At 38.5% G+C, this 109,862-nt stretch overlaps 2 protein-coding genes across 7 annotated transcripts; both read right to left on the bottom strand.

Moving 5' to 3' along the window:
• Nucleotides 1-1,049: 1,049 nt before the first annotated feature.
• tcf24 (transcription factor 24) lies at nucleotides 1,050-4,270 on the bottom strand. The gene is made up of 2 exons (XM_073041176.1): nucleotides 3,842-4,270; nucleotides 1,050-2,064 (listed from the first exon to the last, which is right to left on the bottom strand). The coding sequence occupies exons 1-2, from the start codon at nucleotides 4,268-4,270 to the stop codon at nucleotides 1,954-1,956; spliced, it is 540 nt and encodes a 179-aa protein (XP_072897277.1). The 3' UTR covers nucleotides 1,050-1,953.
• Nucleotides 4,200-109,519, bottom strand: ppp1r42 (protein phosphatase 1, regulatory subunit 42). 6 transcript variants are annotated; one of them, XM_073041154.1, is made up of 10 exons: nucleotides 109,347-109,519; nucleotides 97,653-97,867; nucleotides 93,400-93,566; nucleotides 85,845-85,983; nucleotides 80,881-80,997; nucleotides 62,918-63,035; nucleotides 44,438-44,566; nucleotides 39,849-39,984; nucleotides 23,209-23,251; nucleotides 4,200-4,309 (listed from the first exon to the last, which is right to left on the bottom strand). In XM_073041154.1, the coding sequence occupies exons 2-10, from the start codon at nucleotides 97,782-97,784 to the stop codon at nucleotides 4,292-4,294; spliced, it is 999 nt and encodes a 332-aa protein (XP_072897255.1). In that variant the 5' UTR covers nucleotides 97,785-97,867; nucleotides 109,347-109,519; the 3' UTR covers nucleotides 4,200-4,291. The 6 variants fall into 6 exon arrangements, with proteins under 6 accessions (XP_072897255.1, XP_072897220.1, XP_072897247.1 ...); XM_073041119.1 differs by lacking the exon at nucleotides 4,200-4,309 and adding an exon at nucleotides 9,140-10,225; XM_073041146.1 differs by lacking the exon at nucleotides 4,200-4,309 and adding an exon at nucleotides 9,140-10,222.
• Between the last annotated feature and the right edge of the window lie 343 nt (nucleotides 109,520-109,862).

Genomic DNA, 109,862 nt, shown 5'->3' with positions numbered 1-109,862 from the left:
TTCATCTTCATCTCTTCCTCTGGTTACATGTTTTATCCCTAAAAGAATTGTCACAAGATTCTGCCTTTGTGGACTGTACCTCTAAAGTGGTGATGAAATTTGACTGCAGGTCAAAATACTCATTATTTTGTTCATACTGTCCATCCCCTAGCTAGAAAGAAATGTTCTAACATGTGTTTCATCAGTGTGCACTGGTTGAGCCCCATTTGTGAATTACTAATTCTCAGCACTGCAGGCAACAATGTCATTAGATGATTCTTTTTTAGAGCTCAGCCAAATCTTTGAAATAGAACTCTATACTGAGTTTCAAATGATTAAAATTTACTATGGAGTTATCTAGATAAATTAAGACTTCTCTCGTGTTGTTACATGTTTTGGTCAGCGCTTCTTGTTTTGATGTCATTACTTATGGAAACCTGCCGAATGATGATAGAACGGTCTGCGCGGAGGGAGCATCAGCATCAATTGAAACAATTACGTTGCCAAGTGAACACATTTTCCCGAGAAGTTGTGATTCAGTAATTAGTGTGAAGTTTAGGCAATTAGGGGCAACGCACATTTCAAACAATTGTAAGTTTCAGGTCGTTTGTGCGAACTAATTTCAATATATTTTCTCTCTGTAAACTATTGGACAATAATAGATTTTTGCAATTCGTAATAAAATGTAATATTCTCAAGGAATGCTTCACTGAATCAAAAGATATAGCAAGTTTTTCTCCGACTTAAATGATCCTCGTCAACCTTGATACATGGATCCAGTGAAGCCAGATTTTGTTCAGATTAAGTTAAAACAAAGTCTTTAAAATATCAGGCTACCTTTAAAGAGCAAATGTGAGTGTGTGTAACGATAGATACACGCTTGGCAATATCCACTTTGTCCAACATTCTAATTTACGCCCCTCCCGTTCAACAAACTAAACATTAAACCGATATTGACCCACATTATCCATCAATAATTGTTCGTAAACATTGGTATAGTTGTGTTAGCAAAACTAAAATGATGAATCGAACAACTTAAATAAGTGGACGAATATTTTATTTTAGAACAGTACAGTTAGATGTTAAATACCAGCGTAAAATATTCTTCCAAAAATGCAGATATATTTCGGATGTTTTCATGTTATTTACAATAAAAGGTAGCTTAATTCAATGTCAATACATGCTTATTATTCTCCATATCATAAAGGTGGTCAGATTGACATATTGGACACATTAATTGATTTCAGTTATGTTTAGTATGAACCAGTTAGCTAGTCTGGTTGGTCGCGTATTGACCACCACCGAACAGTTTCGCGAAGATTTCAAATCTATCGAAGATGAGTAAGAATGAAATGATCTTCTGAAGCTTGTGATCGTAGAAAGTGCGCACGTATCCACTGCGGCCAGCTGTGCACATAGTTTTTGTTTTGTTGAATCATGCTTTAGTGCAAACCTATTTCAATTGAAAGTGCGTAGCCAATCAGTCGAGCCGAATTTTCACTCTTACCAACCCAGCCAAGCTTTTCAACACCATGTAACAGTAAACAATTGAATTGAAATCGTCAGCTTCCTCGTTTCTCAAAGTTTAAGCTTTGGTGCTTCCATATCATCGTGCCCGACTTGAGTGAATAAACGAAGGAAGAGGTCTTGGCCAAATCCGTGACACACGTGGTAACTGTTATTTAAACATTTCAGAAATAGCGCCAAGCTCGTCAATTGCAAGATATTTAGTTTATTTATCTTTTAACATACTTAAAATGAAACGAGATCAACTTCCACTACATCACGTTCATTTCAATAATTGCATTCAATTCTCTCTCTCTCTAAATATATATATTTTACTTATTCCTGCGGAATATTTGCATTTTGGTAATGTTATCTTACGTTTCAAAAAGTTCATTGAAAAATTGCCAGTGAGACATCGGTATGACAACAAGTTTTAGAAGCCTTGCAGAGTTTTAGGCAGTTTCCAGTTTAGACGGGATCAGGACTGGTCGTCTTGGCTTGAGTTTGAATCTCGGATTGATCCGAATTCAGAAACTGTCCCGTTGCACCGACATACAACCGGGATCGCATTGGCCACTTCTGAAATTCATGAAGGAAAATATATGTATATTAATAACTTGTTTGATGCTTCGACTATTTCCTTTTAAAAATATACTTTGCAATATGAAGTTGCGATTTAAAGTGTGAGCACCTATCAAACATAAAAATAACTTGGTAACGTGTTTTAAATTATACAGATAGCTAAATGTGATGTTACAGGGAAACCCAACAGAAACAATCCTGCATGCTCCTCACCACCATTCGCAACAATTACACTTTGGTCAACGGTATTGAAAAATACAATATTATAATCCAGATCTTACCGATTCAATGTATTGTAATTGCAAACAGTTGTTTGCATGATGTACGACAGATTCGTTGGATGTAAACTTATCAAAAGATATTACCAGGATTAATCGTTTTGGAAGCCGAGTTTTACATATAGGAGTTGAATCATTCTGCGTTTTTGAGTCATATTTTTCTTTATCTTTCCTGATTCGGTTATACGTGTCGACAAATACAGCCTGGGCAAGGAATCATCATAATGATATTTCATATGTACTTTTTAGCTACTTATGCCGCGATTGTTCGAAAACGTTATTTTATTTTACACGTATTTTGAATTCCTACATAGACTGCAAATCAAGCAATGGTAATGTCTTATGTTTAACGCTACAAATGGCTGTAGTGCATTAAAAATACTAGAAGGTTAAACTAGAGTTACACTATACAATTCTAGACCAATGTCCACCGATAATGGAGAAATATGAGGCAAAATACTCCGCAGGTATAGGATTGCAACGAATTGGATTTTACAAAAAAAATTCTTCGTTTAGTTGACCATCATCTTTTTTTCTACATATTTAAATTAGCTGTTTTTAAAAGATTCATAAATTGAGCCAGACGGTATCGAAAATTAAATCTATGATCAGTGAGACGGGGATACTCAGGTCTTAGATAGATTCATTAAAATAGAAAATATATAAGCCATTTTCCCCACAAATATTTTCTGTCCAGTTTTGGCTCTCAGTACTCGTTTCAACTTGGCGTATCTTTAAACCAAACAGATATATCTGTATCAGCATTTTCAAGAAGTCACATAAATAAAGTAGCATATAGTTCTTAAAACGCGGACAATCTTAGGAATTGCTACTTTCATTGTTAGTTGTTCGAGACGAGGAATAGTTTAAAGAAGAAAAACAAAGAATTTGAGTTTTTTACTCAAAATGTCAGAGGGTCCAGCCATAGTTAGATGAAAAACTCTATGATCTATGTACTTATCCAGCAAAACAAGCTTAGTAAAGTTAATCTTTAATATATACATTTATTATGGACAGTTGGCAATTTAATTTTAGAAAGTTGAAAAGTGAAACATAAGGCTATTTGCAAAGTTGTAGTTCACTGTATACGGGAATAAGCGATTTGCGTTAAGTATATGCATGGATGAAGCGTTAAAAGTTACTCAAGTTTCCCTTCTTTTTTTTGGGTGATTGCATACATTCAGAATCAGCGAACAGTTCTTTTGTCAGAACAGCCTGTTATTCCCATCAATCGTAGAATTAATTTGCTTTAACAAAACGAGATTATATATAGTTATGAAAGGAAACTTATTCGATGTCTATTTGAATTTATAACATTTCTCCAATGATTGTTAAAATAATCTACATGTTAAAGGCTCAAAGTATGTGTTTTAAATATTACATTGATTCCATTAAAATACTTACAACAGCAGATGTTATTAGGAAAGACAGGTTATTTAGACTAAACGCTTAAAAAAATATATTTTCACAATAAAGAGGTATTGCAGAACTCCTACTTTGACCGGATGCAGATATCCGTCTACTTTGAGAGAATGCATTAACTCGGAAGACTTCCGACCTTCCCCCTCCTCCAGACTTTCTTCCAGGGTGCGGGTTAGATGTGCAATGTAGGTGGTTGCCAGGATTAGGACATCCAGTTTGGACAATTTAGTGTCCGGAGGAACTGAAGGTAGAGTCTTTTGCAGCTCCAAGAAGGCAAGTCGCAGGGTTTGTACCCGGCTACGCTCCCGCGCAGCGTTTGCTGCCGCAGGTCTGCCCCTGATGCGAGTCACTTTCGAGCGAGATCCTAATTCCGAGTGTTTGCGAGTGGGGCAGGTCACGGAATCGGGATCTGGACAGTGACTCGGGCTGGAACTGGGACTGTTCTCAATTATGGCCTTTGGAACAGCTGTAGAATCCATTGAACTTTTCTTAGGCTGAACCATCACCCGGAACAAACGCAATAGTCATGGGAAAGCGTCAACCTGAAAATAAACAAATTCAATCTAATTCAAAAGCGATTGGTTTAGTTTACGAAATGGCGCAATGCTAATGTTCTGCTAAAACATGTTAGATTCCTTAGGATTCTATTTCAACTGTAACGTCAATCATCATTTTGGCAGGTAAGTACCAACTTTAGATAATGTCTCAATCATATATAATTTTGTAGTAAAGAAAGTTACACAACCAGTTGAGTCATATTTCAATATCCAGCTGCAAAATCGATCGTTGGTAATATCATCCTACAGCCTATAAATTTTATTAATCGGTTCCAGCTTTCCGTAAATATTTTGAAAATTGAAGAAACTCCATCTATTTTAAACAAAACTCCAACGTTCTACACATAGCGCCCTGGGTTTATCTTTTGCAGCAGATAAGAAAAAAAAACAATATCACTCACAGTTCTGCATACTGTATATGGCGTTTCTATCTGCAAACCGAAAAGCGGGTTACATTCTAAAGTTACCCTTTTGCACGAATCCAACACCGACTGCAGAATATGTTGTTTAAGAGTGATTCAGTCGCCGTGAAAGCTTCCCATGTCTTTATCCTTGTATAGAATGCGGGAATGGGCACGTTGATTTTTTTTTAATAAGGAACAGCGATAATAATTTCAGCTTCAAGCCTTGTGAGAACAGCATTAAGTACACACCTGAATGAGCCCCCTTGCCTCTGGAGCCTCTCATTGACAGCTCAAAGCGCTGACAGTTGCTTGACAGGGGACAATTAATCACATATAGCCACCACTCACTAACAAGTAATAGGCCACCTACGCCAACCTTCTTAAAGTGGTCCTAGCCCAATCTACGTACAGTGTAAATTATATTTAAACAGAAAAATATATACAATGGTATAATCGTTATACTAATCAAATGGAACAATATTAAGTATTTTTAAAAGGCAGCGATGTATATTTTTCTGCTCACCACGTGTATCATTTGATACACGTTCCGTGTAAGCACAATTCTAGAGTATTTTCATATTGTTTTAATATTACTGCAATTGTTATGAAGATGGTGAAATCTAATTGATCAACATCAAACTATATTCCTCGCAAACGCAAATTCACATTCTCTGTTTACTTTTGAGTTGAGCTTTTGTATTTCCTATCTGAATGAAGACCTCTACATTAAAGACAGGTGGTTTCTTTTCCAATCTCTTTAGCTAGGGGTGTAATGATCAGCAGGTAATCTATTTAGGTAACGTTGATAGAGGAATCGGTATTGAGTAGGGCATGGGTGTAATTTCTTTTACTAGTAATGATGCCATGGGATATTTTACGTTCCCTTATGAGGACAGTATCTTGGTCAAACACTGTCAGGATGATGCAAAGGAACCTGACGGCTATCTGACTACTTCAGTGGAATACCAACTTAATGACAAACTAACTTTTATTAAATAGACCGACAGATCACGCAGTAAGCATTCCAAGTGAATCTCATAAACAAAACTTCATTTCAAAATAAGCAAATAACTTGTCACTTGACTTTAACGGTTTTATCCTCCACGTTATTTCTACCATTAAAAGCGAAAAGAGGCGATTTCTGGTGTCGGAGTAGCAATCGCCTTATCAGCCCTGTTTGCTTTATTTTTGTCATAATTTAACAAAGATAATTTAACCATAATTTAACTGGGATGATCGTTAATATAGTAGATCATGGATTTAAAGAATAGTACGAATTATTTTTCCATCCTTTAGAGATCATATTGGCTTTGTATAACACACACACACACACACACACACACACACACACACACACACACACACACACACACACACACACACACACACACACACACACACACGTATTGCACGTTCCCAATGCATTCAGTTTTGCTTTAGAAGCTACTAGCAAAATCAAGAGTTTACGAGTTTGCCGGGGCAAGGCTATAATCTAGTTGCTACACACCTAAAAACAGACAGAAACCTAATTGGATCAGTTGTCCCAAAAAATGTGTATTTTCCATAATCGTTTTTGTTTCAGAAATATGAATCCAAAGTCTAAAACTAAATGCGGGTTTCATTCATACAGTAATAGGGAAAAAGTTTAAATATTTTGACAGCAGGTTATGAATAATAATATTTAAGTGACCTGACAGGATAAAAATGCTAACATTCAATTTATGGTAAATAGATGGATAAAAACACATATTAACGTTGTTACATCATAAGTGAAGAGTCACTAAAAACATGAATTAGCCATTGACTGTAAAATATAAATTTATATTTAAAGTGACTTCATAAAAGACTCCTGAATAATCGGAATCGAGAGGAAACCTGCAGATGCTGGAAATCTGAGCAGCACACACAAAATGCTGGAGGAACTCAGCAGGCCAGGCATCTATGAAAAAAGAGTACATTTGACGTTTCGGGCCGAGACCCTCCGTCAGGACTGGAAAAAAAAAGATGAGTCAGAGTAAAAAAGTTGGGGGGGGGGGAGAGGAATGACCACAAGGTAATAGGAGAAATAGGTGAAATCAGGTGCTGGGAAGTTGACTGGTGAAAGAGATACAGTGTTGGACAAGGTGAAATCTGATGAGGAGAGACAGAAGGCCTTGGGGGAAAAGAAAAAGGGGGTGGAGCACCAGAGGGAGGAGATAAGGTGAGAGAGGGAAATGGCAATGGGAAATAGTAAAGGAGAAGGGGTCGCTTGCTTAAGTACGGGGGTTTGAGGTAACAAAATTAAAACAGTCTACAAATAGACCCGCAACAATTATTTTTAACATTTATTTTCTTTATGATGAAAGTCGACACTTCAATATTTATTAAAACAGTCGAAAGTTGGAATTACGAACAGCCGAATAGAACAAAAGCACACACATACAACAAATTATAATATTTTATTAGGAGTTGTTAAAGAAACTAATAAAGTCTCTGGTATTTCTGTTTAGCTAATGATAAAATCAATCGAACATCCTTTTCCAAGTAAGAAGTTGTTTTGCTGCGCAATCTTTAATGCAGGTAAAGAATAACAAATTTCCATATGCTCATTATCATATATGTGCTAACAATACAAATAATAGCCATATGAGAAATATTGATAATATGAAAAAAAATGTTTGCGTAAGATGCTCTGACTGAAAATTTATTAAGTTACCATTCCGATGAAAGGTTGTCAATTTCATATTCTATACGATTACCTTTCTTGCTAAGCATGCCCTCAACATTTTGTTTACTTTGTCACTCATGGATTTATTCTAAAATATTATTTCAAATATTTCTGCTGGTAATTTGGTTAAACAATCAATTGAAAATATTTAAAGAGATATCACCAAGAAAATAGTATTAATTTTTCAAATGGAAGGACACATACAAAATGCTGGAGGAACTCGGCAGGTCAGGCAGCATCTATGAAAAGAGTAAACAGTCGAAATTTCGGGCTGAAAACCTTCTTCAGAACTGTTTACTCTTTTCCATAGATGCTGACTGACCTGCTGAGTTCCTCCAGCATTTTGTATTTAATAGCTAATTCTTCGATATGTAACTGATACTTCTCTCGATTATTGTTTGGAAGCTTAAACGATGCTTGGTGTATACATACAGAAAACCATTATTTATCCCACACTAGTTTAGTTTCAGAAATAATATGCAACAAATATTTCTCCACATTTCGTTGAGCACAGGAACAACAGTAAGATATTTAGTCCGGAGAACTTCAACTGCCTTCCAGTAAAACCGGGGTGTGTGACCTGACTCCGTATATCCATTTTCCTCCTAATCCCTTAATATTTTTCATTAGCAAAAATGATCAAGCTCATTAAAAGGGATTGGCAGAATATTATAGAATTAGTTCCCTTAAAGCCACATCGTCAAATCGATATGGTAATGAATTTTAAAGGTTTCATTGTTATAAACAGGGATTCGCCCTTGATAATGTTTTTCTAAGATAAGCGATAAGATTCATTTCTCAGCTTGGATTATCGTTAATAATATAGATAGTGGATTTTAAAAACTTTTCTATAAAAATTGTAATTTTCTTAATGTGTGAACAGAATGGTCAGCTTTTAAAACACAAAAAGTAATACGAGATCTTTTAATAAACATGTCGACATAATTCAAACAAAAATAATTCTTACAATTCATTAGAATTGGGATAACGTTTACTTGTGGTTTTGTTTCTTTTCTAAAAATAATTAGATAGTGCATCAATGAGCATACTCCCGAACCATTAAAGTTCAATACTACACGTATTATGTAAAAATCTATGTTCACTTAATTAAAATGTCGTTTATTCAAAAGTTTGTTAAAAATATAAACCCAGAACGTTTGATCATAACATCTGTAAGTTAACTACATGAATTGAAATATAACACGTTTATTTGCGTAAAATGATTCAAATTACTAGGTACTGTCATTACTTTGGGAAAACGTACCCATTCCTTGCGTAGTTAAAATCTACCATGGTTTTATATAGACGAGAAACAGATCCTTGAAGTTGCTACATGTATTATTGCATATAACTACAATCTGGCTACGCTTGCTATTTCATATTTGACTGAAAGATTAAATGACTTTATGAAGGCGAAATAAATTAGCATTAGATGTTGAACTTAGTTCATATCAACTAACCATGGAATCAGAAATAGACTATATGTGATAGATCGATAAATCACCGAAGATGACAAATAAAATGTACGTGAAATTTCGTACTTGTTCATGGATTATCCGAAAAATCTGCTTAGCATCTCTTTCCTGTATCCATCTCCTAAAAGTACAATGCTCATATTTTGTGTTGTAATTAGAATTATGAAAAAATATTGTTTCTTAAAATCAAGAACAAGTAAATTTTACTGTAAAATATAAAAATGTCTTTTTTTATTCACAAAAGAAAAACATACAGAGTAAGTAATTACATGGTATATTGAGTACACAATTTGTGGATTTAAATGTTCAGTTTCAATAGTTATATTTCTTTATAACATGTCAGTCGGTCGTATTTGTTCATGGTTAGCCTACATTTCCATCGCAACGCTTCCAAAAGTTAACTCGCCTTTTTTAACACCTTGAACAACTTGATAAGGTACTAAAAGTGCAGGCGTTTCTATACTTAAACTTCTAATTCGGTACAATAGAGGCCAATGATAAAATGCGTGTTACAGTATTTAATATTGAAACATTTATTATAAAGAATAGAAAATAGAAAAGACAGGCTGCAGGTCATTCATGGCTGAAAACAAGGGACAATGTTCCACTGTGTGTTTCTGTGTTTATTATTCATTTATTGGGTGATGAAGCTTCAATATTTCAGAAACCGAAACGTTCAGTTTTTATAGTAAAACAACAAAAACACAAGTAACAAAACGACAATCAAGGGAACGTGGAATTATTACAATAACGAAATACTGCAAAAGCTTGAAGTTTGAAATCTGGCAATAACACTGCTGAAACTTGGCGTTTCGCCAAATCGATTTGTTTACCGAACAATGCTCGCTCCCTTTACGTCACAATATTACAATCATTTAGCTCAACATTATCTAACAAATTCGATTAAACTCACGACAGAGTTATGTTGGGGCAATGAACGCTGGAATCTGAACCAGAAGCGTGTTTAACATTTTAATTACAAAGATAAAATACATATCATGCAGCTCTTTGCAAACGGAACACTTCGAATACACGGTGTTAAATTCGTAGGAATTTGCCCTTTAATAAGATATATTAAAATAAATCAACGAACGGGCTATAATATTATGCTATCGAAATAAAAATATAAATAATTACATTTAATTGATCTTAAAATTAAACAATATAAACTAGTTATGTGTTCCCAACATCAGTGAAAACTGATGCTGTTGTTTAAAGTCTTCGATTTCAGTTTGCACTGTTAGTGATGCTGTGACGAAGTTTCCGCAACATTCTGAGCTGACTGCGAATCGTCGGCTTTGCTTAAATCTCGCTGCTGCGGCAAAAGAAAGACGCATTTTAACATATTTTAAAATAATTAAAGAAGCCAAAAGAAAAAAATATTTAGATGCCCGTGTTTGCTTGATGTCATTGAGGAAAGTCTTTCCTTGTCTGCTCTCGTTAGTATCTTTAACTTCATAAATTTCTAATGAGTTTTGGTGAATTCATAGCTGACGTCCTCTGTGCTTACCTAACAAGAATTATACTTGATTTGGGGTCAACACAGAAGAATCTAGATTGATTCTTAGAAAAAGTGTGTTATACTTTCAACACAACTTGAGTAACTGCCATTGGAGTTTAGAAGAAAATTGATGTAAGCGATTCTAAGTGTGACTGACAGCGAGATACATGGGTCCTTTATTTTGGATTAAAAACAGAACTATGGGGCACAACTTAATGGATAGTTTTTTTAAAAAATCACAAAGAATTCTGCAATACATCTTTGGAATTCTCTAATTTTGAGAATATTCAAGGATATTCTCATCATACTCTCATGTTACAGTTCTCATTCTTGTGATCAAATGCCTCCACGGAAAATGGGCAGGAAAGTGGAATTGAGATTCAGGATTGATCAAAGTCTTATTCAATGGCATGACAGATGCTGGACTACATAGCTTATTTCCACTATGAGGATTTTGTTACAAGCTGGTAACAACACTATCTGATCAGAGTGACCAAAAACTTAGTTATACCATCAAGCATTAACAAGAGTTTTGATCAAGCCAAAATCCTTACATTTCTGTACAATAATAACAATAACTATGGTTCACTTACTTGGTTCTAAATGGGGACATTGAAACTAAACAATGGTAAATGATTATGCTAAAGATGTTGCATAAAACACACCTTAAGTTCCTACTTTGCAAAAGAAAATACATTTTTATATAATACAAAACAAGAGCAACTTGCATTCAACAGCATCCTAAAGAACGAAACATGTCTTAAATGCTAGTTACAGAATCCTAATCAGAAATAAGTTGTCACAAAATTAATGGAGAGAATGAGTTAATTTACCAAATGTTTTACAAGATATGCATTTTATTGAGTGTCTGAAAGCCAGATGTGAAGGTGGGTGATAGGAGGCTTAACCAAAGAACTCAAAGCTTAAGCCCAAGAAGTTGAAAATAAAGCTGACATTGATAAGACAAGGAAAGTGCTGGATGTACAAGAGGAGAAGGTTGAGTAAATACGTTTCAGTGAGAGAGTCATGGACTTTGCGATAGGCAAGACTGTGGGGACATTAGAACAAAAGAAAGTGGATTAAACAAATCAAAGTGATGGTTGATGCAATGTTCAGCAGTGATGCTCTACAGGTTGAACATGACTTTGTCAGAGATGGACTATGGAATAGAGTTTTGGATGAGGCTGAAATTAGGGAAGGTTGAAATGAGAGCCTGGTCAAGAAGGAAATGGGATACATGGCAGTAGAGGTTAATAAAGATATGGAAAATAGTTTCAGCAGCTAATGGCTTTAGGGAGAAAACATTTAAAATGATATTGCAGAAGTGGACAGTTTGTCCTGGTATGGCTTACACAAGATTTTTTTATATATAAAACAATTAAGAGGGTCTATCAGTCTGTTTTGCATAAAATTTAAATTACTTCAGGAGTCTGGTAGAGCAGTAAAATTAACCTGAACTACTTAATGGGGAAGATATCACCTATTATAACTATTAGCAGAAGAAAATATATAGCAAAGAATAAATTATTTTTAAAAAAATGACCATTTAAGTAGGACGCAGGGCATTCCACTTTAACACGAGCTTCAAGATCCTGATTAATGAGGTAATCCACAGAGAATGTATCCTGCCTGATTCCATCTGATTCTGAGATGAAGGAGCAGTGGAATGAGATGACAAGGAAGCAACTGGTCCCAGTGCAGGAAGAAGTTCAATGATCTCACACATGATTAAGGGCAGCAGAGGTCATTACCAATTACTGCACTTGCTTGGTACTTTATGCACCACACATTTTTCACCCACCTAGCAATAATCTCTACTTATCCAGACTCCAACCTAACATTCATATGACCAATACCAAAACCAATTTTTGCTCTATTATATGCCCTCTTTTTGGCTTTTGGGTTGGCTTTGAACAGATTAGATATGGCAAAGTTATTTCCCATGGTAGGGGATTCTAGGACAAGAGGGCACAACTTCAGGATTGAAGGATGTCCATTTAGAACTGAGATACGGAGAAATTACTTTAGTCAGAGGGTGGTATATCTGTAGAATTTGTTGCCACGAGTGGCTGTAGAGGCCAAGTCATTGGGTGTATTTAAGGCAGAGATAGATACATTCTTGATTAGCCAGGGCATCAAAGGGTAAGGGGTGAAGGCGGGGGAGTGGGGATGACTGGAAGAATTGGATCAGCCCATGATTGAATAGCGGAGCAGACTTGATGGGCCAAATAACCTACTTCTGCTCCTATATCTTATGGTCTTTGACTTTTCTTGTTAGCCACTGTTGTGTCATCTTGCCTTTAGAATACTTCTTCCTCTTTGGGATGTACATATCCTGTGCCTTCTGAATTGGTTCCAGAAATCTCAGCCATTGCTGCTCTGCCATCATCTCTGCTAGAGTTCTTTTCCATTCAATTCTGGCCAACTCCTGTCTCATGTCTTTGTAATTCCCTTTATTCCACTGTAATACTGATACATCTGACTTTAGCTTCTCCTCAAATTTCAGGATGAATTCAATCATTTTATGATGACTAACCTCTAAGGGTTCTTATAACTTAACCTCTCTAATCAATTCTGGTTCATTGCACAACACCCAATCCAGAATAGCTGATCTTCTAGTCAGCTCAACCACGAGCTGCTCTAAAAATACATCTCATAGGCACTCTAGAAATTCCCCCTCCTGTAATCCAGCACCAATCTGATTTTCCCAATTTACCTGCGTATTGAAGTCCCCTATAACTATTGTAACATTGCCCTTTTGGCATGTAATTTCTTTCTCCCATTGTAGGTCACATCCTTACTACTCTTTGAGGGTCTATATACAACTCACCTTAGGGTCTTTTTATCCTTGCATTTCCTTAGTTTTATTTACAATGATTCAACACCTTCACCTATGTCATCTCTTCCTAATGGTTTGATTTCATTTTTTACCAAAAGGGCAACACCACCCCCTCTGCCTTCCTGTCTGTCCTTTCGATACAATGTGTATCACTGGGCATTAGGCTCCCAGCTATAATCTTTCAGCCATGATTCAGTGATGCCAACCTGCCAATCTGCAACTATGCTTCAGGTTGTCTTGTCTTGTCTTGTCCATACTGCACCAACTGCTGCCAGTGGGCTATAAACGTGCAGTCCCTTATGCATGCAGTTGTAATTTAAATTGCGGTGTTTAAGAGCAGAGACTTGAAAGTTTTACTATCAGCGGCAGATTTAATGTGTGGTGGCAGGGAGTTCCAAACTGGAATGGTCCTAGAGTACAGTGAGTAGCAGTAGCAGTCCTTGTTAGTCTGAATGGTCTTGTAGTTCAGGGATTGGTTTTGTTGGGTTGCTGGTCTGTTATTATGGTTACACAAAAAGTGAGTAATGTTGGATGGAGTTAATGAATGAGTTTCCTTGTAAGTTGTAGTAAGCCTGGCTATTGTGCGGCGTCTTTGGAGAGTATCCCATTTGAGGTCGAGAAGCATATCTGTACCACTACTGGTCTTTCTATAATCACTGGTTACAAACCTGGTACCTCATCTCTGGACTTCCTCAAGGTTATTAATGTGAATGATTTTGTAGGGATCCCAAATGGCGCTACAGTATTTAAGTCTTGGTCAGACGAGTTTTATAAGCAATTTCTTTTGTGGTTTTTGAGCAATTCCAAAAGTTATGCCGTAGAAGGCCAAGGATTTTGTTGGAACTTGAAATGGTTTGGCTGATGTGTTTTACCCAGCTAAGGTTATCTGACAGTTCAATGCCCAAGTACGGGTGATGTTTTACTTCCTGCAGTGCAGCGTTTCCCCCTGAAGTACTGATGATGGTAAAAAAATTTCTTGTGAGTCATTCTCATAATGTAGCACTTTGAGATATTAAATTTCATCTGCCCTATCAACAGCCTCTCCTCACTACACATTGCTTCTGATTGTAAACCAGCTGCCTCACCTTCAGCACAATTATCTGTCTTTCCTACGATACTCCTTGCCTTGAAATATAAGTAGCTCAGGACACTAGTCACACCATGTTCAACCTTTTGATTCCTAACTTTGTCTGAGATTTTACCAACATTTGCCTCCACAATCTCTCCATTAACTGTTCTTACACTCTGGTTTCTATCCCCCTGCATGTCTAGTTTAAACTCCACCATATAGCATAAACAAACCTTCTCCCCGGGATATTAGTCCCCCTCCAGTTCAGGTGCAAACTGTCCCTCCGTACAGGTCTCACTCACCCTGGAAGAGAGCCTAATGATCCAAAAATCTTATGCTTTCCCTTCTACACTAATTCTTTAGCCATTTATTAAACTGTACAATCTTCCTAGTTCCAGCCTCACTATCACATGGCGTGGGTAGCAATCCTGAAATCACTACTCTGGAGGTCCTGTCCTTTAACTTAGCACCTAACTCACTGAACTCCCTATGCAGAACATTGTTAGTCATCTTACCCATGTCATTGGTACCCACATGGACCATGACTTCTGGCTGTTCACCCTCCCACTTAAGAATGCTGAGGACTCGATCTGAGATATCCTGGACCCTGGCACCCGGAGTCAACACGCCTGTCAGGAATCTCATTCTCACCCACAGAACTCTCTGTCCTTTTCCCTATCTGACAAATCACCTATCACCACAGTGTGCTTGTTTTCCCCCCTTTTATTCTGAGTCTCAAAGGCAGATTCAGTGCCAGAGACATGGACACTGTGGCTCTCCTCTGTTAGGTCATCCAAAGTAATATAATCTGTTGTTGAGGGGGATGGCCACAGGGGTACGTTGCACTAGCTCCTTAACCCCTTTCCCCTTCCTGTCACCTAGTTTCCTGTGCCCTGCAACTTGGGTATAACTGCCTCCCTAAACATCCTATCTACCATTCCTTCAGCATCACAAATGATCCAGAGTTCATTCAGTTCTGGCTCCAACTCCTTAACGTGATTTGGTAGAAGTTGCAGCTGGATGCATTTCTTGCAGTTGTAGTCATCAGTGACACTGGAGGTCTCTCTGCCTTCCCACATCCCACAAGAGAAGCATTTCACTATCCTGTCTGTCATCCCTACTGTCCCTAGCTGAGCAGATATAAAGAAGAGAATGAAAAAACTTGAGCTTTTCTTTCCTTTGCTTTCTCTGTGAAGTCTCTCTTGCATAAGCCTTGAAGAGTTAAAGCCTCAAGATCACCACTCTGATTACGTCCACTGAGACAGTGGCCACCACACTTGTCCCTGCCTTCCTTTAATTTGCTTTTATCAATCCCAAATGCCAATTAGTCGCTGGTAAGATCTCTATTATGCTGCCGCGACATGCTGCTGTTGCCTTTTATCTTCAGAGAGTGGACCTGATTAAAGCCTCCTCCTCCCCAAACTTCTGATGTCCGGATTGGCCACTGTTCAAAGCTCTATTAAGCTCTATATGTATATCAATATTCATAGTGATAAACATTATTGGCCTGGAGTTGAGTATATTGGCATAGTTTCAAGGTTTTCAAATGATATGAAACTTGGAGATGTAATAAATAATGAAAATGACAGGAAAAGATTTAAGGAAAAAATAATCCAAATTGGCAAACACTTGGCAGACAAAATGTAATGGTGAGAAGTGGGAATCAATATATTTGAAGAAAGAGATCATACAGACCATGCAGCACAATTGTGAAGGATGTGCAGTTTTTTGAAGGTTGTGGAACAAACTGAGAAGACTGTTAAATAGACATATGGAATCCATTCTTATGGAAGAAAAAAAATCAAATATCAAGGACATGTTCCAGAGGTCCATAGGGATCTTTAAAATATATGATAGGATTTTACGTATACTGTACATGGACTTTTCAAAAAATTAAAGTAAGTTAGGATAAGGACAAAAGTCTAAGAGCAGTGAGTAATTCTTTTTCAGAACAGAGGAAATAATTCAGTGTTCTCCTGCAGTTGATATTAAGATATTATTAGTCATAATTATATTATATCAAGACAACTGATTAACATAACTGATATTATTAAGATAACATTGGCTGATATTGAGATATTTAAAATATTACCTTAAAATAAAATATTTTAAAAGCAACACACACAAAATGGTGGAGGAACTCAGCAGGCCAGGCAGCATCTGTGGAAAAGAGACTGATGAGTCCTGCCGAAGGGTTTTGGCCTGAAACATCGACTGTACTCTTTTCCATAGATGCTGCCTGGCCTGCTGAGTTCCTCCAGCATTCTGTGTGTGTTGCTTGGATTTCCAGCATCTCCAGATTTTCTCTTGTTTGTAATATTTTAAAACTTGTTTTATAATAAGAAAACTTTAAATAAGTTTTCTTATTTTAGACTAAGATAGTTTAAAATAGTTGATTAACCTATTATTTTAATATCAATATCTTGTTAAAATTATAGAGATGCTTAGGTGATGAAAATAGTAGCACTAATTTAATCAACTATTAGAGATCCAATTGCATACTGGTTATGGTTACTGGGCAAGAAATCCTGAGGTATATACTAATAGTCTGTAGAGAATAATGATGAAAGGATACATGTTATTATTGGCCTAGACTTGAGTACATAGGGATAATCTCAAAGTTTGCTGATGATATGCAACTTGGAGATGCAGTAAGCAATGGAGAAGGTAAGAAGCAAGTTCAAATCCTGCTTTCACAGAACTTTTATTTCTTTTATACAATTATTTTCAATCCTGTTATTCTTGAGCGGGGGTAGATGAGCTTTCTTCTGAACTACAGCAGGTTGTCTGGGGAAGGTGCTTTCACTCTTTTTTGATAGGTAGTTTCAGGACTTAGATCTAATGACAAAAATGAGACTTGAATATATTACTGATGCAGGATAATAAGTGATTTGGAATGGAACTTGTATGGTATTGTTTCCATGTGCCTGGTGACATTATCATTCAAGAGTATAAAGTTTGCACATTTGGGAAACACTGCACTGAAGGTTTAGGGTGATGGATGGATTGCCAATTAAATGAGCTTCTTTGTACATAATGGTGACCAGCTGATTGATCAAAATTGGAGTAGCACTTATCCATACAAGTGGAAAGTATGGTAGACGTGAAATGGCTATGAGGTACCAGGATTTGAATTACTCACCACGGGATACCCAACCTCTATTATTCTCTGAAAGCCACTGTATTTATGTGGCAGTTCCAGTTGAGTTCTTAGATAATGGTAACCTCATAGATATTAATGGTTGGGGACCCAACGCTGATAATTGCCTTTGGATATCAAAAGTAGGTGATTAGACTCCTGTTGAAGATGGTCGTTGCCTGTCACTGATGTGACTTGCATGTTGTGCAGTTCTTAGATAATGGTAACCGCATAGAATATTGTCCAGACCTTGCTGTAAGCACGTGTGGATGGTTTCCTAACCCCACTTCTAATTTTGTGAAACAGGTGGAGATGGCCGTGCAAGCGACTGCCTTGAAAAATTCCTACAGTGTTGTGCAGGTCTGGAACGACCGTCCACCTGCAGCCAACTTCCTTTGTGTGAAATATGTCCCCAACAACTGGTGTGCTTTCCCATGATGCCCATGAACCCAGCTTTAACATGGATCCTTGAATGCTACCTTGATGTCAAGGGTAATAATCTTCATATTGCCTCTGGATTTCAGCTATTTGTGCACATCAGTAAATCGTTTCACTGTTTGTGTTTATCAGTGAATAGGTGCACATAGTATAAGGAATAAGGTAGACAGTCTTGTAGCACATTTAGAGATTGCAGGTATGACGTTGTGGGCATCACTAAGACTCGGCAGAAAGAAGATCATAGTTGGCAGCTTAACATTCAAGGATTCACCTTGTATCAAAGGGACAGGTAGGCAGGCAGAGGGAGTGGAGTGGCTCTGTTGGTAAAAAATGAAATCAAATCCTTAGAAAGAGGTGACATACGATCAGAAGATGTAGAATCTTTGTGTATAGAATTAAGAAACTGCAAGGGTAAAAGACTATGTACACCATGAAATATGAATCCTCCATAGCATCCACTCAGTTGTCATTAGCCCTGCCAACAGCCTTAACACATTTATCTATTTTAACACAATGGTCAATTCACCCATTCTGTGTTTTGTTTGTAGCAAAAAGAGTTACTTTTTGTTTGTTAGCTGATTACTCAGTAACTTTAAATGGTGATTAATATGAAGAAATAGTTCTTTCTGTAAGATAAATAAACATTAATTATGTGAATAAGCTGGAAATAAATCCTATAAATAATCTATGTCTGCAACAGGCAGTTTACAATTATTGTTCAGAGTGCCTCCAGTTATAAATGTCTAACAATTAACCAAACATGCGCTGATTTTTTCTCCCCACTGGGAATGCACAAGTCCATTATTAATAGCATGACATCCAGAATTTGTTTAAGTACTAGTTGGACATATAAGAAGTAAAATGGCCTCCTAAGATGTCACATAGAACATGTTGATAGAGATAAATACAAAAATTGAAACTTTTAAGACCAAAGTAACTTCTGGTATTTTTAATAAAAACACAAAATGCTGGCAGAACTCAGCAGGCCAGACAGCATCTATGGGAGGAGGTAGTGACAATGTTTCGGGCCGAAACCCTTTATCACTCCTGATGAAGGGTTTCGGCCCGAAACGTCGTCACTACCTCCTCCCATAGATGCTGTCTGGCCTGCTGAGTTCCGTCAGCATTTTGTGTTTTTATTTATTTCCAGCATCTGCAGATTCACTTGTGTCGCTTCTGGTATTTTTAATCTTGTTTCAAGAATTCTTTGAAACAAGGGTGTGGAATTTGCATATTCTCCCAGCAGTTTTCCTCTGAATACTCCAGATTCTTCTCACCAATCAAATGCATGCATATCTACAGGATAATTCACCTCCGTAAATTGCCACCCAAGTGAATGGTCGCATCTGAAGTGACTTTCTGGGGGGCAGGGGGTGAAATGATGGGGATACGAAGAGAAAAAAATGGGACTGGTGTAGAATAGATGAGTGGTCAGTGTGGAATTGGTAGGGTACAGCCTCTTCCCATGCTGAGATCAGAACATCAATTGTCTTTGTTTAACCAAATCACAGAACCAATAAACCTATTCAGTTGTTTTTAAATTTCAACTAAAAATATTAAGACCTACAAATAATTTATATCTGCAGCAGACAGTTCACAATATTGAGATCAAGGCAATCACCTCATGCATTACACATATTAATGCAGAAGTACTTATTTGTACCAGATGCACATAATTTATTTTGTATCTAAACAAATGTTTGCAGTATCAACTAGTTAGATTTGCTTTTGCTTCTCTGAGGTGCAAGGGTGGAATCAATAAACCAAATTTGTGGCATGTTTAGCACTTTTATTATTAAACACAAATTGACCAATTTACTCCACTTCCAAAGCCACAACATCTGAGAATACACAGTCTGCCCTGGAAATCTTAATTCAGCACATTAGCACTATGCCATGTCCCAATTTCACCAAGTCAAAATCAAAATACTCTCAAATTTCAGTCTAAGGAGGGCATCTTGCATAGCTGGAATAAGTACAGTACAGATTTTTATAATTCTTCAACATAAAGCACATTGAAAAAATCCAGGACCAAAAAACAAAATATAGTAAAATATTCACACCTATGGTGATGAATTATGACATAATAAACCATTTCCAAGATAAAAGTATTTTAGCATTTCACTTTAAAATACTCACACTTTACAACCTCACCCCTTCCGAACGCTTTGCTCTCCACTTCCTCCGCACTAATCCTAACCTCACTGTCAAAACCGCAGATAAAGGGAATGCTGTAGTAGTCTGGTGGATTGAACTCTACCTTGCTGAGGCCCAACGACAACTCTCAGATACCTCCTCTTACTTACCCCTCAAAAAGGATCCCTGCAAGGAGCACCAGGCTATTTTCTCCCACTGATCTTATTAGCTCTGGGGATCTTCCATTACTGCCACCAACTTCAGAGTTCCCGCACACCCTGTTTCTACCTCTTACCCAAGATCCACAAATCCGCTGGTCCAGGTAGACCCATTGTTTCAGCTTGCTCCTGCCCCACTGAACTCATATATGCATACCTTGACTCTGTTTTCTTTCCCCACCTGGTTCAGTGTCTTCCTACCTACATCTGTGACACTTAGCATGCTCTGGATCTTTTCCATGATTTCAGGTTCCCTTGCCCCCATCATCTTATTTTCACTATGGATGTCCAGTTCCTATACACCTCCATCCCCCACCAGGATGGACTCAAAGCTCCCCGTTTCTTTCTGAACACCAGACTCAACCAGTTCCCCTCCACCACCACGCTCCTCTGTCTAGCGGAACTTGTCCTCACACTTAATTATTTCTCCTTTGGCTCCTCCCACTTCCTTCAAACAAAAGGTAGCCATGGGCACTCACATGGGTCCCAGGTATGCCTGCCTTTTTGTCTGTTACGTTGAACAGTCCAAGTTCCAAGCCTACACTGGTGTCCGTCCTCCACTTTTCCTACGCATGTTGACGGCCGCATTGGTGCTGCTTCCTGCACTCATGTGGAGCTCGTCAACTTCATCAACTTTGCCTCTGACTTCCATCCTGCCTTCATATTTAACTGATCCATTTCCGACACCTTCCTCCCCTTTCTCGATCTCATAGTCTCTGTCTCTGGAGACAGCTTATCTACTGATGTCTATTATAAACCCACAGACTCTCACAGATACCTAGACCATACCTCTTCCCACCCTGTTACTTGTAAAAACACCATCCCCTTCTCTCAATTCCTCCATCTCTGCTGCATCTGCTCTCAGGATGAGGTTTTTCACTCTAGAACGAAGAGATGTCCTTCTTTTTCAAAGAAAGGGGCTTCCCTTCCTCCACCATCAACACTACCCTCAACTGCATCTCTTCCATTTCACACACATCTGCTCTTACCCCATTCTCCCACCACTCTACCAGGGATAGGGTTCCTCTTGTCCTCAGCTACTGCCCCACCAGCCTCCACATCCAGCACATAATTCTACAGAAATTCTGCCATCTCCAACGGGATCCCTCCACCAAACACATTTTTCCCTCCCCCCCTTCCAGTTTCTGCTTTCCACAGGGATTGCTGCCTACACAATTCCCTTGTCCATTCGTCCCTCCCCACTGAACTCCCTCCCAGCACATAATCTTGCAAGCAGAACAAGTGCTACACCTGCCCCTACACCTTCTCCCTCACTACCATTCAGGGCGCCAAACACTCCTACCAGGTGAGGCAACACTTCACCTGTTAGTCTGTTAGGATCATATGCTGTGTCCATTGCTCCTAGTGTGGCCTCCTGTATATTGATGAGACCCAACATAGATTGGGAAACTGTTTCACCAAACACCTACACTCAATCTGTCAGAAGAAGGGGGATCTCCCAGTGGCCACCCATTTTAGATCCACTTCCCATTCTGATATGCCAATCCATGGCCTCCTCTACTGTCATGATGAGGCTATACTTAGGTTGGAGAAACACCTTATATTCCGTCTGGGTAGCCTCCAAGCTGATGGCATGAAAATTGATTTCTCAAACTTCTGGTAACAACCCCACCTCCCCTTTGCCATTCCCCTTCCCCTTGTCCCTCTCTCATCTTATTTCCTTCCCTGCCCATCGCCTTCCTCTGGTGCTCCTCCCCCCCCCTTTCTTTCTTCCATAGCCTTCTGTTCTCTCCTATTGGACTCCCCCTTTTCCAGCCCTGTTCCTTTTTCACTAATCAACTTCCCAGCTCTTTATTTTATCCCTCTCCCTCCCAGTTTCACCTCTCACTTGTGTTTCTCTGCCCCCCTCCTCCAGCTTTTAAATCTACTCCTCATCTTTTTTCTCCAGTCCTGCTGAAGGGTCTTGGCCCAAAACATCAACTGTTCTTTGTTCCATAGATGCTGCCTGGTCTGCTGAGGTGCCAGCATTTTGTGCACTTTACACAGTCAAATGCATAGTTAATGGGAAGATGTATGACTTTTCAATGTAAAAAAAATTTATTATGGACAAATGAATGTACAGTAGATGTTGTTACAGAATGCTATCAGGAAATAATTTAAAGCAATTAGTTTTTATCAGATAAAGATTAACCAGGACCAAGCTGCTTGTATAAAAGTTTAACTAACATGTACAATATTAACTTCTGCAAAGACAAAGGCTTTTATCACCAAAACAGAAATGATAATGCTACCAGTGATGAATGACTTTCCTAAAATAGTGGATGTGATAGGCTATAAAATCCCTCACATAGTACAACTCAGCACAGAGAAACCTGAAACCTGTCCAGGAAACCAGAATGTATTGATCCGTCAAAGAATCAGCACACTGATCTCATAATAAAGACAACAGCAAAAGTAATCTTTTAAAAACAAATTCAGAGAGAAAATTAAAACAGTTTAGCAAAGTGTATAGTATGAATTTCCTAAATAATCAAAGTTAGACCACAAAATCTCACTTACTGCAATTCAAGGAATAACACATGTAAATCTTTTTTATTTAGAACAACTTTCAAAACTTCAGAACAATTGTGTAGGAAGTATTACCATCAACAGATAATAAACAAATCATCACATTAAACTAAACCAATGTCAAATTATATTTCACAAGGTTACTGAAGTAAACAATCATAAGTGTCATAAATCTTGGTGTGATCAAAGGGCCATTATGAAACCAAGTCCACCCATGCTTAATGTCATAGAATTTACAGTCATAAAGTTTTGGATGAAAAATACTCCAAATTAGTATCAACAGTTGAACATAATTTTTCCTGATGTTGGTCAGGATTTTGCAATCTCACATATAGAGGACATTATCTTTATTTGACTATGGGCAGCTATCACAAACACTTCCTGTATTTGTTTCTTACAAAAAGTAATAAAACATACATGGTACTCTACCTTGGACAGAGAAGGCAGCAACAAAAATTCCAGTGGTTCCGATCTATAAGGAATGAAAACAAGCATGGGCTTTCTTGGAGTGACATTTTTTTTTAACTAAAATCATACTGAATTATTTTTAAAGAATAGCTGCACTACATTTGCAAATGAACAAATAGCAAAATCAATGATTATAAACATTTAATGATGTTACAATATACTAACCTGGCAAGTGACAATCCTCTGGTAAAATTTAATCTGACTTTTTAAAAAGATTTGCTATGTGTGTGTACCTTCATACAAAGGTTATGCTGAGAGCAATGTAAAGTAATACAAATCTAAAATCAAATACACGTGGTGGCAGCAGATATCTTTTCCAAGTTAGGATTGGCACAGCAATCTAAGACTGAACAAGACTGTGCAAGCTTGATCTCCAATATGCTTTTAACAAATAACTTATTATCATTTTAGGCTGTCTTACTTCCACTTGCATAACTTGTCCCAACTTCATCCTCTGCCTTAGATAATCCCAGATTCAATAGCACTAGATATTTCTAACTACCATTAACTACACTTAAGATTGAGCACTTATTAGCATTAAGACCTGCAAAGCCTGATTTGCATGGTAATCAATTGGAATTAGACCATACTATCCCCTTGAAGCTAAGCAAGTATGCGTCAATTGCTGAGTCTCTTGTCTGTTTTCTGGAGATAAGCATTGTCTTAATAAAGGGAAAAAATTCTAAGATACTTCATGTAATCAGTAGACTGTATAGAGACAACCAATTGTCTGGAGGCATATACAGTATAGGCTAGATCAGATAAGAAAGGTAGATTTCCTTACCTCGACAACATTGGTGAATCAAATAAGGCAACGTCCACACTACACCGGATAAATCCGTAACCGAAGCTTTCTCTCTTCGTTTTTACCCTTTGTCCACACTAAAACGGTATTTTTGTCCCCCAAAATCAGAGCTTTTCAGAAATGCTCTCCAAAGTGTGTATTTTTGAAAAAGCCGGATTGGCCGGAGCAGTGTGGACGGGGTAACCGGAGACCTCTGAAAACGCTGTCAGACAGCAGCACGCTATTTCATTGTTTTCTTGAACGCAACCTAACAATTTCAGAACAGACGGCAACGAAACTGATGCCAGAAGAGTTAGAAATGTACTCACCAAATACTTTGACCCATAACTTACTGAATAAATAAGTATACTCACTTTGCCCTGTTTTTTGTCCTTGCTCGTATGAAGGTGGTTTACCTATTTATGCAAGTACTTCTCTGACAGTAGATGTGTAACAGCCTAATGTAACATTGTATGGAAATACAAGATAACACTGATGCAGACATATTTTATACATTTAAAAAGGTGCTTTATTAATGCAACAGAGTTAGTCAGTTTTTCAATGTTGTCATCAGCCGGGTCAATCTGTCCGTGAACTCCCTGTCGGTTGCCTCCGAACGCTCCAGTATTTGTTTTTTTCACTTAAGTTCTCCTGCATGAAAGCCAACACCTGTCCATTGTTTCAAGTTTTTCTAGTCTGTACCTACACAAATGCGCACTTTTACGGCGAGATATAACACCAAGCATGTAGCTTGTTTTCAGTAGATGTGTCCTGCACATGCGCAGGAGGAGGAGATTCGCCGAAATCTCCGTTTCAATGTGGATAGAGATATTTTTTAAAACGCATAGTATGGACGCATGTCGTTTTTACGTGAAACTGATGTTTTCAAAATTATCCGGTCTAGTGTGGATGTAGCTTAAGATTTACAGTGGCATGCAGAAGTTTAGGCGCCCCGGTCAAAATTTCTGTTACTGTAAATAGTTAAGTGAGTAGAAGATGAACTGATCTCCAAAAGTCATGAAGTTAAAGATGAAACATTCTTTTCAACATTTAAGCAAGATTAGTGTATTTATCTTTGTTTTGTACAACTTCAGAGTTTAAAAAAGGAAAGGAGCACCATACAAAAGTTTGGGCACCCCAAGAGATTTGAGCTCTCAAATAACTTTTACCAAGGTCTCAGACCTTAATTAGCATGTCAGGGCTATGGCTTGTTCACAATCATTGTTAGGAAAGGCCAGGTGATGCAAATTTCAAAGCTTTATAAATACCCTGACTCCTCAAACCTTGTCTCAACAATCAGCAGCCATGGACTCCTCTAAGCAGCTGCCTACCACTCTGAAAATTAAAATAAATGATGCTCACAAAGCAGGAGAAAGCTATAAGAAGATAGCAACGTGTTTTCAGGTAGCCCTTTCCTCAGTTCGTAATGTAATTAAGAAATGGCAGTTAACAGGAATGGTGGAGGTCTAGTTGAAGTCTGGAAGACCAAGAAAAGTTTCCGAATGAACTGCTCATAGGATTGCTAGAAAGGCAAATCAAAAGCCCTGTTTGCCTGCAAAAGACCTTCAGGAAGATCTAGCAGACTCTGGAGTGGTGGTGCACTGTTTTCCTGTGCAGCGACACCTGCACAAACATGACCTTCATGGAAGAATCATCAGAAGAAAACCTTTCCTGCATTCTCACCACAAAATACAGCATCAGAAGTTTGCAAAGGAACATCTAAACAAGCCTGATGCATTTTGGAAACAAGTCCTGTGGACTGATGAAGTTAAAATAGAACTTCTTGGCCGAAATGAGCAAAGGTGTGTTTGGGGAAAAAAAGGGTTCAGAATTTCATGAAAAGAACACCTCTCCAACTGTTAAGCATGGGGGTGGATCGATCATGCTTTGCTTGTATTGCAGCCAGTGGCACGGGGAACATTTCACTGGTAGATGGAAGAATGAATTCAATTAAATACCAGCAAATTCTGGAAGCAAACATCGCACTGTCTGTAAAAAAGCTTAAGATGAAAAGTGGATGACTTCTACAACAGGATAACGATTCTAAACCAGGGGTCCCCAACCTTTTTTGCACCACGGACCAGTTTAATATTGACAATATTCTTGTGGACCGGCTGACAGGAGGGCGGAGTGAGGGGTGGTGTTAATCATGACCAGAATATAGGTGATAAGTCAACTATAAGTCACTTATAAGTGGCTAATACACTCAATTTCGTTTCTAAAAGGGTTTATCTAACGAATTTAATATTAAACACACAGTGTGTATTTTCCTCGCATGAATATAATAATGTCAATTATACATCACTTATATGTCAATAGCATTGTCACATTTTAAATAACATTTGGATATTAAACACACAATGCATATTTTCCTTGTATGAACATATAAAATGATTGCAACACACCAATATTGCTGAATCAGTGGGAGCCCTGGGCTTGTTTCCCTGCAACAAGATGGTCCCATCGAGGGGTGATGGAAGACAGTGATACTCGAAGGGGGTTCCTTATGTCCAGTCTATTCCGCAATTTAGTTTTCATTGCATTCATTGCAGAAAACCCCACTTCACAGAGGAATGATGTTGGAAATGGAAGCAATGTTTTCAGTGTTTTTGTGGCTATCTCAGGATATTCAGCCTGGACTTTGATCCAGAATGCCGGCAGAGATGTTATGTTAAATATACTTTAAGCCCACCATCATCTACAAGTCAAGGAGTTGATTTTCTTCACGCGCTGACATGAATAATTCACCAGGGACATTCACAAATGGGTCACGGACCCATTCCTTTGCACGTCTTGGGTTATTTGCGGTTGGGAAGTAATGCTTGAATTCTGTCGACAGCGGGTTTGTCTTTAAGTGCAGGGTGTTTGGACTCAAGGTGCTGAAGCAGTTTTGAGGGCTTCATTGCCTCATCAGACAGCTTGTCTCCACATATCACACCCAGGGGGCTTGGAGTGTGTGGGTCACTGGTCGCATTAAAGCCATATTTTATGTACGACTCAACATATTTTCTGTTGAAGGAAGCTTTCTTTTTTTTCCCAGTCTTGGCCTCAGCTGTCTCTGCGTTATCATCATCGTTAGGCCTTTTATGTCCCTACCACCTCTTCCAAAGAAATTCTCAAGTGACGTTTGTTTTTTACTCATTGTGTAGTCATAGGTTAATGATGACCTCACGTGCATTCAAGTTCAACAGTGGATGTGACAGGGAATGAGGAAAGGTGCAGCTGACTCATATCATTCCATATAACCAAATAATATCGTTCCCTTGCAGCCTGGTAGCACGTTGGGGACCACTGTCCTAAACAAACCTCAAAATCCACAATGGACTACCTTAAGAGGCGCAAGCTGAAGTTTTTGCCATGGCCCTCACAGTCCCCCGACCTAAACATCATTGAAAATCTGTGGATAGACATAGAAACATAGAAAACCTACAGCACAATACAGGCCCTTCAGCCCACAAAGTTATGCCGAACATGTCCCTACCTTAGAAATCACTGGGGTTACCCATAGCCCTCTGTTTTTCTAAGCTCCATGTACCTATCCAAAAGTCTCTTAAAAGACCCTATCGTATCCTCCTCCACCACCTTTGCCAGCAGCACTCTCTGAGTAAAAAACTTACCCTTGACACCTCCTCTGTACCTACTCCCCAGCACCTTAAACCTGTGTCCTCCTGTGTTAACCATTTCAGCCCTGGGAAGAAGCCTCTGACTATTCACATGATCAATGCCTCTCATCATCTTATACACCTCTATCAGGTCAGCTCTCATCCTCCGTCGTTCCAAGGAGAAAAGGCCGAGTTCACTCAACCTATTCTCATAAGTCATGCTCCCCAATCCAGGCAACATCCTTGTAAATCTCCTCTGCACCCTTTCTATGGCTTCCACATCTTTCCTGTAGTGAGGCAACCAGAACTGAGCACAGTACTCTAAGTGGGGTCTGACCAGGGTCCTATATAGCTGCAACATTATTAAATTCAATTCCATGATTGATGAAGGCCAATGCACTGTGCGCCTTCTTAACCACTGAGTCAACCTGCGCAGCTGCTTTGAGCGTCCTACATACTCGGACCCCAAGATCCCTCTGATCCTCCACACTATCAAGAGTCTTACCATTAATACCACATTCTACCATCATATTTGACCTACCAAAATGAACCACTTCACACTTACCTGGGTTGAACTCCATCTACCACTTCTCAGCCCAATTTTGCATCCTATCAATGTCCCGCTGTAACATCTGACAGCCCTCCACACTATCCACATCTCCAACCTTTGTGTCATCAGCAAACTTACTAACCCATCCCTCCACTTCCTCATCCAGATCATTTATAAAAATCACGAAGAATAAGGGTCCCAGAACAGGTCCCTGAGGCACACCACTGGTCAACGAACTCCATGCAGAATATGACCCGTCTACAATCACTCTTTGCCTTCTGTGGGCAAGCCAATTCTGGATCCCCAAAGCAATGTCCCCTTAGATCCCATGCCTCCTTACTTTCTCAATAAGCCTTGCATGGGGTATCTTATCAAATGCCTTGTTGAAATCTATATACACTACATCTACTGCTCTTCCTTCATCAATGGTGTTCAGTCATATTCTCAAAAAATTCAATCAGGCTTGTAAGACAGGACCTGCCCTTGACAAAACCATGCTGACTATTCCTAATCATTTTATAGCGCTCCAAATGTTCATAAATCCTGCCTCTCAGGATCTTCTCCATCAACTTATCAATGTTTCCTGGGCTATCTCTACTCTCTTTCTTGAATAAGGCAACAACATCCGCAACCCTCCAATCCTCCAGAACCTCTCCCGTTCCCATTGATGATGCAAAGATCATCACCAGAGGCTCAGCAATCTCCTCCCTCACCTCCCACAGTAGCCTGGGGAACATCTCATCCAGTCCCGACAACTTATCCAACTTGATGCTTTCCAAAAGCTCCAGCACATCCTTTTTCTTAATACCTACATGCTCAAGCTTTTCAGTCTGCTGCAAGTCATCACTACAATCACCAAGATCCTTTTCTGTAGTGAATACTAAAGTGAAGTATTCATTAAGTACCTCTGCTATTTCCTTTGGTTCCATACATACTTTCCCACTGTCACACTTGATAGGTCCTATTCTTTTACGTCTTATTCTCTTGCTCTTCACATACAGTACTTGTAGAATGCCTTGGAGTTTTCCTTAATCCTGCCCACCAAGGCTTTCTTATGGCCCCTTCTGGCTCTCCTAATTTCCTTCTTAAGCTCCTTCTTGTTAGCCTTATAATTTTCTAGATCTCTAACATTACCTAGCTCTCTGAACCTTTTTTAAGCTTTTCTTTCCTTCTAGACTAGATTTATTACAGTCTTTGTACACCACGATTCCTGTACCCTACCATAACTTCCTTGTCTCATTGGAACTTACATATGCAGAACTCCACACAAATATCCCCTGAACATTTGCCACATTTCTTCTGTACTTTTCCCTGAGAACATCTGTTTCCAATTTAAGCTTCCAATTTAATTTCCTGCCTGATAGCCTCATAATTCCTCTTACTCCAATTAAATATTTCCCTCTTATCTATTCCTGTCCCTCTCCAATGCTATTGTAAAGGAGGTAGAATTATGATCACTATCTCCAAAATGCTCTCCCACTGAGAGATCTGACACCAGTACCAAATCAAGTACAGCCTTTCCTCTTGTAGGCTTATCTACATATTATGTCAAGAAACCTTCCTGAACACACTTAACAAACTCCACCCCACCTAAACCCCTTGCTCTAGGGAGATGACAATTAATATTTGGGAAATTAAAATCTCCCATCATGACAACTCTCTTACTATTACACCTTTCCAGGATCTGTTTCCCTATCTGCTCCTCGATATCACTGTTACTATTTGTCGCCCTGGGATTCAAGTGCAACCCGTTCTTTCTGTACAGGTCACACCTGTCCCAAAAAAGGTCCCAATAATCTAGAAATCTGAATCCCTGCCCCTGCTCCAATCCCTCAGCCACGCATTTAACTGCCACCTCATTCTATTCCTATACTCACTGTCATGTGGCACAGACAGTAATCCCGAGATTACTACCTCTGTGGCCCTGCTTCTCAACTTCCTTCCTAACTCCCTGTAGTCTTTTTACAGGACCTCTTCCCTTTTCCTACCTATGTCATTGGTACCCAGTAAAGTTATTGACCCCTTCCTGTTCCTAACCTCCACCCACAGAGACTCCGTAGACAATCCCTCCATGGCGTCCACCTTTTCTGCAGCCGTGACACAATCTCTGATCAACAGTGCCATGCCCCCATCTCTTTTGCCTCCCTCCCTGTCCTTTCTGAAACATCTAAAACCCGGCACTTGAAGTAACCATTCCTGTCCCTGAGCCATCCAAGTCTCTGTAATGGCCACCATGTCATATCTCCAAGTACTGATCCACGCTCTAAGCTCATCTGCTTTGTTCACAATACTCCTTGTGTTAACATACACACATTTCAAACCTCCAGTCTGAGTGCGTCCCTTCTCTATCACCTGCCTATCCTCCCTCTCGCACTGTCTACAAGCTTTCTCTATTTGGGAGCCAACCTCCTCTTCCCCAGGCTCTTCAGTTCGGTTCCCACCCCCCAACAATTCTAGTTTAAACTCTCCCCAGTAGCCTTAGCAAACCTCACCACCAGGATATTGGTCCGCCTGGGATTCAAGTGCAACCTGTTCTTTCTGTACAGGTCACATCTGCCCCAAAAGAGGGCCCAATAATCCAGAAATCTGAATCCCTGCCGCTGCTCCAATCCCTCAGCCACACATTTAACCTCCACCTCATTCTATTCCTATACTCACTGTCATGTGGCACAGGCAGTAATCCCGAGATTACTACCTTTGTGGTCCTGCTTCTCAACTTCCTTCCTAATTCCCTATAGTCTTTTTTCAGGATCTCTTCCCTTTTCCTACCTATGTCATTGGTACCAATATGTACCACGACCTCTGGCTGTTCTCCCTCCCACTGCAGGATATCTTGGATGCGATCTGAAATAACCCGGACCCTGGCACCTGGGAGGCAAACTACCATCTGAGCTTCTTTCCTGCGTCCACAGAATCACCTGTCTGACCCCTTAACTACAGAGTCCCCTATCACTGCTGCCTTCCTCTTCCTTTCCCTACCCTACTGAGCCACAGGGCCAGACTCTGTGCCAGAGGCATGACCACTGTTGCTTCCCCCCCCCCCCAACAATACTCATACAGGAGTATTTATTGTCAAGGGGTACAGCCACAGGGGTACTCTCTAGTACCTGACTCTTTCCCTTCTCTCTCCTGACTGTGACCCACTTGTCTGACTCCTGTGGGTCTGGTGTGACCACCTGCCCATAGCTCTTTTCTATCACCTCCTCACTCTCCCTGACCAGACGAAGGTCATCGAGCTGCATCTCCAGTTCCCTAACTCGGCCCCTTAGGAGCTGCAGCTCGACCTCAAAAGAGCAGTGTATGCAAGTTGGCCCAAGAATCTCACAGAACTAGAACCCTTTTGCAAGGAAAAATGGGCAAAAATCCCCCAAACAAGAATTGAAAGACACTTAGCTGGCTACAGAAAGTGTTTACACCCCAAAAGGGGGTGTTATTAAGTACTGACGATGCAGGGTACCCAAACTTTTGCTTCGGGCCCTTTTCCTTTTTTGTTATTTTAAACTGTAAAAGATAGAAATAAAAAAAGTAATCATGCTTAAAATATTAAAGAAATGTGTCATCTTTAACTTTATGCCTCTTGGAAATCAGGTCATCTTTTACTCACTTAGTTATTCACAGTAACAGAAATTTTGACCAAGGGTGCCCAAATTTTTGCATGCCACTGTATACACTCCAGCAGTTTAATTACGATTTTCTATCAAAACCAATAGCAGATTTTTTTGCTCCAGATTCGTTTAACTTAATTAGTGAAATCCAAGCAACACATACAAAATGCTGGAGGAACTCAGCAGGCCAGGCAGCATCTTATATGACTTCAACATAATATTCCATCTCCTGATTTATGAAGGCCAATTTGTCAAAAGCTTTCTTTATGACCCAATCTACCTATGATACCACTTTCAATGAATTTATGGACCTGTATTCCCAGATTCCTTTGTTCTACCATACTCTTCAGTGCCCTACCATTCATTGTGTAAGACCTACACTGGTTGGTCCTACCAAAGTGCAACACCCCCTATGTGTTGCATTAAGAGGCAGGAAGAGTTTTTCTTCCTTCTACTGACTGCGTGAGATGATGGGCTGTCGGGACTTTGAGACTTTCTTTTAAACCGTGCCATGGACTGCTCTTTATCAGATTACGGTATTGCTTTGCACTGTTGAAACTATGTGTTATAATTATGTGGTCTTTGTCAGTCTTTTATCAATTATGGTATTGTCTGCACTGTTGAAACTATATGTTAACTATAACTATATGTAACTATGTGGTTTTGTGTAGGTCTTGTAGCTTTAGGTTTGTCTGTTGGGTTTGTAGTTCCTTTCCGGGGAACGTGCTAAGATGGTAGCATGATATCGATACACAGCAGCCTCTCCGGACTCTGGATTGGGGATTACCAAACGTTATGTGGTTTTTCTTGTGTGGTCTGTTTTGTGCTTTTTCGTGATATCATTCCAGAGAACGTTGTCTCATTTTTTAACTGCATTGTATTTGTGGTTTATAAATGACAATAAACTGAATCTGAATCTGCCATTTCCCAGACCATTTTCCCAGCTGGTCCAGATCCTGCTGCAAACCATGCTAGCTTTCCTCATTGTCCATTACACCCTAAACTTGGTGTCATCTCAAATTTGCTGATCCAGTTAACCACATTATCACCCAGCTCATTGATGTAGAATAGATGACAAACAACAACGGACCTAGCTATGATCCCTGCAACATTCCACTAGTCACAGGTCTCCAGTCAGAGAGGCAACCATCTACTACCACTCTCTGGCTTCTCCCAAACAGCCAATGTCTAATCCAATTTACTAGCTCATCTTGAATGCTAAGTGACTGAAATTGCTTGACCAACCTCCCACGTAGGACCTTGTCAAATGCTTTGCTAAAGTCCATGAAGACAACATTCACTACCTTGCTTTCATCAACTTTTCCGATAACTTCCTCAAAAAACCCTGTAAGATTGGCTTGACGTGACCTACTACACACGAAGCCATGCTGACTATCCTTAATCAATCCATATCTATCAAAATACTTATAGATCCAGTCCCTTAGAATACCTTCCAATAACTTTCCCACAACTGATGTCAGACTCACCAGCCTATAATTTCCTAGTTTCTGTTTAGAGCCTTTTTTAAACAGCAGAACAACATTGGCTATCCTCTAATCCTCTGGTACATCTCCTGTCACTAAGGATGCTTTAAATAGCACTGCTAGGAAGATTCTTCAATGGAGCTGTAAACAGTTTGGAAAATATTGATAGGAGTTCTCATTTTGCCTCAACTTGCTTCTAACAAATCCAATGATTTGAAAGATAGGCATGTTGATCTCTAGTCTTTAATTTTTGGCTGTGGGAACTTGACATAAAATTACAGCATAAATTGATGCATTCCAGCTAATTGAACGATAGGCATGGTTATCAGCCGGAAACAGAAAACTCGCATTTATTTAGCATTTGATCTGACTGAAAGAGTCCAAACATTTTAAAGTCAATTAATTAATTCTGAGGTGCAAAGAACAACACACACAAAATGCTGCAGGAGCTCAGCAGGTCAGGCTGTGTTTATGGATGGAAAGAAAAAGTTGACATTTTGGGTCAAGGCTCTTATTCAGAACTGGAAAAGGAGGAGGCAGAAGTCAGAATAATATTATAAAGTGATGGAGGGAGTGCATGCTGATAGATGATAGGCGAGACGAGGTGACAGGGAAAATGTGTAGGTGGGGGGAGACCTTCTGAGTTTCCCCAGCATTTTATGTGTGTTGCTCAAGATTTCCAACATCTGAAGAATCTCTTGTGTTTCAGAGGTATAGAGTGTATTGTAACGTTGAAAGAGTGATGTTGAATTAGTGAAATAGCATAGACTTTCAAATTAATTCAGGTAGAATTTATAATTTGCCTTGTAAATGTGTCCAAATTCAGCTTTTCTTGGTAGATATAGCACTTGTAAGACATTTGAAATGGTCCAGCCTAGTAGGCACCAGTACACGCCTCTGCCCAGCACGACGCACCTCTAACAATATTTAAGTAGAATGGGTCAACTGTGGAGGCAACTAGTGGATTTTTCTCAATCTAAAGATCGGGATTGAGCCCCAATGTAAATCTGTTTCTAGAATGATCTCATTAGTCACCTCAGTACCCACAAAACTGGACTAGAAGTAAGTCTTCCCTGATCACAAGAAACTGCACCAGAAAAAGATAATGACAAAGATAAATTCAAAGGATATTAAAGGAACTGTTATGACAGAAGTGGCAAATATTCTACTGGAGGCTTCAAAATGCATTTCAGCCCATTAACAAGAACCAGAGATAAAAATAGAAAATGCTGGAAAAACTGTCTGTAGAAGAAGAAAATGGTATATTTTAATTTGTGATGGTGCCTGACCTGCTGACCTTACCAACATTTTCTGCTTTTATTTCAGATTTCAGCAACTGTAGTATTCTTGATCAACAGGAACCAGAGAACTAAAAACAATTAGGTGAAGAAATTGGAACAAAATAGAAATAGAAGACTGTTTTCTGTCTGTTTATCTATCTATATCTATACATCCCACCATTTATCATGCATTTCCATGTTTGCTCTTCCCAACTGCATTTCCTCTTATTTTCTGGGATGAATTTAATTTGTCACCTTTGAGCCCTTTGTGTCCTAGGCTGTTTCTAACTTCCAGCAGCAGAGATCTTTAATCCATGCAACTGATCACAATGCCAATTTTGGGATCGTTTAGTAAACTTCTTAATCATTATTACTACATCTAAAATTCAAATCATTGATGAAACTCTCCACTGGTCGGGATCAACCATGAGTGTTGCCTCCCAGCTCTCTTTGTGGTATGCAAGCCAGGGCAGTATGATATGAAGAACAAGCTGTTGTCCATGTAGCTCCCCTCTCCACACAGCTGATGAATCCAAAGGAATGGCAGAGACCGATGCAGCTTGGTACCAACTGTGTTGCAGGACTTGCCACTCAACGTGGGACTGTCTTAGTGATTCCAGCTCTGGATTTTTCCTTGAAGTTTATTCCCAAAGTATTTCCCATGAGTGGATATAGCTGCAAGCAGTTGAGGTCTGAGATCAGTTTTCCTTTTCCTAGATGAGCTGACAACCACTGCTGATAAACTCCAAAGTACACTGCAGATGCTGTGGTTAAATCAAGACGTACAAAAAAGCTGGATGAACTCAGCAGGTCGGGCAGCATCCGTTGAAAGAAGCAGTCAGCGGTTCGGGTCGAGGCCCTTCGTCAGGACTAAAGGAGGAGGGGGCAGGGGCCCTATAAAGAAGGTGGGGGAAGGGTGGAAACCAATCAGAGGAAAGATCAAGGGGTGGGGGAGGGGAAGCAGGGAGGGGATAGGCAGGAGAGGTGAAGAAGGAATCTAAGGGGAAAGCACTATGAAGAAGGCAGAGTCATGAGAGGTGATAGGCAGCTAGAAGAGGAGACAGAGTGAAGGTGGGATGGGGGAAGGGAGCGGGAGGGAATTACTGGAAGTTGGAGAATTCGATGTTCATACCAAGGGGCTGGAGACTACCCAGACAGTATATGTGAGGCACTCTTACCACCATTCAGGGCCCCAAACAGTCCTTCCAGGTGAGGCAACACTTCACTTGTGAGTCTGTTGGGGTAATCTATTGCATCCGGTGCTCCTGGTGTGGCCTCCTCTACATCGGCGAGACCCAACGCAGATTGGGGGACAGCTTCGTCGAGCACCTATGCTCTGTCCGCCACAACAGACAGGATCTCCCGGTTGCCACTCACTTCAACTCTCCTTCAAGTTCCCATTCAGATATGTCCATACATGGCCTCCTCTACTGCCATGATGAGGCCAAACTTCGGTTGGAGGAACAACATCTCATATACCATCTGGGTAGTCTCCAGCCCCTTGGTATGAACATCAAATTCTCCAACTTCCGGTAATTCCCTCCCTCTCCCTTCCCCATCCTACCTTCACTCTGTCTCCTCTTCTAGCTGCCTATCACCTCTCATGACTCTGCCTTCTTCATAGTGCTTTCCCCTTAGATTCCTTCTTCACCTCTCCTGCCTATCCCCTCCCTGCTTCCCCTCCCCCACCCCTTGATCTTTCCTCTGATTGGTTTTCCACCTTCCCCCCACCTTCTTTATAGGGCCCCTGCCCCCTCCTTCTTTAGTCCTGACAAAGGGTCTCGACCCGAAACGTTGACTGCTTCTTTCAACGGATGCTGCCCGACCTGCTGAGTTCATCCAGCTTTTTTGTACATGCTGATGAACTCCATCTGCCCAACCACCACTAATTTGTTTTGCGCCTTCTTTTGTCAGTAGAAATGGTTCCACTGGACTTAGTAGCTAAGCCACATGTGAAGGCCAGGGACTGGATTTGGTTGTCAGATGCTATTTGAGACCCATGCCATTGGGAGCATTTAATAAGCATTGGGAGCTTATCCCCATGACCATTCCTAGCTACAACAACCTTAAGGAACAAAAATCATGAATATCTACAATTTAATATAACATCCTAGGCCTCTGTAACAAGATAATAATGAAGAAACATAGTACAGAAAGTACATTAAAATGATGTAGTTCTGTTGAAACAACATCACTTCATAATTTAATGTAAAATTCAGTCATATTGTGGTCAGTTTTTCCCACAATTACAGATTACAATCCTACTGGCAAATCACTTGAATCATTCTATTTTTCTTGAATTCCAACTTCATTGATAAATACTGTGAATTAACATTTCTTATATAGTCTGAGCTGAAGATAGATATTTAAGTTTGACTGAATGACTAGATTGATTCTCCTCCGACTGTAGCTTGCTTATCTTCAATGGTAGTTCCATGTTCATATCTCCTACCCTTTATCTTAATTATTAATGATACATGATCAGTTCATGATTGCTGATCTAGTTAGTACTATCCCGGTACATTATTTATTGAATGTACCTTCAGTACTATGTTTCTTCATTATGATCTTGTCACACAGATCTAGGCTGTTAACTCTGATGCAACCTTTTGTCCAAACAAATTCACAAAATTAGTTTATTAGTTTAATGTTCTCTTTTGAATTGTAAATTGCCTTCAAAAAAGTTCTGAACTCCTTTTTGACAGCAATTTTCTTATCTTTGTATTTGTTATTTAAACATCTGGCAATTGGCAAGTTTCACAGAGCATGCACCATCATATAATCTCAAGCTCACAGGATTTGTTTTCATTCATGGTCCCAATAATCCTTGATTCCTCTGTTGCCCAAAAATCTATCTCAATCACGAATAATTTAATGATAGCATCCATAATCCAGAATTTACCTGATCTCAGAGAGTAGTTCCTGATCTTAGCCTAAGTGTGGGATCACTTATTCTGAGGCCATGTTCATCATTTTAGACATCACATGAGGAAAAGTATTTTTATTTTATTTTAATTAGAGATGCTCAATGGTGGGGAGGGCTTTACCCATGCCTTAGGCAGCCAAGGACATGATCCCCAAATGTAGAATGGTAAAAGGGAAAATGTCTATTCACTGCACACATTCAGGTTTCATTCTTTCACTCTGCACAATACGTATTGGATGATCTTTGTCAGTTAAATATTGATTTGTTGGCTGAATTAGTTCGTTTATACTGGTAAGAGTGTAGAAATACAGATGGCAATGCCGACACCACAAGTTTCACATCCCTGAAGATAATTAATGGTATAATAATACAAATTATGTACCAGGTAAAAAAGAGAATGACTCAGCCACATTTTAAACAAATAAAAATCATTCCATAAAAATTATATGTCACAGGTGGTTCAATACATTTTTCTGCTAAATAAATTTAAACTAAAATTCTAAACACACTGTCTTGCACTTGTTTTTGACTAAGACAACATGCTTATTGCCTAAACCACATCATTCCTTTTAGGGGAAGTACAACCACAATTTCAGTTTATATTACAGTCAACCAGTTTTTGAAACTAGACAATGAAATCAATGAAACAATACAATCTAGTTCTTTTTTGGAACATTTTAAAATATTTCCCAATGTATTCTGAAACTTTTATTAACCATGTTCCAAAGCTTGCTACATGGGTTTGTGGCACATTTGTTTTCCACATTTTATAAATTGATTTCTAATAATGTTTCCTTACCCTTTTACCGTGTGCTAATATTTATTACCTTGTCTTGATACAATCAATAATTGGGGCATGGTGATTTTTTTCTGAAAAATGATTTTTCACTTACCACTAAAAAAATAAATTAGTAAGTTCTCCAAAAGACAGTGAACTATATTTTGTACTTTTCTTTTGGAATAAGCATCACAATTTCAGCTAATAAAATCCACAAGTTTATAAACCAGATGGAGATTTCATTTTGGACACATGAGCAGAATTAATCAAGTAAGGCAAGAGAAAATGTTGTTTATTTGCTGGGAGAAAAGAATTGAGATTGGACTTGAAGCTACAAACAGTCTGCTATTCATCAATCTTTTGATGGGGGAGGGGACCTAAAGGAAGGAAATGAGTATTTAAGCAAACCTGTTTTTAACCACTATTATTCATACAATTATTTAATTGTACTCTCAATTTTCCAAACTTCATTAGGTACATATTAATCTTTTCCATTTCACCTTCACCCAACTAAACATACTTGAATGTAAGGAACAAACTAATGTTTACATTTTCTTACTGAACCATCTAAAGTGACTAGCTGTCAAAAGGTCAAAGACATACATCAATGCGATGTTGATTAAGACAGGACTAAAGTTAGGAATACTGCATTCCGTACTCAATCTGTAATCAAGACAGTTGAAACAAAATATCAAACAAAATATGTTACCTATACACTCTGAAATATTTCAAAATTTAAAGCGTACATCTCTATGATTACGAATACAAATTTTCTTTTAAGTAGAAATATGTATTAGAAAATTATCAATTTAATCTAAAAATGAGTAAAGCACTTTCAGCATCAAATTGTGATTATTTTTCTGAATCTGTAACTTTGATGAATTACTTTGATTCTAAAAGTAATTTGAGTCTTCTTAGTGTCAGTACAAACATGCTTTATTTACACTATTTTAATTTTTAAAAATCTAGTTATTGAAACATCTGTTATGTTGTCGCCAAACCATTTTTATTAAGTGAATTGGATCCATTTCCCTTGAAAATATGGTGAATATTCTAATTTTACTCAGAATTTAATTACAGGTTAAGAACACACAAAATTTCAGACCATTATATTCAGCTGGTTAAATCTCAATAACAAACATTAGGTTTGATATTAAGCATTAGGTTTTCAACTTTTTGAAAATTAAAATCAAACTAATACTTTGTCATTTAAAGTAAAATTGGATAGGTATATGGACAGGAAAGGAATGGAGGGTTATGGGCTGGGTGCGGGTCAGTGGGACTAGGTGAGAATAAGCGTTTGGCACAGACTAGAAGGACCGAGATGGCCTGTTTCGGTGCTGTAATTGTTATATGGTTATAATAACAAAAGTGTCTTCAGTAATTTGAAATCCTTTTTTCAAATTTCAATGTTCTTTCTAGAACCCTACATTGAAATTATACAACATGTGAATTAAAAAAGTTTTATTTCTATATCACTTGGACTACTTAGAAGGAATTATTAACCTAAATAATTGTAATGCCAAATGCAATGGAGCTGTATGTTTCAAATGTGTCTAATATGCACATTTTAGAAGATGTTGGCATCTTACCTGATTCCTTCCACTCCATCACCTCCAGAGTTTGCATGGTTAGGAGTTTTTGTAAAAAGAACATCAACAGGTTTCCTGAATTTACGAATACTTGGGGAGGTTCTGGGTGCATGGTGGCGAATAATTTGTGGATGATCTTGTTAACAAAGAGGAAACAGATAAACTTGTTGATCATAACAACTAATTTTTTAATATATTAAATTTATAATTTTATTAACATTATGCAGCATCTCAAGTCTAATCCTTCAACAATATTTATATAATGCAAAATTAAATCTTCTTTTCTCCCTGACTGATCTACTTCAGAGGTAAGGCAAACAAAGCAACAAAAGCATTCATGTTAAATTTTATTTTATATATTGTAATTTGCTTGCTTTCATTAATTTAACAGCTCCATGGCTTCGTTGACGGTACTCATTTACCTTACCTGTAGTCATTATGAAACCTCATAATTGTTCTGAATCAGGTACTAATACAGGTATTTATACAGATATTTTTCAAAAGATAAAGTAGTACGTACTGTTCATATGAACAACTCCTCAAAACAGGAGAATATTCTAACAATTCCAAAAATTCTAAATTTAGCTTGAAGTTTGTTAATTTTACCCTCATTTCCTATAATATGCACTCAGAATACATGTTAAATAAAATGCTTGATGTACACTACTAAGGCGTTCTTCACAGGCTTTGATAATATTAATTCTCAGTTAGCTCTTCTCCAATGGAAAAAGTAATTATTTTCAATTCTTTCATAATTTAAAATTTCATATCTGATTATTATTCTTGTCATTATTCTCTGAGGACAAACAACTTAAGCTGCACACAGACAATGTATCTCAGTACTTGATTTAGAAATTTTGAAGTTACCATATATGATGTAACTTTCTACTTCCGGTGAATAATTAATAACCATATTTTTTTCTGCCCTGGAAAATCTAAATAGAAGGAAATGAATGAGAACAGAAGAAAAAGGAAAGAACCAGAGAATATAGAACACTGCAGTTGTTAAAAACTGAAATAAAAGAAACTGCACTATTGTGTATAAGATCAATGAAGATGAATGAAATGAACTTGTTTTGTTCTCCCTGGAGATCCTGTCTGACTTGTTGGTTATTTCCTGCACTCTAGGCAAAATAGAAAAAAAGTAGTTGGAAATTGAAGGATATGTTAGTGAAAATATATGACACTAAGTTGGCTTTGTGAGTGAAATTGTGAAGGGAGAACAAGGCTTATTCTTTTGAATTCCATTGAGTACAGTACCATCAAACGCTCCTCATATGATAACTTTTCAATCCCAGAATCATTTTTACGAAGCTCCTCTGAATCCTCTCCAATGTCAACACATCCTTTCTTAGATAAGGGACCCAAATACAATGTTAGCATTCATTACTCCCAAGTGAGGCCTCACCAGTGCTTTATAAAGCCTCAACATTACATCCTTGCTTTTATATTTTATTCCTTTCAAAATGAATGCTAACATCGCATTTGCCTTCCTCATCACCAGCTCAGCCTGCAAATTAATCTTTAGTGAATCCAGCATGAGGACTCCCAAGTCCCTTTGCACCTTCAATTTTTGAATTTTCTCTCTATTTAGAAAATAGTCTATGCTTTTATTTCTTCTACCAAAGTGCATGACTATACACTTTCCAAGACTGTATTCCATTTGCCACTTCTTAGCCCATTCTCTTTGTCTTTCTATAGTCTCTTTACAGTACGTCCTCAAAACTACCTGCCACTCCACTCATCTTTGTATCGTTTGCACACTGGGTCACAAAGTAATCAATTCCATCATCCAAATCATTGACGTATAACATAAAAAGATGTGGTCCCAACATAAACTCCTGTGAATCACCACTAGTCACTGACAGTCAACCTCCAAAGGCTCCCTTTATCCCAGTCTTTGCCTCCTGCAAATCAGCCAATGCTCTATCCATGCTAGTATCTTCCTGTAATACCATGGGCTTTTAACTTGTTAAGCAGCCTCATGAGTAGCACCTAGTCAAAGGCCTTCTGAAAATCCAAGTACACACCATCCACTAATTCTCTCTCCTTTGTCTATCCTACTTGTTACTTCTGCAAAGAATTCCAACAGATTTGTCAAGCAAGATTTTCCCTGAAGGAAACCATGCCTATTTTATCATGTACTTCCAAGTACACTAAAATCACGTCCTTAACAATCGACTCTAGCATCTTCATAACCACTGAGATGGGACTAACTGGCATTTAATTTCTCTTCTTCTTCCTCTCTCCCTTCTTGAAAAGTGGAGTGACAGTTGCAATTTTCCAGTCCTTTAGAACCATGCCAGAATCAATAGATTATTGAAAGATCATTACAAATACCTCCACAATCTCTTCAACTATCTCTTTCAGAACCCTAGGGTGTATACCATCATGTTGACATGACTTAATTACCTTCAGAGCTTTCAGCTTTCCAAGAACCTTCTGCCTAGTAATGACAACTTCACACATTTCTGCCCTCTGACACTCTCGAACTTCCAGCATACTGCTAGTGTCTTTCACAGTGAAGACTGATGCAAAATACTTAATCAGTTCATCCAGCATTTCCTTGTCACCCATTACTATCTTTCCAGCATGATTTTCCAGTGGCCTGATATCTAATCTCATTTCTCTTTTACTCTTTATATACCTGAAGAAACATTTGGGATCCTCTTTAATATTATTGGCTAGCTTTCCTTCATATTCCATCTTTTTCTTCTTCATGTCTTTTCAGTTGCCTTTTATTGGTTTTTAAAAGCTTCCTACTAACATTTACTCTATTATATACCCTCTTTTTGGATTTTATGTTGGCTTCGACTTCTCTTGTCAACCGCAGTTGTGTCATCCTGCCTTTAGAATACTTCTTTCTCTTGGAGATGTGTATTTCTTGCGCCTTCCAAATTATTCCCAGAAATTCCAGCCATTGCTGCTCTGCTGTCATCCCTGCCAGTGTTCTTTTCCAATCAATTTTGGCCAGCTCCTCTATAATGCCTCTGTAATTCCTTTTATTCCACTGTAATACTGATACATCTGACTTTAGCTTTTCCTTCTTAAATTTCAGGATGAATTCTACATATTATGATCAGGATACTGGATTCCTCATTTCGTAAATTGAGGAATGACTACTTCAAATTTGAGATTCTCTCAAGGTTAACTGGTAGGTTGAGTGAATAGTAAAGAGAGCAAATCAAATGACAACATTCACTTAGAGAGAAGTAGAATTTAAAACCAAGGATGCACTGCTGAGGTTTTATAACAGCTGGTCTGACCACATTTGGAATATTGTGAGCAATATCCTAAGAAAGATGTGCTGGCCCTGGAGAGGTTCCATAAGAGGTTCACGAGAATATCCCAAGAATGAAAGGCTTAACATATAAGGAGTGTTTGATGTCTATGAGCCTGTATTTGATAGAATCAAAAGCATTAGAGAGTCTAGAATCTGAGGGTAGAGTCTTAGAATAAAGGAATGTCTCTTTAAAACTGAGATGAGGAGGAATTTCTTCAGCCAGAGGGTGGTGAACCTCTGGAGTTCATTGTGGAGTTGAAGTTACTGGATGAATTGAAGGCAGAGATTGATAAGTTCTTGAATGGTAAGGCGGTTAAGGGTTACTAAGAGATGGTGGTATAATGGGGTTGAGAAAATCAGACATGATTGAATGCTGAAGCAGAATTAATGGGTTGAATAGCCTAATCCTGCTCTTATATCCCTTGCTTTGGGAAAGTGATAGCTTAAGGACAGCAGTATTTACAGAACAATGCCTGGGAATTCTAGAGTTCAAAAGTGAGTACACCATAGGAACTGACATGATTGGGATTGGGGGGGGGGATAATGGAAAAGGGAGAATACTTGGTAAGAAACAATAAGCATCTGCATCACATGGTAAAAATAGTGGAGAATAATAGTTCCAGAGGAAGCCATGCACATACCTGGTGAATTCCATAGCAATGGCAGATTCAAGAGACTGGGTTGCATATTGTGTGTGGGGGGGGGGGGTAGGAGGCAATGGCAGAAGCTGTTGTCCACATTGAGGGCAAAGAAATGCAAAACGAAACAAAATATCAGGAAGAAACCAATATTAAATTTTATTACACAAGGAAATATATAAATGATGTTCTGGATCTTCACAGTCACCAATCAATAATTTTTTCTGCTGTTAGGCTCCAGAGTGGTTTCTTAAGGTTCTCAAGGCTGGGGTAGGGGTAATGGGGATAAGATCCCATTACCTATTAAATGCTTCCTATGGCACGTGCCTCAAACAGTGTCTGACAACCAAGTCCACCTCCTGGCCTTCACATGTGGCTTAGCTATTAAGCCTGGCAGAACCCTTTCTGCTGACAGGAAAAGGGACAAAGGTGGTTACTGGTGCCTTAAAACAAATCTCTTCGGGCAAATGGGGCTCATCAGCCAAGGTTGGTATCACACCTAAGAGAAGGAAAACTCTGATTTCAAACCTCCAATTGCTTTGCAGCTACACCCACTCACGGAGAAGGCTTCAGCCCATGATAAAATAGTTGTATTACAATACAGTAACACATTATCTAACTGAAAAAAAATTGTGTTTCTTCTCCAAAAGTTTTTCAATGTCATTTACCTAATTTCCATTGGACTTCCTGCTCATCTGTCTTCTCCTTGGCAATTTTTTTCTTGGCTTCTCGGAAAGCTTTCCAGTTCAATAAAAATTGTCTGGCTGTATTGTTTACTTCTTTTCCATCAAGGACCTCTACAAGTGAAAATGATAGCCTTAAAAATAATGTTGACTGAAAACAAGCTAAGGTGAAAATGAATAAATCTTTTCAATTAGTTCACTTTTAAAGACACTATGAAATTTAACTGATACAGCTTCAGCCTTATGAAAGGCAAAATCTACTTTATTTGCTACATGTTGTGAGTAGTAATGAAAACTGTAAGGCAAACAATTTTAATTACAAAGAAAAGTACCTGAAAATTACTATTTGCCAAGATCTGTAAAGGACCCAAAAGGAACTAACTTATTTGTCCCTCTGCTGTGTTATTGTAATAAATGAAAAGCAATATTTAAAAAAATGGAACAGTTGTTCAAACTGACAGATAAACTCTGGTAAGTAGAAACCTAACTATTTTTGGGTTTGTGTGTACATGCACAACTGCTTAATGGTGTTACTGGACATTCCCCAGCATCTAACAGATTAAGGATTAAACCATTAAAGAGGAACATCCTATAGACACTTAAAACATTAGTTAATAAGAATGTCAATAATCTCTAAATTACAACTGCTCAGCCATAATACATATTCCACATTTTCTATATACAGATTTATCTTGAAATAGGTTGTTTTGATTCTCTGGGTAAGATAATCAGTTAGAAAAATGGTAAAACTAAACTAGGGAGTTTGTTTTCATTTTATAAGCACATTTGACATGGTAGCAAACAATAAAAGTTATCTATTGTGGAAAGACTTCAGAAACAAAATTTATTTATATAAAATGAAAAACAATATAGGTTAACAGCTCAAATCAATTCCAACCTAGAATTGTATCAAAATGTATTATCTTCCTGGTTTTAAATCATTGAAATGTTTTACAACAAAGAATTGTTATTTTATAAAATATTTTTCATTTTTGAAAATTTATTTTCTAAACCTCCAAAATAATGACAACTGCACTATTCTACAGCCCAAAATGAATTGATTATCTTGTCTCAAATATGAAATTAATCACAAAAAAATATATAATTCTTTCACAATGTTGGATGCCTCAAATTGTTTAAAGCCAATTATTTAATTTGAGGCTTTGTCATTGATGTCAACAAAGGCAACAGCCAATTTCTTTGAAGAAAACTCCTCTAAGAATTCAGTAACATTCAGGAGATGTGCAATTATAGATATACTTTATTTTAAATATGCTCAAAACTGAAAATATTTATTAGCTCCTCTTTATTGAAGAAAGCTAATATCACCTCAACAACTTATCTGACAATCAGACTTAGATGAAGAACATAATGTACAGAAAATTATGAACAGTTTTACATCCTGCAAATGTGTGTCAATGTTGCATTTCGGCTGTCTGCAGTCAATAAATATATTCAGTTTTTTTGTTGAAATTTAAATTCTTAAGACGATTTACCTACAGAAGTTCGAGGCAACCAGATATAAACATAGCTGAGATGCTGACGAAATAATTTTCTTTTCAAGGAAAATAATAATAATAATAATAATAATAATAATAATAATAATAATAATACACCATTATCTCTAAATAATCAAATATTTAACATGAAAGTTTAAAGAAAACTATATCTATATTATACTATTATACAAAATTGTTGATGTACTCATGCATACATGTTTCCCCAATACTTACTCATACTCTCACCACAGTGAACCAAGTATTGCAGTTCCAGTACATCAATCATTTTTCACATACTAATTAAGTGTAGGAAAAGGTCAGACAAAAGTAAGCATGTTCCATTTGCTAGCTATAATGAGTGATTAAACAGAGAGGTTCAAATATATTTTGTTAAATATCCTGACCCAAGAGTGGAATTTCTTGGAGAAAGCCCATTATGAGACTAATTTATTTAATTTTTAATTAGGAAATGCCTTCCATAGAAATATTGCACATAATGCAGAGCCGCAATTCCTTTGCAAACTAGTAACTCATTAAGGGGTTCAGATGTTATAAAACCATAACAGTGAAAGTCAATCAATTAATATACAGACCATTAATCCTTGCAACCAATTAATCACCCTTTTCCTTCCCACTCTATTCCTGTATAGAAACATAGAAAATCTACAAAATAATACAAGGCCCTTTGGCCCACAATGCCGAACATGTACTTACTTTAGAAATTACCTCGGGTTACCCATAGCCCTCTATTTTTCTAAGCTCCATGTACCTATCCAGGAGTCTCTTAAAAGACAATATCGTATCTGCCTCCACCACCGCCACTGGCAGCCCATTCCATGCATTCACCACTTTCTGCATAAAAAAATTACCCCTGACATCTCCTCTGTACTTACTTCCAAGCAATTAAAACTGTACCCTCTCGTGCTAGCCATTTCAGTCCTGGGAAAAAGCCTCTGACTGACCACATGATCAATGCCTCTCATCAACTTATACACCTCTATCAGGTCACCTCTCATCCTCCGTCGCTCCAAGGAAAAAAGGCCGAGTTCAACCTATTCTCAAAAGGCATGCTCCCCAATCCAGGCAACATCCTTCACTTGGAAAATATATTTGGGTCTTTGGAAAGAAAGGAGCCAAAAGGGTAGATGGCATATTTCCTGCAGTTGCATGAGAAGATTTGCAGGGAGAATAGCTGTTGGTGGAAATGTAGGAATAATTACCAGAAAATTAGGAAAGACTTGTTTGGTGGTGGTATCACTTCGAAGGGGCCAGAAATTGCAAGAGATGATTTAGACCATAAGACCATAAGGCATAGGAGCATCATTAGGCCATTTGACCCATCAACCTCGCTCCATTATTAAGAACATAAGATATAGGAGAAGAATTAGGCCATTTGGTCCATCGAGTCTGCTCCACTATTTCATCATGGCTGATCCAATTTTCCTCTAAGCCTCAGTCTCCTGACTTCTCCCTGCATCCCTTCATGCCCTGACTAATCAAGAATCTATCAGTCTCTGCCTTAAATATACATAAATACTTGGTCTCCACAGCTGCTGGTGGCAAAGAATTCTACAGATTCACTACTCTGTTACAGCTGATTTATTATCCCTCTCAACCACATTCTTGTGCTTTATCCCCATAACCTTTTGGCACCCCTTACTAATCTAGAACCTATCAACTTTCACTTTAAGTATACCCAGTGACTTGGCCTCCACAGCCATCAGTGGCAATGAATTGCACAGATTCACCACCCTCTGGTTAAAGCTGTTCTCACTAGTCCTAACTCTTTCCCACTATAGGAAACATCCTCTCTACATTCACTCTATCTAGGCCTTTCACTATACAATAGGTTTCAAAGAGATCTGCCGCCATTATTCTTCTAAACTCCAGCAAGTACTGGCCCAGAGCCAACAAACACTCCTCATATGTTAACCCTTTCATTTGCAGGATCATTCTTGTGAACTGTCTCTGGACCCTGTCCATTGCAAGCACATTCTTTCTTAAATAAGGGGCCCAAAAGTGCTCACCACATTCCAAGTGTAGTCTGACCAATGCCTTATAAAGCCTGAGCATTACATCCTCGCTTTTATATTGTAGAAGTCTCAAAATGAATGCTAACATTGCTGTTGCCTTCTTTACTACCAACTCAACCTGCAAGTTAATCTTTAAGGAATCCTGCACAAGGACTCTCAAGTCCCTTTGCACTTATGATTTCCGAACTTGCTGTATATCTAGAAAATAATTTACACTTTTATTCCTTCTATTAAAGTGCATGACCATACACTTCCCTACACTGTATTCCATCTGCCACTTCTTTGCACATTCTCCTAATCTATCCAAGTTCTTCTGCAGACTCCCAGCTTCCTCAACACTAACTGCCCCTCCATCTATCTTTGAATTGTCAGCAAACGTGGCCACACAGCCATCAATTCTGTCATCCAGATCATTGTCATATTACGTGAAAAGAAGTTGTTCCAAAACTGACCACTGAGGAACACCCTTAGTCACTGGTTGCCAACCAGAAAAGGTCTGCTTTATTGTTTTTTGCCAGTCACACAATCTTCTATCCATGTGTACAAGATGATGAAAGGCATTGATCGTGTGGATAGTCAGAGGCTTTTTCCCAGGACTGAAATGGTTGCCACAAGAGGGCACAGGTTTAAGGTGCTGGGGAGTAGGTACAGAGGAGATGTAAGGGGTAAGTTTTTTACTCAGAGAGTGGTGAGTGCGTGGAATGGGCTGCCGGCAACGGTGGTGGGGGCGGAGACGATAGGGTCTTTTAAGAGGCTTTTAGATAGGTACATGGAGCTTAGTAAAATAGAGGGCTATAGGTAAGCCTAGTAATTTCTGAGATAAGGACATGTTTGGCACAACTTTGTGGGCCAAAGGGCCTGTATTGTGCTGTAGATTTTCTATGTTTCTATGTTAGTTTCTTTCCTGTAATACCATAGTCTCTTATCTTATTTAGTAGCATCAGTTAAAGCACCTTGTCAAAGTACTTCTGAAAATCCAAGTAAACAACATCCACTGATGCTCCTTTATCTATCCTACCTGTTATTTCCTTGAAGAATACCAACAGATTTATCAGGCAAGATTTCCCCTTATGGAACCTTCTTTTAAAATGAGCTTCCAAGTACCCTCAGTAATGGACTCCAACATCTTCCCAACCACTGAAGTCAGGCTAATTGGGCCATAATATCATGTCTTTTGCCTCCTTCCCTTTTTAAAAAATGGTGTGATTTCTGCGATTTTCCAGTCCTCCAGAAATATTCCAGAATCTAGTGATTCTTGAAAGATCACTACCAATGCCTCCGCAGTCTCTTCAGTTACCTCATTCAAAAGCCTGAGGTGTGGTCCATCTGGTCCAGGGATTATCTACATCAGACCATTCAGTTTCCTAACACCTTATCTTTAGCAATAGTGACTACCCTCACTTTCGCCTCCTGACACTCTTCAATTTCTGGCACACTGATGGTGTCTTTCACAGTGAAGGCATAAAAATTTATGGAGTTAATCTGATATTTCTTTGTCCCCAGTTACCAACTCTCCAACATCATTTGCCAGCTGTCCAATATCCAATCTTGCCTCTTTTTTACTCTTTATATATCTGAAAGTAATATTTATATATCTGATTTGCTAAATATGATGTGGGGTGAAAGGAAGTTTCTAAATCTCAGAGGCAGAAAATAAGATGAGGAAAAGTTAACAGTTCTGTTTTAATTTCAGATTTTAAGTGTCCAGAATACTGTTTTTGGTAATTTCTGATGATCATTCTACTTTGTTCACTTACTTCACCTATAAGCCAACATTTTCATTTATTATTCCTCCTGGCCAATCTTTTCTTTCTTTATTTGTTCCTTTCCCACATTCTTTTTCTATAACTTTTTAAAAATCTTTTCCAGACATGATGAAATGTTAACTACAGATGCTGCCTGATCTGAGTATTTCCAGAATTTTCCATTTATATTGAAAGGCAACTTCCTGATTTTCACACAGATACCATTCAATGTTCCCGCATCAGACGTTGCTGGCTGATTTATTCCAGCATTAGTGCTATTATTAATAAATGCTATTGATCAGAATATAACCTTGTCATTTAATCTTTCTGTATATTGTCCCAAACTCATGCTCATTAAAAATACATCAAAAACTAACTCATCAAAAAAAAAGAGCTATGGTTCATTTTAGTAGGTCAAATTTGAAGACAGAATATAATGTTAATGGCAAGACTCTTGGCAGCGTGGAGGATCTCAGAGATCTTGGGGTCTGTGTCCATAGGACACTCAAAGCTGCAGTGCAGATTGACAGTGTTGTTAAGAAGTATGGTATGTTGGCATTCATCACCCATGGGATTGAGTTCAAGAGCCGTGAGGTAATGTTACAACTATATAAGGCCTTATCAGACCCCATTTGGAGTACTGTGTTCAGTTCTGGTCACCTCACTACAGGAAGAGTGCGGATACTATAGAGAGAGTGCAGAGGAGATTAACAAGGACATTGCCTGGATTGGAGGGTGTACCATGTGAGAATGGGTTGAGTGAACTTGGTCTTTTCTCCTTGCAGCAATGGAGGATGACAGGTGACTTGATAGAAATGTATAAGATGATGAAGGGCAATGATCGTGTGGATAACCAGAGGCATTTCCCCAGGACTGAAATGGCTAATACGAAGGGGCATAGTTTTAATGTGCTTGGAAATAGGTACCGAGGGGATATCAGGGGTAAGTTTTTTTTACACACAGAGAGTGGTGGGTGTGTGGAATGCACTGCCGGCAGCGGTGGTGAAAGTGGATACAATAGGGTCTTTTAAGAGCTTCTTAGATAGGTACATGGAGCTTAGAAAAATAAGAGGGCTACGTGCTAGCGAAATTGTAGGCAGTTTCTAGTGCAGGTTACATGGTCGGCACAACATTGTGGGCCAAATGTGCTGTAGATTTCTATGTTCTAAAACCATTTTGATAATACATTTCAGAATCATATTTATAAATAACTATTTTTTGGATGTCAAAGATGACTGTTTTGTCCACAAAATATGCCTTTACCTCAGTTTTAATATATCAAAGTGATTTTGCACTCACTCTCACCTGCTCCATCTAGTGTACATATGGTTTTCGTTATTACAGTACTTTGTCATTAATGTCAGATTAGTGGGTAGTACCGTCTACTATTTATTGTGACCACCAAGAACAACAAAGCTTTGATCTATTGGATATTTTGACATTATGTCCCATTTCATACATGACAACTGTTTACTGGAAAGTATGTTTGTAGCTGATTAAATTTACATTACATTTCACACAAATTTATCGGTAATAATAAGTACTTCCGAACCTTAGAGATCACAGATTACAGCAGGAGCAATCAGCCTTTCAAGTGTATGCTAATTTTTGCTAAAACTCTCTAAAAACAATCTTGTTATCACATTTTCTGTCCTCTCTTGCCCCGTGACTTGCTTGCTTTTTTAGTCTGACTAGTGTACAGGTTCATTTACTGGATTAACAGTCAGAGCTCTGATACAGAGACATGACTGAATCCTACCGTGAAAGATAGGTAAATTTAAGTAACTAATCTAGTCTTTGTGTAGGTAATAATGACAGTATTGGTGAAAACCCTGCTATTTTATCAGAATTCTTCAAGAACAAAATCTGCTCTCCTGACCAGATTTAACCTATTTGTCAAGACTCCATTTCCCACCAAATGGCTTGACCTTTAACTGTGCTAGTTCAGGGATAATTAAAAATAGACAAAAAATGTCAGAATCATCAGTGATGTCCACATCCTGTTAAAGAATCATTAACAAAAGCAATTTCACTTCTGCAACTTCACAAATACTTGCTGGGATAGAAAGTTACTTCCTCCAACAACTTTAATATTGCTTTAGTGTTTCCAAGCCTCTATCCTCACTTCCTAAGAAGCAACCAAACAGAAATCCTCAAAAAATATTACAAGTAATAACTTTTCCCCAACTGGTTTTATCAAGACCCTTCATATTTTAAAATTTTTAATAAAAATACAAAAACCCGGCACTGAAAGTGCATTATGATATCTGGCATGGATAGGACTGAAAATCATTCTGGATGGCCACCCTAATCATGAAAAGTAGTTGTAGAGAAAAAGTGTTTTATTCTGCTTCAAAACTCTATCTAACTTTGAAAGCAGGATAGATTTTATTGCCACTACTATTTAACATTTTTTGTAGTATTGACAAAAAACATATTTCTAAACATTAGTCTTCTCAGTTTTGGTGAAAAATATACTATAGTTCTCATAAATAATTTTTTTTATTCCAATATGATCCTGGTAAATTCTGCTTTAACTTTCATGACCTCAATGTAGTGCAACAGATAAATTCCAGTTCATTGCCTTTTGTAAATTTGTCATAATCCTTTTTGTTCTCATGCTTTATTTCCTCACTTATAAAATCCAAAATCTGGCATTTTCAAGGACTTGTATTTTGCACTCCAAGGCATTTATTTCTCCAAACACCAAACTTGAGTTGGTGTTTTCCATTAAATTCGTACTTCTACTTTGTTTCCCCCATCACCCCGCCACCACCAAAATACATTATTTTAGCCTCTATCAAAGAACAGTGCCAAAAATTCATCTCCTCTGAAGGGGAGAAAATGCCTCATCTCTGCCTTAAATAGACAACCATTTTTGTTAAAAAAAAAAAGTGATTCTTAGTCCTAGATTCATTCTCAAGAGAATCACTTTTTCCACACATTCTCTATCAAGACCTTTATGTCTCCTATCTGTTAGCAACATCCAGTTAATTTAACTACACTTTTTTTCTGAAGCTTGTAAGTTCTATATGAAATTTATAATGTACAATGTTTTACTGCATTTCTTTAACTATAAAATAAATTGTGTTAAAAAAAGAATATTCATCCGTATAAATGATCTTAAAATTGTGCCTGGTAGTGTTCATTGTTTCTCTGCATTTCTATGGTAATGATTTAATCTTGATATTGAAAATCATTAAAAAGAAAGATAGTGTTCACCTAATTATATTCTATATAATTCCAACAATTCCTGGCAGATACATTTAAATATAGTAAATATTTAAACACAACAATTCCTTTATTTTATTCTGCATTTCAGTATGTGTGATGATAAGAAATACTGAAAAGATTATTACTTAAAAATTGTTTTTCTCTGCAAATAGAGTGTTAATCCAATGCTATACCTTTCTCAATATTAATTCATACTATTGTGGTTTTTCAGATTGCAATCTCACTGGGAGAATTCTGAATGAACAGTATTTCCATAAAAAGAGAAATGCAACTTTTGGCTGTAAAAGCCCTCTCCACTAGGTCATTCCACTTAATGCTGTTATAACTGCAAAGGTAGAGAGAATAGGGAACATTATCCTGTATTTAGATCTTAGCCCTTCATTCCCCAAGATGGACCTGGGTAACAGGAGGTCATCCAAGGTACAGTTAGAAAAAGCATATTGTGACAAAACCTACACTATAGCGACCGACTTGTCAAGGTGACAGCTCTTCCATGTGCACTTCCCATGTGCAGCCTTCTATTACAACATTTTAATATTTCAGGCAGCAACTCGCACACTCTCACAGTTGGAGATTGACAGCCAGACGTAAAAATCAAGTAAGCTACCATGTCATTCGGAGCATTTGGAAACATTATTTCTCCTTTGTCTCAAAACTAAAATTGCAATAAGCCAATGCCAGCCCCTACAAACAAAAGAAGGAGTGCCCCAAGTTCTGCCAAAACAGACTGGAAAGGACTACCTCATGTAGCTCTAGCCTGATGCAACTAACACAACCGAAGAAAACATGAAAATTCATCATATGCACATTTGTTATTTTCATATAGCACAGAAACCAGTCCTTTGGCACACACATCAATGAGTATCTACCTATTCTAGTCTCATTTTCTAGCAATTGCTAATTTAGATACTCATCAAATTTTCTGAGAGTTTCTGCCTCCAGTACCACCTTAGGTACTGCATTCATATTTTAACCAGCCTCTGGGTAAAAATATTCTTCTTCAGTACCCCTCCAAATCTCTTACCCCTTTACCTTCAAACTATGCTTTTGATACCTCTGCTAAGTAGAAATGTTTTGCACTATCTATTGTATCTCATCCTCCAACAAGTATATATACTTCAGTCAGGTCCCCCCAGCCTCCTTTACATCAAGAAAACTCAACACAGCCTATCCAGTCTCTCATAGTTGAAACAGATTAAAACATCTTGATGAAACTCTTCACTGTTCTCTTAAACCATACCTCAAAAACCCATGACCTCCATGGACAAGGATAGAAGTGCATAGAAACTACCTTACCTTTAGCCTTCCATCTCTTATATCATCTTAACTAGTTCATGTGCCATCATATCATCATTGCTGGGTTAAGAACTATGTACTTTATACCACTACAAAAGTACATTATACCTTGAAGATGGTGAAGAGGCTTTGTACAATCATGATGTCAAAGTCAAGTTTATTCTCATAGGCACAAATATCAGGTGCAATGAATAACTTACTGGCATCAGCATTAGACACAACACTTTCACAAGAAAAACATAAATTAAACATAAATTGTACAAAATTATACAAGAAAGGACACAAATAGCACAAATGTAATAAACATCATTGAAGGTCTCTAGAGACAATGATCAGAGATGGCTAATGTCAATTAGGCATTCCTTTGGGAACAAGGGTGACTTTTTCCACTCTGATTTTGTGGGTTCTGAAGTGTCTAATTAGGCCAAAGTGGAAACCACACACTCCTCCATGTGGAACCTAGTGTGGAAGGTTGGTGAGTAGTTTGTGAAGTAGTCCACACTTTTCATCACTTACACAGTTATTTGTGTGTTCCTACTGCATAGTCTTGAATTTATCAATACCATCCTGAAGGCTGCTTCTCCACTAAGAGAAGTCTCCATGGTTTAGTTGTGAAAATAGGTAATTAGGGGCCCAACACTGGTGATGGGAGTTTTTGACAGGACTCTGATACTTGAATTTCCACCAGTGTTGAAATTCCCCACTGTCTTCAATATGCCAGCACATCAGGGCATGTAGGGATATGGGGAGAAGTCAGGAGATTGGGGCTGAGAGGAAAACTGTATCAGCCATGATGAAATTGCGGGGCATGATTGATGGGCCAAATGGCCTAATTCTGTTCTTATATCTTATGGTCTTAGCACTTAGAAGAGAATTTTTGAAGATCCAGACCTTAAACCTGACCCAATATTTATGGTTTGTCAGTTATCAGAGATCCCTGCTTGTTAATGGTTTTGAAATCTATAATTAATTTTAGCAGGCATCTTTACAACTGGATAAATACCACCAATATTGTCTGTTAGCTATATAGTGGAAGTGAAGCTACCCACTAAACTGGTAAAATCTTAGGCGACATGGATTGCTTTACATTGATACATTTTGTATTGAATATATTCTATTGACTAGTCATTTAATGTTACCGGTAATTATTTTAATAACTATTTAGTATTCTACATACATTCATAACTATTAATTTATGTATTCCATACTTCAATTATAATTTGATGCTGATTATTTTGAGATAGTGAGCAAAATGCGAGTTTTACTGAAAATAGTGGCTGTTACAGAAATTTTTAGGACTTACTTTTTCATACTTCCTCTAGTCTCCAAGTCTCCATAACTTATTGCTTTTAGTGATAATTCTTTTTGAAATTCTAGGTATCAATGTAGTGGATCTCTTCTGCATTGCCTCCAATGTTTGGATTCCCCTTACTTCTCAATGATAAAAATGTAAATGATGGAGACTGCCTCTGTCTGTCAATGGAGTAGCAGTAATTTTGTGCTGCTCTTAGTTTTCTCTCTCTCCCCCCAGTTTAAAATTTGAATTTAAAATTTTTAATTGCAGATTCTTGAAGGGGAGTAATATGTCCATGTCTACGAGAAGTGGGAAGAATCCGCATGAACCTACTGACAAAGGTAATGGAAAAGGAAAGATGCCAAAGGAAAGATCTGATGAAATGCTGAAGACATCGTTTGGACACTGAATTCAATTCAAGATCAGAATAGGGCAATCAAAGATCAACTGGAAAAGTATAATAATGAAATGAAGTTATTTCTGGGAAAACTTAAAGATGTGGAAACTCAAGTTACTAAACATGAAGAGGAATTGAAGTTAACTAAGCAAAAACTGTCTGAAACTACAACCTGTTTGGAAAAATATCAAAATAAGATTATAGACCTGGAAACTAGAACATAGAATAGTACAGCACATTACAGGCCCTTCGGCCCACAATGTTGTGCCGACCCTCAAACCCTGCCTCCCATATAACCCCCTACCTTAAATTCCTCCATATACCTGTCTAGTAGTCTCTTAAACTTAAACTAGGTCTCACTGAAACAATATACGAATCGTTGGATTGCAAGAAGGAGCTGAAAATGGAGACTTAACGGTTTACTTTGGTAAGCTCTTTCATACTCTATTTCCGACTATTTTATCACAGCCGCCTGCTATTGAAAGAGCACATAGAGTGTCTACTTTGAAATTTAAAGATTCAAGCAGACCAAGATTTATTTTGGTTTGTTTTCATCATTTTAAAATTAAAGATCAAATAATGCAACAGGCAAGAAAACAGAGAGCTTTCAGATTCAACGAGTCGGAGCTCTGTTTTTATGAAGATTATCCGAAAGAAGTAATGGAACAAAGATCAAGATTTGCTTCGGTAATGAAACAAGCATATGATAAGAAACTATTTCCCTCTTTGAGTTACCTGACGAGAATGAAAGTTTTTCCTCCTAATTCTTCTCCACGCATTTTCTTTGACCCAAAAGCTGTGCTGGATTTTGTTCAGGCTATACCTGTCACCACCACTGACGTTACTACCGAATGAACTGTCTGAAAAGCTGTTTGATTATCTGTATATTATTCACATTTCGAAAAGATATATGAAGATATATGAAGGCTATTTGGATATTTCATTGACAGATTAATAAAAAAAGATAAGAAAACCTGCTCATCATTACATCCTATTGGATTTTTTTTGAAAAGAAGATTTACGGTTCAAGTTTGACTGTTTAAATGGCTAATTAGATATTTGACAGAGAAAAGAGGATAAAAGGATTTGTTCCTTTTATCTAATATTTGGGTTGATGTTTCTGTTGTTTCTTAATTTACTAATTGGTAGTTTTTTTCCTACTAATAGGGTTTCTTTTTATATATATATATATATATATCTGGGAGAGTTTAGTTACTTATGATATTACTAATTAATATTTCTGTAAATTTAGTTCAGTTAAATATACTATTAACCTCTTTTTATCTGTTTTATTATAACATCCTATAACCTAATTTAAAGTTTTGTAAGAGATTTAAAGCTAAACTTAAGATGGTGCTGCTTTTTTCTCTCTAAGAGATATTATTTTGGTTCTTTTTTTGTTTAATACATGATGGAATGTAAACACTCTCCTTTGTTGAGATGTTACTGTCTTTCTTGCAAGGTTATTTTATTTTTTTGTGTACTGGCTGGGGGGTGGGAGAGACGAGACCGACAGCGGCCCATGGCTTTGTATTCTATCTTAGTTCACTTGCCCTTTTTTCGGGCTTTTGGGAGGGTGGGTGGGTTTAGAGTTAGGAGTTTTTTTCCCATTGGGCGGTTCCGGAGCATGCGTGTTTTCCATATGGTTGTATTCTTCATCAACACCATCTTTGATAATAACGTATTGGTATCTGTTCTGCGCATGTATAAAGTAAATTAGAATAAAATTATAGTATGACAGTTAAACGGATTAATGTAATATGTTGGAATGTATGTGGTTGGAATCATCCTATTAAACGAAAAAAGACTTTTAAAATTATTAATCGATTCCAACCTGATATAATTTTTGCTCAGGAGACGCAAATCAGCGCGGGAGATCAGAATAGGTTTTTTGGATGGTGGAATGGATTACAGCTTTATTAAATCTAATATGTTTACTCAAGAGGATATTGAATCAGATTCTAATGGTAGATTTTTAATTGTTAAAGGAGTGATTTGTAATAGAAAGGTTGTTTTGGTCAATTTGTATAGTCCTAATTTAGATGATTCTTCTTTTTTTAAAAAAGTATTTGCTTTATTGCTGGATTTAAATGAATATATGTTGATAATGGGTGGAGATTTTAACTGTTGTTTAAATCCTATGATTGACAAGAGCTCAACTAATCAGCGACTTCCAAATTGTTCTGTCGGTTATCAACTCCTTTTTGACCAATTTGGGTTGATCGAATTATGGAGGCATTTACACCCTGATAACAGAGAATATTCCTTTTTTTCGCATGTTTACAAAAATATTCAAGGATTGATTATATTATAATTGATCCCCGCCTTTTGCCTAATGTTAAAAACTGTGAATATGACGCTATTGCTATATCTGATCATGCGCCTTTGAGTTTGTCCTTTGAATTTGATGGTTATTTTTGCCCATCCACCATGGCGCATGTCTCAGACTTTATTGCAAAACTCTGATTTTATCAGTTTTATTGAAAGCCAGATAAAAGATTCTTTTCTTTTTAATGATATAGGAGGTATGTCCAAATTAATTATATTGAATACATTCAAAGCATTTTTATGTGGTCAGATTATTTCTTATTCAGCTAAACTTAAAATACAGACTAAAGCAGAATTAGATAAAATTTCAAAACAAATTAAAGATTTAGATATCTGTGCGACTTCCCCTAATATTGACTTATTTTAAAAAAGGGTGGAACTTCAATCACAATATAACCTATTATTAAGTCATCCAATTGAAGGTTATCTACTTAAGTTAAAGAGCCAATTTTATATGTTTGGAGATAAAAATAATAAACTATTTGCATCTCAATTAAAATCGGCTGGAGCCAAAAGGCAAATTTTGAAAATTCGTAGAAAGGATGGTACCCTGGCTCGGGAATATGAAGAAATTAAAAGATTTTTCAAGATTTTTATACTGAACTTTATAAATCTCAATGTCCAGTAGATTCTTCTGAAATGAATGCCTTTTTACGTTGACTTCTCTAACTTCCATTAACGCCCCTCCTCCCCTTCTTACCCCATCCCTGATATATTTAGTTTTTCTTTCCCCTCCCTTTTTTTTCCTCTCTGCCCATCACTCTGCCTGTTCTCCATCTCCCTCTGGTGCTCCCCTCCCCCTTTCTTTCTCCCTAGGCCTCCTGTCCCATGATCCTTTCCTTTCTCTAGCTCTGTATCACCTTTTGCCAATCACCTTTCCAGCTCTTAGCTTCACCCCACCCCCTCTGGCCTTCTCCTATCATTTCGCATTTTCCCCTCCCCCTCCTACTTTCAAATCTCTTACTATCTTTCCTTTCAGTTAGTCCTGACAAAGGGTCTCGACTCGAAATATCGACAGCGCTTCTCCCTATAGATGCTACCTGGCCTGCTGCATTCCACCAGCATTTTGTGTGTGTTGCTTGAATTTCCAGCATCTGCAGATTTCCTCGTGTTTGCCTTTTTACGAAAGATTGCTTTTCCTAAAATTTCTGCTGAGGATCAAAAAACTCTTGATGCCCAAATTACACAATCCAAAATTCATAAAGCTATTTTTCAATGCAATCTGGTAAGGCCTTGGGACTTGATGGTTATCCTGTAGAATTTTATTAAAAAAATTGGAAAATTGCTTTCTCCATATACGTTGGAGATGTTTAAAGATTCTTTTGTGAAAAGTGATCTACCCTCTACTTTTTATGAGGCTTCTATTTCTTTAATTCTCAAAAAGGATAAAGATCCTACTGATTGTGCCTCATACAGACCTATTTCATTATTGAATGTTGTTGCTAAGATTCTCTCAAAGATAATGGCCATTCAGTTGGAGAGTATTTTGGGTAAAATCATTTTTAAAGATCAAACAGGCTTTATAAAGGGTCGTTATTCTTTTTCAAATATTCAGAGACTATTTAACATTATATATTCGCCCTCTTCTAAAACTCCACAATGCGTTGTATCTTTAGATGCTGAAAAAGCATTTGATCGAGTTGAATGGAAATACTTATTTAATGTTTTAGAAAAATTTGGTTTTGGTATTAATTTTAATAATTGGACTAAAATGATATATAAAGCTCCTATTGCTACTGTTGTCACTCATAACTGTAGGTCTCCTTTTTTTCCAGCTATCATGGGGGACAAGACAAGGTTGTCCATTAAGTCCTTTGTTATTTAACTTAATATTAGAACCCCTTGCTATTGCTCTTCGTGAAGCCAAAACTATTCATGGGATTTTTGTGAATGAGACCATGCACAAGATCTCTCTTAACACTGATGATTTATTGGTGTATATATCTAAGCCTGAAGAATCTATTTCTGCTTTGCTAAAATTATTTGACAAATTTGGAGATTTTTCAGGATATAAAATAAATTTTAGTAAAGATGAATTACTTCCTTTAAATGAATCTGTCTCTATATATGATAATATTCCTTTTAAAGTTACGGATTCTTTTAGATATTTAGGTGCCATAATTACTAAAAAATATAAGGATCTTTATAAAGCCAATTTTCCTCCTTTAGTGGACTCTATGAAGTACTCATTTAGTAGATGGAGCCCACTTACATTTTCACTTGTTGGTCGTATTCATGTAGTTAAAATGATGATTTTATCAAAATTTTTATATTTATTTGAGAATATTCCTGTTTTTTTGACTAAGAAGTTTTTTGATCAGATTGATTCTATTATTCTATCTTTTATTTGGGATAATAAAAGACCAAGAATTAGTAAATGTCATTTACAGAAGTTGAAAAAGGATGGAGGTCTCGCTTTGCCTAATTTAAGAATGTATTATTGGGCTGTTAATTTGCGATGCATGTCCTTTTGGTTATATTGGGGTGATAGGAATGATCGGTCAATCTGGGTAGACCTGGAACTGAGAGCTGTGAAACAGTTTTATTTAACTTTGTTATTAGGAGTTGCTCTACCTATACAATTAGCTAAAGTTGCTAATTTAAACCTATATCCTGTGGTTAAGCACTCTTTAAAAATTTGGCTCCAGTTCTGCAATTTTTTTAATCTTAAAAAATTTAAACTTTGTAGTATAATTTATCGTAATTACTTTTTTAAACCTTCCTGGAGTGATCCAATTTTTTCACTTTGGAAAAATAAAGGTATTAATTCTTTTTTGGATTTATTTTAAAAAGGCAGATTGATGTCTTTTGAACAATTAGTCAATAAATATTCTCTCTCATATTCACACTTTTTACAGTATCTTCAAGTTAGACATTTTTTACAAAAATATTTAAGTAATTTTCCTTACATATTGGAGGCTGACTTGTTAGATACTATTATGAATATGAAACCCTCGTTGAAAGGTTCTATTGGAAGAATTTATAATTTATTATTACAATGGGATAAGCGTCCTTTACTTAAGATTAAACAGGATTGGGAGAAGGAACTCAATTTGACTTTTATATGGGAGGATTGGATGCAGATTCTGAAGCTGGTTAACTCTTCTTCGATCTGTGCTAGTCATTCACTGATTCAATTTAAAATTGTACATCGTTACCATTTGACGAAGGAGAGACTTTCTAAAATATTTCCCAATGTTGACAAGTATTGTGATATATGTAAAACTGAGATAGCTACACTGACACATATGTTCTGGTCATGTTCTATATTAAAACAGTTTTGGAAGTCAGTCTTTTCGACAATTTCTAAAACACTCAGAATCAACTTACAATCTAATAAATTGACTGTGCTTTTTGGAATAATTCCTCAAAATATCCATGGTATTTCTGTGTCTGACCAACATGTCATTGAGTTTGTTACATTGCTAGCTAGGAGGGCCATCTTGTTGAAATGGAAGGATATTTCAGCTCCTACGTTATCACAATGGTTCTCTCAAGTGATGCTGTGTCTTAGCTTGGAGAAAATTAGAAGTCGTACCTTTGAACCTTTATTTGATTTTGAGAAGAGAGGGTGCTCATGTGCTCGTTATTATCATATCAGTTAACTGATAGATTTCCTCCACGATCTAAGTGTAATTTTTTTAAATATATCTTTCTTTCTTGTTGGCAGTTTGATGTTTATTTTTAGAAGCTTTCTGTATGACTCATGGCTCTGGGGTTGTACCCCCAATGGTTTTTATTTCTCACTTTTCTTGCTTAGTAGGGGTTTTTTTCATTCACAAAAATTTTCAATCTTTAAGATAATTTTTTTTTAGGCATTGTAAGTGTTGTTACTTCGATGTACTTGTGTTATTTTTGAATAATAATAATAAAAAGATTTGAAAAGAAAATATAAATGATGATCAAAGTGTGGTCTGATTAAAGTGCAATATTGATTAATCACAATTTGTGATTAATCACCTATTTTGCAATTCTCAATGTTCCATAAATTTCCCTGAAATCTGTTCTTCAGAACTTCAGATTCCAGCTTCCTTACTCAGCAGCTGTGCTCTCAAGCAGCTGCAAGCAACATTCTAGACTGCCTTTGTAAACTATTCTCCAAATTCTTCTCTTAATTTAGGAATCCCTTTAAACTCATTTTCTGGACCAAGCTTCTGATCTCTCTCTGCCTCTGTGTCAGCATTGATTTTTGCTTTTGCCTCATTGAATTTGTTGCAGACTGAGACAAAACTATAATCTAAAAATAAAATTATGTATTTTTTATAATGCATCAGAAAAACGTCAAGTGTAAATTTTCTAATCCAAAAGATTTTAGAGTTACACACAATTCAAAAGATATAATGATAATGTTGCATGTGCCACATATTGGTTTTTATAGAATGTCACTTACTGTAAACATTAAATGTAAATATTGCTTTAAAATTAATTACAAAAATTATTTAAATTTAATTTTAGGTATTGTTAAGATACGCAGTGGTTGGAATTCAGGATTTGTCAAACTCTTTTCAGCAAAAAGTGACATAAAGATAATCTGAAGCCGTATTTCACTGCTACTAGAATTTTAATATGAGAGCCAAATTCTAAAATTGAAAACTACTTTGATATAGTTCATGACAAATGAATATAGACTATTTCTTACGCAGGCTTGTAGACATCACCATTACTTTGTCTCTGTATTTTGTTTTCCGACACACAGGATTCCCACTCAGATTCAGATACCAGAGTTTTGGCCATTGGCCTAGTACATATTCCAGCTCCTGGATTTGTAAATAAATAAATAAATAAATAAATAAATGTTAAATCTTAAAGTGTATTTAATTACTTTTTGGTTAGTTTTATTCATCTTTTTAAACTTGTAACATTCCTCCTTAATGATCCATAATGCTTAAAAATTGCAACATGAATAGGATATTGACAGTTATAAATATTCTTTTTTAGACTATTTATACAATGCAAATATATATATTTATACAAGCAAATAATAATTTCTATCCTAAGAAGCTATACAACTAAATGTTTATTTATTAAAGCTATTATTACAAGCAAGCCTTTCTGGAAGAATCCAATTCTGCATCGTACTAGATACATGCTATTAAACAATTGTTCTAAAATCACATGAATTGTGTCTAGATATTGTTATATTTCTATATTTTTGCAGTTCTAAATAAAAAGTTAAAAGCCACATAAAATATACAAAAATGATTGTTCAAATTTAACAAAACCTACCTAAACACCTCAGTTGATTTCATTGACAGGTAACTCAATTTCAGCCAGTCATCTATATAAAACACAGTGTTTATCTAACTGACTATTAGTCCTAGTGGAAATATAATTACCCTTTGGACATAGTTTTATTGTACATTGCTTCCCTGCTTCTAATAAAGCAGTTCCACTTTCCAAACATTCGATAATCAGTTCTAAAGGGACCTTCTTTAGAATGGGGGTTTCTTTTGCTTTGATAAATGATCATGTCAAACTCGTCACTCAGAGGTCTGCCATAAAATACTCAAGAGCAAATTATATTCAAGGCACGAGCATCAACTGCCTCAACAGACACTCCAACAGACTTCCTTTTCAGCTAATGATGGCTAGTTATGAACCTGTATTTGACCACTGTGCTCCAATCTTTATCTTGCTGTCTTGCTCAGCTCTACTAACTGCATCTGCAGGCACCAATTTGTCAACTAGCTGACAGTTTGTCATAACCTATTTAGAAAAATCAATATTTTTTTGTTTTTCCTGACTAAAATGTGAGCAGAATAAATTTATCTTAACCGATAAAATCTATGGCCAATCAATTATGTGCCAAGGTTTTATAAATTTAATAATCTGAAGAAAATACTGACAAGCAAAGTACAAACCTCAATAATTACATTATAAATTGCAATGTTTCACATTATTAAAATTAAACCTTAGCTGTTATCAGGTTAAGCTTTTATTTGCTCTAATCACATACCCTTTCATAATATGTGTTAGGTCAAACAGCTTTCTAATTAAAGATAAATTCTGAGAATTATTTACTTAAAATAATCGATCTACATTCAAGATCACTAAGTTCTTTACAATAAAATATTACAACATTAAACTGGCAACTTAACATGAAACTTTAATTCTTCTTTTGCAACCCATGGAAGGACAAATATATAAGGTTGTAAAAATATACATTATTAGTCTTGATATTAGAAATTAAAGTCTTTTTTTCCCCACGGACTTCTCACCAGCATGGCTTGCTTAATCGCCTAATCTAAAAACAAAGATTCTTCCCTATTCTTCCATGAAAAATTTCTCATCCTTCCCTCACATTTTTATTTCCTCCTTTCCCCTATTCATATTCCTTCCTTGCTCCTTCTTTCAACTCTTCTTCCTTCATCTGCTCCTTTCTCACTCCCTTGTTTCCTCACTTCACTCCCTTCCATCATCCTCCTTTCCATTTCCTGTAGGTTATTTATTATCTTGAATCACTTAACACAACAGCATGGGAAATATGCAAGTAATAGATTGAAACAGACAAATGGTGGTGCAAGTACAGTCGGCCCTCCTTCTCCGCGAGGAATTGGTTCCGGGACCCCTTGCAGATACCAAAAAACGCGGAAGCTCAAGTCCCTTATTCAACCTTTATCTATGTGGTGGACCTTAGGACCCAGTGGAACTCCAGACCTTATTTAACCTGTTGCAGTGCGGTGGACATTAGGACCCGGCGGCGGAACTCTGAATCCACATGTTTCTGTTCATAAAAATAATCATGATCACGATTGAAAATAAAGTGGAAATAATAAAGCAATTGGAAAAAAGTGAAACACCATCAGTCATTGTAAAAGCGTTAGGCTATGTTGGTCAACGATCGGAACAATTTTAAAGGATAAAGTGAGAAAGGCCCTGCCCCGATGAAAGCTAAGCAACGCAGTGGTTTAATTATTGGGTTTTGGGGTTTTGAGTTTTTGATCCTCCACATCAACCCGGCACAGATGGACAGCGCACTTGAAAGCGGTCTGTCACTGGCTCCCAAGCCCAGCGCTGAAACATACGTTAGTGTTTTATATGCATAGAAAGGTAAAATATATACTATATACTAATACAAACATTTGACCAACTGATGCTAAATAATACCGGATGTACCTGTTCCAACTTAGTAAGAGAACTTCTGATTTTTTCAATCTCGATCCAAGATAACCCACGCACATCCTCCCGTACACTTTAAATCATCTCTAAATTAATTATAATACCTAATACAATGTAAATGCTATGGAAAATCGTTATTTTACTGCATTGTTTAGGGAATAATGACAAGAAAAAAAAAGTCTGTACATGCTTGAACAACAAGTGCTAGAAAAGCACTTCCGGGTTTTCTTGATTCGTGGTTAGTTGAATTTGCAGATAAGGAGGGCCGACTGTACATCTTAAAATTTGTCAAATTATCCCACTTTGTTTTAACAACCAACAATTGGCTGTAGGAAGTCAGTGGGTCAAGAAACATTGGTGGGGGAGTGGGCTTGAATTGATGTTTCAGATTGCACTTAGCATCAGGAAACTCTTGCTGGATTTTCACCTGAAACATCAACAATTCCTTTCTTCTACAGATGCTGCTCGACCTACTAAGTTCAGGTAGCAGACTGCTTGTTACTCCAGATTCCAGGAACTGCAGTCTCCATATTTTGCTTTAACCTGTTTAATCTAGTGAGCAAATACAGAGGAAAAGTATTGAAAAGAAAGCTAAAATGTTTGAGAAGATAAAGGGTGACAAATAACTTTAAAAAACCATATTGAAGTTAGGGGGCCATACCAAGACATTGCTCTAGAAATTCTATTTGTTGGTGTGTCACTACAATAGAATGCTATTGGAAAATCAACTGAGAAATGATTACTGCCATTTTAAGGCAGTTTCCAAAAGTGCTTTTTGGCTCTCCTAGTATATGATGTGGTAAGGGAACAAACAAATTTTCCAGTGCACCCAGTCAATTTAAATGGAGTGGAAAATATGTAAGCATTCTGAACTGTGGCTCTAGCCACAAACCTATCTACATTCTTGACTCTTGGAGGTCCATACCCCAACCTGGCTCCAACTGGCCCACAACCCTGGTCACACACTCCAGTTGTGTACATTCTGGCTGGACTAATGAGTGAGCCAGATGCTGACCATCAGGATTAATGAACAGCCATATTGCAATTCATTGATGTTTTACAGTTTAAAGTCCACATACATCAGCAGTTTGTAAAGGGAACCTGCATGAACAAGTTCTAGCTTGTGAAGTCTAGCTCTACAAAGTGGCTACTGATAGGTGCCCCTTGAGTTGAAAACTTGCAGCTCCTTACAGAAGTCTGTGGGGGTCTACATTACCATTCCACAGCTAAATCACGATCCTGGCCAGATCCCATTTTCACAGTCACAACCTCAGTATCAGAATCAGGTTTATTATCACCATCATGTGACATGAAATTTGTCAACTTAGCAGCAGCAGTTCAATGCAATACATAATATAGAAGAAAAATTAATAATAAATAAGTAAATCTTATTCAGTATACTTTATACAGTATACATATATTGAATAGATTAGAAATCGTGCAAAAAAACAGAAATGTTATATATTTTACAAAAAGTGAGGTAGTGTCCAAGGGTTCAATGTCCATTTAGGAATTGGATAGCAGAGGGGAAGAAGTTGTTCCTGGATAGCTGAGTGTGTGCCTTCAGGCTTCTGTACCTCCTACCTGATGGTAAAAGTGAGAAAAGGGCATGCCCTGGGTTTTGGAGGTCCTTAATAATGAATGCTGCTCCTTGAAGATGTCCTGGGTAATTTGTAGGCTAGTGCCCAAGATGGAGCTGACTAAATTTACAACCCTCTGCAGCTTCTTTTGGTCCTGTGCTGTAGCTCCCCCCCATACCAGACAGTGATGCAGCCTGTCAGAATGCTCTCCAAGTTACATCTATCGAAGTTTCTGAGTGTATTTGTTCACATACCAAATCTCTTCAAACTCCTAATAATGTATAGCTGCTGTCTTGCCTTCTTTATAACTGCATCGATATGTTGGGACCAGGTTGGATCCTCAGAGATCTTGATATCCAGGAACCTGAAACAGCTCACTCTCTCCACTTCTGATCCGTCTATGAGGATCGGTATGTGCTCCTTCGTCTTACCCTTCCTGAAGTCCACACTCAGCTCTTTCATCTTACTGACGTTGAGTGCCAGGCTGTTGCTACAACACCACTCCACTAGTTGGCATATCTCAATCGTGTATGTCTTCTCGTCACCACTTGAGATTCTACCAACAATGGTTGTATCATCAGCAAATTTATAGATGGTGTTTGAGCTATGCCTAGCCACACAGTCATCGGTATATAGAGAGTAGAGCAGTGGACTAAGCACATACCCCTGAGGTGCACCAGTGTTGATCATCAGCAAGGAGGATATGTTATCACCAATCCACAGATTGTGGTCTTCTGGTTAGGAAGTTGAGGATCCAATTGCAGAGTGAGGTACAGAGGTCCAGATTCTGCAACTTCTCAATCAGGATTGTGGGTATGATGATATTAAATGCTGAGCTATAGTCGATGAACAGCATCCTGACATAGGTGTTTGTGCTGTCCAGGTGGTCTAAAGCTGTGCAACGAGCCATTGAGATTACATCTGCTGTTGACCTATTGTAGTGATAGGCAAATAGCAATGGGAATTGCTCACAGAACCCATTTGGAAGGACAGATTGTCTGGGAAAATCCCCACGCAGACAATGATCTCACGGAGAATGTGCAGATAACTTTTAGCTAGCTAGTTAGCACATGACATCGGAGAAAGGTGGAATCTCATGTGGATAGGGTGGTGAAGATAGCTTTTGGTATGCTGGCCTTTATAAATCAGAGCATTGAGTATAGGAGTTGGAATGTAATGTTAAAATTGTACAAGGCATTGGTAAGGCTGAATTTGGAATATTGTGTGCAGTTCTGGTCACCAAATTACAGGAAAGATGTCAACAAAATAGAGAGAGTACAGAGAAGATTTACTAGAATGTTACCTGGGTTTCAGCACCTAAGTTACAGAGAAAGGTTGAACAAGTTAGGTCTTTATTCTTTGGTGTGTAGAAGGTTGAGGGGGGACTTGATAGAGGTATTTAAAATTATGAGGGGGATAGATAGAGTTGACGTGGATAGGCTTTTTCCATTGAGAGTAGGGGAGATTCAAACAAAAGGACATGAGTTGAGAGTTAGGGGGCAAAAGTTTAGGGGTAACCTGAGGGGGAATTTCTTTACTCAGAGAGTGGTAGCTGTGTAGAATGAGCTTCCAGTAGAAGTGGTAGAGGCAGGTTCGGTATTGTCATTTAAAGTAAAATTGGATAGGTATATGGACAGGAAAGGAATGGAGGGTTATGGGCTGAGTGCAGGTCGTTGGGACTAGGTGACAGTACGTATTCAGCATGGACTAGAAGGGCCCAGATGGCCTGCTTCCATGCTGTAATTGTTATATGGTTATATGGAATTACAGGTGAGTTACTAGCAGAATCAGAATAAGGTTTATTATCACCGGCATGTGATGTGAAATTTGATAACAGCAGCAGTTCAATGGAATACATAATCTAGCAGAGAGAAAAAATAATAAATAAAAAAACATACTAAAAATAAACAAGTAAATCAATTACATATATTGAATAAATTATTAAAAATGTGCAAAAACAGAAATACTGTATATTTAAAAAAGTGAGGTAGTGTCCAAAACTTCAAAGTCCATTCAGGAATCGGATGGCAGAGGGGAAGAAGCTGTTTCTGAATCGCTGAGTGTGTGCCTTCAGGCTTCTGTACCTCCTACCTGATGGTAACAGTGAGAAAAGGGCATGATGCCCTGGGTGCTGGAGGCTGCCTTTCTGAGTCTCCGCTCCCGAAAGATGTCCTGGGTATTTTGTAGGCTAGTGCACAAGATGGAGCTGACTAGATTTACAATCTTCTGCAGCTTCTTTCGGTCCTATGCAGTAGCCCCTCCATACCAGACAGTGATGCAGCCTGTCAGAATGCTCTCCACGGTGCAACTATAGAAGTTTTTGAGTGTATTTGTTGACATACCAAATCGTTTCAAACTCTTAATAAAGTATAGCTGCTGTCTTGCCTTCTTGATGACTACATCAATGTTCATTAATGTGTTTCTATGAGATCCCCCCTCATTCTCCTGAACTCCAGGGAATACAGCCCAAGACATTCCTCATACGGTAACCCTTTTATTCCTGGAATTATTCTCGCGAATCTTCTCTGAATCCTCTCCAATGTCAGTATATGCTTTCTAAAATAAGGAGCCCAAAACTGCACATAATACTCCGAGTGTGGTCTCATGACTGCCTTATAGAGCCTCAATATCACATCCCTGCTCTTATTTCCTATATCTCTAGAAATGAATGCCAACATTGCTTTTGTCTTCTTCACCACCGACTCAACCTGGAGGTTAACCTTTAGGGTATCTTGCACAAGCACCCCGAAGTCCATTTGCATCTCAGCATTTCTTCCACCAAAGTGCATGACCATATACTTTCTAACATTGCATTTCATTTACCACTTCTTTGCCCATTCCCCTAAACTATCTAAGTCTCTCTGTTTCCTCAACACTACCCGTTCCTTCACCTACTGTACCTTTGTAACATTGACAAATTTAGGTAAAAATCCATTAATCCCATAGTCCAAATCATTGACATACATCATAAAAAACAGCAGTCCCAACACCGACCCCTGTGGAACTCCACTGGTAACCGGCAGCCAGCCAGAATAGTCTTTATTCCCACTCTCTGTTTTCTGCCAATCAGCCAATGCTCCACCCATGCTAGTAACCTCCCTGTAATTCCATGGGCTCTTATCTTGCTAAGCAGCCTCATGTGCGGCGCCTTGCTCTTGTATTCTAGACATCTTGAAGTGAATGCTAAATACTGTAAGGGTTACAAAGCAGATGACAACACAGGTGGATTAGGACTGACAGGTGCACAAAAAAGGAGTCCAAAAACAGTACAGGACAAATTCAAAGAATAATTCACAGAAAAGCAAAATGTCATATATGAGAGGGCAAAGTTCAACTCCACAAAACAGGAGCTAGATTGAAGTGTAAGTGACTTCATCACAGACAAGTGTGGATTGTTCTCAGGCTACTTGACACCAAATTGTCAGCGAGACTTCAGTTACAGACAAATCTCATACTACAGAAATCTATTACTATAGCCAGGCAGAGTGAGAATGTTCATCAGCCACAAAAACAATGCTGAGGTAAAGCTAGAAGCTGTACAAAAAGGTGGCTATGAACAAAGTGCAGTCAAAAAGACTACAGAAGGAGCTGGCAGTAGAGCTCAGCTCAAACAAAATAGACAAGTGAAACAAAGAGCAGGTAAAAAGTCCAGCTGCAGGAGATGCAGCAAATCTCCATTCCATGTCAAAGAGCTCTGTCCAGCAAAAGAAATGAAATGCCACGAATGCAATAGAGTTGGCCTTTATAAAAGCCGGTGTCATTCAGAAACAGTTCTTCAGCAGGTCAAAGAAGACCATGACTCAGAAGAAGAGAGAGCTCTCCTTGGTGCTATAGATTCAAATAGACAAGAAGTACACACCTAGTTTTTCTTTTTCTTTCAAGAAGGGGACATTTAGTGATAGTTAATAGTGTTATTCCTATGCCATTCACTTAGCCACCCCACATGGGAGGAGTTCACATACTGTACAAGCAGGGTTATCAATAAAGTTCAGTTGAGTATCCTGCATGCGGTGTCCTGCTGTGCTTCATAATATCCCTCAATAAAGAATACAGCAGAAAGTACATAGAAAGGCATTTCTATGTTGATGATGGTCTTAAATAATTTCCTATTGCAGAAGAAGCAGTCAGATGCTGAAAGCAGCGCAAGACATGTTGGCGCAGTCTAATCTCAGACTACATAAGACTGTATCCAACAGTGCTGAGGCCATGCAAATTTCCCATTTGAAGATCTAGCCAAAGGTCTACAAAATCTTGATCACGGACAGACCCTCCCTCCTGTGTAGCACAGTCTGAGCCTTGGATGGGACCTTGTTACCGACACCCATGTTACTGATACCAAAATATACTTTTACACATTGTGGGCAATCACCATTGATTATCAACATTCTATCTAACCCTCTTGGATTTGTTGTTCCAGTGAGTAACCAGGGACACTTAAGAGAGTTGACCTCAGATACTTGTGGATGTGATGTTCCACTCCTAGAAGAAACACATGAGCATTGTTTTTCCCTTCAGGATATTAATTGCTTGAAAATTCCATGAACCTACACAACAGTTCCACTATCTATAGCCTAACAGAAAGAGGTCTGCATCTTCTGTGATGCATCAACTAAAGCTGCTGTTGCATAGCTGAAGTCACAGACAGTGCTGGATATAATGGTTGGATTCATCATGACAAAAACAAAGCTTTCTCCCAAACCAGATCTCATCAAGGAATGGAGGGTTATGGGCTGAGTGCTGGTCGGCGGGACTAGGTGAGAGTAAGCATTCGGCACGGACCAGAAGGGCCAAGATGGCCTATTTCTGTGCTGTAATTGTTATATGGTTATATCATACCAAGGTCTAAACTCAGTGCTGCTGTTCTAGCAGTTGAGAAGGTAGAGATGATAACCAAAGAGCTGGATTAGATGATATCAAGTTATTTACTGACAGCAAGGTAGTGCTCGGTTATATACTTAATGAAACAAGGAAATTCTATGTTTATGTACAATATATAAGAGGATCCAGCATATCAGCCGATCAACCCAGAAGAGCCAATGGAACTATGATCCTACTGATCTCAACCCAGCAGGGCTCCAAGCTAATTAGCTCATTCTTTCCTCAAGGTTGACTGGCCCGGCATTTCTTGCTAATCCCCAACAGGAACCCATTCAGCAGGAAACTTTAGACTTTACTAACCCTAAAGCAGATGTAGAAATGTGTCCTCAAATATTGACCAACATCACTCATTTAACACCGCCCCAACTTGGCAGTGAATGCGTTGAACATTTTTTAAGCTGGAAGTCACTTCTAGAGCAATTGCCCAGCTTTTATATATTGCTTATTCCTTTACAGAAGTAGCCAAAGACAGTCTTTGCAATGATTGGCACAACTGTGGGCAACCTCTCAGTGCAGAGCAACTGAATTGGGCAAAGGTTAGAATCCTTCCTGTTGTTCAATGACAGGTTTATGCAGAAGAAATGCGTGCATCACAAATCAGGAATCTCTCCCAAAAATAAAGTTCCCCTAGTGAACTGTCCCTTTCTTGATTCTGAGAGGCCGCTGTGAGTTGGAAGATGTATTAAAAGTTACAACTCACTTCAGTGGAAACTCACTCAATTGTCATTGTGGGTGGGCATCATGTCACTTCCCTACTCATTAGACATAACCACAAGCAAGTATGTCATCAAAGCTGGCACTTTTGAAGTGATAATGGTAAGAAGGTAAGACTGCTGTCAAGATCAATCTATGAGGCTATACTACTTTTGCCAAAGAGTTAGTGAAAATATCACTTGACTTTTAGTGTCAATAGAAACTAAATCCCAGGTTGTATATATAGCGACATACATGTTCGTTGATCGAATATACTTTAAACTTTGACCTTAAGTTTGATACTTTATGGATGTCAGACAGGGAGTGTTCTGGCCTCTGGAGGTGCAGTTCAATTTGTACGAACATCAGCTTTTTTTTACATCATAGTTTGGATTTGTTTTGAAGCATGATGGAAAGACACACATCTTCAACCACAATTTGCACTTGATACAGCAATATCTGTGAGTCTGAAGTTTTTAATTAATATTGGTAAACATTTAGTAGATCAATTTTGAAGTAAGTATTATGTTTAAGTTTATCATTGCACTACGAGTTTGCTCTTGTATACATGCTCTTGTTTTAGGGAGCGGTGTCTCAGAAAGGCAGCATTCATTATTAAGGACCTCCAGCACCCAGGGCATGCCCTTTTCTCACTGTTACCATCAGGTCGGAGGTACAGAAGCCTGAAGGTACACACTCAGCAATTCAGGAACAGCTTCTTCCCCTCTGCCATCCAATTCCTAAATGGAATTCCTACCTCACTTTTTTTAACATATAGTAATTCTGTTTTTGCACTTAAAAAAAATCTATTCAATATATGTAATTGATTTACTTGTTTATTTATTATGTTTTATTTTATTTATTATTTTTTTCTCTCACTGCTAGATTATGTATTGCATTGAACTGCTGCTGCTAAGTTAAGAAATCTCACGTCACATGCTGGTGATAATAAACCTGATTCTGATCCCTTTTACCATATGATTCCAATCTAAATGTTAATTTTCCATCACATTCACTTTCCCCTTTCACAAACCTTGCCTGCAATGCTGCTTGATCTGAAAGCTGCATACACTGCCAATTAATTAATCTAGAACAAGAATACTGAATTGCTTGTATCCTAGTTAACCAATGCCAAGCTAAAGTCCTTCACATAGTACATTGCAACCTTTAATTTGTTTCACCTCCATCTCTCTGATTTTGTTTGTTCTCACTGAGTGAGGCTTATATACAAAGACGTTAAAACAGACTTGTTACCCAGAAAATAAAAAGTTCAAGTCATCAGTAAGTTATTTTTAGAAAATGGCTAATATACACACTAAGAACTTGAACCATAGCTAAATAAAGTCACAACAGATTCTAAACTATTGATTCTCATTTTATACATTTTACTACATCAGATTCTGTGCATTTAAACATGAAATAGCCTGCAAACATTGTGAATAGACTACCAGCTTTACCGACTAACAGACTGAACAAAGAAAAACATTACTTTTAGGGGATCTAAAGATGAAGCCAAATAAAACTATATATAAAGTAGTACTAATGTGTGATGGGAAGCACAAATAAAAATGAAGGGAGGACATGTGGACAGTTACTCCAAATGGCATACAGCAACTGAGAGGCGATGAAGACTGTGTGTTAGAATGGCCAGTGTTTAGAATGGCTTTGGCTCCTCAGGTTTAGGTAGGGTAGTGATGGAGGACAAGGAAATGGCAAATAAACTGAATAAGTATTTTGCATCAGTCTTCACTGTAGAAGATACTAGCAGTATGGTAGAAGTTCCAGGTGACAGGGGTAATGAAGAGTGTGAAATTACCATTAAAGTACTAGGGAGAAGGTACTTAGGAAACTGAAATGTCTAAAGGTAGATAAGTCACCTGGACCAGGTGGTATACAAACTCAAGCTTCTGAAAGAGATGCTGAAGAGATTGTAGAGGCCTTAGTAATTATCTTTCAAGAATCACTAGATTCTGGAATGGCTTTCTAAGACTGGAAAATTGCAAATGTCACCCACTGTTCAAGAAGGGTGAGAGGTAGAAGAAAGGAAATTATAGGTCAGTTAGTCTGACCTCGGTGGTTGGGAATATGTTGGAGTCAATTGTTAAGGATGTGGTTTTGTACTTGGAGTTATATAAAATAGGCCATAGTCAGTATGGTTTCCTCAAGGAATAATCTTGCCTGACAAATATGTTGGAATTATTTGAAGAAATAACAAAGGAGAAGGAGAATAAAGGATACACAAAGGAGAATTGGTTGATGTTGTGTACTTGGATTTTCAGAAGGCCTTTGACAAGGTGCCACAGATGAGGCTGCTTAACAAGCTACTAGCCCATGGTATTAAAGGAATGATTCTAATGTGGATAGAGCATTGGCTGATTGGCAGGAGGCAAAATGTGGCAACTAAGGGAGCCTTTTCTGCTTGGCTGCCAGTGATTAGTGGTGTTCCACAGGGGTCTGTGTTGGGATCGATACTTTTTATGTTATATGTCAATGATTTGGATGATAGAATTGATGGCTTTGTTGCATAGTTTGCAGATGATACAAATCTTAGGTAGAGGGGCAGGTAGTTTTGAAGAAGTAGAGAGACTACATAAGGACTTAAATAGATGAAGAGAATGGGCAGAGAAGTAGCAGATGGAATACAGTGTCAGGAAGTGTATGGTCATGCACTTTGGTAGAAGAAATAAAAAGGTGGTCTATTTTTTAAATGGAGAGAAAATACAAAAATCTGAGCTGCAAAGGGATTTGAGAGTTCTTGTGCAAGATTCTCTAAAGATTAATTTGCAGGTAGAGTCTGTGGTGAGGAAGACAAATGCAATTTTAGCATTCTTTTTAAGAGGACTAGAATATAGAAGCAAGGATGTAATGTTGAGACTTTATAAAGCACTAGAGAGTCCTCACTTGGACTATTGTGAACAGTTTTGAGCCCCTTATCTTTGAAAGGATGTGCTGAAACTGGAGACAGTTCAAACAAGGTTTGAACGGCTTGTTTGATGGCTCTGGGCCTGTATTCAACCAGTTCAGAAGAATGAGGGGTGACAAAATCTATCAAAGGTGAAAACCCTTGATAGAGTGGATATGGAGAGGATGTTTCCTGTGGTCAGAGAGTCTAAGACCAGAGGATACAGCTTCAGAATAGAGGGGTGTCCTTTTAGAACGAAGATAAGGAGTAACTTGTTTAGCCAGAGAGTGGTGAATCTGTGTAATTCTTTGCCACAGGCTGCTGTGGAGGTCAAGTCTTTATGTATATTTAAGACAGAGATTGTTAGATTCTTGATTGGTCAGAGCATAAAGAAAATAAGGAGGGAAGTAGGAGTTTGGGGTTGAGATGAAAAATGAATCAAGCACGAAGAAATGGCAGAGCAGACTCAATGGGCCAAATGGACTAATTTTGCTCTTATATCTTATGGTCTAACTTTTTACATTGATATTATTATTTAATGGAAATGCTCACTGTCTCATCCAGTGAACAACATGGAATATATCTACTGCTATAAATCCAAAGACTTTATATTCTTCAAAGTCTTGTTGCAAAAAAAGGTACTTTTTCCAACTATAAGATGGATTGCTTTCCAATAAAAATATAAATAAAGCTTCAATATCATACAGGGATGCTGATTTATCATAAATTAACATCCCAGTAGCATTCTGGAATACATCAAAGGTTCATTTATTATCAGAATATACATCTCTGAAATTCTTCTTCCATATACTATACCATATATGCCATCAACCATATACTATATATATTCTTTGAGCAAAGCAGTAAAAGAAAGATCAGAATTAAGCACTTTGTTTGGAGTCTCAAGGATGGCTAAAGTAGTAAATACTAATTTATTGTCATAAAGTATTTTTTGTTTCCAATACTTTAAATTTAAGTAGAATTGGACATTACATTAATAGAAGTCGTTCAATTTGTCATGGGATGATGCTAGCAATAAGTTTGGAATGTTCACAATGAAGAAGACAGGGTCATTTAAAAAAAAAAAAAATTAATTTCATTAGGTTTGCTGTTAACTTAGTTATACCAGAAATAAATCGGGTGAGACCAGATATAGTTTGGGGGACTGCTTTATTAAGCACCTCAGCTCCATGCGCAAAAAGTGGAATTTCTCAGTGGCCAACCATTTTAATTCATATCCCCATTCCCATTGTGACATGTCAGTCCATGGCCTCCTCCTCTGTCATGATGAGGTTGGAGGAGCAACACCTCATATTCCATCTAGGTAGCTTCCAACCTGATGACATGAATATTGATTTCTCAATTTTTTTTCCTCTGCCCCTTCACTCTTTTTCATTTCCCCACTCTGGCCTCTTATTTTTCCTCACCTGCCTATCACCTCCCCCTAGTGCCCCTCCTCCTTCCCCTTCTCCCATGATCCACTCTCTTCTCAGGCTACATCCACACTATGCGTTTTTAAAAATATCTCTATCCACACTGAAATGGAGATTTCGGCGAATCTCCTCCTACTGGGCATGCGCAGGACACATCTACCAAAAACTAACGACATGTTTGGTGTCGAATCTCGCTGTGAAACTGTGTGTTTGTGTAGTTACAGACTAGAAAAACTTAAAACGATGAACAGCTGTTGGCTCTCGCACAGGAGAACTTAAAAGTAAAAAAAAACAAATACTGGAGAGTACGGAGGCAACCGACAGGGAGTTCACGGACAGATTGACCCAGCTGATGACAAACATTGAAAAACTGACTAACTCTGTTGCATTAATAAAGCACCTTGTTAAATGTATAAATGCTTTAATGTCTGTATCAGTGTTAGCTTGTATTTCCATACAATGTTACATTAGGCTGTTACAGATCTATTGTCAGAGAAGTACTTGCATAAAGATGAAATAGTGGCATATCTAGATAGCAGTGGTAGGATTGGGCCGAGCCAGCATGGATTTACCAAGGGCAAATCATGCTTGACTAATCTATTGGAGTTTTTCGAGGATGTAACTAGGAAGTTAGACAAGGGAGATCCAGTGGATGTAGTGTACCTCGATTTTCAGAAGGCATTTGATAAGGTCCCACATAGGAGATTGGTGGGTAAAATCAGAGCTCATGGCATTGGGGGGAAGATATTGACATGGATAGAAAACTGGTTAGCAGATAGAAAGCAAAGGGTAACGGTGAATGGGTGTTTCTCTGAATGGCAGGTGGTGACTAGTGGGGTGTCACAGGGCTCGGTATTGGGACCACAGCTGTTTACAATTTACATCAACGATTTAGATGAAGGCATTGAGAATAACATCAGCAAGTTTGCTGATGACACTAAGCTGGGTGGCAGTGTGACATGTGATGAGGATGTTAGGAGAATTCAGGGTGACTTGGATAGGCTGAGTGAGTGGGCAGATACTTGGCAGATGACGTTTAATGTGAATAAGTGTGAGGTTATCCACTTTGGGAGTAAGAACAGGAAGGCAGATTATTATCTGAACAGTGTAGAGTTAGGTAAGGGAGAAATACAAAGAGATCTAGGAGTCCTTGTTCATCAGTCACTGAAGGTGAATGAGCAAATGCAGCAGGCAGTGAAGAAGGCTAATGGAATGTTGGCCTTTATTACAAAGGGAATTGAGTACAAGAGCAAGGAAATCCTTTTGCATTTGTACAGGGCCCTGCTGAGACCACACCTGGAGTATTGTGTACAGTTTTGGTCTCCAGGGTTAAGGAAGGACATCCTGGCTGTAGAGGAAGTGCAGCGTAGATTCACAAGGTTAATTCCTGGGATGTCTGGACTGTCTTACGCAGAGAGGTTAGAGAGACTGGGCTTGTACACGCTGGAATTAAGGAGATTGAGAGGGAATCTGATTGCAACATATAAGATTATTAAGGGATTGGACAAGATAGAGGCAGGAAATATGTTCCAGATGCTGGGAGAGTCCAGTACCAGAGGGTATGGTTTGAGAATAAGGGGTAGGTCATTTAGGACAGAGTTAAGGAAAAACTTCTTCTCCCAGAGAGTTGTGGGGGTCTGGAATGCACTGCCTCGGAAGGCAGTGGAGGCCAATTCTCTGGCTGCTTTCAAGAAGGAGCTAGATAGGTATCTTATGGATAGGGGAATCAAGGGATATGGGGACAAGGCAGGAACCGGGTATTGATAGTAGATGATCAGCCATGATCTCAGAATGGCGGTGCAGGCTTGAAGGGCCGAATGGTCTACTTCTGCACCTATTGTCTATAAATAGGTAAACCACCTTCATACGAGCAAGGACCCAGAAAACAGGACAAAGTGAGTATACTTATTTACTCAGTAAGTTATGGGTCAAAGTATTTGGTGCGTCTGTTCTGAAATTTTAAGGTTGCGTTCAAGAAAACAATGAAATAGCGCGCTGCTGTCTGATAGCGTTTCCAGAAGTCTCCGGTTACCCCGTCCACACTGATCTGCCCGAGCAGCATTTTCAAAAATACCCAGCCTGGAAAGCGTTTCTGAAAAGCTCCAGTTTCGTGGGATAAAAACACCATTTTAGTGTGGACAAAGGATAAAAACGAAGAGAAAAAGCTTCAGTTACAGATTCATCCAGTGTAGTGTGGACATAGCCTCAGATTCCTTCTTCTCCAGTCCTTTGCCTTTTCCAATTATCACCTCCCAGCTTCTTACTTCATCCCCTCCCCCACCTGACTTCACCTATCACCTTCCAGTTTGTCCTCCTTCCCTTTTCCCCACCTTCTTATTCTTTGCAGTCCTCATAGAGATGTCTTGGCCCAAAACATTGATTGTTTATTCATTTCCACAGATGCTGCCTGATGCTGAGTTCCACCAGCATTTTGTGTGTGTTGCACACGTCATTGGGAACATTTAATAGATGGTAGGAGCTTATCGCCACTACACCCTTCCTGCTTGCCCCCGGCTACGACAACCTTAGGGACCCTAAAACCTAGAATTTCTTACTTAAACTCTGTGCAAACATTTTCTTTAGAGGTGTTAGTGATTCAAGGTATAGGCAGAAGGTGGATGCATGCTTATGCGATGGAAGAGAGATAATAAATCAGATATCAGGTATTTCCTTTTCTTTATAGAATGTGTTTCTGGTATATGAAGCAGGCTAGACTGCTGGGCGCAACTTTCTATGTCTTAAAGAGGGAGCTGAACTAGTTCCTGACTTGGACATAGATTACATGATTTAACATGATTTTGGGAATTTCAAGGATGTTTTTGATCTTCTGAGCAAATGGAGAGAATTTCTCAGAATAGATTTTCCCTTTTTTTTTTACCCTCTGCTGAATGGGAATGAAATTAAGAGGTTACTGGTCTTAATGTTCCAGAAATAACAAATGTAGAAGAGCCTTATAGATCCAGAGAGTTACACAGCAGACACAGGCCCTTCAGCCTATTGCATTCATGTGAACTATCAAACATCTATTACTAATCTTACTCACCAGCACTTGGTCCATAGTCCACTATGCCTTGGCAATTAACGTACTTGTCTACCCAGACAGCCCCTTTGTTCTAGTCCTGCCTTTTGCTTTATTATTTATAAGAGATTCTTCCAAAAAAGTTCAAACAACTATTTTAATTCACAAATTAGAAAAAAGAATAACATTTGCACAGCTGTTTTCATGAGCTTCAAATGTTAAAAGGTACTTCACAATGGAAGAACTACTTCTACAATTTAGTCACCACTAAACAATGGAAAATACTGCAATGAATTACATGCACAGTAAGATCACATAATCAAATAATGATCAGATTATTTATTATGGTGATATTTGTTGACAGAAGAATTTTGACAAGTATCATCGGGAAGAGTTCACCCTTTACTTTGACTACATCACAATATAATTTACGTATATTCACCTGTGATCAAATAGGGCCTCAGTTTCATCATCATTATGTGCTGTGTCATATTGACAAAGGTGATCATGGTCTTATCCATAACCATGATTGTTCTTGGCAAATTTTTCTACAGAAGTGGTTTGCCATTGCCTTCTTCTGGGCAGTGTCTTTGCAAGATGTGTGAATACAGCCATTATCAATGCTCTTCAGAGATTGTCAGCTTGGCGTCAGTAGTTGCATAACAAGGATTTGTGATATGCACCAGCTGTTCATATGACCATCCACCACCTCCTCCCTCTAGCTTCACCTGACCGTGACTGGGGCGGGGAGGGGGGGAGGGAGCTAAACAAGTGCTATCCCTTGCCCAAGGGTAACCTCCAGGCTAACGAGTGAAGGAGCTCCTTACACTTCCTTTGCTGGAGATGTATCCCCAACTTGCCACATGGGCCTCAGTTTAGAATGTCTGAAACACATTTTCTTAGTAATACAGCTGTAAACATACCATCTGAAGACATTTTAAAGGTCTTCTGGTTTTCCAATTAAGATTACCTTTTTACCTTTATGTCATGAATCTGATTTTCTTCTGCCATGAATTGATTCAGGTTCTCAAGACAAGCCAGTTCTTTAATCTCATCAATATTATTTTTCTTGATGTTTAAAACACACAGGGAATTCTGTGAAAATGGAAAGTAATTCAAAGAATTATATCAATATCACAGCACTGAAAGAGTTGGCCCATCATGTCTACACTGGCACTTCAGCAGTGTGTTGCTTTGGCAACCTCTAGTTCTTCCCACTAGCCCTTTCTCCATAGTCATTTTTTTTTTCTTTCAATACATTTCCCACTTTAAGGCAAAATAGAACTTGCTACCACCACATCTGCATGTGGTGCACTTCAGATTCCAAACACAAACAGTGTTAAAATATATTTCCTAGTGTTGTTCTCAATTTTCTTCTGCTTTCTTTCATACCTGTGACTCCTAGCCCTTGACATTTCCACCAAAAGGAACAGTCTCCCGATAAGCACTCTGTCCAAATCCTCTCCATTTTATATCTTTCTATCATATTCACTCTGTCTCCCCATCAACTTTCACATTTCTGATTAAATTAGTCCTACCAGGTCTACTCTATCACAAACAAGAGAAAATCTGCAGATGCTGGATATCCAAGCAACACACACAAAATGCTGGAGGAACTCAGCAGGCCAGGCAACATCTATGGAAAAAAAGAGTACTGTCGACATTTTGGGCTGAAACCCTTCAGCAGGACCAGCAGGAAATAGACTTGTAAATCTCTTCTGGACCCTTGCTAACACCTTCATATCATTCAGAACTGAACATAACAGCCCAGTTGTGGATAAGTCAGTGTTCCATAAAGATTCAGTATAACCTCTGTTTTTATCCTCAATTAAAAAAGCAAAGAATTGTCTTTTTCCTATTCTTAAAATAACCACTTTAAATGATATAAACACCCATACTATCCGGGTCGCTCTATTCCTGAGCCCGTTTTGGAATAGTATCCTCTAGTTTGTATCACCCCCTCCTTATCCTCCTTTCCAAAATGTTTTACCTCACATTTCTCTGCCATGCATCTTCCCATTCACCAGCTTGTTTATATCCTGCTGCACTCTATTGCTATTCTCTTTTCAGTTTCAATATTGTCAAGTTTTGTATCATCTTCAAACTTAGATATTGTGAACTACATACCCTGCTGTAGGTCATTGGCATAGGGCAATAAAATCAATGACCCTAACACCAGTCTCTGGGAAATGCTACTATTCACTTACTCCACTTACGCCATCCCTACATCCTCTGTTGTCCTGTACTTAGCTAACTTGCTACATATGCTATCAGATTTTCTTTTAATCGAAGTGCTTCAACTTTACTAAAAAGCCTGTTAGTGACAAATTTTCAAAAGCCTCTGAGGTCCATAAAAACCAGACAGGCTGTATGACATTCATTAACTCTGATAACTTATGGAGTGATTATATCAAATTGGTAAACTTTATGGATTACTTTTTGCATAAAAGTTATGTATTTATTTTAATTTTTCTTCTATCTTCTATCTGTTTATCAGTTATTGAAAATTAAAATAGAATAGTAAAATGCAATTATCCAACCCATTAGGAACCAGCTATCATTTAACTTTAATTTCTAATATTTGCATTAATAATTGTTAGAGTTACTAACATAGTAAATGCAGTGAGCATTTCAAAGAAAGTAATGCACATCCTAAGTGTGATTATAAGCATATAGTTCATATAGTGCACTATACAAATCTCTCAATAAACTGCCCTCAAAAACAAAGCAAGAAATGATTCCCACATACAAACTTACATAAAATAAATGGTCACAATATTAGCTTGCAGCATTTGAAGTTTTCATCCAGGGAGTGCAATTTCATATATTTTATCCTACATATTCTCATTGCTTAAAGCAGCTTTAATCAATACAACTTCTATCAATGCACTTATTGATGGTGTAAGTTGTAACTGATATTGATATAATCACAAGTGAAAAATTACAGAATTGTTAAAAATGCAAAATAATGAATGTTCCATTAAATAATAGTTTGTTCAAATTATAAAATACTGTATATAATAGATCACACTATGGACAGGCTCAAATGCTAAAGTGTAGAACATTAAACACTACCTCAAATAATTTTCTTTTATTATTATTTTACAGGACATCTGTATTTCCACAGGAAATGGGTGGTCAGTTTCAATATTAATGGGTTTCCAATCAGTTAAAGCCAGACTATAAAAGGATGATGGATACAAACCCATTGTAGCCCAGTCATCATTACTAACATTAGTTTTTTCTTTGCTTCATAGGATTTGAACTTGTGTCTCTGGATCAACAACCTGGGTCTCCAGATACTTGCCCAGTATTTAAACACTAGTTACCCTCAATAATGACTCTAAAGCCTGAAATTCTTTGGCAGCAGCAGAGGCATGTTTATCCAATATTACATGGAAAGCATTTTTTGTTTCATGCTATATAAAAATGCTATAGCAACAGAAGTCCAAGGTACATGCCTCGACTGAATTACATAGAAAATAATTTGTGCTCTGCTCCATTGTGGAAGGAATAGGCAAGTCTGTCAGTTTTGGGAGGGGACAGTGGTAATGGAGGAGACAGCCACTGGAATTGAAGGTAAGGTTATAGACCAATGCATGTCAAGTCCTTAAGCTTTATGGATTGGAGCTGAGTAAGGACAAGAGATTGGTGGGTGTGAAGATTTAAGAGATCAGTGATTTGTAGTGGAGTATCTACCGAATGGTGAAAGGACTAGATAGGGTGGATATGGAGAGGATGTTTCCTATGATGGGGGTATCCAAAACTAGAGGGGTACAGCCTCAAAATTGAGGGGTGACCTTTTAGAATAGAGGTAAGGAGGATTTCTTTTAGCCAGAGAGTAGTAAATCTGTGGAATGTTCTGCCACAGACTATGGCAGAGGCCTAGTCCATGGGTATACTTAAAGTGGAAGTTGATCATTTCCTGATCGGTCAGGGCATCGAAGATTATGGCAAGAAGGCAGGTATATGGGGTTGACTGGGATCCAGGATCTGCCATGATGGAATGGCGGAATAGACTCAATGGACTGAATGGACAAATTCTACTCCCATGTCTTATTGTCTTATGATGGTCAGATGAATGTTGCACATTGTCAGCACTATTGTAGGCAAGATGCAGGAAATCAGTTTAAAGAGAACCACTTCTGCCAGGCTTGTTGCCCAGGGTGATCTTCTCTAAGTTCCTCCCCATCATTGAGCACATCTTCATGGAGTGCTGTTACAGGAAAGCAGCATCCATCACCAAGGACACCCCCCCTCCACCATTCAAGCCATGTTCTAATCTCACTGCTTCCATCATGAAGTAAAGAAGCCTCAGGATCCACACCATCAGGCTCTTGAACAAAAGGCAATAATTTCACTTGCCCCACCATTGAATGTTTCTCACAACCTACCGACTCACTTTCAAATCTCTTCATATCAGCCTCTCAATATTTATTGCTTATCTATTTATTATTATTTTTCCTTTATATTTGCACAGTTTGATGTCTTCTGCACATTGGTTGTTTGTCCACCCTGTTGAGTTTCATCTTTCGATGATTCTATTGGTTTCTTGGATTTAATGTGTATGCCCACAAGAAAATTAATCTCAGGTTTGTATATACTGACATATCGTTGTGGAGAATGGGTGAACCCAAATGCAGGACACTGGCACGGAGGTAGAGTTGGGATGCAGACAAGGGCATAAGCGTGGCTGGAGCTGAACGGCAAACAGGAGATGAACGGAAAGGCAGGCGATAGGCAATGCTTCTCTTGACGTGGAGAGACAGAGTTAACACAGGAAAACAACAGCGCTGACACAAAACTTAGAATACACAATTCTAAGTGGCCGGGAACCTGAACTACCATACTGGCTGAAATAACGATCTGCCGATGAGTGGATGCAAAGCCAGAGTATTTATACTGCAGATTTAGATGAGAATCAGCTGTGTCGCAATCAAGGAGCCCGGGAGAACACAGGAAAAGGGGAATTAGGAAAATATGAGGAATCAACGGTCGGGACCGTGACACATATATTAACTTTGATAATAAATTTACTATGAACTTGTATTTTGAACTTTGACGAACTTGTTCTTCAGAGAGTTCCTAAGGGTAAGTGAACCTCAGAACAATATGACCTAATTTTCCTGGTAACAAGAAATTAACAAGGTGTTAATAAAAGCACTTTGCAGTATTACAGGAAAGAAATACTTAAAGATACCTTGGGCATGGTTTTGTCAAAGGCAGGTCATGCCTTACAAGCCCTGATTTAATTTTTTGAGAATGTGACTAAGCACGGTGATGAAGGTAGAACAGTAGATGTAGAGTGTCTGAATTTCAGTAAGGCATTTGATAAGGCACCCCATGCAAGGCTTATTGAGAAAATAAGGAGGCATGGGATCCATGGGGACCTTGCTTTGTGGATCCAGAAATGGCTTGCCCACAGAAGGCAGAGTGGTTCTAGATGGGTCATATTCTGCATGGAGTTTGGTGGCCAGTGGTGTGCCTCAGGGATCTGTTCTGGGACCCCTTCTCTTCATGATTTTTATAAATGACTTGGATGAGGAAGTGGAGGGATGGGTTATTAAATATGCTGATGACACAAAGGTGGGGGTGTTGTGGATAGTGTGGAGGGCTGTCAGAGATTACAGCGGGACATTGACAGGATGCAAAACTGGGCTGAGAAGTGACAGATGGAGTTCAGCCCAGATAAGTGTGAGGTGGTTCATTTTGGTAGATCTAAATATGATGGCAGAATATAGTATTAATGGTAAGACTCCAGGCAGTGTGGAGGATCAGAAGGATCTTGGGGTCCAAGTCTATAGGACACTCAAAGGTTGACTCTGTGTGACACTCTTTAAACCTTTCTACCATGCGAAATGCTGTTTATTAAGATACACAGTTCCATAATATCAGAGCTTTGTGTCAAAACTAAGTCAAAAATCAATGTAAATACTATTTACCTTTAGAGATTGGAGAGTCCTAGGATCAAACAATAGCTTCTCCCCAAGAGGAAGACGCTGATTTTCTAAGTGCAACTCTCGTAGTTCTGTTAATCCTTCTAGCTCTTCCACTACAGAAACACAATTGCCACCGAGATACCTACATGTAAACATAAATGCATTTCCCTATAATAAAGACAGCATTGTATAACGAGGCTTCCTAGTTGTGCCAGTGGATAAAGTACTGTCTACAAATTGCTTTGAGCTAAAAAAGACACATCAAACCTGCAACAGGTGACAGGTCAACAAATGTATTGTCCTTGACAACCTGCTGGAAAATTCTTATGCTTGTACAATCTACTGCACAATAGAATGGTATCTGGATATTTTCTGCATATAAAGGCCTTCCTTCTATTCACTTTCCACAGGGAATTAAGTGGAAGTGGTCAGATAAACCACAAATCATGGGGGCATTGGCACGAAGAGAGGTCTGGAGTTTAAAGACGCCAAAATGTTATTTAGGGATGAAATGTTAGGATCTTGAGCTTGTTTCAGGCTATTGGTGGGTTTGTGATGGCTACTGCTATTTGGAGGAGTTCACAATCATGCTTGGGTGACAGCAATGGCTGATAATACCTATGTTCACAATCAGGTAGTGGTGGCTTCTACAGCCACTTGAGGACCCAATAATAGACAACCCCTTAGGAGAACATCATACTTGACTCCAGTGATTGCATTAGTAGTGGTACTTAAGTGGGAGCACATTCATTGTGAAGGCATCTAATTCACAGGCCATACCATTAGACCATAAGACAGAGGAGCAGAATTAGACCAAACAGCCCTTCATGTTTGTCTACCACTGCCACCTCCTCATAACTTCTGATACCCTTACCAATCAAGAACCAATCAACTTCCGCTTTAAACATACCGAATGACTTGGCCTCCACAGACATCGGTGGCAATGAATTCCAGATTAACTACCCTCTGGCTAAAGAAATTCCACCTCATCTCTGTACTAAATGGACAGCCCTCTATTCTGAGTCTGTTCTCTTTGCACCTAGACTCCCTCACTATAGGAAACACCCTCTTAATAGCAAATAGGTTTCAATTAGATCTCCCCTCTTTTTTCTAAACTCTAATGAGTACAGGCCCAGAACCTTCAAATGCTTCACCCATTCATTCCCAGAATAATTCTTATGAACCTTCTCTGGACCCTCTCCAACACCAGTACATCTTTTCTTAAATAAGGGGCTCAAAACTGCACATAATACCTCAAGTGCAGTCTGACCAGTGCCTTACAAAGCCTCAGCATTACATCCTTCCTTTTATGTTCCAGTCCTCTCAAAATGAATACCAACATTGCATTTACTACTGATTCAACCTGCAAGTTAACCTTTAAGGAATCCTGCACAAGGACTCTCAAGTTCTTTTGCACCTCTGATTTAAGACTTTTCTCCCTGTTTAGAAAATAGTGTATGTTTTATTCCTTCTATCGAAGTGCATGACCATACACTTCCTACACGATATTCCATCTGCCACTTATTTGGCCCTTTTCCCAATCTGTCTAAATCTTTTTGCAGACCCCCTGCTTCCTCAACACTACCTGCTCCTCCAGCTATCTCCATATCATTCACAAACTTGGCCACAAAGCTAATAATTCCATCATCCAGATCATTACCATATAATGTGAAAAAAAAACACCAATCCCTGAGGAACACCATTTGTTACTGTCAGCCAACTATAAAAGGCCCTCTTTATTCCCACTCTTTGCTTCCTGCCAGTCAGCCAATCTTCTAACCCTGCTAGTATCTTTTTCTGTAAAACCATCTTCAATACCAGCCTCATGTGCGGTATACTGTACACATAAGAATGAATTTAAGTAAGTGCTATGCAAACGTAGGATCCCACTGAATATGTCTGGTGTCCCAACCCATAACAATGGCTTAATGTTGAAAACTTGGAAGCAATTTGATGATCTCTGCAAATGAAACTACTAGCATCTGATCCCTTTCATCAGTCTTCTAATAACATTTTACTATGTTATAGACATGATATTTCACTGCACATTGGAATTGAGAATCTTTTTTTCAGCCATATACCACAGTCTCTGGAGACCCCAAGGATTGACTGCTTTTCTCTACACTCAGTGGCCATTTTATTAGGGGTGTCTGTACACCTGCTCGTTAATGCAAATATCTTTCAAAGATCTTTGCTCTGTTTCTGAATACGTGATAGTGATATAAAAAATTATGAGCATTTGGTAGGAGAGAGAAAATGGGAAAGGCAGAAATGATGCCATATATACTCACTGGCCTCTTCATTAGGGATGCCTGTACACCAGCTTGCTAATACAAATATCTAAATCAGTCAATCATATGCCAGCAACTCAATGCATAAAACCTCAACATGGTCAAGAGGTTCAGTTGTTGTTCAGATCAAACACCATAATAGGGAAGAAATGTGATCTAAGTGACTTTGACCTTGTAATGATTGTTGGTGTCAGACTAGATGGTTTGAGTATTTCAGAACTGCTAATCTCCTGAAATTTTCACACAACAGTCTCCAGAGTTTACAGGGTACGGTGTGAAAACCAGAAAAATTCAATGAGTGGTAGTTCTGTGGGGGATAACACCTTGTTAATGACAGAGGTCAGAGGAGAATGGTCTGACTGCTTCAATCTGACAGGAAGGTGATAGTAACTCAAACAACCACTTATTACAACAGTGGCGTACAGAAGAGCATCTCTGAATGCACTACACTTTGAATTTTGAAATGGATGGGCTACAGCAGCAGAAAACCACATACATACACACAGTGGCCATTTTATTAGTTACAGGAGATTCCTCATCAGCCTCTACCCCGCTTCCTCCATTGTTTCTGTGCTCTCTGAACCCTTGTCTGATATCAGGCTTAACCCAGATAAAAACATTTGTTCTCTAGCCTTTGATTCCATTCATCTCTCTGATCACTGTTTCAGAAGAGCCTAGACATCTTGCAAACAGTGAAACTGATTTAATTAGCTGCCAATAAGATTTCTCCAACACAAAGACGATCATCCAAAATTGCCTATTTTTGCCTCAGACCTTCTACTATTGAAGTCATCATCCATCACTGTTAACTCCAACATCAAGATTCTAAACATTTTAGCTGACCTCTTACCTTCTCATTAATCAGAGCTCATTCAAAGCTCTAAGGTCCACAGTTGACATCTCTTATTCGCTCACCACAAGACCATTCGAGATAGAAGTAGAATTAGACTATTCACCACATCAAATATGCTTTGCTATTCAATCATGGCCTATTTATTTTCCTTCTCAACCCTATTCTCCTGCCTTCTACTGGTAACCTTACTGATCAAGAAACTATTAACCTCTGTTTTAAATACACCCAATGACTTGGCATCCACAGGCATCTGTGGCAATGAATTGCACAGACTCACCACCCTTTGGCTAAATAAATTACTCTTCATCTCAGTTCTAAATGGTCATCCCCGAGGCTGTGCTCACTGGCCCTCGAAACCTCCACTATAGGAAACATCAAGTCAAGTCAAGTCACTTTTATTGTCATTTCGACCATAACTGCTGGTACAATACATAGTAAAAATGATGCAACGTTTTTCAGGACCATGGTGTTACATGACACAGTACAAAAACTAGACTGAACTACGTAAAAACAACACAGAGAAAGCTACACTAGACTACAGACCTACACAGGACTGCGTAAAGTGCACAAAAACAGTGCAGGCATTACAATAAATAATAAACAGAACAATAGGGCAAGGTGTCAGTCCAGGCTCTGGGTATTGAGGAGTTTGATAGCTTGGGGGAAGAAACTGTTACATAGTCTGGTCGTGACAGCCTGAATGCTTCGGAGCCTTTTCCCAGATGGCAGGAGGGAGAAGAGATTGTATGAGGGGTGCATGGGGTCCTTCGTAATGCTGCTTCCTTTGCGGATGCAGTGTGTAGTGTAAATGTCCGTGATGGCGGGAAGAGAGACCCCGATGATCTTCTCAGCTGACCTCACTATTCGCTGCAGGGTGTTGCGATCCGAGATGATGCAATTTCCGAACCAGGCAGTGATGCAGCTGCTCAGGATGCTCTCAATACAACCCCTGTAGAATGTGATGAGGATGGGGGGTGGGAGGTGGACTTTCCTCAGCCTTTGCAGAAAGTAGAGAAGCTGTTGGGCTTTCTTTGCTATGGAGCTGGTGTTGAGGGACCAGGTGAGATTCTCCGCCAGGTGAACACCAAGAAATTTGGTGCTGTTTACGATCTCTACCGAGGAGCCGTCGATGTTCAGCAGGGAGTGGTCGCTCCGTGCCCTCCTGAAGTCAACAACCACCTCTTTTGTTTTGTTCACATTAAGAGAGAGGTTGTTGGCTCTGCACCAGTCCGTTAGCCGCTGCACCTCCTCTCTGTAAGCTGACTCGTTGTTCTTGCTGATGAGACCCACCATGGTCAGGTCATCGGTGAACTTGATGATGTGGTTCAAGCTGTGTGTTGCAGCACAGTCGTGGATCAGCTGAGTGAACAGCAGTGGACTGAGCACGCTGCCCTGGGGAGCCCCCGTACTCAGTGTGATGGTGTTGGAGATGCTGCTCCCGATCCGGACTGACTGATCCTGACTGACCCAGTCAGGATGTCTAGGATCCAGTTGCAGAGGGAGGTGTTCAGGCCCAGTAGGCTCAGCTTTCCAATCAGTTTCTGAGGGATGATTGTGTTGAATGCTGAACTGAAGTCTATGAACAGCATCCGAACATACATGTCTTTTTTGTCCAGGTGGGTTAGGGCCAGGTGGAGGGTGGTGGCAATGGCGTCATCTGTTGAGCGGTTGGGATGATACGCGAACTGCAGGGGGTCCAGTGAGGGGGGCAGCAGGGTCTTGATATGCCTCATAATGAGCCTCTCGAAACACTTCATGATGATGGATGTAAGTGCAACGGAATGGTAGTCATTTAGGCAGGACACTGAAGACTTCTTTGGCACGGGGACGATGGTGGCGGCCTTGAGGCACGTTGGAATGGTGGCGCTGCTCAGGGAGATGTTGAAGATGTCAGTGAGAAGATCTGCTAGCTGGTCTGCACATCCTCTGAGCACTCTACCAGGGATGCTGTCTGGTCCAGCAGCTTTCCGTGGGTTGACCCTGCACAGGGTTCTTCTCACATCGGCCATGGTGAGACACAGCACCTGGTCATTTGTAGGAGGGGTGGACTTCCTCGCTGCCATGTCATTTTCCGCCTCAAACCGGGCGTAGAAGGTGTGGGAGGGGTGTAGTCACAAGAGCAGGGTGGGGGGCTGTGAGGAAGGGTAGGAGGGGAGAGTGGAGTATGTGTTGGTTGGGGGCCGACAACAGATGAAATATGTGGGGGATGGGCAGGGGCCACAGTGTCAAATCTGTTGAAGAACAGGTTAAGTTCGTTGGCCCTGTCCACATTGCCTTCAGTTCCTCTGTTGCTAGTTTGCCGGAACCCCGTGATGGTCCTCATCCCACTCCAGACCTCTCTCATGTTGTTCTGCTGGAGGTTCCACTCAAGCTTCCTCCTATACCTGTCTTTAGCCTCCCTGATCTTGGCTTTCAGGTCCCTCTGTATTGTCCTCAGCTCCTCCCTATTTCCATCTCTAAACGCCCTCTTTTTAGCGTTCAGGATGTCCTTAATGTTCTTTGTTACCCATGGCTTGTTATTTGAATAACAAAGGACAGTTCATGCCGGAACATTGCAGTCCACACAGAAGTTGATGTAACCAGTGATGCACTCTGTGAGCCCATCAATGTCCTCTCCATGTGGCTCACAGAGTGCCTGCCAGTCTGTCACCTCAAAACCACCCTGGAGTGCCTCATAAGCCTCCTCCGACCATTTCCTCACTGACCTCGAGGTTGCAGGTTTACTCTTCACCAGAGGCACGTAGCAGGGTTTGAGATGCACCAGGTTGTGATCTGACCTTCCCAGTGGGGGGAGGGGAGAGGAGCTGTAAGCATCCTTAACGTTAGCATACATCAAGTCCAGGGTCCTCTCCCCTCTGGTTGTACAGCTCACATACTGCGTGAAGTTGGGCAGTGTTCTAAATTCCTCTCCAGGTCATAAGAAATGTTTCAAATTCAGGCACCAGGCAGACAATACAACTTTGAGGATTCTCAATCCTTATGGCAGAGAAATGTGTCTATTACCTTGAGGAGACAGTTCCCAATTAGAACTACATTTCTCTTCTCTTCTCCCAATGGCTCCCTGAACCACAGTGCCACAATTCGGTTGCTCATCCTTCACCACTCTCATCCTCACAAGGAGCCACAACCTCAGACCTTCAGTTAGGTTCAAGGGCTTAGGCTCCTCCAGTACTACCTCTTGGATCCCCTCACCTGCCTCACTCACAGTCACACCATCTTGTCCCTGAACAGAGATTGAATTTAAAGTAGTTAATTAATGGGTGTAACTGCCTCCTGAAACACAGCATCCAGGTAATTCTCCACCTCCCTGATGCATCACAGTGCTTGAAGCTCAGATTCCAGGTCATCAACTTTGAGCCTGAGTTCCTTGAGCAACTAACAATTACTGCAGACGTGGTCATCGGAAACTGTAATAGGGCCCACTAGCTCCCACATCATGCACCCACAACATATCAACTGAACATGCATCCCTACTTCATTTAATTAGATGTATTTTGATATCTTTTTAGTTAACTACTTTCTAAAAAAAAACCTCATCTGTTCTTACCTTCTGCTTTCCTATGCCTCCTTGCCAAAGCCTCTTGGGCCAACGCCTCAGTTACCCATTCTAACCATGTCCACCCACACTATGGTAGCTCCCACACTGGCCTCTCCATTAAAACCTAACTTGTTTTTTTATTGCCTCTTACTGAATGCCCAATAGTCCAATCAATCTCAAAGTTAGCAGAATGCTCCAACAGGCCCTGCTTGCTTTTAAAATGTAGCGCTACCCATGACAGGTAAAGGTGCCACAATCTCAAACTTACTTGTGCTCATTGACACTGATTGGCTTTTTATAAAGCATCCAGAGAATTTCTAGATTGTTATTGTACACAAAATTGACTTCAGTGTGGTATTAAAGAATCTTACACAGCTCGACATACAATTCAAATTTTAAATTGAGCTCTTTTCTATCCTTCAGAATTGATATAAGTGATGCCATGGCACCATTCAGAAAAGAAGAGGCATTTATCTGACATTCACACAATGAACATTGCTGGGATGATTCAAATGGGCCATATATTTCATTGTTTTTTGTGTGACCTTGCCATGTGCAAATTGGTTTCAATATTTCTCTATATTGCCACAATGATAAAACCTCAAATGCAAGGTCTGAGCAACACAAGGTAATAAAGATGTATTAAACAATCTGCTGGAGGAACTTATGTCAACCAGCATTTGAGTGTGGGGGTGAGAAAGAATTGTTCAGTTCCTCCAGCAGATTGTTTTTTGCTCCAGATTCCAGGATCTACAGTTTCCTACGTATTAATAAAAAGTGATTGGGTAAAACAAGTGCTTTCTGAAAGTATTGGCCTAATTATTATCTATGCTTTCAATATTCATTTCAAAGAAACAAATAAATAGATTGGCTTACAATTTGGACAAGTTTCGTAACGAGGCAAGATTTGAAATATGTGTTATGCTATTGTTCTGCAGATATAGATGGGTAAGATTAAAGGCAAAACCTAAATTATGAATCTCTGTAATGTTGTTGTCATATAGATATAAGACAGACAGATTCTTGCATGCAGTGAGGTCATCCTGAAACAAAAAGAGAACAATGTATAAAAATCTTATTGTAAATAAAATGTAATCTCACTTTGTATCAAAAATGTACCTATGCACTTACAGGTTTCAAACATCTTCTAAGCATGTCATCAATTTTATATTAAAATGGCAGAAATATACCTTCTATATATAATACATGCTTTCAAGAATAAACATTAATGCTATGTATTTTGTAGAAGAATAAAATTACACAATTTTTATTACTTAATAATTAAGATGAGGATAATGCACCAGACACTATGTACATGGAAAGAAAAGATAAAACATACAAAAAAATTGAATCCTATGGAACGAACAAAGCAGTTGTATCATGGATATTAAATTGGCTAAGGACTAGGAAAAGATAGGGATTGAAACTAATGGGCAACTCAGCCCAAGGAAAGGTGAAAGTGATACCCAGATGGTTCTGTACTAAGCCTGTTGCTGTTGTCAAAATACCTTTATCATAAGAACTTTAATTAGGCTGAAAAGTCACAATTTCAAAATATGAAGTCACAAAACTGGCCACATGGAAAAGAAAGCTAAGATAACCAAGACAATATAGTCTTAGCCAACCCAGTAAACGTGGGCTAATTAAAGCCATAGCAAAAATGTTTGCAGGAACACACCAGGATCAGAGACCAAATTTTTACTACAGCAGAAAACACCAACAGATTGAGTAGAAGTATTTCAAACTGCACAGAACTTGATAAGATGAATGAAAATTACTGCCTCTGGCTGGGGAAATCTTGACAAAGGACTTTGATTTAAATTTATTATTGGCAATGAGAGGAGAAAGTTAAGAGACATTTCTTAACCAGCACAGTAAACAATCTGAGTTATCGGCACATCTTTGTGGAAGAAGAGTACAAATATGTTTGCTTTAAAACAATATGTTAACAAAATTTCTTTGAATATGACAATTAGGAATATGGCATTCCTCCCACCAATAATCAACTAAAAAATATGTAGTAATATAATGTGCATGTAAACACATTTTTCATATGGCATTAAGAATGCATCTACATGTCCCCCCAAAATCAGTCAACATTAATTTCTGGATGTACCATTAGTCACACATGATTTACTATCTGCAAATTTTCTTTAAAGATTGTAATGCAAGTTTGTAATGGTATATGACAAGATGAAATGAAAAATTATTAAATTGACATTTTGGTTATCAAGACGATTTTTATCATGGAATAAACTGGGCAACAACTTGCAACTCATGTAGGTGGTTGTAGGTGTGTGGAATTTCCTACTTTAAGATGTCCAGTTCCTCCACATGCTTCACTACACTAGTTTAAAACCTTTGACAAAATAAATCATATTAAAAAAATCAGTGTGAATGGTGAATCTTTAATGGCATGCTAAGCCTTAATTACTACCAAACAATCTATCTAATATCAACATTTATTTCATATACGATTCTTCTTTCCTTTTGACATTAATTATTGTAGAATTTTAAAAATATATATTTTTATGCACTTCATCTTTCTTAGACCCATCTTTTCCAGTCTTTATTTTCCTTTCGGCTACATGATTTTATATTTAATTATGTATACTTTCTGATCCAGACTTTTCAGTTATTAGTGAGGATTCCAGATTTTGACAAATCACTCTATTACTTGTTCTGTTTCACACATACAGTAGATCTTTTATGGAGATGTGACAGTATAAATGTTCTCTAGTTAGTCTAAACATGCCAAATACTTGCAGGATTTGTTATCACATATCCCATTCTGCTAACTATAAAATCGAGGTCCAGATTAACTCTGGGTAAACTCTGATTTACATTCCAAGGAGACACAATATGATGAGTTGCTGAATATATTGTACCATAGAAACATCATATAGAGGGAACTAATCACAAACTTTGTTCAATTTACATAGGAAGATTATTTAGTCTTTTCTCCTTGAATACAACGAAAGACATCTACCTATTTTATCAATACCCACTTTCCATTGCCAAATGAAAAACATTTGGATATCAATATCGTATTTGATCCCACTAAATGAGAGAGGCCATCCCTTTTGTGAAGTAGTGGAGGTCCTATTTCTACCCATGGCTGAGAACTACAACTTTCAGACAAATAAATGGTGACTAATATTTATTTGCTTTCCATTTGCATGTTTGTATTACTTGTGGGCACATGCAAAACAATTAAACTATGTACTAAAAACCTTTATCCAAAGAAAGGAAAATTAACCTATTTTGCCTTGAAACTTATGGAATTGCAGGAAAGCAGAAACTTAGTGTCAAGTGTTTGGTCAGAGGGATGAAGAAAGATTTCCAGTCATCATGAAATCCTCAAACTTCCTTGAGTGTGAACCATTAAATATCTGAAAATCTTATGCTGAATTGCCTATAGTTTAGATATTAGAATAACTGGAAAGTGAATAGACCAGTTAGATTTTTGACTTTTTCATACATACAACAAAATCATCGCTGATCTTTAATTGAATATCATAACATGTACCTCAGTCCCATGTCACTAAAAACCTTTCCTTAACCAATTGCAAAAGAAAGTTATAAGCTTCTACTTTGTATGTATAGAACTTCCCTAGAAACAATAGCTCTATTTTTTAGGCTATGTTTCCTAGTCTATTCCTCAAGCGCTGGAAATATTTCTCTAGATAACTTATTTTCCCATTAATTCCCCTCTATGTCTTGAAGATACCAATCAACTGTAAATTCCAAGTAATGCAACCCTGTTTTATTCATCTTACCTAATTCTGGCATACAAGTATTATTCAAGCAAACTTATATTCAAACCCTCTAAGAACAATACATCCTCTGAAATATTGTACCCAGAACTGAAACTAAAATCCAGCCATACAACAACTAAGGATTTGGATAGCTACAATAGACAATAGGTGCAGGAGTAGGCTATTCGGCCCTTTGAGCCAGCACCACCATTCACTGTGATCATGGCTGATCATAAACAATCAGTAGTACCCCGTTCCTGCCTTCTCCCCATATCCCTTGACTCCACTATCTTTAAGAGCTCTATCTAACTCTTTCTTGAAAGCATCCAGAGAATTGGCCTCCACTGCCTTCTGAGGCAGAGCATTCCATAGATCCACAACTCTCTGGGTAAAAAAGTTTTTCCTGAACTCCATTCTAAATGGCCTATTCCTTATCCTTAAACTGTGGCCTCTGGTTCTGGACTCCCCCAACATCGGGAACATGTTTCCTGCCTCTAATCCTTGTCCAATCCTTTAGTAATCTTATATGTTTCAATCAGATCCCTTCTCATCCTTCTAAATTTCAGTGTATACAAGCACAGTCGCTCCAATCTTTCAACATATGAGAGTCCCACCATCCCAGGAATTAACCTCATGAACTTATGCTGCACTGCCTCAATAGCAAGAGTGTCCTTCCTCAAATTTGGAGACCAAAACTGAACACAATACTCTAGGTGTGGTCTCACCAGGGCCCTGTACAACTGCAGAAAGACCTCTTTGCTCCTATACTCAACTCCCCTTGTTATGAAGGCCAACATGCCATTAGCTTTCCTCACTGCCTGCTGTAACCTGCATGCTTACTTTCAGTGACTGATGAACAAGGACACCTAGATCTCATTGTGCTTCCCCTTTTCCTAACTTGACACCATTCAGATAGTAATCTGCCTTCCTGTTCTTGCCATCAAAGTGGATAACCTCACATTTATCCACATTATTTACATGATAACATAAATTCCTTTGCACTTTAGTTAACAAGTAATAATCTACTTATTTATCTACTTTAATTTATCTAGTTTTCTATTTTGTTTTTTCAATGTTTCTTTGTATCAGCCTGGGACATTTTAATCTGCTTTACACATGTACTGTTAAACAACTTTTGATCTCTAATGCTTCATGGTTTTCAAGTTCCCTAGTCTATTTTATGTGAGGAAAGAGAGCAATGAGTGAAAACTGCTAATGAAATTAACTTACAAGTCAGTTTTATACACTTCTGGCTTCAGCATTAATGTATCCTAAAAGCTATTAATTTTACATTACTAAGTTATATTTTAACTACATATATGTACATCAAAACCAGGAATACGGCACAGTCACAGTCAAAAGTTCACTCACAATTTGATCAATATTCTTGTCTGAAAAATTTAGGTGAGTCAATTTTTTTAAATACTGTTCCAAAGGCTCATCTCTTCTGTTCTTTATGTGGAGACTACTTTTTGCAATTAAATCCACTGTAAGTCGGCCCATGATGTAACTGAACTTATGAAGCTATTTCACTGTAGGCTTGTGTTTGAGCTCTTGGTTATTAGAAAAAGTGATCAAATTCCACCCTGTGAACGTAATTAAAGAGACAATTATTCCATAATTTGAACACTTCATTTGAACATAGAAAAAAAAGGGTATAATTAGAAACACTATTTGATGGAGTCATCTGGGAAAACTATTATTTCCTGGTTACTTTCCACTTACACTATTCCAGTAATCTCCCAGAATAAAGCCCACTCAAATATGGCAGCTTGTTAACTGATACTTCATTAGATTGATACAGGTTCTTTAGCCATCTTCTCTATTAGTGGATACAAACACTTCAGAGGAAGGAACATTTTGCAGACACATAAAAATATATTGAAGAAATCAAGGGAACTGTGGAGAGCTACATATACCTCTCTGGACACGCCCCCCCCTGCTGACTGCTCCTGTGGCTCCTCCCTCAGACCCCTGTATAAAGGCGATTGGAGGCACTGCTCCTCCCTCAGTCTCCAGGATGTTGTATGGTGGTCTCTTGCTGCTGACTGCTCTCTTCCAGTGAATAAAAGCCTATATCTCGCCTCACGTCTCCGAGAGTTATTGATGGTGCATCAGGAACTGAAAGCAGAAAAATCCCCTGAACCAAGAAGCTTCCATCTTAGACTGGATGCAAAGACAGTGGATGCATTATAGTGATGATCTACCAAAATCATATCATTTCTTCAACAATTCCAGCAGGTTGGAAAAAAGCAACTACAACATTGATATGCAAGAGGCAGAGAGAGAAAAAATAAGGAGCTACAGGCCAGTAGTCTGACATCAGTAGCTAAAAGTGCCCTACTTCACCATTAGGAATATAGAAATACAGGATGAAGAAAAATCATATAATGACACATGATGAACATGACAGTTTTGAGGATGCACTGTATTCAAGGGTAAAACATTGAAATATGATTGATTAAAATTAGATACTCATTGTGTGCCTGTAGTTCAAGTCTTAGAGATCGATGAAAGGAAGCATCTCAATATTGTCTGCAATTAATAACAGAATTGAAACTTGATGGTCCTGATGCTATTATTAAGTGAATAGCAGGCCACGCCTTGCCACGCAGAGTACTGAGAAAGGAGTGTGTATGTCAGAGGCTGGGAGCTGGGCTAGGGAATGTGTTCTACTGTGATCTTTCTGTTTTGGATCACCATTCTAACATTAATTGAATCAGTCATCAAGCTGACAAGTAGATGAGAAAATAAATTCTCACATACAAAGATCAAAGTGGGAGTAGAAAGGTTAGATACTGTACAGAAGATCAATTCTTATTACATTAAATACAGGATCAATGCAGCTTCTTGATCCACATGATCTATTTAAGTTCTATCTTTATTCAATAGCGTGAAGGGCAGTTTTAGGAAGCCACTGAGAATGTATGTTCCAACTTCTATTTGCTACCCAGAGTAAGACTTCTAGCAAAGCAAATTAGAATCACAGAATCATCACAGTACAAGGGAAAGCCATCAAATCCATGCTGGTGCATCATAGTCTAATCATTCCCACACCCTTGCTCTTTTCCTACACACTTGCAAACTATTTGCACTTAATTGCCTACCCTGATTGATTCAAAGTTCAAAGTAAAATTTATTATCAAAGTACATACATGTCCACCACATACAACCCTTAAATTATTTTTCCTGTGGGTATTTTCAGCAAATCTATAGGACAGTAATTGTAAACAGGATCAATGAAAGATCAAGACCATAGAAGACAACAAACTGAAATAGCAATGAATAATGAGAGCATGAAATAAAAAGATAAAGATAACTTAAAATGAGATAATTGGTTATGGGAACATCGCAATAGATGAGTGCATTTTGTTCAGGAGCCTGATGGTTGAGGGCTAGTAACTTTTATTGAACTGGGGGTGCAAGTCCTGAGGCACTTGTATGTTTTGTCTGATGGCAGCAGTGAAAAAAGAGCATGGCTTGGGTGGGGAGGATCTCTGATGATGGATGCTGCTTTTCTACAACAGCGTTTTATAAAGATGTGCTCAATGGTTGGGAGGGCTTTACCCATGATGTAGGATTGCAAGTATTAAATTAATTTCAGTATTAAATCTCGTATGTCATTACCCTGCTCAGTCTGATGCCCTATGTCATCTTGCAACCTTTTGTGGAATTTTCCATTCAAAGGCATTGGTGTTTCATACTAGGCTGTAATGCCACCAGTCAATACATTTTCCACTAAATGTCTACAGAAGTCCATCAAGGTTTTTGATGACATGCCGAATCTCCACAGACTCCTAAGGAAGTAGAGGGACTGTTATGCTTTCTTTGCAATTATATTTATGATGTTTCAAGACAGATCTCCAAGATTCAAGTTCTATTGCATTTACAATTAGTAAGTTCCAGACTATTATCACAACTTGCATAAAAATATTTTTCTACACCCTTACTGTATTGATTTACTCAATATAAACCATACATAAGCTTGTATACATGTCAAATGTCCTCTCAAACCTCTGGTCCAAGTATAACCTTTAACTGAACTCCCTCATCCTGGAAATGTTCTGGTAAACGTTTTTTTGCACCATCTCTTGGACCTAAACATCTTTCCCAAAGTCTGGTGGCCAGAACAATGTGTAATGCTTCAGTGACCTGACCAGTACTTTATAATGATTCAATATACCTGTATTGCAATCTTGCTGCATTTTTACTCTATGTCTCTATTAGTGAAACTCAGGTTCCCATATCTTTTAATAACTGCTCTATGTTCCCGTGTGCACTTTAGAATTATAACATTTTACGCTTTGTGTGTACAGCCGAAATAAATCAATTGTAATATTTAGTATTAAATTTCAACTGTCATCACTTTGCTCAATTTACTGCCCTATGTCGTCTTGCAATCTATTGCGCGATACACAACATTGGTTACGTCTGTTACGTCACCTTCTCCAATCGGGACTACAGACGTTAAGTGGCGCACACCTGTATTCCCATTGCTGTTTACCACACTTTCAAGTTTGTTGTTACGGTATTTACAAATTTTCAGTTTACTACACACACACATATCCAAGCCATTAATCTATACCAAAATAGCAATGGTCCTAATGCTGGGAAATATCACTATTATCCTTCAATATGAAAAATAAATGTTTATAATAATTCTCTGCTTTTGTCCATTCTCTCACTGGCCCCTTTATTTCATCAGTTTCAATTCTACTGATTAGCATTTTTATGGGATTCCCATGCTTGCTTTCTTCTTTGTTAACACATTTATTTTTATTGTCCCTAAAAATGTCCTTAGCACTGGGACTGAACTAACTGACTGGTCTGAAATTGCCAGGCATGTTCCTCACTTTAGGACAGCCTCAACAGTGGCAGGAGGTGAAGCAGGTCAAACAGGTTCAATCCCTTTATTTTTAATTTCTTAATTTGAGCTATGTCTAACAATAAAGTGCATTTATCAGTATATACAACAGAATTGGTTGCCATCATTTTGGGCTTACTGCGGGTGGAGGAAATCTGTCCTTGCAAAGTTGTGACTTATTCAGATTCCTTTTCGGTTTTGATGAGTTTTAAAACAGGTCATTTTAGCAGTAGGGTCAGATTTACTGTTGGAAGCTCATTAAACTTTATTTCATATTCAAAGTATTGGTTTATATGTCTTTTTCTTACAGATCCCTGCACTTAGAGGTGTTGACAGGAATGAGAAGGCTGATTGTTTAGCTAAAAAAAACTGTTAAAAATTCGACAACAGATATAGACCTTCTTAGCAAAGCTGGAGCTGAAGGGTTGGTAGGATTAGGAATTACGGAGTTATAGCAAAACTCATGGGAAAATGGGCAAAAGAGGAGACACTTTACAGAATACATAAACTGTTGGGATTATGGTAGAAGGGGGTAAAACAAGGAGGGAAGGAATTATATTGACTCGACTTAGAATTGGGCATACTATGCTTAATTATTCCTTATAACTTCTTGGAAAACATCATTTTGAATTGCACACACAAAATGCTGGTGGAACGCAGCAGGCCAGGCAGCATTTTGTGTGTGTTGCTTGAATTTCCATCATCTGCAGATTTCCTCGTGTTTGCATCATTCTGAGTTGTGTAGGTTTTGTCATCATTATGAAACAATTGAACATATACTATTACAGAGTGAAGTACAGTATACAAGGTTGAAAGAAATCAAATGCAGGCTTCATTACAATCTTTGGGGTTGATAGTTCTCATTTAAAAACTTTAAGTAATGGGCGTGACTTTTATTTAATTCACAGTATTTTCTTTCACTACTTACAATCTGGGCTTTTTGGGGTAATTTAGCTTTCATTTGAAAAGGAAGTAGTAAGGGTCACCCCCCCCCCCCCGCCAATTCTCTACACCGCACTCCAGAACAGTTGATGGTAGACTGCCAATCGCCATTAAAAGTCAAAAGAAGAAGAAAAGCTATGACTATCGTTCATGCATACAAGAATGCACCATCCTTCATCAAAGGCCACCACCATCCAGGCCATGCCCTCTTCTTGCTATTACTATTGGGCTGGGTTCTCCACCATCTGGTTCAGGAACAATTATTACCCTACAACCATCAAGCTCCTGAAGCTCTGTGGATAACTTCATTCACCACCACTCTGAAGTAATTCTATAACCTACAGAATGACTTTCAAGTACTCTTTACAACTTATGTTCTCTATTATTTTTGGTTGCATAGTCTTTGTTTACATAGGTTTTGCAAAATTCTGTTGTTATTTCTTTATTCTTGTAAATGCCTGCAAGAAAATGGATCTCAACGTAACACACACACAGTGGTCACTTTATCAGAGATACCTTGTGAGGAATGAATGGCTTGTCATATGACAAGTGACTGATGGCTCTGGGCCAGTATTCACTAGCCTTCAGAAGAATGATGAATGACCTCATTGAAACCTATTGAATGGCGAAAGGCCTTGATACAGTGGATGTGGTGAGGATGTTTCCTATGGTGGGAAAGTCTAACACCAGAGGACACAGCCTCAGAATAGAGGAGTGTCCTTTTAGAACAGAGATGAGGAGGAATTTTATTAGCCAGAACGTGGAGAATCTGCGGAATTCTTTGCCACAGGCAGTTGTGGAGACCAAATTTTCATGTATATTTAAGGCAGAGGTTGATGCATTCTTGATTGGTCAGGGTATGAAGGGATACGGGGAAAAGGCAGGAGATTGAGATTGAGAGAAAAATTGGATCAGCCATAATAAAGTGGTGGAGCAGACCTGATGGGCCAAATAACTCAATTCTGCTCTTATATCTTATGGTTTATTAAAGAAACTGTATAAACATATATAGTTATTGATATATATATTATATTGTTACAACTATTTAAGACCTTAGTTAGGCCCCACTTGGAGTACTGTGTTCAGTTCTCGTCACCTCACTACAAGAAAGGTGTGGGTACTATAGAGAGAGTGCAGAGATTTACAAGGATGTTGCCTGGATTGGGGAGCATGCCTTATGAGAATAGGTTGAATGAACTTGGCCTTTTCTCCTTGGAACGACAGAGGATGAGAGGTGACCTGACAGAGGTGTATAAGATGATGACAGGCATTAATCATGTAGATATTCAGAGACTTTTTCCCAGGACTGAAATGGATAACATGAGGAGGCATATTTTTAAGGTGCTTGGAAGTAGGTACAAGGGGTATGTCAGAGGTAAGTTTTTCACACAGAGAGTGGTGGGTGCATGGAATGCACTGCCAGTGACAGTGGTAGAGGCGGATACAATAGGGTCTTTTAAGAGACTCTTCGATAGGTACATGAAGCTTAGAAAAATAAAGCACTATGTGGTAGGGTAATTCTAGGCAGTTTCTAGAGTAGGTTACATAGTTGGCACAACATTGTGGGCCGAAGGGCCTGTAATATGCTGTAGAGTTTTATGTTTCTATGATAAGCAAGTGAGCAAGAAGCTGAAGATAATGTGAGAAGCAGGGGTTGTACACTTCGATTGGAAGAATGATTTCACAAGAGGTCGCAGAGGGCATTAGACTCAATCAGCTCCATCATGGGCACAGCCCTCCCCATTACTGAGGACATCTTCAAGTGGTAGTACTACAAGACCCATTAAGAACCACCCCCCCCCCCCCACCATCAGGAACATTCCCTCTTATTACTATTGGGAGGTACAGGAATTTGAAGATCCATATCCAATTTAGGAAAAGCATCTTCCCCTCCACCGTCTGATTTCTGAATGGTTCATGAACCCACAAACACTACCTCATCATTCCTTTATTTTTGCCCTATTTATTTATATAACCATATAACAATTACAGCACGGAAACAGACCATCTCGGCCCTTCTAGTCCGTGCCGAACGCTTACTCTCATCTAGTCCCACTGACCTGCACTCAGCCCATAACCCTCCATTCCTTTCCTGTCCATATCCCTATCCAATTTTTTAAAAAAATGACAATATTGAACTTGCCTCTACCACTTCTACTGGAAGCTCGTTCCACACAGCTACCACTCTCTGAGTAAAGAAGTTCCCCCTCGTGTTACCCCTAAACTTTTGCCCCTTAACTCTCAACTCATGTCCTCTTGTTTGAATCTCCCCTACTCTCAATCGAAAAAGCCTATCCATGTCAACTCTGTTACGAATGTGCCACAACTCTGAGGGGCCGAAGGGTACAAAGTAGCCCCCCTCCTTTTTGAGGATCGCAAGATCGCTATTAATTCAGGTCTGGGACCCAGGAAATGAGAGAGAGACACGCAGAATCCACAAGGGTTTGGAATGTGTCCTGGCCCCCAGAAAGGCGGAACCATTGATAACGACTATTGGCTCTTGGAGACGGAATTGTGTATTGAGTACTGTACTATTCATTGAAGCCCTCAGGGAATGACCAGAGTGGGCTGGTTGAGGGATTGCATCATCCCAACCTGATTGACATCTGAGACCCTGTGAGTAAGGATAAAAGAGGGTCTGGGGAACAACCCCTTCAGACACACCAGGAGAGACGCTAGAAATCCCGTGACAGCGTTTAATAGCAACAGCTGGTGGGGGGCTCGCGTGCGTCCTTTCCCTTTGCCAGGATTGCGGCCTTACCACGGAAGAACGGCTTTAGTTAAAGGAGAAACGGAACTCTGGAAGGATCGAAATCATAAAAGGAAAAGCCGGCAAGTTCTAAAAAATCTCTCTCCAACCAAAAAGCTGCAGCCTGAATGAACTGAGTGACTTTTATATTTCCATCGGACAATACATTATCCCCTAGACAACAATAGAGCTTATTTCTTATTGATTATTATTATACCCGCACTTTTAGAGTTAGTATTGACAATGTATATTATATGTATATTTGCATTGATATTATTTTTGTGTATTTTTACCAATAAATACTGTTAAAGATAGTACCATCAGACTTCAACGGACCTCTCTATCTTTGCTGGTAAGTGACCCAGTTACGGGGTTCGTAACAACTCTATCTATCCCCCACATAATTTTAAATACCTCTATCAAGTCCCCCCTCAACCTTCTACGCTCCAAAGAATAAAGACCTAACTTGTTCAACCTTTCCCTGTAACTTAGGTGCTGAAACCCAGATAACATTCTAGTAAATCTCCTCTGTACTCTCTCTATTTTGTTGACATCTTTCCTATAATTCAGTGACCAGAACTGTACACAATACTCCAAATTTGGCCTCACCAACGCCTTGTACAATTTTAACATTACATCCCAACTCCTATACTCAATGTTCTGATTTATAAAGGCCAGCATACCAAAAGCTTTCTTCATCACCCTATCCACATGGGATTCCACCTTCAGGGAACTATGCATCATTATTCCTAGATCAATCTGTTCTACTGCTGCATTCTTCAATGCCCTACCATTTACCATGTATGTCCTATTTTGATTAGTCCTACCAAAATGTAGCACCTCACACTTATCAGCATTAAACTCCATTTGCCATCTTTCAGCCCACTCTTTTAACTGGCCTAAATCTCTCTGCAAGCTTTGAAAACCTACTTCATTATCCATGACGCTACCTACCTTAGTATCATCTGCATACTTACTAATCCAATTTACCACCCCATCATCCAGATCATTAATGTATATGACAAACAACATTGGACCCAGTACAGATCCTTGAGGCACACCTCCAGTCACTGGCCTCCAACCTGACAGTTATCCACCACTACTCTCTGGCATCTCCCATCCAGCCACTGTTGAATCCATTTTACTACTTCAATATTAATACCTAACGATTGAACCTTCCTAACTAACCTTCCGTGTGGAACCTTGTCAAAGGCTTTATTGAAGTCCATATAGACAACATCCATTGCTTTACCCTCGTCAACTTCCCTAGTAGCCTCTTCAAAAAATTCAATAAGATTTGTCAAACATGACCTTCCACGCACAAAACCATGTTGACTGTTCCTAATCAGACCCTGTCTATCCAAATAATTATATATACCATCTCTAAGAATACTTTCCATTAATTTACCCACCACTGACATCAAACTTATAGGCCGATAATTACTAGGTTTACTCTTAGAACCCTTTTTAAACAATGGAACCACATGAGCAATACGCCAATCCTCCGGCACCATCCCCATTTCTAATGACATTTGAAATATTTCTGTCAGAGCCCCTGCTATTTCTACACTAACTTCCCTCAAGGTCCTAGGGAAAATCCTTTCAGGACCCAGAAACTTATCTACTTTTATATTCATTAAAAGCGCCAGTACTTCCTCTTCTTTAATCATCATCGTTTCCATAACTACCCTACTTGTTTCCCTTACCTTACACAATTCAATATCCTTCTCCTTAGTGAATACAGAAGAAAAAAAATTGTTCAAAATCTCCCCCACCTCTTTTGGCTCCACACATAGCTGTACACTCTGATTCTCTAAGGGACCAATTTTATCCGTCACTATCCTTTTGCTATTAATATAACTGTAGAAACCCTTTAGATTTATTTTCACCTTACTTGCCAAAGCAACCTCATATCTTCTTTTAGCTTTTCTAATTTCTTTCTTAAGATTCTTTTTACATTCTTTATGTTCCTCGAGCACCTCATTTACTCCATGCTGCCTATATTTATTATAGATCTCTCTCTTTTTCCGAACCAAGTTTCCAATATCCCTTGAAAACCATGGCTCTCTCAAACTTTTAACCTTTCCTTTCAACCTAACAGGAACATAAAGATTCTGTACCCTCAAAATTTCACCTTTAAATGACCTCCATTTCTCTATTACATCCTTCCCATAAAACAAATTGTCCCAATCCACTCCTTCTAAATCCTTTCGCATCTCCTCAAAGTTAGCCTTTCTCCAATCAAAAATCTCAACCCTGGGTCCAGACCTATCCTCCCCCATAATTATATTGAAACTAATGGCATTGTGATCACTGGAACCGAAGTGCTCCCCAACACATACCTCCGTCACCTGACCTATCTCATTCCCTAACAGAAGATCCAACACTGCCCTGTCTCTAGTCGGTACCTCTATTTATTGCTGCAAAAAACTATCCTGCACACATTTTACAAACTCCAAACCATCCAGCCCTTTTACAGAATGGGCTTCCCAGTCTCTGTGTGGAAAATTAAAATCTCCCACAATCACAACCTTGTGCTTACTACAAATATCTGCTATCTCCTTACAAATTAGCTCCTCCAATTCTCGCTCCCCATTAGGTGGTCTAGAATACACCCCTGTAAGTGTTACTACACCTTCACCTTTCCCATTCCTCAATTCCACCCAAATAGTCTCCCTAGACAAGCCCTCTAATCTATCCTGCCAGAGCACCGCTGTAATATTTTCTCTGACAAGCAATGCAACACCTACCCCTCTTGCCCCTCCAATTCTATCACATCTGAAGCAACGAAATCCAGGAATATTCAGTTGCCGATCACACCGGTCCTGCAACAATGTTTCACTAATAGCTACATCATCATATTCCTAGGTATCAATCCATTCTCTAAGCTTATCCACCTTTCTTACAATGCTCCTAGCATTAAAATAAATGCATTTAAGAAATTCTCTATCTCTTACTCTCTCTTTATTCCTAACGGTGCAAACAACTTTACTATCTTCTTTTTCTTCCTTCTCCCCTACATCTTCGGTCAGAGCGCTCCCCTTCTCTATCACCTGCCTATCCTCTCTCACACACTGTCTACAAGCTTTCTTGATTTGTGAACGAACCTCCTCTCTCCTAGTCTTTTCAATTTGATTCCAAGATTTAAGTTTACATCTGCATAGTACTGCTGCAGCAAAACAAATTTCACATCATGTGCCAGTGATAATAAATCTAATTCTGATTTATTTCAGATTTTTAGCATCAGCAAGTTTATTTAATTTTGACTTTCTGAGAAAAGCTGACTTCATGTATTATGTATAACTGCAGATACTACTTTTAAAAACAGTTTGTGGCAGCTTCCTTTTAAAAGAACACTTTCAAAGATTGTTCAACCATTGATATGAATTGAAAATCTTTGGAATCCTCTACCTTTTGGCTTTAACAGCTTAGTTGTCAGCTATACACAAAGTTGCAATAATCAATTTTTGGATACTAAGAAATCAGAGGGTATTAGAACTGATAAGGAACGTGATCGTCACACAAGATCAATCAGTAAAGGCTGCTGCCGGCATCCTTTGATTCACTCTTGCTTACTTATGTTCTTTTGACTAGCCTTCCATTCTGCATTATATTCTGCTGCAGGGTTGTTGCTAAGATCAAGATCATCTTCCTTCTCCTAAGGCAACACTTTTAACAGAGCATGTTTACATACTCATATTTGGAAATAAATACCGGATAAACTCAATTGAGAAGACTATCATGCCAACGTCTGTAGAGTTAACAGGAGGAAATCTGCAGATGCTGGAAATTCAAACAACAACACACACAAAATGCTGGTGGAACATAGCAGGCCAGGCAGCAACTATAGGGAGAAGCGCTGTGGACGTTTCGGGCCGAGACCCTTCATCAGGACGTCAGGACAGATGTCTGTAGAGTTAGTTAGTTTTGTTTCTTACAGAATTGGCTGGGAGAGTATAACATAACTTAAGTTTTTCCAGAACGTTCTCATGGAACCTCCGCGGTCAGCATGATCAATTGGATCGAAAGGCCTCTTTTCGTGCTGTATTACTTTATGGCTCCATGGTTCCAAAAAGCTATCGGACATATCCCCAACACCCAATGGATCACAACCCCCATAATAAAAGCACAGAGAAATCCGCGGGCCTGAAGCCGTCGTTCCTCTAGCGAACTGAGTGGTACCACTCCACTTATGGGGGGCCTTGACCTACCACATGAAGGAGCAGCGCCGTCGCTGCCTTAATCCGTGTATTTCATGCAGTAAATAGATTTGTTTAGCAGATTGAAGAATGTTCCTGAAGTCAGCTCAGGTATCCACATATCTTGCAGGGGTTACAAGCGGTTCGTTGGCTGAACTCAGGGAGCCAACGTGTTACCAGCTCTCAGGGAACGGGCAGGGCCCTACCGGGGCATATGAACTAGCTGGGTGAACAGCTCAACAATTTCACAAGAGGACCAGAGGAACGCTTTAAACAAAACAAAGGTGACGGAATAATGGGTGAGGGCTTGCCTTCGCTAATGATACGATTCTCCAGGCTGCCTGAAATCCTCAGTCGCAGGGCCACCGGCGCTAACAGTTCCGACACGTTCGAAAGCTCGCGGCCGACGCTACGGCGGTTGCTATGGGAGACAGTTGCGTGCCTTCCTTTGGTTGTCCCGGAAAAAGTAAACGTGGCACACATGATTCCGCCTCGCATACTGCGACTGAGCTGCAGGGCAGTGATGTAGACCCATGTGTGACAATTCTTGATTGTAATATTAACCCAAGCTTTTTTTCTTGGGAATGTGAATAGACCAGCAATTTAATCGTTAACTTTGTCTCTACCAAACGCATTCATCCAGGACTCTAGGCAAATGCGCCTTTAATGCCCCAAGAGCCGCCCCAGACTAGGATTAATCCATAATCGGGGTAAACATAGTATTTGATTAAAAAGATGAATTTTAAGAGGGAAAAATAGGGTAGAGAAAGCAAAGGGTATTTGAGGATCGAAATGAATGCTATTTATTCCAGAGTTGTGAATATTCT

Source organism: Hemitrygon akajei, chromosome 1 (genome assembly GCF_048418815.1).
Source record: "Hemitrygon akajei chromosome 1, sHemAka1.3, whole genome shotgun sequence".
NCBI classification, from domain to species: Eukaryota; Metazoa; Chordata; class Chondrichthyes; order Myliobatiformes; family Dasyatidae; genus Hemitrygon; species Hemitrygon akajei.
The sequence above is the reverse complement of the archived record's forward strand: the minus strand, read 5'-3'. Positions and strand labels throughout refer to the sequence as shown.

What these genes read in the sequence shown, in the direction of transcription:
- tcf24 (XM_073041176.1), bottom strand. Translation starts at nt 4,270, where the DNA reads ATGGTTCAGCCTAAGAAAAGTTCAATGGATTCTACAGCTGTTCCAAAG. An exon ending in GATATCTGCATCCGGTCAAA is followed by an intron (nt 2,065 to 3,841) that starts GTAGGAGTTCTG and finishes CATGAATTTCAG; the next exon opens with AAGTGGCCAATGCGATCCCG.
- ppp1r42 (XM_073041119.1), bottom strand. Translation starts at nt 97,784, where the DNA reads ATGGGCCGACTTACAGTGGATTTAATTGCAAAAAGTAGTCTCCACATA. An exon ending in ACAAGAATATTGATCAAATT is followed by an intron (nt 93,567 to 97,652) that starts GTGAGTGAACTT and finishes TTTTTGTTTCAG; the next exon opens with GATGACCTCACTGCATGCAA. An exon ending in GGTGATGTCTACAAGCCTGC is followed by an intron (nt 44,567 to 62,917) that starts GTAAGAAATAGT and finishes TTTCACTTGTAG; the next exon opens with AGGTCCTTGATGGAAAAGAA.